General features: G+C 42.3%; 2 protein-coding genes across 4 annotated transcripts; one reads left to right on the top strand and one right to left on the bottom strand.

Annotated features, from left to right (window-relative positions):
• Window positions 1–28091: 28091 nt before the first annotated feature.
• On the bottom strand, window positions 28092–137610 carry LOC308517927 (cytochrome P450 3A12-like; the record flags this gene model as incomplete). Of its 3 annotated transcripts, none has more annotated exons than XM_081089474.1 (13): window positions 28092–28187; window positions 30731–30893; window positions 33101–33327; window positions 37037–37197; window positions 44417–44483; window positions 45815–45942; window positions 58184–58332; window positions 59657–59745; window positions 60004–60117; window positions 63113–63212; window positions 66675–66727; window positions 69290–69383; window positions 71559–71629. In XM_081089474.1, the coding sequence occupies 13 exons, from the start codon at window positions 71627–71629 to the stop codon at window positions 28092–28094; spliced, it is 1512 nt and encodes a 503-aa protein (XP_080945600.1). The 3 variants fall into 3 exon arrangements, with proteins under 3 accessions (XP_080945600.1, XP_080945599.1, XP_080945601.1); XM_081089473.1 differs by lacking the exons at window positions 28092–28187; window positions 30731–30893; window positions 33101–33327; ... (8 more) ...; window positions 69290–69383; window positions 71559–71629 and adding exons at window positions 90255–90805; window positions 94377–94539; window positions 98170–98396; ... (8 more) ...; window positions 133277–133370; window positions 137426–137610; XM_081089475.1 differs by lacking the exons at window positions 28092–28187; window positions 30731–30893; window positions 33101–33327; ... (8 more) ...; window positions 69290–69383; window positions 71559–71629 and adding exons at window positions 90255–90805; window positions 94377–94539; window positions 98170–98396; ... (6 more) ...; window positions 123658–123757; window positions 125225–125318.
• Window positions 131691–132703, top strand: LOC308517929 (large ribosomal subunit protein uL18-like). The gene is given in 2 exon segments (XM_081089478.1): window positions 131691–132312; window positions 132315–132703. Coding segments are annotated over 2 exon segments (894 nt in total). The 5' UTR covers window positions 131691–131747; the 3' UTR covers window positions 132644–132703.
• Window positions 137611–143122: the final 5512 nt, after the last annotated feature.

Raw genomic sequence — 143122 nt, 5'->3', positions numbered from 1 at the left:
CAATAAACTATAAAATTTCTTTCATAGAATTGAAACAAAGTGAATATTTTCTCTATTCATGTCGTCATGATTTCCTACTTTTAATGAAAGTGAAGTTGAAATAGAGATCAAATGGGACTTGGAGGGAGCCTTCCCTACCCATATATACAAAATGACTCCTCCCCCAACCTGTTTCATGATGCCAGGAATCTCACGCTTGAAAGGATGCTAGATGGTTTGATTCATCCTCCTGTACTGTAACTTAATGGAAAAAATATTTAAATCCAAAATGGCTTTTGAGCTCATGCCTGTGTAGGCAGTTAGCAGATTTCATATTGGGGGAAAAGTAAATCTCTATAATGATGCCAACCCTCCCCAAAGACTAGAAGAAAAAGGTTAAAGGAAAGAATACAATTTCAAGATTTCTGCTTAGTTTCTTCTGCTCTAATGTTTTCTCACTTAGGGGTAACAGTTCCGCCTTTTAGGGAGTGTGGAAACTAATTCTTAGGAGGAGAGTGTCAGGGGAGACAGAATAGAGGAAAGAGCGAGTGTGAAGAGAAGGTGGGACAGTCTCCAGGCCTCCCACCCTGCCCTCTCCTCCGAAGTCTGGGGTGCACCCTCGTACATGCTGCCAATTATACCAGGCAGTGGGAGGGAGGAAGCAGGAGCAAGCCTAGTGACACAAGGGCCATTCCTTGTACACATCTGTAGCAGCAGACACCGAACTGGAAAGTGAAGATAATGAGACAAAACCCCAGGACACTCCCTCCTGCCTCCAGGATCCCTGGAGCTGCGAAAGGGACAAGGACCCCACTGCACAAAACTGAGCTGAATTTGATCTGCCTCTGTGAATTCTGGTTGATTAGCCTTGGCCTCCCCAAACTGTCAGTCAATCAGAAAATCACCCCCAGGAGCAAGTAATGTCAGCAAACCCTCCAGACTACAGAAGCTGGGAGTTGGGTGAACATGAGATGTCTCTCCTTCAGTAGGTCAGGGTAAGATCAGTAATACCTCCTTTGGTGTGTGTGCACCCAACACTTAAGCAATTACCCCTCTGTTAACTGTTGGGTCTCCAAAATAGTTAAGAGGAAGGGAGGCCCGATGAGCTCCCCAAGTCCAAGATTATAGAGGCCATGAGCCTGGACAGTAACTCACAGATAGAGGAGCACCAGGCTGGTAGCCAGGAGAATCCATGTTCCTGTGGAAAAGCTTGGGATCAGGTCCATGGCCACTTTCCTTCCAAGATTTTCTCCTCTGAGTTTTCCTTGTGTTGGTGTGTGCTCTTCTTAGCAGGTCTGTGTGTTGAGAGTTTCCCTTCCCAATTCCTGGATAGTCTGTGAGACTGGATGTTTATATACTGGAAGAGGGGGTGGGGCTTGAGCTTCAGCCAATAGGGCCATCTGTGCCCGAACTGGTATGACCTCTCCAACTTGACAGTTGGCAAAGCATCATGGACACTCCCACTTTTATCTCCCTTGAGTTCATATTCTGTGGGAAATCAGTAAACAACTCCATTTTATCGGTAAGCCCAAAGGTGACAGCAACTCAAGTAGAGCCACTGGCATTGTATCTTTCAACTGCCCTTGACTCCATGGCTGCTTGCACTAAAAAAATACTTGAAATCCTTTAAACCAGCTAGGTCTACAGATCTTTACCCATGAAGTTTCCTTTGCTAAGAAGTGTCTCTGTGCAACTAGAAGGCTCCTACTCATCCTTCAAAATTCAGCTCAGACAGAACCCCTTCTATTGGAGTCTTTCCTAACCAACTTCCCTGAATAAATACAACCTCTTCCTCCTCAGGACAACTTCTATTCTTTGCAGAAAATTTTATTATTGTCTTTGTAACATACCCCATCATTTTTTTACATTGTTTCTGGCACTAGCCGGTTTTGCTAAGTGGTTAGAGCCGTGGTCTGCAAACTGCAGCTCTCAGGCACACTGCAGCTCTCGAGCCACATGCGGCTCTTTGGCCCCTTGGGTGTGGCTTGTCCTTAAGCCTTAGGAGTGCCCTAATTAAGTTAATAATAATGTACCTGCCTATATAGTTTAAGTTTAAAAAATTTGGCTCTCAAAAGACATTGTAATCGTTGTACTGTTGATATTTGTCTTTGTTGACTAATGAGTTTGCCGACCACTGGGTTAGAGCATCAGGCTGCAGAAGAAGGGTCTTGGTTAATTCTGGGTTGGATTCTGGTCAAGGGCACGTACCTCAGTTTGCAGGCTTGATCCCTGGCCCCAATTGGGGTGTGTGCGGGAGACAACCAATGGATGTGTCTCTCTCACATTGATGTTTCTCTCTCTGTGTCTCTCCCCCTCCCTTCCATTCTCCCTAAAAACCAATGGGAAAAATATCCTCTGGTAAGGATTAACAACAAGACAAACAAACAAACAAAAAACTTATTGTTTCTGTAAATTATGACTTATAAATTGACATGTAGCTACATAAACAGCCTGTTTGCTTAAAGGATTCTAGGAGGAAAGGAAGCCTTGAGGCATTTCCATTTCAGATTTGCTCACTTTGGACCCTAAAATCAGGATAACAAAAACCAGACCATCACTTGACTGGCTCCAAGATGGTTATTGAGAAGACTGTGTTGACTACCTCAACAGAGAGCCCACAGCTCACTCCTTCTCTCCCTCTGGTTTCCTTTGTTCTGCTTTCCCCTTTCCTGCTCATAGAAACCCCTGCCTGCACTGAGATGTGGAGGTGGTCTTTGTGACATTAGTCCATTGTCTTCTCAGGCTGGCAGCTCTTGAATAAATCAACTTTCCTTGCACCAGCCCTTGTCTCTTCATTCTTGGCTTTCAGGAGGCAGGCAGGTGAACCTGGATTCAATATCCACCTCTCTACTGTCCAGCATCACTGTTAGTCTCTATACAAAGTTCCCTTACCAGACAAGAGCTTCTCAAGGGCACATCCTGGGTACTATTTTTTAAAATATATATTTTATTGATTTTTTGCAGAGAGGAAGGGAAATAGATAGAGTTAGAAACATCGATCAGCTGCCTCCTGCACACCCCCTACTGGAGATGTGCCCGCAACCAAGGTACATGCCCTTGACCAGAATCGAACCTGGGACCCTTCAGTCTGCAGGCCGACACTCTATCCACTGAGATAAACCGGTTAGGGCCTGGGTATTATTTACCATATGTCCTTAGTGTCTAGCAGAGCACTTTATGTATAGTGTGTATTGAGAAATGTTGGCAGAGTTGAGTAGGTAGAAGTAATATTGCTGGGTTCCCTGCATGTCCTTTCCTTGTGGCTCTTTGGTGACCACTCATCTTACTAGATGGTTAATACAACAAGAGGGCCTGGCTATGCCTCAGCCATCATTGCTGCACATTCAGTCTGATCCATGCCCCCGAAGGAGAGGCAGGACATGGTCAAGATGGTGATGGCTACACCAAGCTTATCAATTCATCCTGCTTCCTGTCCCACCCCTCAGAGGGTCCTGCACTAGACAGAGTTAGACAGATTCATGACGAAAGAATGGCTCCCACCCTCTGGAAAGACTGCAAGTCCAAGACAATGGGTGTGAAGAGGAGAACAGCAGCTGGATGGCCAAGGGAATCCTGAACACCATAGCCACCACTGACACTGCAAATGTCCCTCTGGGCAGCACGCACTGCACAAGGACTCCAGAAATGGCATGTGTTTTTCTCTGAGGCAAGGGGGGTTAGAGAAGATGGCTTCCTTGTTTTTTGACTAGTGGGGTTTTCTAATGGGCTGTGAAGAGCTGGTAGGTGTAGGGCTGCAATAGCGTCAGTGTAACCTGTGAACTTTCTGCCACATTCCTGATGCAAGAAATCCAAATACTGAGGGTCTGGAAATTCTACCAGCTCATTGTCATCCCTCAGACTCATGTTCTGTGTCTACTTGGCTGGAGAAACCATGGATTATGTACAAAGGAAACCTTAAATGTTCTTAAAACTCAAAGAAACAGGAGACATTTAAGCTGTTTGTGTACTTCCTTCTCTTTTTATCTTTGCTCACTTTCAGCCCTTCCTCAGAAAGTGATACTCATCTGTCACCAATTCTTTAGATCCCTCTGGCCAGAAATTCTCCAGGGTTGCATAAAACAGGATGGAGTGGGTGGATGTCTCATTGGTACAATGCAGGAAGTCCCAACTATCTCACCTACTTCCCTTTATTTATTTGGAAGCTTGTTATGAAGTTTGAAATTTCTACCATCATAGTTTGTCTTCTCTGGTTAAGGTTTTCTCCCAGAGGTACCTGTTAAATTCCATAGCTCCACTGGAAAGTGCAAAGCAGGAATACATTTACTCATCTGTGCATTGACTTAAGGCCAAGTGCATGAATGTTATGTGGAGTTGTCATGCCAGGCTATGGGCTACAAACCATACAGTCCCCATCCTCAAGGGCAAGGATCCTGAGTCTTATATTCCGTGTTGGCACATAGACTGAACACAGCAGGCATAGAAACTAATCCTAATTGACTGAGCCCAATCAACTTGCCCATCTCCTCCACATCTTTTTGCCACATCTCCACCAATCACAGGCCCAGCCACCAAAACTTAGATACCAACTTGTTGCTGGGAATTGGCAAGATCAAGTTTTACTTTACTGCGAGTTGAGTTACAGGCACATCATCTTGCTTTCATTTGTATCCTGTGAAATTTGAATCTAATGCACAAATAATTTCAGAATAACTCTGCCTCCTCATGCTCTGAGCAATTCTCTCGGCCAGTGGATGTCAGGACGGGCTTCCCAGAAGAGGTGCCACTGGAGCTAACATTATAAAAGGACAGGAGTATCAGCCTAATGGTGCTCCTCACATTCCTGAGTCCCTGACAGCCTGTCCTATTATACTGATATCTGAGCCTAATGCTTCCTTGAATGTTATTTGAGATTCAACTTTGACCATTTGCTAAGGAGACCAAGAAAGCAGATAAGCCATTCTCTGTTGATGAGGACATTATGTTTCTCAGACCTGTATAATTACTTTAACTTTGTTATACTAAAATTATCTGTTAATTATTCAACTTGAATAATATCTGGGTCTTAGTCATATTTGTACTGTAAGCATTTAGAGCAGAGTTCTGGAAGAAGGTGATGAGCTCATAAGTGCACGCACGAGTAGATAAGAGGCGTGGGTTATGTGGGTGTGCTTCCAACACATAATGCATTTTTTTACACTTTAATGCAACTCTTAGTATGTAAGTCTTTTCTTGTTAGATGTTTCCTTCTGTGGGATGTTTCCTCTTGAAGAGCAAGACCATTTGCATTGTTTAGGACACGGTGCTAGCTACATTTTAGTCCTAAGGAATGACTAGCCTATGAGTCTTGGGATATATTCCAACCTGCTGGACCAGTCCCTAAGGTGATTAGGGCCAGGGAGTGGTCATATTAGGCTTAGTTATGAAATCAAGGCAGTTACGTTTGATTTTAGCGAAAGAATAAAGCAGTTATGTTTGATTTTAGTGAAGAATAAAGCATATTAGATGGGATAACAGAAGTTTTGTTTCCAAAAAGAATATATAAAGGCTTTGTGTTTGGAGGAGTGAATTAATAGTCAATAATTATCAGATGAACCCTACCTTTTCCTTGTTTGGATGTATCCTGCAGTTATGGCTGAAACCAAACAAGTAGCCAAAGGCCAGGATAGGTACACTAGTTATTAATGCACTCTAACATATTATCCTAAAATGCAACAACTTAAAACAACAAGTAGCCAGACGGGTATGGCTCAGTGGTTGAACATCGGCCCATGAACCAAGAAGTCATGTTTGATTCCCAGTCAGAGTACATGCCTAGGTTGCAGGCCCGATCCCCAGTAGGGAGCATGCATGAGGCAGCTGATCAATGATTCTGTCTCATCATTGATGATTCTAACTCTCTTTCCCTCTCCCTTCCTCTGTCTGAAATCAAGAAAAACATATTTTAAAAAATAAAACAACAAACATTAATTCTGTCAGTTTCTTGGTTAGGAATCCAGGTATGGCTTAGCTAGAAACTTCTGGCTCAAGCTCTCTCATGAGGTTACAGTCCTCCTGTCAGGCTGGGCTGCACTCCCATCCTAAGACTTGAGTGAGGGATGATTTACTTTCAGATCAATTTAGGTGGTTATTCACAGGTGTTAGTTCCTCACACGCTCATGGCCTGAGTTCATCATTGGCTCTTTGACATAGGCCTCCCTCAGTTCTTTCATACCTGCATTTCTTCATAGGGCAGGTCAAAACATGGCAACTGGCTTCTTTCAGAATGAGTGAGGGAGAGCAGGTGCCCAAAATCGAAGCCATAGATGTTTTAAAAAAAAAAAATTTTATGAGTTTATTTGAGCCAAACTGACAACTTATGCTGGGGAGCATGATCTCAAGTGCTTCAATGAATAACGGTTTTGCACTTTCTTTTGTGCATTTGAAATTAAGGAGGAAATGTAAGGAAGATTACATGAAGGTGAGAGAAAGCAAGGCAGGGATTGGATTATAGGATATTTAAAATCATTTGCTCTCTTGAAGGTGGGTAAATCTTAGAAGGGGGGATCTGAAAAGATAGTTCATCCATTAGAAGGAGGGGTCTAAATGGAGGCATTTTAAACAATGGACATGGCTTGCTTAGGAAAAGGATAAACCTCTTACTAAAAAGCTATATGGCATGAGTACTGAACGTGACCTGCCCAGTTAGGAATTTATGGTCTGATCATCCTGTGAGGTTACTTCCCATAGAACCTCTTTTTAAATTCACAATTCCGCCTTTTGGTCATAAATCAAACGAAAGGATGCATTAATGACCAACTTTTTAGTCAAAGCCAAAGATTAGACTTTTTGTGGGGTTTTTTTGTTTGTTAGTTTGTTTTTAAATATTTCTTTATTGGTTTCAGAGAGGAAGGGAGAAGGAGAGAGAGAGAGAAACATCAATGATGAGAGAGAATCATTGATTGGCTACCTCCTGCACGCCCCCACTAGGGATTGAGCCCCGCAACCCAGGCATGTGCCCTTGGCTGGAATCAAACCTGGGACCCTTCAGTCCGCAGGCCGACACTCTATCCACTGAGCCAAGAGGGCTAGGACAAAATTAGACTTTTTGTAACCTTATCTCAGAAGAGGCATACCATATCTTTTGCCATATACTGTCTTTTAGAACCAAGTTGTATGATCCAGCCCAAACCAAGGAGATGGGATAACACAGGTGTGTAACTAACAGGAGGCAGGGGCCATTGGTGACCATCTTAGAGGATACTCCCACAGATGTGAAACCAAAAGAATGTAAAGTGTCACATAAAATCAATCCAGAGAATTATAAAAGAATGCTTCATGTCTAGCTCATTCGATGAGGACAGTACCAACTTGACCCAAATCAGATAAGACAGGATAGGAAATGAATATTGCATGCCAGTTACACTCAGGACTTCAATGTAAAAACCCTAAAAAAAAAAAATCATCACACTCCAAATCCATCAGTGATAATACACCATGGCCAAGAAGTTTGATTTGGCCCTGGAACTCAAGGGTGGTTAACAGAAAAAATACAAATATCAATGATCACATTAACCGATTAAAAGAGAAAAGTCATATCATCTCAGTACTTTTAAAAAATATATATTTTATTGATTTTTTACAGAGAGGAAGAGAGAGGGATAGAGTGTTAGAAACATCGATGAGAGAGAAACATTGAACAGCTGCTTCCTGCACACCCCCTACTGGGGATGTGCCCCGCAACCAAGGTACATGCCCTTGACCGGAATCAAACCTGGGACCCTTCAGTCCGCAGGCCAACGCTCTATCCACTGAACCAAACTGGCCAGGGCTCAATACTTCTATTTGATGATACTAAACTCACATTAATGATATGAAAAATCTTAAATTACTCATACTAGGGATTTCTTTAATCTGATAAAAACATCTACCAAAAACCCTAAATAAAATATTATCATTCATAGTATAAAAACATTATTTTATATCATTTTATTTATTTTAATATACTTTTTATTGCTGATCGTATTACAGATATCTCCCATTTACACTCCCCCCCACACACACACACACACACTTTCCCCCCCTCCTTCCAGGCCCTACTCCCCCCTGTGTCTCCCCTGCCCTATTGCCCATATCCGTGGGCTATGCATATAAGTATGTAAGTTCTTTGCTTTATCTCTACTGGTCCCCCCAACCCCACATCGAGGTATGTCAGTCTGTTCCATGCCTCTATGTTTCATTCTGTTCATTAGATTCCACAAATAAGTGAGATCATGTGATATTTGTTTTTCTCAAATTGGCTTATTTCACTTAGCATGATATTTTCCAGGTCCATTCATGCTGTCCCAAAGGGTAAGAGATTCCTCTTTTTTACAGCTGCATAGTATTCCATTGTGTAAATGTCCCACAGCTTTTTAAAATATATTTTTTATTGATTTAAGAGAGGAAGGGAGAGGGAGAGAGAGACAGAAACATCAATGATGAGAGAGAATAATCGATTGGCTGCCTCCTGCATGCCTCCTACTGGGCATCAATCCCACAACCCAGGCCTGTGATCATAATGGAACCCAAGACCCTTCAGTCCATAGTTCGACGCTCTATCCACTGAGCAAAACCAGCTAGGGATCCCACAACTTTTTTATGCATTCATCTACTGATAGACACTTCAGCTGTTTCCAAATCTTAGTGTTGTAAATAATGCTGCTATGAACATAGGGGTGCATATATTCCTTCTGATTGGTGTTTTGTTTTTTGTTTTTTAGGATATATTCCCAGAAGTGGGATCACTGAGTCAAATAGAATTTCCATTTTTAATTGTCAGAGGAAACTCTATACTGTTTTCCATAGTAGCTGCACCAATCTGCATTCCCACCAGCAGTGAACTAGGGTTCCCTTTTCTCCACATCCTCACCAGCACTTGTTTGTTGATTTTTTTTAATGATAGCCATTCTGACAGGTGTGAGATGATACCTCCTTGTGGTTTTAATTTGCATTTCTCTGATGATTATTGACTTTGAGCATTTTTTTCATATGTCTCGGCCATTTGTATGTCCTCTTTGAAGAAATGTCTATTCAGGTCTTCTGCCCATTTTTAATAAATTTTTTAAATTTAATTTTTTTCATGTTTATTGTTGAGAGTATTACAGATGTCCCCTTTTGCCCTCCACCCAGTTCCCACCCCATTCCAGGCCTTCATCACCTTATGACTCTGTCCTTAGGTAAGATCTTTGGTTAATCTCTTCCCACCCACCCCCTTTCCCTCTGAGATTTATCTCTGTTCCATGCTGGTCCTGGGTCTTGGGCCTTTTATTGAAAGGTGTGGGGTTCCCTGACCCAGCTGCAGTTTGTTTGACAGATTTTTAGCCTGAGAAAGGTCAGGCCATTTATATGCAAAAGTCTCTGCACAGCTTGGGTGGGTTTGTAAATTGCGTGGGGCGGGGTCTCAGGGAATCCCAGGGCAGAGCAAACAGTGTGGGCTGCCATGACGGGAACTCAGATCTGACTGCAAGTCAGTCCTGCAACAGGGGAGGTCCCAGTATAAGAACCATGACCCCTGGGAGCACCTCCACCTGGGAGAAAGCCCCAGAGTTCCTGCCCCATGCCGGACAAACCAGTCCCTCCATGTATGTGTCTGGGTTCCCCGGCGCTGGAGCTCAGAAGCAACAGACTGGGTAAGTTTGTGCACAGGTCCTTTAAGAGAAACACTTGTGATTCCAGCAGCCTCTGTGTCACTGAGCCCCAATCCCTGCTAGTTTTTACAACCCATCGTTATGGGGACTTCTCTTCCCAGCTCTGGAAGCCTGGGCTGAGGGTCTGGAGCCTTGCTCCCCATGGGCGGCCTCCACAAAGACTATCTCCCTCCTGATTAAAAAAATGCACACATGGGTGTCGGACCAGCCGGCTCAGCAGCTCCACTCCTCTGCTAGTCTCAATGTGCTTTTTTCTTTTTCTTTTTTTTTTCTTTTTTTTTCCTCTGTCTTTTTTTTTTTTTAATTTATTGCTTAAAGTATTACAAAGGGTATTACATATGTGTCCATTTTATCCCCCCGCCCTAGACAGTCCCCCAGCCTCCCCTATCCCCCAATGTCTTATGTCCACTGGTTAGGCTTATATGCATGCATACAAGTCCTTTAGTTGATCTCTTACCCCCCTACCTCCTGCCCCCCAACCTTCCCCGGCCTTCCCGCTGCAGTTTGACAATCTGTTTGAGGCAGCTCTGCCTCTGTATCTATTACTGTTCAAAAGTTTATAATGGTCTCTATTATCCATGAATGAGTGAGACCATGTGGTATTTTTCCTTCATTGACTGGCTTATTTCACTTAGCATAATGCTCTCCAGTTCCATCCATGACGTTGCAAATGGTAAGAGTTCCTTCCTTTTTAGAGCAGCATAGTATTCCATCGTGTAGTGCTTTTTTCTTTACTTCTCTAATTGTAGGACTTCCATTCAGGTAGTTCTGAATGATGGTTGTTCTGTATTTTAGTTGTAATTTTGATGTGAATATTATGCAATGTTATCGATCAGTTTTACCCCCAATAAATTTAATTTGAAAAATAAATAAAGTGAATGGCTCTTTTTAATAAATAAAGTGAATGGCTCCTGTGTGAGGAGCCACTGAATTCATAAATGTTTAGAGCCTTAACTTCCTGGATTTCTTATTAGGGCTGGTGGAGTCTGCCCAGCTGTGACAGCACAGGACCCGGAGCAGGCCCACCACACCCACCTTTCCCCATCCTGGTGGGATCTTAAAACCCCCATTGGTTGAAATCCCTTTCACCCTGCTCCTCAGGTGGGGCAGAATTTGTCTCTAAACAGTTCCCCAAACCCAAAGGAACCAAAAAGGAGCAGGGAGAGCTCATTCTCTTCTCACCAGCACAAGGAATTTATAAAGTTCAGTGGAACTTCAAGGCAGGCTGAGAATGAGAGGGAGGAGAGGGAGAGGCTACTTCAGTTCAAATTTGTCAAATATCACAGTAATACTTGTACATCCTAATGCAATATGTAAAAAATCATTAGTGATGCCAAAAAATGAGAAACAGAATATCAAATTTTAAAATAAAGGCTGAGTCAGTAGGTTAATTTTATTTACACACCAAGATTCATTTAGTTCATTACATACCTGCTGCAGGGACCAAGTGTTCTCATTCTGCAACTTACCCTGAAAAGCATCAAAAAATGAAATGAGTTGATGGGTGAGTAGAGAGATGGATAAATAGGTGTTAAACCAAATTAAGAAATTCTAATCATATGCCTGGCCAGTGTGGCTCAGTGGTTGAGCAACAACCTATGTACCAGGAGATTATGGTTTGATTCCTGGTCAGGGCACATACATGGGTTGCAGGCTCAATCCCTAGTAGGGGGCTTGTAGGAGGCAGCCAACCAATGATTCTCTCTCATAATGTTTCTATCTCTCTCCCTCTTCCTTCCTCTCTGAAATCAATAAAAATATATTTTAAAAAAGAGTTTAAACGTCTTTCAAACTTGCACTCTCTCACGTCCAACACCCTTACCCTAACCAGATTCTCATAATCTCTTACCCAGATTAGAACCAGAGGCTCCTGGCTGATGTTCTTTCAGAGGGCAACCTTTGCACATCTAATCAGGCTGTGCCCAGGATTGACTCTCTCAAATCAGGCACTGCCAGTGCCTCATCCGGGTGAGAGGTGACCATCCCAGTTGTGTTCCCAGTGCCTCTCCTCAGACCTCACACTGCCTCAGACTGGAGTCTTTGCAGGTCCATGAGCAACCCCTACTACCCAACCCCTTCCCATGGGTTTTTTGCTCATGCTGCTTTTCCTGTCTTATTCTCTCCCAATTGCCTCATCTGTAAGATTCCTCTCAGGAACTTGAACATGGTGGTTGAACACATGCATTTACTTCTGAAGCCTCCAGAAACCCCATAATATGCAAGAAAGGGTTTTTCTTAAAAGCCACAAGTCCATGGGGACAAAGGAAACCAGAAGTAAATGTTGGAACCTAGAAGTAGAGTAGGAAAGAGTCATCACAAGCTCTTCATGCCAGGCACCATTCTAAGCACTCCCCTTACTCCTCAAAATAGCTGTATGCAGTGGCTACTCTTATTTAAATCAGCCCACATTACAAATGAGCAAACAAACGCACAGAAAGTTTAAATCACTTGTGCAAGGTACCATTGTTACTGGAAAGGGACTGGCCCTGAGTGGGTTTGCCTCAGCCTGTGCAGTGTGTGGGTTCTTGATTTTCTGTTAGAAAGATTTCACAACACAAGTCCCGGTGGGTTTGAGAGTATGTTTATTAATGCTGGGGACAGCGAACAAAGGAAGAAATGAGGGTAGAAGAAACATCGGGGGGTAGGGGGGTGGATGGTTCGAGGGGGGAGGCTAGGCGGTGATCTACTTGGCTCTCTAGAAAAGTTACAGGAAAAGAAGTGAGCCAAGGTGGGGCTGCTGTCAGCTCACTGGGAAGGGAAGGTCACAGTGATGGAAGTGAGCTAAGGTGGGTCCCTGTAGCTCACTGTGAAGTCAGAGAAAAAGGAGGCTTTAGAGACAGATCAGGGGGTGAGTCCAGTTGATGCTTCCCATTGCTCCCCTGGTTGTAAGTCTCATGGGGACCCTTAGAAATAAAAAGTTCATGCCCAGAGGGGGCATGGGTGTGCTCCAGAGCAAGCCACATTGAGACTTTGTCCTGAGAGCTTTTTATTCGTGTGTGTGTGTGTGTGTGTGTGTGTGTGTGTGTGTCTGTGTGTTTTGCAGGTGAGAATCTTAGGGGAGGGTTTCAGTTAAATAGTCGTCATCTTTCCAGGTGCATTTTTAATATACTGATGCATTAAAATGAGTGTATAGGGGAGTTTCTTCATAATTTGTTGGTCTGTTTACTGTTCTACTTTTAAATCAAGTCTGGCTGGCTTTAATGAGGGTTTTGTTATTTGTTCCCCAACTTCACCTGTTTAGCTGGCACACATGGCATTAATTGGGTCTCTGTTCTCTTTTCCCACTCCAGGGTGATTTAAGCTACGTATTTTCTGGTTAGGGAGGAGGGTGTGAATCATTTGCTCTCCAGTGCCCTTGGTTGGGGAAGGGAAGGGAAGGTCTTGAGACTGACAAGCTGGCTGTAAATTGCCCAAACTCTTTGGCCTTGCCTAATTTTCTTGTCTCCGTTTCCCCATTCTACTTGCCCAGTAATTTTCCTAGTTTTTTACTATCCTGCTATATTCCCTCCTCAGAGACTTCTATCCCTAAAATCTTCTAGGGTTGATGAGGGAGGATGATCTATTTTCAGTAACTGTTTCCTGCTGCCAGTGGCTGTAGCCCCCCTTCGCCGGCCCTGGGTCGGATATGGAAGTCTCCCCCTGCCTGATCTAAGGGAGACAAGGGAAGGGGATCTGAGACTGGAACAGAGAGACCATTGGCTGATTATTGCAAAGTAGGGATGGGCTGGAATTCCAAGTTAAACACGTTTCAGTCATTATTTCTTCAAATAGTTTCTCAGTCCTTTGCTCTCTCTCTCTTTTCCTTCAATACCCCAATGAGGTGGATATTGGTATGGTTAATGTTGTCCCAGAGATGCCTTAAACTATTTCTAATTTTTTTTCTATTTGCTGTTCTGATTGGGTGTTTTGTGCTACCTTGTCTTCCAACTTGCTGATTTGATCCTCTGCTCCATCTAACCTGCTTTTGATTCCTTCTAGTGTACTTACTCATCATTTCAAATATGATAGTCTTCGTTTCTGACTGCTTCTTTTTTATAGTTTCTTTATCGCATTTTATGCTTACTCTCATTTTTAAGTTCTCAGTGAGTTTATCTACTCTTCCCCTAAGTTCCTTCAACATTCTTATAACTGTTGCTTTGGACTCTGTATTTGGTGGACTGCTTGCCTCAGTTTCATTTCATTATTTTTCCTGGAGATTTCTCTTGTTCTTTCACTGGGGGCATGTGTCTTTTGCTTCCCATTTTGGTTGCTTCTCTGTGTTTGTTTCTCTGTGTTAGGTAGGCCTGCTATGTTCCCAGTCTTGGCAGAGTGGCCTTATGATGTAGATCAGTGGTTCTCAAACTTCCTAGTGCCCTGATACTTTAATATATTTCCTCATGTTGTGGTGACCCCCAATTTCATTGTTACAAATAGAACATAATTAAAGCATAGTGATTAATCACACAAAAATATGTAATTACATCTGTGTTTTCTGATGGTCTTAGGTGACCCCTGTGAAAGGGTCATTCAACCCCCAAGTGGGTCACAACCCACAGGTTGAGAACCACTGCTCTAGTGTATATAGAAAAGTACACACTTACATAATAATTCAGTTTCAGTCTCTGAGTTCACAGGGTACATGCTGTTTTTTTCTCCTTCTGAATCAGTGACCCTCTTCTCTAACAGTGAGAAATGTGGATTTCATTATCGTTAATACTAGTAGCCCGGTGCACAAAATTCGCGCACATTAAAAGGGAATTAATTGCCCTAACTGGTTTGGCTCAGTGGATAGAGCATCGGCCTGCAGACTCAAGAGTCCCGGCTTCGATTCCGGTCAAGGGCATGTACTTTGGTTGCGGGCACATCTCCAGTGGGGAGTGTGCAGGAGGCAGCTGATCAATGTTTCTCTCTCATCGATGTTTCTAACTCTCTATCCCTCTCTCTTCCTCTCTGTAAAAAATCAATAAAATATATTTTTTTAAAAAGGCAATTAATTAGCAGAGATATTTTAATATTGCTATTTGCCCTTTCTCTACAATAGAAATGTGAGAGATGAAAGGAAATTAGTAAAATGTATATGAAAATAATAGAGAAACCAAGATGGCAGCATAGGTTAACGCCGGAGATTGCTGCCTCAAACAACCACTTCAAAAAACAGCTAAAAGACGGAACGGACATCATCCAGAACCACAGGAAGGCTGGCTGAGTGGAAATTCTACAACTAGGAGGAAAGAGACTATCATACCCAGACTCAGAGGAGGTGCAGTGCTGAAGTGAAATACTAAGGTGCAGAGTGCGGGCGGAGCGGGCTGGTGGCGGAGGGCACAGTTGTTGTTTTCAATCAGGAGGGAGTTTCAGACTCTGAGCTCCAGGGACCCAGACTCAAACAGGAGAAGCTGGACTGTCTGGCTTCAGTCGGAACTCGAAGGCAGCTTTATCTCCGAGGTTTGCAGCAGTTGCTGGGGCTCTGTGAGACAGAGCCCCTAGGGACGGAACTGAGAGCAGCCATAACTGCTCGCTCCGCCTGCCCTATAGATCCCCTGGGACCAGCCCCACCCAAGCCCTGCCCGGAGCCATTTGCCGGATAGCCTCAGGCAAACGCTAGATTAGCACCGCCATAGAGATCCAGCACAGAAGCTCTACCACTGCAGACACAGCTGACTCTCATAGCCAGTTAGCCTGGAGGTCAAATCACCCCCGGTATTGCCGACAACAATCAAGGCTTATCTACAACAAGACTGCACACAAAGACCACCAGGGGGTGCACCAAGAAAAGATAAAAAATACAGAGACAAAGAAACAGGACGCAAATGTCAGAAATGGAAGATATAGAGCTCAAAACCACACTTTTAAGGTCTCTCAAGAACTGTCTAGAAGCCGCCGATAAATGTAGTGAGATCCTCAAGAAATCTAATGAGACCTGCGATGTTGTGATAAAGAACCAACTAGAAATTAAGCATACACTGACTGAAATAAAGACTATTATACAGACACCCAATAGCAGACCAGAGGAGCGCAAGAATCAAGTCAAAGACTTGAAATGCGAAGAAGCAAAAAACACCCAACTGGAAAAGCAAAATGAAAAATAATCCTAAAATACGAAGATAGTGTAAGGAGCCTCTGGGACAGCTTCAAGCGTACCAACATCAGAATTATAGGGGTGCCAGAAGATGAGAGAGAGCAAGATATTGAAAACCTATTTGAAGAAATAATGATAGAAAACTTCCCCCACCTGGTGAAAGAAATAGACTTACAGGTCCAGGAAGCACAGAGAACCCCAAACAAAAGGAATCCAAAGAGGACCACACCAAGACACATCATAATTAAAATGCCAAGAGCAAAAGACAAAGAGAGAATCTTAAAAGCAGCAAGAGAAAGAAACTCAGTTACCTACAAGGGAATACCCATATGACTGTCAGCGGATTTCTCAACAGAAACTTTGCAGGCCAGAAGGGAGTGGCAAGAAATATTCAAAGTGATGAATACCATGAACCTACAACCAAGATTACTTTATCCAGCAAAGCTATCATTCAGAACTGAAGGTCAGATAAAGAGCTTCACAGATAAGGAAAAGCTAAAGGAGTTCATCACCACCAAACCCGTATTATATGAAATGCTGAAAGGTATCCTTTAAGAAGAGGAAGAAGAAGAAAAAGGTAAAGATACAAATTATGAACAACAAACATGCATCTATCAACAAGTGAATCTAAGAATCAAGTGAACAAATAATCTGGTGATCATAATAGAATCAGGGACATAGATAGGGAATGGACTGACTATTCTTGGGGGGGGAAAGGGGTGTGGGAGATGCGGGAAGAGACTGGACAAAAATTGTGCACCTATGGATGAGGACAGTGGGTGGGGAGTGAGGGCGGAGAGTGGGGCGGGAACTGGGAGGAGGGGAGTTATGGGGGGAAAAAAGAGGAAGAAATGTAATAATCTGAACAATAAAGATTTAATTAAAAAAAAGAAAATAATATATAAATTTATTAATAAATTAACAGCAACAAAAGGATATAACAACAAAGGCATGATATAAAGACGACAAAAACATGATATGAAAACAACAAAAACATGATATAAAAACAACAGTGATGCAAACAATGACTGATTAAGTGATTAAACTTATTCTAGCATCTTCCTGTACACCACATTAAGAGTGAAAACACTTTTAGAGTGCTTGACTAATTTCCCTTGTGATGAAGTACTTAGAACTTTAACTGCAACATCACATGCTCTTCAAACTCGAGAGAAAGCAACATATAACTAACCATGTGCAAAAACGGGTTCAGGTAGGAATATGCCTACTCTGTCTAGAGTTTGTCCTTGTGATTTATTAATAGTCATCACTAATGCTGGCATCACGGGAAACTGTCATCGAATCAATTTAAATGGGAGGCCAGTGTCAGATGGGGACAAATTAATTCTTGGAATCAGAACAGCCTCTCCCCCTGCAGATCCTGTTAATACTTCAGCTTCAATAATGTTAGGTCGTAATCTTTTGATAATAAATCTGGTACCATTACAAAGACCCCATTTACTATTGAGATTTCTCAATAGCATGATGATGCACCCACTTTCGATTTTAATTTATGGCATGGCATTCCTGAAGGAGTAATACTGTTCAGAAATTCGATGGGAAAATTTTCCTTTGTTTCTTTGTTATGGGGTGGGGCCACAACATTAGTAACAACGAAACAGAATTAAAACTTTATTGTGGGGAGCCACTACAGTGTTTTGGACAGGTTCAAGCCTTGGACTGGAAAGATGGCACAGTCCTCTCATTGCCAAGTGCAAGTCTCAGCTTGGAGGGCAGGGCCCTCCCAGCACAATTATAGCCAACAGCTGTAGTTGTAAGCTTGAACCTATGGTCTGAACACTTGGCCCCACATGCCTGAGTGAGGTGGGCTTGACAGAGTTCAGATGTATGCAGTTGAGTAGGATTGAAACCCAGGAGAATGTGGTAAACATCTTGGTCACCCCTTACTTTGCCTCGTAGCATCTGCTATAAACTAAAGGCATGGCTGTGGGCATGGTCGCTGTCTCTCAGAGAAGCAGCGTCCCACCAAGACCTGGCTTTCATTCTCTTTTCTGCCTTTTCTAAGCTTTTCAGCCGCCCCAACTCAGGTTCATCCCTGGCCGTGCTGGCGCTCGGCACACTTTAGAAAGATCTGCCTCCATGTTCGAAGGGTGGGTTCCTGCCTCAAACCCCGCCCTTACAGGAAACAGCTCCGGGAAACAGCTTGGGGGAGGGTCCAACTGTTGCCAAGACAACCCCTGCAGGACTGACTTCCTTCTGGTTGGTCATGGCGGCTCTGATGGTCGTGATGAACACCAGCATGGTTTTTATATAAGTAGATGTTTATTTGTCTGATCTATCCTCCTTGATATACTAAATCCTTGCTCCATCCCTTTGCACTAATGGATGCTCTCTTCATCCTATTTAGATTCTCCACACCCTATTTAGGCTCTGGATGCTTTCACCAGGGTACCTCTCTGCATGGACACATTTCTCACTTTGTTTGGGTTCCCATTCCCATACCAGGATTCCCTCCATGTGGATACCCTTCCACTCTACTCAGCCTCCTAGTTAGAGCCACTGTGACTCCCTCCCTTGCCCCTGCCCTGCCCCTGCCCTGCAGTGTGTGTCTGCCAATAATGCTGTGCTGAACCTTTTGGCTTTCGGACCAAATTATCCAGAAAGGAAAAAAAGGAAAGGGAAGGGGAGGCAAGGGAAGGAAAGGGAAAAGAAGGAAGTAAAGTGAGGGGAAGTAAATGGCAGGAGAGAGATAGAGATGGAAAAGGAAGAAACCTGTGCACTTCTGAAACTGACGAATGCTTGTAGCCTTTCTACCCAATCAAATGACCAATCAACTATCTTTTATTCCATGTTCATTGTGTTAAGAGGGTTGGGACTTCAGGAGGACATACAAAGAATATAAGAAAACATGTTTTCTTACTTCTAGAGTTATCAGGGGAGATGAGATAAAACATTAAATCAGTCCTAACCAGTTTGGCGCACTGGATAGAGCATCGGCCTGCGGACTCAAGGGTCCCAGGTTCGATTACAGTCAAGGGCATGTACCTTGGTTGGGGGCACATCCCCAGTGGGGAGTGTGCAGGAGGCAGCTGATCGATGTTTCTCTCTCATCGATGTTTCTAACTCTCTATCCCTCTCCCTTCCTCTCTGTAAAAAATCAATAAAATACATTTAAAAAAACATTAAATCAAAACAAATAATAAAATAGGAAGTGCCTCAGCTGAGTCTTACAAAAAATATGTGCTCCAAAAAAGGCGGAATTAAATTATGAATGTACTTTCTAAATAATGGGGGAAATCACAATGGATTTATTCTCATCTATCTTTTTTTATCTTTAAATTCTTTATTAGTTAAGGAATTACAAATGTGTCCTCATTCGCCCCCATTAACCCCCTTCCCCTCCCTCCCCCCGACTCATGCTCTCATCCCGCTGTTGTCCATGTCCATTTGTTTGGCTTATATACATGCATTCAAGTCCTTTGGTTGATCTCTTCCTCTTACCCCCACCCTCCCCTACTTTCCCTCTGGGGATTAATAGTCTGAGTGCTGTTTCTCTGTCTTTGGATCTGTCCCTATTCATCAGTCTATGTTGTTCTCTATAGTCCACAAATGAGTGAGATCATGTGGTATTTATCTTTCTCTGACTGGCTTATTTCGCTTAGTATAATGCTCTCCAGTTCCATCCAAGCTGTTGCAAAAGGCAAGAGTTCCTTCTTTTTTACCACAGCATAGTATTCCGTTGTGTAGATGTACCACAGTTTTTTAAGCCACTCATCTGCTGATGGGCACTTAGGCTGTTTCCAAATCTTAGCTGTGGTGAATTGTGCTGCTATGAACATAGGGGTGCATATATCCTTTCTGATTGGTGTTTCTGGCTTCTTGGGATATATCCCTAAAAGTGGGATCACTGGGTCAAATGGGAGTTCCATTTTTAGTTTTTGAGGAAGCTCCATACTGTTCTCCACAGTGGCTGCACCAGTCTGCATTCACACCAGCACTGCAGAAGGGTTCCTTTTTCTCCACATCCTCTCCAACACTTGTTGTTTGTTGATTTGTTGATATAGCCATTCTGACAGGTGTGAGGTGATACCGCATAGTCATTTTGATTTGCATCTCTCGTATATTTAGTGACTTTGAGCATGTTTTCATATGTCTTTCGGCCCTCTGTATGTCCTCTTTCGAAAAGTGTCTATCTAGGTCCATTGCCCATTTGTTGATTGGATTGTTTATGTTCCTATTATTAAGTTTCATGAGTTCCTTGTAAATGTTGGAGATTAAACCCTTATCCGTGATATCATTGGCAAATATGTTCTCCCATGAAGTGGGTCTTCTTGTTGTTTTGTTGATGATTTCCTTTGCTGTGTAAAAGCTTTTTATTTTAATGTAGTCCCATTTGCTTATTTTCTCTTTAATTTCCATTGCCCTAGGAGCATTATCAGAGAAGAAATTCCTCCGACATGTTTGCTATTTTGCTACCTATGGATTCCTCTAGTACTTTTATGGTTTCCCGTATTACGTTTAAGTCTTTTATCGATTGTGAGTTTATTTTTGTGTATGGTGTGAGTTGGTGGTCTAGTTTCATCTTTTTGCAAGTATCTGTCCAATTTTCCCAACACCATTTATTGAAGAGACTGTCTTGACTCCATTGTATGCTCTTGCCTCTTTTGTCGAATATTAATTGGGCATAGTGCTTTGGGTCAATTTCTGGGTTCTCTATTCTATTCCATTGATCTATATGTCTGTTCTTGTGCCAGGACCAAGCTGTTTTAAGAACAATGGCTTTGTAATACAGTTTGATATCTGGTATTGAGATCCCACCTACTTTGTTCATTCTCAGGATTGCTGCAGGTATTCGGGGTCTTTTTTTTATTCCAGATGAATTTTTGGAATGTTCGTTCTAGATTTGTGAAATATGCCGTTGGTAATTTAATGGGGATTGCATTGAATCTATAGATTGCTTTGGGTAGTATGGACATTTTGATGATGTTGATTCTACCAATCCATGAACACGGTATGTTCTTCCATCTGTTTATGTCTTCCTCTATCTCTTTTTTCAGTATCCTGTAGTTTTTCGCACATAAGTCTTTTACCTCCTTAGTTAAGTTTATTCCTAGGTATTTTAATTTTTTTGGTGCAATGGTAAATGGGATTGCTTTTTCAGTCTCCCTTTCTGTAAGTTCACTATTGGTGTATAGAAATGCCTTGGATTTCTTGGCATTAATTTTGTATCCTGCTACATTGCCAAATTCATTTATTAACTCTAATAATTTTTTGATGGAGTCTTTAGGGTTTTCTATGTGCAGTATCATGTCATCTGCAAATAAGGACAGTTTTACTTCTTCTTTTCCAATTTGGATGCCTTTTATTTCTTCTTCTTGTCTGATCGCAATGGCTAACACTTCCAGTACTATGTTGAACAGGAGTGGTGAGAGTGGGCATCCTTGTCTTGTTCTTGTTCTCAGGGGAAATGGTTTTAGTTTTTGCCCATTGAGTATAATGTTGGCTGTGGGTTTGTCATATATGGCTTTTATTATGTTGAGGTATGATCCTTCTATTCCTACCTTGCTGAGAGTTTTTTATCAAGAACGGGTGTTGAATTTTGTCGGAAGCTTTTTCTGCGTCAATTCATATGACTATGTGGTTTTTATCTCTCAATTTGTTTATGTGATGAATCACATTTCTTGATTTGCAGATATTGTACCATCCTTGCATCCCTGGGATGAATCCTACTTGGTCATGGTGTATGATCTTTCTGATGTATTGCTGGATCCGATTTGCTAGAATTTTGTTGAGGATTTTGGCATCTATGATCATGAGGGATATTGGCCTATAATTCTCTTTCATTGTGTTGTCTCTATCTGGTTTTGGTATTAGGGTGATGCTGGCTTCATAGAATGAGCTGGGAAGTGTTCCTTCTTCTTGAATTTTTTGGAATAGTCTGAGGAGGACAGGTTTTAGTTCTTCCTTGAATGTTTGGTAAAACTCCCCTGTGAAGCCGTCTGGCCCCGGGCTTTTGTTTGCTGGGAGCTTTTTGATGACTGCTTCAATTTCTTCCATTGTTATTGGCCTGTTGAGATTTTTAGAATCCTCTGGATTGAGTTTTGGAAGATTGTGTTTTTCTAGGAATATGTCCATTTCCTCCAGGTTGTCTAGTTTGTTAGAGTAGAGTTTTTCATAGTATTTTTTAACAATTCTTTGAATTTCTGAGGGGTCTGTTGTTATTTCGCCTCTTTCATTTCTGATTTTGTTTATTTTAGTCCTCTCCCTTTGCTTCTTGGTGAGCCTGGCTAGAGGCTCATCAATCTTGTTTATCCTTTCAAAGAACCAGCTCTTGCTTTCATTGATCTTTTGTATTGTTTTTTTGGTCTCTATGTCATTTATTTCTGCTCTGATCTTTATCATCTGCTTTCTTCTGCTCACTCTGGGATTTTTTTGTTTTTCTCTTTGTAATTCTTTGAGTTGTAGAGTTAAATGATTTACTATCATTTTTTCTTGTTTTTTGAGGTAGGCCTGTAGTGCTATAAACTTCCTTCTCAGGACTGCTTTCATTGTGTCCCATAGATTTTGGGTTGTTGTATTGTTATTGTCATTAGTTCAGGGTGTTTTTAATTTCTACTTTGATCTCACTGGTAACCCAATCATTATTTAGTAACATGCTATTCAGCTTCCAAGTGTTTGAGTTTTTTGGATTGTTTTTATTGTGGTTTATTTCTAATATTATGCACTTGTGATCTGAGAAGATGCTTGGTATGATTTCAGTCTTCTTATATTTGGGGAGACTTTGCTTGTGACCCAATATGTGGTCTATTTTTGTAGATGTCCCATGTGCACTTGAGAAGAACGTATATTCCGTGGCTATGGGGTGAAATGCTCTGAAGATGTCAATTAAGTTCATCTGATCTAGTGAGTCACTTAGGATTGCTGTTTCTTTGCTGATTTTTTGTCTAGAGGATTTATCCAGTGATGTCAGTGGTGTGTTTAAGTCCCCTACTATGATTGTGTTGTTGTTGATCTCTCCCTTGTTATTTTCCAGGAGGTTTTTTATGTATTTGGGTGCTCCTGCATTGGGTGCATATATGTTTATAAGGGTTGTATCCTCTTGTTGTATCAATCCCTTTAATATTATGAAGTGGCCCTCCTTATCTCTTGTTATGGCCTTCACTTTGAGGTCTATTTTGTCAGATATAAGTATTGCTACCCCAGCTTTTTTTTCATTTCCATTTGCCTGAAAGATTTGTTCCATCCCTTCACTTTCAGTCTGTGTGAGTCCCTTTTTCTGAGGTGGGTCTCTTGTAGACAGCATATACATGGGTCATGTCTTTTTATCCATTCAGCCACTCAATGTCTTTTGGTTGGAGCGTTTAGTCCGTTTACATTTAAAGTTATTATTGAAAGGGACGTGCTTGGATTCATTTCTATTTTCATGCCTGTGTTCTTTCTTACCTTTATATTTCTTCTTTTTACAGCATTCCTTTTAGCATTTCTTGCAGTGCTGGCTTGGTAGAGATAAACTCCCTTAGCCTTTTTTTGTCTGCAAAGCTCCTGATTTCCCCTTCAATTTTGATTGATAGTCTTGCTGGATATATTATTCTTGGGTTCAGTCCTTTGATTTGCAACACTTTGTATACCTCCTTCCATTCCCTTCTAGCTTGATGTGTTTCTGTTGAGAAATCATTTGATAATCAGATGGGGCTTCCTTTGTAGGTAACTCTCTGTTCCTCTCTTGCAGCCTTTAAAATTCTCTCTTTGAGTATAAATAGGAGAGAACCAAGATGGCGGCATAGGTAAACGCCAGAGTTTGCTGCTTTGAACAACTACTTCAAAAGTGAAACCAAAAAACGGAAGGGACCTCACCCAGAACCACTGGAACGCTGGCTGAGTGGAAGTCCTACAACTAGGAGGAAAGAGAAACGCATACGGACACTCAGAGGAGGCGCAGTGCTGAAGTCAAATTCTGAGGTGCGGAGTGCATGGAGCGGGCTGGCAGCGGAGGTCGCGGTTGGCGTTTTCAATCGGGAGGGAGTCGCAGACTCTGAGCTCCAGATCCGGGCAAGTCTTTAGGGACCCAGACTCAAACGGGAGAAGCGGGACTGCCTGGCTTTGGTCAGACGGAGTGCAGCTTTCTCTCCGAGCTTTGCAGCGGGTGCTGGGACTCAGAGAGGCAGAGCCCCTGGGGACAGGACTGAGAGCCGCCATAACTGCTCTCTCCGGCCCACCCTGTTGATCCTGTGCGACCCGCACCGTCCAAGCCCTGCACAGAGGCATTTGCCGGATAGCCTCAGGCAAACGCCAGATTAGCACCTCCCTAGAGGACAGAAGTTCTCTCACTGCTGACACAGCTGATTCTCATAGCCACTTGGCCTGGAGGTCAAACCCTCCCTGGAATTAGCTACAACAATCAAGATTTAACTATAAGACCACGAACAAAGACCACTAGGGGGTGCATCAAGGAAGCATAACAAAATGTGGAGACAAAGAAACAGGACAAAATTGTCAATGGAAGATATAGAGTTCAGAACCACACTTTTAAGGTCTCTCAAGAACTGTTTAGAAGCCGCCGATAAACTTAATGAGATCTACAAGAAAACTAATGAGACCCTCGATGTTATATTGGGGAACCAACTAGAAATTAAGCATACACTGACTGAAATAAAGAATATTATACAGACTCCCGACAGCAGAACAGAGGAGCGCAAGAATCAAGTCAATGATTTGAAATGCGAGGAAGCAAAAAACACCCAACCAGAAAAGCAAAATGAAAAAAGAATCCAAAAATGCGAGGATAGTGTAAGGAGCCTCTGGGACAGCTTCAAGCGTACCAACATCAGAATTATAGGGGTGCCAGAAGATGAGAGAGAGCAAGATATTGAAAACCTATTTGAAGAAATAATGACAGAAAACTTCCCTCACCTGGTGAAAGAAATGGACTTACAGGTCCAAGAAGCGCGGAGAACCCCAAACAAAAGGAATCCAAAGAGGACCACACCAAGACACATCATAATTAAAATGCCAAGAGCAAAAGACAAAGAGAGAATCTTAAAAACAGCAAGAGAAAGAAACTCAGTTACCTACAAGGGAATACCCATACGACTGTCAGTTGATTTCTCAACAGAAACTTTGCAGGCCAGAAGGGAGTGGCAAGAAATATTCAAAGTGATGAACACCAAGAACCTACAACCAAGATTACTTTATCCAGCAAAGCTATCATTCAGAATTGAAGGTCAGATAAAGAGCTTCACAGATAAGGAAAAGCTAAGGGAGTTCATCACCACCAAACCAGGATTATATAAAATGCTGAAAGTTATCCTTTAAGAAGAGGAAGAGGAAGAAAAAGGTAAAGATACAAATTATGAACAACAAATATGCATCTATCAACAAGTGAATCTAAGAATCAAGTGAATAAATAATCCGATGAACAGAATGAACTGGTGATTATAATAGAATCAGGGACATAGAAAGGGAATGGAGTGACTATTCTTGGGGGGGAAAGGGGTGTGGGAGATGCGGGAAGAGACTGGACAAAAATCGTGCACCTATGGATGAGGACAGTGGGTGTGGAGTGAGGGCGGAGGGTGGGGCGGGAACTGGGAGGAGGGGAGTTATGGGGGGAAAAAAGAGGAACAAATGTAATAATCTGAACAATAAAGATTTAATTTAAAAAAATAAAATAAAATAAAATAAAATTCTCTCTTTGTCTTGTACATTTGCCATCGTTATTATGATGTGTCTTGATGTGGGTCTTCTGGAGTTCATCTTGCTTGGGACTCTCTGTACTTGTGTAACTTTTTTCTTCCCCATATCTGGGAAGTTTTATGTCATTATTTCTTCAAATAGATTTTCTAATCCTTGCTGCTCTTCTTGTCCTTCTTGCAGCCCTATTATGCATGTGTTACTTCGTTTCATGTTGTCTCAAAGCTCCCTTAGGCTCTCCTCCTGCTTTCTAATATTTTTTCTCCAGTTTCTGTTCAGATTGAGCTTATTTCTCTGCGTTATCTTCTAACTCACTAATTCGGTCCTCTGCTTCTTCTAGTCTGCTGTTGAAACTTTCCATGGTGTTTTTGATTATAGCTATATCACTTATCATTTCTTCCTGATTCTTGCATAGGTTGTTGATTTTCTCATCCATCTGGTAAATGAATTGTACAACCATTATTCTGAATTCTTTTTCTGTCATGTTGCATGCTTCAGCTTCATTAATTTCCTTTCTTGGTGACTCCTCATTGTCTTTCCTCTGGGTGTTATGTTGTCTCTTCATTCTGATTATCTCCCGATGGTTCAAACGTCGAGTTGTGTGGGCCTGGGCCGTGTGCAGTGGGAGCCTCACACCACCGTAGTGTCACTGAAGAGCTCTGACACTAAGATGTGTTGTTGTTGTGGGTTGGTGGGAACTAGGCTTGCTCAGAATCAGTGTTGCCAGCGCTCAATGTGGCACGTGCGTGCCCTTAGAATCAGGGATCCTGCCTGCATCGTGCTGAAACAGAGATCCCCCTGGAGCGTGTTGAAAATCAGCACCCCCTAGCATGCACCAGGAGTCAGACTTCCCCAAGAATCCAGTATCAGAGTCTCTGTTGCTTCGCTCGACCTCGCATTGAGAATCAGGGTCTGCCGGGGTCCAACCCCAGCAGGTCCAGGGGTTCCCAAAGGTGTAGACGGAGTCGGCGAAGAAGGAAGAACACGGAGACAGTGTTCAGTTGATCAGCAGCCTAGCCAGGATCTCCAGCCAGGATCTCCAGCCAAGTTCTGGTCTGGATCTCCAGAGAGGTTCTGCTGTTTATTGTCTTGTTACATCCATATTTATACCAGTTGATTTTAATCCTGTCAATTTCTATTACAAAGGTTAGGGTGTCTCTTATCTCCATTCCAGGGAGTAAAGATTATGTAGCTTAAGCATGATTGTAGTTAAAGTGATTAACTACCCGCCTGGCACTTAGTTAAGGAGTTTCATCCCCTTCCTAACTTCAGGGAAAAATCCCTACCTGGGGAAACAACCTTTCTCGGAGAGGTGACCTTGGTTAAAACACACAGCACTACGGGGAGCAAACATATTAAGAACAGTATGCTATATACGCCAGGTCCCTTGAAACATATGCTGTGCAGATGTTTCTATCCTGCAGCGACTGTGTCAAGCAGCAAGGATGGACCGGCTTCCAGCAAGGGTCCCTGTGTGCCCTTGCACCAAGAATTGGAGTCACTGGCTCTTAGTATGAATGCACAGGGAGACAGGGTTCTCAGGCGCAGGTGATAAGAAACACAGTCAAGTCACTGGTGCTTGGTGCTGCCTCCTGCCCAGAGAATCGGGGTCCCTGGGCCACATGCGACACGGGACAAATTCCCGGTGTTCGTGCGATTGCTCCCAGCCCAGGACTTCTGAAGCAGGCACTACCTGGGACCAGTTCCAAGGTGCCCGCGCACTTCCAGGATAAAGTTCCTGTGGCAGCACTGAGGCCCAGGCAAGGGCTGGGTCTATCAGTTATTATGGCGCCGCCAGGCGCGCCTGCAGGAAGTGGGATGGGCTCTGTTACTCAGGGATCTGCCTTGGGGATTTCTGAACTTTTGGTGTCCACAGGTCTGGAGCTGTTGTCACAGGTCTCTGTCCCCAGTGGCTGCAAGGTCCTGGTATGAGTCTGAGATCAGACTGGGTGGTGCTGAGGCCAGGATCCTAGTCTCAAGCAGCTCAGTTTCCGAAGATGGCGTGGTTGCTATGCCCATGCTGGCCGCCCAGGAGTGTCCGCGCAGGGAGCTGGGCTCCGCCGCCTAAGATTGCCTGCTTTAACAGCCCCTTAGAAGACCTGCAGAATCTAACTGTCCCTAGCTCATACACACACACACCACACACGTCCACACACTCCTCTGTCACTTCCTTGCACTCTCACACTCTCTCCCTCCCTACCTTCCTGCCGGTCGCCATTTTTTTCCTGTCATCTATCTTAATATATCAAATTGGAATTTTGAAAAGGTCCCACCCAACCAGTGATTGTGATGGTTAAAAACATTTAGTCACTGGCTGTGCATGAAAGCATTAGATAATACTATTATGAAGAGATGTTTATTGAGTTGCTCAATATAATATACAATATACAATATTCAAAATAAAACGTGATATAAATGTCACTATTGCCATTTCCACAATGATCCTTGTTTTCATTAAAGTTTGTCGATAAAATTATAGAGAAATTTGTATTCATGATTAGTACTAAGTAAGTAGATGATACTAAGTGGGAATAGATAGAGATAGTATTATAAGAACCCAATAAGCTTGATCTACTTATTTATAATAACACAATATGTAATACTCTGTATAGACACTGAGAAGATAAGTGAATGTACAGACTCCCTAGTCATCCATCAAGTGCAGTAAGTTAAGCCCATCTTCATTTCTGTTTTTTTTATTCACAAAGTACACTGAGATCTCTGGTGTCAGGGGATATGACTTCCTTGAAGAACAAAGTGTAAGTCCTTAGGGAAAGTCAGGCTCCACTTACAGTCCCATCTCTCAACTCAGCCTTTAAAATAATGGGGTTTTTTGGTTGAATAATTCCTTGAAAATCTAGCTCCACAGGAATCTGCAAATGTTAAACAGCATAGGAGAACCAGTTAATGAAGCACTATCAACACCAAAAGCAAAGCAGATGAGATACATTGAGGACAATAATGCTTTACAATATATAGAAATTACTTTTAGCATAATATATCTTTGTTTCTTTATTCAGTGAGCTGTCTGAGACTGGTCAGTGAAAGCATTCATCAATATATTCATTCAAGAAAATATCAATTACAGCATCTAAATAGGAAGGTTTTACATTAATAGGAAGATCTGGAATCTCTCCTCTGAAGAACATAAGCAATAGCTGTCATTGAGTGATGGCAAGCAAGGCCGTATAATAAGGCTTATTTCTAGGACTTGTATATTTATTATGCAGCTCCTTTCCTTAAGTAGGCTTTCTCAGAGAAGAGGAGGAGGATGAAGATGGTTTCCATCTTATTTGTGGCTTTAGGCAGCTATGTAGCAGTCCTGTAAGTGCATATAAAGGGGGTCTTAGCCCTGAGAGGAAATGGGCCTCTGCACACCTGGGGTGGTGCAGACACTCCCTGAGAGCTCCCAGTCATCTCTAGCCAGAGACAAACTCATATTGGTTTGTGCTTGTTTTTGGTTTGAATTTTAAGCAAATGAATGAATTTTTGAAATTTAAATCAGATTCTTAGGCATTATGTAAAACTATTTAGAAAAGCCATACAGAATTCATTTTGTGCATATTGGAACTTGCAAGGTAACCTGAGTACATATTATACATTTTAATTATTTGAATTATCCATCACTTCTAAGGAGTCCAGTCACTTCTCCCAGTGGAAGCCTTCTAGTTTCATGATGGGAAAAGGTATTTGTCAAGCATTGTGCCTATTTTCTAATATCTCCTGGTTCCCAGTGTAAATAGTGAACTTCTGAATAGCGTTTTGACCTAAATAGTGTTTTGAATAATTTTTTAGCTCTATTCACACCCAGTCACTCCCTCAGTGATGGGGAGCCACCAACACAGTAACCTTCATACCTCAGTTGACTGAAGGGTAAGAAAATTGCCATGGAGCGTGAAAAGCACAAGCCAGAGATGACTGGGAGCTTTCAGGGAGTGTCTGCACCACCCCAGGTGTGCAGAGGCCCATTTCCTCTCAGGGCTAAGACCCCCTTTATATGCACTTACAGGACTGCTACATAGCTGCCTAAAGCCACAAATAAGATGGAAACCATCTTCATCCTCCTCCTCTTCTCTGAGAAAGCCTACTTAAGGAAAGGAGCTGCATAATAAATATACAAGTCCTAGAAATAAGCCTTATTATACGGCCTTGCTTGCCATCACTCAATGACAGCTATTGCTTATGTTCTTCAGAGGAGAGATTCCAGATCTTCCTGTTAATGTAAAACCTTTCTATTTTATCATTTCAAATGGCACTTCTATATTTCCCCTGTACACAGACCAACACACGTAGAAAATGTACATTACAAATGTTATTTGTTAATTTTTTCAAATTAAATCATTTAAAATGTGGATTCATGGTCTCAAAATCAACTGCAAAATACTCTTTAAGCATTTCCTGAATGACCGCAAGGCACTATTGGGAATTTATGAAAGGAATAAAATGAGGTGCTAGACTTAAGGATATTCTTAGATACAAAGAAAACACAGAGTACCAAACTGGATGGTTTAATGATAAAGTTTTCAGTTAGGAAGGATAGTGATGATACCAGCCTGCAGTAGCAATAACATGTCAGAGGAAAAATGGGCAGGAAGCCTCCTGGAAGGGCTTTGGAAGTGAACTAGGACTTGAAAGATGAGAACAGAATGGGGAAGAGAGTGAGAAAAACATCATAGAGTTCATATTAGGATGTAAAGAATCCAACTTGATTGCAGCCTGGCTCCCAGAAGCAGGTTTCAAGTGGCCAGGATGGCCATGGACTGTAGGAGTTCTTAGGTCAGGCAGAAATGCTTTATTCAACCTTGGCCGCATATGAAAACCAAACCGGGTGCTTTTAAAGCCACACGGGATGGATTATTTTAGAATCTGAGATGACCTCAGCATAGGATTTTTAAAAGATCCCTGCTGATTTCATTGTATAACCAGTGGTTGAGAACCCTATCACAAGAGCTTCTGTAAGTTCTGGTGGAAAAGAGCAGTGTTCAAAAGTCATGACCCAGTTATCATTGTACTTCACGATTGTACACAGCACTTTCCCTTCCTTCCAGTGGACTTGACACCAAATTTAAACTTTTCTCAAATGACTCTACCTGATCATGTCACACTAACTATATTGGCTCTAGATGGCCTTTATACTTGGATATTTATATAGGGTGTCCCAAAATTCACAAAAGATTTACAAGTCAATTCAATCGCAAATCTTGCATGAAGTTTGGGGCACCCTATAAAAACACAGGCTTAGCACTCTAGACTACCAGGATCTTAAAGGTTACATGTGACTCCAGATAGACTCTCTGTCCAACAGAACAAAGTATTAAACAGTGAATGAGCACACTCATGCATATGTTTCTCAGTTTAAGAAAAACTCTCAATCAAGTATTATTCACACAGAGTGGTAACAGGTTAAGTATCTGACCTGTGTTTCTTTGCATGGTTTGAAGGAGAAGTTCTGCAGAACTCTGACGAGAGCAATTTTCATGTTCATGAGAGCGAACCTCATTCCGATGCAGTTTCTGGGTCCACTTCCAAAGGGTGTGTATATGTAAGGATTTATCCTGTCCTTGTTCTCCTTGCTAAACCTGGTTATATAACAGTAGATGCAAACAATTAATGAAACACAAACACCACAAGAGCTACATGTTTGGGCTTCTTAGGATCCCCTACAAGTAGTGTACAGAATACTCCTTTGGGCTAGTCAGTGAGATCCTCCTGTAGTTATGTGGCTGTAAGAATGGTAAGCTACAGAGTCCTTCCATTCCCCATACCCTATACGAGCTAACAGTATTATTGAAGAGATGACATGAATGCTGTTTACAGGAAAATTTATCTTTAAACACTAAATTACATTCAGGGTATGTTCACACTCTGAAAGGCAAGTAGGAAATGAGACTAATTGAAGAAAAAGTAGGTCCCTGCCTCCATCAAACTCATGTTGCTCACATGCTCATGGAGGAAGGAAGTAGGAAACATATCTCTTATTAGTTGCATTGTTAATTTTTCCTTCCCTTCCCGTTCCTTCCTCCCCTCCCCACTTTCCTCTCCTCCCTTCCTCTCACCTCTTCTGTCCCTCTCCCATTGAATAGCTTAAATCAGAAGACTCAAATGGACATATGATGCTCCTCTACTCTAATATAATCTGTGGTTCCCTTGTCTATCTGTTCCACTAGGCTATAAATTTCGTGAAAGTTAGACTTACGTTTTATTCAAATTTGATCCCTCAATATTTGATTATATTAAGGGAAAATGTGGATTTCGGAAAGTGATCATGTCATTGTGGTTATGTATTTTTAAAAGGTTCTTGAACATTGGAATATTTAGAGATGGTAAGCCTTAAGATAATATGGGAATTAGGAGGATGGTAGTAATGGTGTGTGAGTTGGGCAGCAGACATAGTTTGATGGCTGTAAACATGTGATGGGCACACATAGATGAATTAAAAGTAGACTCGTATCTGTAGAAAATGATTTTGTATATTTGTGTAAGTGTCAAGTTCTCCATAATAGGCATTTTTTAACATGGATTTCTCACTGCCTTGCCCACCTCCTGACATGGTAAGCAGTTACTCTCTGTGGAAGACTTAATGATCAAAAGAGCAGTACAGTCAGTGGTCTCTGGATTCATGTTCATGAAGCTACGGGGTGTGGGGGTGGGGGGAGAAAAAACGGTTGAGCTTGGAGGAAACACAGAGGCCCCTTGGTCCAGAAAACAGAGGATTTGGTCACGTCTAACTTCTTCTTTCACCAAATACTATGTGCAGACAATAAGCTAGAACTAAGCACACCATGGCAGATGAGAGAAGGTCCCTGCCATTAGGGATCTTATAGTTATGCTAATGAAAGCCTAGGTCCCAGCTAGTGCCCTCAATAGTTAATTCCAATTTTGCTCATCAATGCAACAAATGGGAAACATCAGCTCTTTCTAGAGTTCAAGCTGTGCCTCAAGCTAGGCCTTGGCTCTGAATTTCCAGAAGAACATGCTAAAGATCCTCCTAGGGGGCGTGTCTCGGGTGTCTGGAGAGCAGGTGACTTTTCTTTGGAAGTCGCCACTTTCTTTGAGAGTAGAAGGAAGCTGAAACAGGACTGTAGCCAAAGACAGACCAGTGACTTGTGTTCTCCTCTGTCCTCAAAGGGCCACTTAAATCATCAGGGATGAGGACCTCTCAGGTTCCCATAATGCACTCTCCCAATAATGATAAAGATGTGGCCACCAATGTGAAAACAAACAAAAACAAACAGAATGTGGGAACGCTGCTGGTAAATTCAGAGAGCTAATGAGAACAACACAGAAAAATTTAAAGAAGTAAAAAAGCCTACATTCCTAAAATCAGATAATGATTAAGTAATTTATGGCATAAGCATATAGTCACATCTTCATCAATATTTATATGTATGCATACCTACATATGATGGTTATATATAAAAGGACACTGTTTATAGTTTACTGGTAAATAAAGTAAGCAGTTTAAAATAAAAAATATATTACTATTTTAATTTTAAAAATCTACATATGCTTAGAAATAATGACATATATTGTATTACTAATGAGGCCTATCTTAATATATTAGTATTGGACAGATACAATTTTCTTTTAGCTAGTCTAGAGTTTGTAAAATTTTGTCAACAAACAATGATTACTCTTGTAATAAGAAAAAACAAACTTGTAAAAACATAAAAATGTACATAAAAAAGATTGTACAAACACACGTTCATCATCTATACTAAAAGACATCAGCTTATGTCCAACCAGCCTGGATGAGGGTGGGTTCCCTTTCCCAGGGGTCCAGTACCTTTCAGGACGGAACTCCTCCGGCTCTGGCCAGTACGTCGGGTCTAGATGAAGAACATAGCTTGGCACCATCACCACTGTTCCTTTGGGAATGAACACCCCATTGATTTCCACATCCTTCTTACAGAGCCTCTCAAGTCTACCAGCAATTGGGAATAGTCTGAGGGATTCATTCATCACCATGTCAAGATACTCCATCTGTGCCAGGGCATCATAGGTGGGAGTTGCCTGGGAAGAAAGAAACAGATTTTGATAAACTGAGATTTGAGATCAACTTTCAATTCAGTCTATGTAGTTCTATAGAAATGTTAGAAGCTCCAAAGAATAACTTATTTGGGTAAAGGACCTTAGGATTTATAGACATTTTAATATCTGTCATGTCCTTTGGCCTGCTTAATGGCACATTGAGATGTGTGGAGTAGTTATGACTATGGGGGGACGTTGGGGACAATACCCTAAACAGGACCCAAAATCCCTCACATTACCATGTAGTGATTTTTTTTTTATCTCATGTGAGTAACAGACTATGACCCATATTCTTAACTGAAATACAGTAAGGTCACTGTTTTCAAAAGAGACGCCACACCTCTGTACAAAGGAAAGAGAATGTGTAAAAGAGCAAAATTCCAACTTGACAGTGTTCAGTTGAAAAATCCTGCTTACTAAGCCTTTAGATTATATATATAATTTGGAGAGAAACACCATATAAGTAGAAACTCTATAAATAACAAAACTCTGTAAGTATAGCAAAAGAAGGGCGTGACTGAAAAGAATGAAATCAGGGCACACAATTTCATTCTAGCAGAAGTTATGAAGAGGTGGAACCCCACTCAGCCTCATGCTGCCTTGCTGGCACAGTCTCCTAGTTGTTCAGGGTTTGACTGTAAGCTGTGAAGATCTCATACAAGCCTCACCAGCCCCAGAGGCCAGTCTCTTCCTACCACAAAGAGTTCCAGTTTTGTCAGATATCTGAAAACAGTGTGTGCAATATGTGGGTATCACTTGGTGTTATATTGAAGAGGCAATACTGGAGAGGTTAAGGGTTTGGCTAGTGGCTTCTTCACCACTAGCTATATGACTAGTGTATGAAAATTATTTCACCTCTCAGTTTTCTGATATGTTACATGGAGATATTTAGAGTTGACACTTCATAGGGTTGCTTGGTAGAGACATCACTGCTCACCCAATATCCATGTAGTCTCCACATTTCCCAGCCCACTTAAATCTAGGGTAGTGGTCAGCAAACTCATTAGTCAACAGAGCCAAATATAACCAGTACAACGATTGAAATTTCTTTTGAGAGCCAAATTTTTTTAACTTAAATTATATAGGTAGGTACATTGTTATTAACTTAATTAGGGTACTCCTAAGGCTTAGGAAGAGCCACACTCAAAGGGCCAAAGAGCCACATGTGGCTCAAGAGCCACAGTTTGCTGACCACGGAGCTAGGGGGAACCAGCTTTGAGAATGGGCTCCGAGCTGAGGTGACATATGTCAATTCAGAGTCAAAACACTTCAATACCCAGTGAGCAACACCCTACTTCTTTATTCCCCAACCAACATGAAGGCCTTGTGCTCCAGAAAGTGTAGCTACAAGAAAATGGATCCTGCCCTAACTGCTTTGGCTCAGTGGATAGAGCGTTGGCCTGTGGACTGAAGGGTCCCAGGTTCGATTCCGGCCAAGGGTATGTACCTTGGTTGTGGGCACATTCCCAGTAGGGGGTGTGCAGAAGGCAGCTGATCGATATTTCTAACTCTCTATCTCCCTTCTTCTCTGTAAAAAAATCAATAAAGTATATTTTTTTTAAAAAAAAGAAAATAGTCAGTTTTGTTTTTTAAAAAAAAATGGGTCCTTTTTAGCTTATATTTCCAAGTAACTATGGAGCACAAAGTCCCACTCCCATCCTTCATTAACAATCCATGTTGGACATGTTAATGTGAGTTAGAAATAATCCTTTGCAATGTAAATCCATTGAGAATAGAGGGCTAATCTGTAGTTGCGGCAAATTTAGCCTATTCTGACTAATGTATCACTTTTTTAAATTGAATTTATTGGGGTGATATTGGTTAATAAAATTATATAGTTTTCAGTTACAATACTGTAATACTCCATCTGTATATTGTATTGTATGATCACCACCCCAGGTCAAGTCTCCTTTCATCACCATTTATCCTCCCCCACCCCATACTCTCTTCTACTTCTGCCAACGCCTATTCTCCTCTGGCAATCATCATGCTGTTGTCTGTGTCTATGAGTTTCTTGTTTTTTATTAATTCTCACGCAAGGATATTTTTCCATTTATTTTTAGAGAGAGTGGAAGGGAGGGGGAAAGACACACAGAGAGAAACATCAATGTGAGAGAGACACATGGGTTGGTTGCTTCCACATCATGGCCATGGATCCAGCCTGCAACCAAGGTATGTGCCCTTGACAGGAATCAAACCCAGAACCCTTTAGTCTGAGGGCCAAAGCTCTATCACTGAGCCAAAGTGGCTAGTGCTGTGTGAATTAGGTTTTTTTGCTTAACCTTTTCACCGTTTTCACCCAGCCTCCCAAAGGCCCCTTCCCCTCTGATAGTCTGTTCTCTATCTATGAGTCTGTTTCTATTTTTAATACATAATTTTTTAAAAATTCATTTATAAATATAAGGCATTTAGAATGGACAAATACAGTGAGAAGTATATGTTAGCTATTAGTGTTGTTGTTGTCATTGTTACTCTTATTAAGAGGGGAGGACATGATGCTTTAGCTAGTCTGTTTCTTAGTGACCTTTCCATCTTATTGCAATAAAATGATCTCCAATATAGGCTTACCCAGAGAAGAAAAATAATCTTTAATTTATTTGGACCCTAAAATGTATTTTATTTTATACTAGAAGCCCAGTGCACGACATTCATGTACTGGTGGCTGCGGGATGCGGGTCCCTCAGCCCAGCCTGCGCCCTTTCTCAGTCTGGGAGCCTCAGGGGATGTCCAATTGACGGCTTAGCCCACTCCCCTGTCGGAGCGCACTGACCACCAGGGGGCAGCTCATGCTTTGAGCATCTGCCCCCTGGTGGTCAGTGTGCATCATAGCAATCAGTCAGTTTGGTCAATTTGCATATTACCCTTATATTATATAGGATTTGAAGGACCTATGACACAGAGAGTTCTTAAGACCTGTCCAAAACCACAGTCTGGACTCATGTTTTCTATTTCCTACACTATGTTCTTTTCTGTATAAGAAGATTCTCCTAGATTGCACAGTTTACCCAAGGTGGTAGATTCCAGTAATAGTGCCAGTTTCCCACACCTTCCTTTGTCCATGCCCGTAGTCATCTAACTTTGTGCCCTCCTATTATGATGCTGGGGTTGGCTTTGGTGCATGCTTTAAATCACACTTAGTTGGCTAAGTGTGATACAAGCAGAGTTCTGAAAGGCACCCATATGTTTGGGCTTATTGGGCTTTCCCTCTATCATTGCCTGAGAAGAACATACCCAGGTTTCTTGTCTGCAATATAGGAGATATGTGGATCATGTGTGGAGCTGATTCACCCAGCCACTTAGCCAAGCCCAGCCTAGATCAGCCAAGAGCCAGACTAAAGCAAGTCCAGTCAATATCAACACAGATAATTATCCAAACACTTGGATAAATAGCAATAAATTCCTATTGTTAATTGCCACTGAGGTTTTAAAAAACTGTTTCATTTGATATTATTGTGATAACAGATAACTGACACAACAGGACCAACACTTTTTTCAAAGATCTTATATATCTCTAATAACAAAAATTACCTATATTCTTTGTTTGTTTTTGTCTTTTTACATCCTTCCTAAATAGTACAAGTAAAATAATTGATGTTTACATTCTTTGTAAAAATTCTCCTAGGAAGTGGTGAGGAGGCATTCTTGATAAGGCTTTATTTTCTCCCTTGCTCTCCAAGTATCACCCACTCACCTTATTGGGAAACGTTGCATCAATCTCCTTGTGCAATTTCTGCTGCACATCGGGGTGAGTAGCCAGCAAATACATAAGGAAAGAAAGAGAACTGCTAGTGGTCTCATAGCCGGCAAACAGAAACATAATAGACTGGGCAACAAGCTCCAGATCAGTCAGAGCTAAAAGGAGAAGAAAGGTATTTTATAAAGCAGGTCAATGAACAACATCACAATTTAGATTATGAGGAATCCAAATGAAACTCCCAAACTCTTATAGGAAAAATTGCAAAAACAATTCAGCTTAAATTGGGAGTGTTTTGCACTCTGATGTGTATGTTACAGGGCCAGAAGAAGGCAAAAATGTCTTCATCTGCTCCGCCGCTGACCCAGGTCTATTCTATTCTTCACCATCTGCTTCTGGTTGTGTCACTCTCTCCACAACATAGCTGTGCAATTTTAAGACATAGCATTTTGTGTTACATGCACAGTGTTATCAGTCTGTCCCTTGGAGAATCCTGAAAGTACTTTAGCTACAAGTAATATGGGATAGATTTCTCCCCCAGGAAAATTTTAAATTATTCTAGATAAAATATACCTGGATAATTTTTTTAAGTATATTTTTTAAAAATATATCTTTTTATTCATTTCAGAGTGGAAGGGAGAGGGAGAGAGAGATAGAAACATTAATGATGAGAGAATCACTAATCTACTACCTCCTGCATGCCCTGCACTGGGTATCAAGCCCGCAACCCAGGCACACACCCTTAACCAGAATCAAACCCGGGACTCTCCCATTCTACAAGCTGACACTCTACCCACTGAGCCAAACCGGCCAGGGCCCTGGGTAATTTTTAAGAGACTTTGCACTAAGGCTTATGCAGGGAAAATTAAAGGATCTTTCATTCAAAAATGTTTGCAGAAACTTTAGAGAATGATACTGGCTACACATAAAATATGGTTACTCTAAGAATTGTCCATAGACCAGCATCATCAGCAGTATCTGGAAGATTATTAGAAATGCAGAATCTTAAATCCCATACAAAAACTACTGAATCACAGTAGGAACTGTCAAGAGATGTTATGATTTTCAGAACTAGAACAAAAAAATCAAAAATTTATATGAAACCACAAAAGACCTCAAATAGCCAAGCAATCTTGGGAAAGAACAAAGTTGGAGGTATCACACTACCTAATATCAAACTATACTACAGGACTATAGTCATCAAAACAGCACAGTATTGTCATAAAAACAGTTAAGATCAACGGAACAGAATAGGGAACCCAGACCGATATGGTCAATTAATATATGACAAAGGAGACAAGAACATACAAGGAAGTAAAAATAGTCTATTCAATAAATGTTTGGAAAATTGGACAGATATGAGCAAAAAAAGAAAGAAACTAGACCATATTTTTTTAAATCCTCATCCAAGGACATGTTTATTGACAGTGAGAGAGAGAGAGAGAGAAATATCGATATGAAAAACATCAATCAGTCCCCTCCCCAACCCTCCCCCCGTGTGTGCCCTGAGAGGAGGCTGCGACTGGGGGTCAAACCCGCTGCCCAGACATGTGCCCAGACATGTGCCCTACTTGGGGATTGAACCCACAACCTTTCATTGTACGGGATGATGCTCCAACCAACTGAGCCATACTGGTCAGGGCCTAGACTATCTTTTTACACCATATATAAGAATAAACTCAAAATGAATTAAAGACTTAAATGTAAGACTTGAACCATAAAAACCCTAGAAGAAAACAGAGGCAGTAAAATCTCTGACATTTTTCTTGGCAATATTTTTTCCTGACATTACTTCTTGGGCAAGGGAAACTATAAATAAATGGGACTACATCGAACTAAAAAGTTTACACAGCAAAGGAAACCATCAACAGAACAAAAAGACAAACTACTGAATGGGAGACAATATTCACCAATGATACATTCCATGAGGTGTTAATACTCCAAATTTACAAAGAACTTATACAACTCAAACCAACCCCAGCCCCCCAATAATCCAATTAAAAAGTGGACAAAGGTTCTGCATAGACACTTCTCCAAAGAGGACATACAGATGGCCAATAGACATATGAAAAGATCCTCAACATCACTAATTGTCAGAGAATGTAAATTAAAATCACAATGAGATATCAGCTCACACCTGTCAGAATGGCTAACATCAATAAATCAACAAACAACAAGTGGTGGCAAGGATGTGGAGAAAAGGAAACACTCTTGCACTGTTGGTGGGAATGCAGATTCGGGCAACCACTGTGGAAAGCAGTATGGAGGGTCCTCAAAAAATTAAAAATGGAACTGCCTTATGACCCCATGTTCCACTTCTGGGTGTATATCCAGAGAATCCCAAAACACTAATTTGAAAGACTATATGCACCCCTATGTTCATTGTAATGTCATTTATGATAGCCAAGATTTGGAAGCAACCCAAGTGCCTGTCAAATGGATTATTACTTAGCCACTAAAAAGAATAAAATCTTATAATTTGCAACAGTATGAATGGATAGAGGGTATTATGCTAAGTGAAATAAGTCAGACAGAGAAAGACAATTATCATATGATTTTACTTATAGGTGGAATCTAAACACCAAAATAAATGAACAAACAAAATAGAAACAGACTCATAGATACAAATAAAAGACTGATGGTTGCCAGAGGGAGTGGAGTAGGGGGACTGGATGAAAAAGGTAAAGGGATCAAGAGGTACAAATTGTTAGTTACAAAATCATGTGGATGTAAAGGCAACATAAGAAATACAGACAAGCTCTAGCTGGTTTGGCTCAGTGGAAAGTGTCGGCCTGAGGTCTTTCGATTCCGGTTCGATTCCGGTCAAGAGTACATGCCTGAGTTGCGGGCTCGATCCCCAGTGGGGGGTGTGCAGGAGGCAGCCGATCCATGATTCTCTCTCATCACTGATATTTCTATCTCTTTCTCCCTCTCCCTTCTTCTCTGAAATTGATAAAATAATACATATATAAAAGAAATACAGTCAATGATGTTGTAATAACTCTGTATGGTAAAAGATGGGTACTTGAAATATTAGGAGGATCACTTTGTTAAATATGTGATATTCTAACCACTATAATGTACATCTGAAACTAATACAAAATAATATTGAATGCAAACTCTAATTTAAAAATGGTATTTATTTATTTTTATTATTATTTTGAGGGGTTTACGTAGTCATTGATGAACTTTATTTCAACCCAATGCCTGAATACCCTTTCCAGGATTATCCATTTTATCTAGTGTTGTTTTTGTGTGTGTGTGTTTTTTTAATAACACCAATGATGGAAAGCTCACTACCTCTTCAGGAAAATCATTCCACTTTTATACAATGTTAATAGTTGTAAATATCTTCCTTATATTGGGTCCAAATAGGCCTTCCTGACAATTATTGCTGCATTAGTTCTGCCCTTGGAAGTCACCTAATATAAAGAAAGCACTCTTTTGTAAGATGGCCCTTGAAAAATGAAAAGACTGCATCATATTATTGCAAAAGAGAGATGTAATTTGTGTGCACAACCCAGCTTGGGAAGCACGGATTAAACCTTTAAGAGATATTAGGTAATAAAAGACTTGGGACACATGTCTTCAAAATTAATGATCTGAGATATGGACAAAAACTGCAGAGATTTAAAAAAAAGGTGGAAGATTGGTGATTGATCTTAGTCTAATCAATGGCATTAAAATAGCAGAAAAAAGAATGTGCCAATAGAAGGGCATTGGACAGCATGAAATACAGAAATGTAGGGTCCAGTAAGTGGAATTAGCAATGTTCATTCAATCATGACCTGAATGTCATCTTTCTCAGCACATGTCCCCTCTCTTTGCTCTATTTTATGCTCAGCAAATAGCCCTTGTGATCAAATTGGTCTCTTTTTCTTATTTTCTCCTGAGAGAAACTAAGCATGGTCAGGATCTAATCTATTTGTTTGAAGTATAATTCAACTAAAAACAATAGCATCTAATCTAATAAAAGAGAAACATGCAAATTGACCACACCTCTGTTATGCCCAAGCCACGCCCACCAGCCAATCAGAGCGACTATATGCAAATTCACCCAACCAAGATGGCAGCGGCAGCCACGGAGCTGAAGCAAGCAGGAGGCTTGGTTGCCCCGGCGATGGAGGAAGCCACTCTTCCCGCCTGTCCTGGCTGGCTGTGGCCTCCACCCAAAGCAACAAAGTTTCAATTATAGAAGATAAATAAATCCCAGATACCTGCTTCCAGCCAGCCTCCACTGGGAGCTTGAGTGGCTGGGGGCTGTGGCCAGCCTGCAAACAGCCATCAGCCCCTCACCCAGGCTTGCCACACCCTCATGGGGTGAGGGTCCCAGCTGGGGGGCTTGGCCAGACTGCAAAGAGCCATCAGCCCCTCACCCAGACTGGCCAGGCACCCCAGCAGGACCCCACACCCTGAAGGGGGTATGGCCAGCCTGAAAACAGCCATAAGCCCCTCACCCAGGTTGGCCTGGCACCCCAGTGGGGACCCCCACACTGAAGGGGCTGTGGCCAGCCTGAAAATGGCCATAAGCCCCTCACCCAGGCTGGCCAGGCACCCCAGGGGAGACCCCTACCCTGAAGGGGCTGTGGCCAGCCTGAAAACAGCCATCAGCCCCTCACCCAGGCTGGTCACACCCTGATGGGGTGAGGATCCCCGCTGGGGGGCTTGGCCAGCCTGCAAACAGCCATCAGCCACTCACCCAGGCTGGCCAGGCACTCAAGTGGGGACCCTCACCCTAAAGGAGCTGTGGCCAGTCTGAAAATGGCCCTCAGCTCCTCATCCATTCTGGCCAGGCACCCCAGTGGGACCCCCACCCTGATCTGGGACACCCTTCAGGGCAAACCATCGGGCCCCCACCCATGCACCAGGCCTCTATCCTATATAATAAAAGGGTAATATGCAAATTGACCCTAACAGCAGTACGACTGGGAATGACTGGTCACTATGATACACACTGACCACCAGGGTGCAGACACTCAATGCAGGAGCTGCCCCCTGGTTATCAGTGTGCTCCCACATGGGGAGCTCTGCTCAGCCACAAGCCAGGCTGATGGCTGCCAGTACAGTGGTGGTGGTGGGAGCCTCTCCCACCTCAGCAGCGCTAAGGTTGTCCGACTGCAGCTTAGGCCTGCTCCCCACTGGCAAGTGGACATCCCCCAAGGGCTCCTGGGCTGCCAGAGGGATGTCTGATTGCCAGCTTAGGCCCAATCCTCCAAGGAGCGGGCTTAAGCCATCAGGTGGTCATCCCCCGAGTGGTCCCAGACTGCGAGAGGGCACAGGCCAGGCTGAGGGACCCCCCCGAGTGCACAAATTTTTGTGCACTGGGCCTCTAGTCTATACTAATAAAAGGGTAATATGCTAATTAGATTGGGTGAAGATGTCCGACTTCCTTCTGGACAAAGCCATGGTGGTATTGGCCCAGGCAGAGGTGTTTAGGGGTGATCAGGCTGGCAGGGGAGAGGGCAATCAGGTTGGCAGGGGAGCAGTTAGGGGGCGATCAGGCCAGCAGTCAGAGGAGGTGAGGGGCGATCAAGCATGTGAGCAATTAGGAGCCAGTGGTCCCAGATTGCCAGAGGGATGTCCGACTGCTGGCCTAAACCAGCAGTCGAATATCTCCCGAGGGGTCCCGGATTGGAGAGGGTACAGGCTGGGCTGAGGGACCCCCACCCCCCACACGAATTTCATGCACCGGGCCTCTAGTGTATTTATAATGGTGTATTAGAGTCATCTCATCCCTGCTCTCTAGAACCAAATGTTAAATATTCAAACATTTTGTGAGATGGTTGTCAAACTATTGGTAGTTTAAAATTAATTATAATGGGATTATATTATGGAAATAAGTTATTAATCAGATATTTGAGAGGGGAGGGAATCCTTGGTCTAGTTATGAGTATATATAGAAATATTTATATTTATCAGACCTGTGTAAATATAGTTCATATTATTAGGTTTGTCCACTAAGGAGATCTAGAAGAAAAAACGCCCTAGTAGGAATGAGCGTTCCCAGATCATAGATATTGGTTTCTAAATATCACTTCTTACTAAAGTGACCAAAGCTCCTTGAGAAATGACTGATTCAAGCCTTGATCAGGGGAAATAAAGAGAAACCTAAAATTTTCTCACGCCAGGAAGCAAGGAAGTGCACACAAAAACAATGAGAGGTAAAGCCCAGCTGGTGTGGCTTAGTAGTTGAGCATTGACCTATGAACCAGGAGATCATGGTTCAATTTTTGGTCAGGGTACATGCCTGGGTTGCGACCTTGATCCCCAGTAGGGGGTGTGCAGGAAGCAGCCAATAGATGATTCTCATCATTGATGTTTCCATTTCTCCCTCTCCCTTCTCTCTGAAATCTATTCAATAAGAACATATTTTTTTAAAATGATAGGTAAAAATGATACTGGACACTGTATACTAGTATATGCCATTATACATTTGTCAAAATCCTAGAATGTATAATACCAAGAGTGAACCCTTATGTAAACTATGAAGTTTGTGTGATAATCATGTGTTATTATATGTTCACTAGTTATAACAAATAATCCACACTTGTGAGGGATTTTGATAGTCGAGGAATCTGTGTATAGGTAGAGGGAGGTGACATATTAAGTCTTCTATAGAATTTTGATGTGAACCTAAAACTACCCTAAAAAACTATATTGGAAAAATAAAACATTAAAATGAAAGAAGGAAGAAACCCAGAGCCCACTTAAAGGAACTCCAGTGAACAAACCTAAAAGAATTTGACCACAAAAAAAAGATGTAAGAGAGTAAATTTATAATATATAAGATCATATTGACATAAATAAATAAATAAATAAATAAATAAATAAATAAATAAATAATAAATGAGAGAGAACAGAACACTTTACAATGAAACATCCTATATAATAAAAGGCTAAAATGCAAATTGTCCCCTTAGGAATTTGACCGACCATGAGTTCGCCTGCTTGCTATGACGTGTGCTGACCACCAGGGGGAAGCGTGGAATGAAGGAAGGCCCCAATCAGCTATGATTGCCAGCCAGGGCTAGAGACACTACCCATGCAGAATTTTGTGCACCGGGCCTCTAGTCAATTTATAAATGTAGAAGAAATGATAGAATTAAAATGTCATAATTTTGCAACCATCCTATTAATAATGACTAGTCAAAAACCATTCATGATGATAAAACTAGTAGGTGAAAGTTTCAAGAGGAATAGAATATTTACTTAGTCTGAAAGGCTTCCCCCCAAGTTACTTATTAATTACAAATGAAAAATAAAACTTTATAGTAGATTAAACTAGTGAACATAATTTTAACCAAGTGTTCCAAGTTAAGGTTGTCAACTACCTCTGAGCCTCCCCATCACTGGCCCTCTGAAGCATGCCTTGTTTACCTTTATGGGAGTCTGTTTCTTTGGAATTCTGAGAGTTTATCATCAGCTGAAGTAAATCCACTCGGTGCTGGAAGCAGAAGGAAAACTTTCAATGTTAGAAATAAATCAAGCCCTACTAATAAATAAATCAAGCAATACTAGCCCTAGCCGGTTTGGCTCAGTACATAGAGTGTCGACCTGCAGATCAAAGGGTCCCGAGTTTGATTCTGGCCAAGGGCACAAAACTTGGTTGCAGGCTCCTCCCCAGCCCAGGCCCTGGTCCAGGCTTGTGTAAGAGGCAACCAATCGATGTGTTTTTCTCACATCGAATGTTTCTCTGTCTTTCCCTCTCCTTTCCTCTCTCCCTAAAAAATCAATGGAAAAATATCCTCAGGTGAGGATTAACAACAACAAAAAAGTGCAATACTAAATTTCTTTCCTGATAAGATGGCCATTTTAAATCCAGAAGTGTGCCTGGTGTTGCTTGAGTTATCAATGAATAAAAATATCCAGCGACAAATCTTGGAGAGCAGGGTGTTTACCTGAGAAAGATCCACCCATCATGCCCAGCTGCTTTTTGGTCCTCACTCTCTCTGATCTTCAGCTTCTCTTACTCTTGAACATAGCCAAAGAATTACCTGCTCCCTCTCCTGTCATGCCTACATGCTCACAAAAATGTCCCTGACCTCAAACCTTTCTCTCTAGGCTTAATTCTTAATGAATGGCCACATAGATGAATCTCCTGATATTTGAAGAGTTCATTGGCAGTTTTTCTGTGAGCAGCTTCAAGTGCCACCATCCCAGAACTCTCCACAACGTTCAGTGCAATTCCGGGGTACCTAATCCTATCCCCATGGCCTGCAAACATTCTTGTGCTGGCCTCCAGGCCCATGAAGGCAAAGCTGGGTTAGCCAGCTTGCAACCTCAATGCCCAGAGAAGACTACTGCCCTCTCCAGTCTCCAACCAGGCTTCAGTTTAACATAGAGCCCTTCCCCAGGGGCCTGTTGGGAACTTCCACTGCAGAATGTGTAAAATAAGAGGCTTGGAATTGATGTGATTCTTTGCCAATTTTAACTCTGAGGAACTATACCAGGAAAACAAATTTTAAACAGCAACTTTTATACTTTGATAATTTATTGAAGGGAAGTGGAAAACTTTTCATCTCAATAATATTCATGCAGTGATATACTGACCTTTGTGCCTATTATTATATTACATTTTAGACAAGTCTCTCTGACTCATTTTTTATTTCCTTTCCTAACCTCCACCTTCTTCATTCCCCACAAAATGTTAGAACTTTCCTCCTGTAAACCTAGAGTTCTCTATCTACCTAAAAGAGAGGTGCACAAATCATAAGTATCCAGCTCAATAAATTATCAAAGCGTGAACACACTCACGTAACCACCACCAGATTTTACCTTTTGTTTATCTTGGAGGCGATTTTCTTTCATTCTTTTTACAGATTTTTTGAAAAAATCAGTCACACTTTTTGGGAACAGGAAAATATTAAATGCTTCAAACACTGGGCCAAGGAATGGAAAGAGTGCTGCAAGAAAAAAGAAAGCACAATGAAAATATGAAATGTACCGGGAGCACTTATAATTTTCTCTACCAATGAGGAGAGTAAAAGACACCAGGCTTCTCAACCAGGAGCCAGTCCCTCTCTGCCCTGTGCTCAGACTTCCAAGCCCGTGGCTGCACAACGGCAAGTCCACACAGACGGGCCATCACTATAGCAGTGAGATCATGGCCCCTTCCCCATCTTTTGAATGAATAAAGAAACAGGATTACATCCCTGAATGGCTTTGTCTTTTATCTAAATCAGAGCAGAGTCTGATTTATTTAATTAATCACACTGTTCTAGAAATAGTAGTCAGATACACATGCATGGACACTAAAATGTCAACAATGATTGTATCTGAGAGTTTAATTATAGGTGAGTCTTGTTTCTTTTTTGTCTTTTAAAACAATTCTGAAAATTTTATTGGAAATATGCATTCTATAATAATATAAATATTAACAAAAATATATTTTGAAAAAATGAATTTGTAGCTAGGATAAAAATAATACAAAGTATGTCTTTCAACCATAATGGAATGAAATTAGAAATTAATAACAAAGAAAACTAGGAAACTCACTGCTATGTGGAAATTTAAAAATACCCTTCTAAATAATCCATGGGTCCTACAAAAATCAAAAGTGCAATTAGGAAATACTTTGAGATAAATAAAAATTAAGAGAAAGCATGCCAAAATTTATGGATGTAGCAAAAGCAGCGCTCAGAGAGAAATTTATGGCTATAAATGTCTACATTTAAAGAGAACAATGATCTCAAATCAATAACCAAACTTTTCTCCTTAACACACTGAAAAAAAGAGCAAACAAAACCAAAAGCAAGCAGGAGGAAGCAATGATACAGATAAGAAAGTAACTAATAGGGAAACCAAGATGGCGGCATAGGTTAACATTGGAGTTTGCTTCCTTGAACAACCACTTCAAAAATACAACTAAAAGATGGGACGGACATCATCCAGAACCACAGGAAGGCTGGCTGAGTGGAAGCTCTACAACTAGGAGGAAAAAGAAAAGCATACCGAGACTCAGAGGAGGCGCAGTGCTGAAGTAAAATACTAAGGTGCGGAGTGCATTCGGAGGGGGTTGGCAGCTGAGGGTGCGGTTGTCTGTTTCAATCGGGAGGGAGTCTCAGACTCTGAGCTCCAGATCCGGGCGAGTCTCTACGCACCCAGACTCAAATGGGACTGTCTGGCTTAGATCAGAACTCAAAGGCAGCTTTCTCTCCGAGGTTTGCAGCGGTTGCTGGGACTCTGAGAGGCAGAGCCCCTGGGGACGGGACTGAGAGCAACTATAACTGCTCCCTCCGCCCGCCCTGTAGATCCCCTGGGACCGGCCCCGCCCAAGCCATGCGCAGAGCCATTTGCCGGATAGCCTCAGGCAAAGGCTAGATTAGCACCACCCTAGAGATCCAGCACAGAAGTTCTCCCACTGCAGACGCAGCTGATTCTCATAGCCAGTTTGCCTGGAGGTCAAATCCCCCCCAGTATTACCTACAACAATCAAGGCTTAACTACAACAAGACTGCACACAAAGACCACAAGGGGGTGCACCAAGAAAGCATAAAAAATGTGGAGACTACCGAGGCCGGTTTGGCTCAGTGGATAGAGCGTCGGCCTGCGGACTGAAAGGTCCTAGGTTCGATTCCGATCAAGGGCATGTGCCTGGGTTGCGGGCACATCCCCAGTGGGAGATGTGCAAGAAGTGGCTGACCGATGTTTCTCTCTCATCGATGTTTCTGACTCTCTATCTCTCTCCCTTCCTCTCTGTAAAAAATTAATAAAATATATTTTTTTAAAAAATGTGGAGACAAAGAAACATGACAGAAATGGAGGATATAGACCTCAAAACCACACTTTTAAGGTCTTTCAATAATTTTCTGGAAACTGCCAATAAACTTGATGAGATTTACAAGAAATCTAATGAGACCCTCGATGTTGTGATAAAGAACCAACTAGAAATTAAGCATACACTGACTGAAATAAAGAATATTATACAGACTCCCAACAGCAGACCAGAGGAGCGCAAGAATCAAGTCAAAGACTTGAAATGCGAAGAAGCAAAAAACACCCAACTGGAAAAGCAAAATGAAAAATAATCCTAAAATACGAAGATAGTGTAAGGAGCCTCTGGGACAGCTTCAAGCGTACCAACATCAGAATTATAGGGGTGCCAGAAGATGAGAGAGAGCAAGATATTGAAAACCTATTTGAAGAAATAATGACAGAAAACTTCCCCTACCTGTTGAAAGAAATAGACTTCCAAGTCCAGGAAGCACAGAGAACCCCAAACAAAAGGAATCCAAAGAGGACCACACCAAGACACATCATAATTAAAATGCCAAGAGCAAAAGACAAAGAGAGAATCTTAAAAGCAGCAAGAGAAAGAAACTCAGTTACCTACAAGGGAATACCCATATGAATGTCAGCTGATTTCTCAACAGAAACTTTGCAGGCCAGAAGGGAGTGGCAAGAAATATTCAAAGTGATGAATACCATGAACCTACAACCAAGATTACTTTATCCAGCAAAGCTATCATTCAGAATTGAAGGTCAGATAAAGAGCTTCACAGATAAGGAAAAGCTAAAGGAGTTCATCACCACCAAACCAGTATTATATGAAATGCTGAAAGGTATCCTTTAAGAAGAGGAAGAAGAAGAAAAAGGTGAAGATACAAATTATGAACAACAAATATGCATCTATCAACAAGTGAATCTAAGAATCAAGTGAATAAATAATCTGATGAACAGAATGAACTGGTGATTATAATAGAATCAGGGACATAGAAAGGGAATGGACTGACTATTCTTGGGGGGGAAAGGGGTGTGGGAGATGCGGGGAGAGACTGGACAAAAATCATGCACCTATGGATGAGGACAGTGGGTGGGGAGTGAGGGCGGAGGGTGTGGTGGGAACTGGGAGGAGGGGAGTTATTGGGGAAAAAGAGGAACAAATGTAATAATCTGAACAATAAAGATTTAATTTTAAAAAAAGAAACTAATATAATAAAGAATAAAAAACAATAGAGAAGATTAATGAAATCAAAAGATGATTCTTTGAAGACATTTAGATAAATTGACCAAGAAAAAAAAAATTCAAACTTCTAGCATCAGAAATGAAAAAGGGAGATTATTACTGACATTAAAAAACTATAAGGGGATATTATAAACAACTGTATGCCAATAAATAGGATAACTCAGATAAAATTGACAAATTTCTAGAGAGACACAACTATAGAAACTGACTCAGAAAGAAATAGATATGCCCTGGCCAGTTTTTCTCAGTGGTTAGTGCGTGGGCCCTCGGACCAAAGGCTTATGGGTTTGATTCCTGGTCAGGGGCATGTACCTCGACTGCAGGTTCAATCCCTGGTCCAAGTGATAATATTTATGACATACTTGATAATGGATCTCTTTTTTTTGACAATGGATCTTATACATGACACCCAAACCTCAGGCAATAAAATAAAAAATACATAAATTGTAGATCATCAAAATGAAAAATTTTGTGCTCCAAAGGACTCTATCAAGAAAAAGAAAAGAGTCCACAGGCCGACCCTCTATCCACTGAGCCAAACAAGCAAGGGCCCTTCCAGTGTTTACCCACCACAGGTTTACAGAACTCCACATTTACTTTCTGGAGCCCAAACTTTAGGAAAGATTCAACTTCCTTCAGAGATTGTGGAAACACAGCAGCCAGAGAAAAGAAGAAAACAACCTCTAAAGGAAAACCCAATAGGTTATCAGCAGAGTTCTCTGCATAAACTCTACCAGCTGGAAGATAGTGGAACCAAATATTCAAACTACTGAAAGAGAGAAACTACCAGCCAAGAATAATATATCCATCGAAGTTATCCTTTAAATATGAAGGAGAAATAAAGACTTTCCCAGACATACAGAAGCTGAGGGAATTTATCACCAGAAGACCCATTTACAGGAAACACTCAAGGGGGTTATTCTACCTGAAAAAAGAACAGAAGATCACAAAACTATGAGTAAGATTACCAACAAACTTACAGCATAAACAGGGACAACCAAAACAGAAAAGGGAGGAGGGAAAAGTTGTTTGCAAAGGAGGATGGAAATCAGATGCATTCAAAAGAAAAAGGACTAGTTTATATATGAAACTTTCTTTTTCCTAGCCTAATGGTAACCGCAGACAAAAACAAAACAAACTGAGACATATAGCTAAAGAAAGAGAAAAGGAGTATGAAATACCATCAAATGAAAACAACAGACAGAACACAAAGGAAAAAATCCAATAGAGGCACAGAGCTACCAGAAAACAAAATATAAAATAGCTATAGGAAATCCTCATACAGCAATAATTACTTAAATGTAATGGACTGAATTAACCAATAAAGTGGCACAGAGTAGCAGATTGGATAAAAAAACAAACCAAACCATTTGTTGTCTTCAGGAGATACAGCTAAGCTGCAAAGACAAAGTTAGACTCAAAGTGAAAGTGTGAAAAACAGCATTCACAGAAAAGCAGATGTAGACAAACGTATATCTGACAAAATAGATTTCAAGATAACAAAGGTAACGAGAGATAATGATGGACATTTTATAATGATAAAGAGGACACTACATCGAGATATAGGCTAATTGTGGGTTCTTTTCTTGATAAACCTTATTAAAATTTTGTCAGTCTTACTGTTTCAACATAAAAAAAAGAAAAGACGGAGAGAAAATGGCGGAGGTTTAGACAGACGTGTCGGTGCCTTGTCCCGGAGCAGATAAGGGCGGGCAGCTGAAACGGGTAGCATACAGCCCGAATAAGCAGAGGAGATTCAGCTGAGACAGTCTGCAGCCAGGAAAGACAGAGAAATCCTAGATAAAGGGAACGGTTAGAGGCTGAGGCTGAAACCTCTCCAGGTGCGCCGGCACAGCCACGGAGACCGTGCCATCTTGGGTGACTGTCGCCGGCATCCAGAGACCAGCTACTAACCCGGCAACAACGGCTCTCAAGCAGCGCGACTACGTGAACTCGGAGGAACTCTGCTTCTCCCCACAGAAAGCAGATCCAAGCAACAGCGGCCTCCTGATCTCCACACGCTCTGTCTGAGGAACAGCTGCTGTGGGTGAAGCCTCCCTCCACCAGCCAAAAGAGCCACAACAGCTGTGAACAGCACCCATCAGAAGACCCGCTAACAACAGAGGAGCAGCTGCTACCACAACCGCCCAAGGAGCAACCACAGCCCAAGGAACCACTGCCACCTAGGGAGCAGCCACTGAACGACTCAATATCTATATACGTCAGTGAGATCAAACATGGGTAGACAAAGAAATCCCCAAAGGAAAGAAAAGGAGGACTCACCAGAAAAGCAGCTAAGTGATACAGAGGCATACAACATGACAGAAAAAGAATTCAGAATAAGGGTCCTAGAGTGCATACACCGGATGGAGGAAAAAATCGACAACTTATCCAAGAAGCAAGAAGAAACAGATGAAAAAATCGACAACTTAACTAAAACCCAAGAAGAAATGAAGTGCGATATAGCTGCAATAAAGAACACCATTGAAAGTATCAACAGTAGACTAGGAGAAGCGGAAGACCGAATTAGTGAATTAGAAGACAGGGAAGCAAAACACACCCAAACTGTACTTCAGTTGGAGAAAAAAATTAAAAGACAGGAGGAGAGCCTAAGGGAGCTTTGGGACAACATGAAACGAAACAACATACGAATAATAGGGGTGCCAGAACAACAGAAAGAGGATCAAGGATTAGAAAACCTATTGGAAGAAATAATATCAGAAAACTTCCCTGAGGTGGGGAAGAAAAAAGTCACACAAGCCCAGAGAGTCCCAAGCAAGGTGAACCCGAAAAGACCCACACCAAGACACATCATAATTACCATGGCAAATGTTCAGGACAAAGAGAGAATCTTACAGGCTGCAAGAGAGAGACGGAAAGTTACATACAAGGGATCTCCCATTAGATTATCAAATGATTTCTCAACAGAAACACATCAGGCCAGAAAAGAATGGACGGAAATTTACAAAGTGATGCAAAGCAAAGGACTGAATCCAAGAATACTCTATCCAGCAAGGCTATCATTCAAAATTGAAGGGGAAATAAGAAGCTTCACAGACAAAAAAAGGCTAAGGGAGTTTATCACCACCAAGCCAGCAATGCAAGAAATGCTAAAGGGACTGGTGTAAAAAGAAGAAATAAAAATCCCAGAAAGAAAACAGCCACACACACAAAAAAAGAAATGGCTACAAACAAGTACCTTTCAATAATAACTTTAAATGTAAACGGGCTAAATGCTCCAACCAAAAGATATCGAGTGGCTGAATGGATAAAAAATCATGACCCATACATTTGCTGTCTACAAGAGACCCACCTCATTAGAAAGGACTCACACAGACTGAAAGTGAAGGGATGGAAAAATATCTTTCAGGCTAATGGAAAAGAAAAGAAAGCTGGGGTAGCAATACTTATATCGGACAAAATAGACCTCAAAGTGAGGGCCATAACAAGAGATACGGAAGGCCACTTCATAATACTAAAAGGATCAATACAACAAGAAGATATAACCCTGATAAACATATATGCACCCAATGCAGGAGCACCCAAATACATAAAAAATCTTCTGGAAGATATCAAAGGAGAGATCGACAACAATACAATCATAGTAGGGGACTTTAATACACCACTGTCATCACTGGATAAGTCCTCTAGACAAACAATCAGCAAAGATACAGCAATACTAAATGACTCACTAGATCAGATGGACTTAATAGACATCTTCAGAACACTTCACCCCAGTGCCACGGAATATACATTCTACTCAAGTGCTCATGACACATATTCAAAAATAGACCATATATTGGGTCACAAGCAAAGTATCCCCAAATTCAAGAAGATTGAAATCATAAAAAGCGTCTTCGCAGACCACGATGGCATAATATTAGAAATAAACTGCAATAAAAACAACCCAAAATACTCAAACACCTGGAAGCTGAATAGCATGCTATTAAATATTGATTGGGTTACCAATGAAATCAAAGAAGAAATTCAAAACATCCTGGAAACTAATGACAATGAAAACACAACAATCCAAAACCTATGGGACACAATGAAAGCAGTCCTGAGAGGGAAGTTTATAGCTCTACAGGCCTATCTCAAAAAACAAGAAAAAATGGTAGTAAATCAGCTAACTCTACAACTCAAAGAATTAGAAAGAGAGCAACAAGAAAACCCCAGAGTGAGCAGAAGGAAGGAGATAATAAAGATTAGAGCAGAAATAAATAACATAGAGACCAAAAAAATAATACAGAAAATCAATGAAACCAAGAGCTGGTTCTTCGAAAGGATAAACAAGATTGACAAACCTCTAGCCAGACTCACCAAGAAGCAAAGAGAGAGGACCCAAATAAACAAAATCAGAAATGAAAAAGGTGAAATAACAACAGACCCCACAGAAATACAAATGATTGTTAAAAAATACTATGGACAGCTCTACTCCAGCAAACTAGACAACCTGGAGGAAATGGACAAATTCCTAGAAAAATACAACATTCCAAAACTCAATCAGGAAGAATCTAAAAATCTCAACAGGCCAATAACTATGGAAGAAATTGAAGCAGTCATCAAAAAGCTTCCAGCAAACAAAAGCCCAGGACCAGACGGCTTCACAGGGGAGTTTTACCAAACATTCAAGGAAGAACTAAAACCTATCCTCCTCAGACTACTACAAAAAATTCAAGAGGAAGGAACACTTCCAAGCTCATTCTATGAAGCCAGCATCACCCTAATACCAAAACCAGGTAAAGACAACACAATGAAAGAGAATTACAGGCCAATATCCCTCATGAACATAGATGCCAAAATCCTCAACAAAATCTTAGCAAATCGGATCCAGCAGTACATCAGAAAGATCATACACCATGACCAAGTAGGATTTATCCCAGGGATGCAAGGATGGTACAATATCCGCAAATCAATAAACGTGATACATCACATAAACAAATTGAAAGAAAAAAACCACATGGTCTTATCAATTGATGCAGAAAAAGCATTTGACAAAATTCAACACCCATTTTTGATAAAAACTCTCAGCAAGGTGGGAGTAGGAGGATCATACCTCAACATAATAAAAGCCATATATGACAGGCCCACAGCCAACATCATTCTCAATGGACAAAAACTTACACCATTTCCCCTAAGAACAGGAACAAGACAGGGATGCCCCCTCTCACCACTCCTGTTCAACATAGTACTGGAAGTGTTAGCCATTGCAATTCGGCAAGAAGAAGAAATAAAAGGCATCCAAATTGGAAAAGAGGAAGTAAAACTGTCCTTATTTGCAGACGACATGATATTATACATACAAAACCCTAGAGACTCCATCAAAAAGCTACTAGACTTAATACATGAATTTGGCAATGTAGCAGGATACAAAATTAACCCCAAGAAATCTGAGGCATTTCTATACACCAATAGTGAACTTTCAGAAAGAGAGATTATAAAAACAATCCCGTTTACCATCGCACCAAAAAAACTAAGCTACCTAGGAATAATCTTAACTAAAGAGGTAAAAGACCTCTACTCAGAAAACTACAGGACGTTGAAAAAAGATATAGAGGAAGACATAAACAGATGGAAGAACATACCGTGTTCATGGATTGGTAGAATCAACATCATTAAAATGTCCATACTACCCAAAGCAATCTATAAATTCAATGCACTTCCCATTAAAATACCAACGGCATACTTCAGAGATCTAGAACGAACTCTCCAAAAATTCATCTGGAATAAAAAAAGACCCCGAATAGCTGCAGCAATCCTGAAAAAGAACAAAGTAGGTGGGATCTCAATACCAGATATCAAGTTGTATTACAAAGCCACTGTTCTCAAAACTGCCTGGTACTGGCACAAGAATAGGCATATAGATCAATGGAATAGAATAGAGAGCCCAGAAATCGGCCCGAACCAATATGCTCAATTAATATTTGACAAAGGAGGCAAGAACATACAATGGAGCCAAGATAGTCTCTTCAATAAATGGTGTTGGGAAAATTGGACAGATATATGCAAGAAAATGAAACTAGACCACCAACTTACACCATACACAAAAATAAACTCAAAATGGATAAAGGACTTAAATGTACGACAGGAAACCATAAAAATTCTAGAAGAATCCAAAGGCAACAAAATCTCAGACATATGTCGAAGCAATTTCTTCACTGATACAGCTCCTAGGGCACTTGAAACTAAAGAGAAAATGAACAAATGGGACTACATCAAAATAAAAAGCTTCTGCACAGCAAAAGAAACCATCAACAAAACAACGAGAAAACCCACTGTGTGGGAAAACATATTTGCCAATGTCATATCTGATAAGGGCCTAATCTCCAAAATCTATAGGGAACTCATACAACTTAACAAAAGGAAGATAAACAATCCAATCAAAAAATGGGCAAAGGACCTAAATAGACACCTTTCAAAAGAGGACATTCAGAAAGCCAAGAGACATATGAAAACATGCTCAAAGTCACTAATCATCCGAGAGATGCAAATCAAAACAACAATGAGGTACCATCTCACACCTGTCAGACTGGCTATCATCAACAAATCAACAAACGACAAGTGCTGGAGAGGATGTGGAGAAAAAGGAACACTTGTGCACTGCTGGTGGGAATGCAGACTGGTGCAGCCACTATGGAAGACAGTATGGAGTTTCCTTAAAAAACTGAAAATGGAACTCCCATTTGACCCTGTGATCCCACTTCTAGGAATATATCCCAAGAAACCAGAAACACCAATCAGAAAAGATATATGCACCCCTATGTTCATAGCAGCACAATTCACCATAGCTAAGATCTGGAAACAGCCTAAGTGCCCATCAGTAGATGAATGGATTAGAAAACTGTGGTACATCTACACGATGGAATACTATGCTGCTCTAAAAAGGAAGGAACTCTTACCATTTGCAACGTCATGGATGGAACTGGAGAGCATTATGCTAAGTGAAATAAGCCAGTCAATGAAGGAAACATACCACATGATCTCACTCATTCATGGATAATAGAGACCATTATAAACTTTTGAACAATAATAGATTCAGAGGCAGAGCTGCCTCAAACAGATTGTCAAACTGCAGTGGGAAGGCCGGGGAGGGTTGGGGGGCAGGAGGGAGGGGGGTAAGAGATCAACTAAAGGACTTGTATGCATGCGTATAAGCATAACCAATGGACATAAGACACTGGGGGATAGGGGAGGCTGGGGGACTGTCTAGGGCGGGGGGATAAAATGGACACATATGTAATACCCTTTGTAATACTTTAAGCAATAAAAAAATTAAAAAAAAAAAAGAAAGAAAAGACACCTACAGAATAGGAGAAAAATTCTGAACTCATATATCTAATAAGGAATTTTTATCTAGAATATATAAAGAATTCTTACAACTCAACAACAAAAAGACAAACAACTCAAATGTAAATGGGCAAAGCATTTGAATAGACATTCATCTAAAAAAGATACAAAGATGGCTAACAAATATATCAAAAGTTGCTCAACATCGTTAGTCATTAGAGAAATGCAAATAAAAACCACAATGAGATACCACTTCATACCCACTAGAATGGCTATAATAAAAAAGATAGAAAAATGTCAACCAAGTATTGGTGAGGGTGTGGAGAAATTCAAACCTTCATACATTACTGATGGGGATATAAAATGGTGTCACTACTGTAGAATAAAGTTTAGCAGGTCCTTGATAAGGTAAACACAGATTAATATAGTATTTAGCAATTCCACCCCTGAGTGGAAGAATTAAAACCAAACGAACCCCCCCAAAATTGAAATAGGTTATCACAAAAAAGTGTACAGAATGTTTACAGCAGCATTATTCACAAGAGCCAAAAGGTAGAAACAACCAAAATGCTCATTAACTGATGAATGAACAAACATAATGTTCATATAATGGAATATTATTGGGTCATAATAAATATAAAATACTGATACATACTACAACATGGATGAGCCTAAATTTTTAAAAACCAGCAACAAAAACCTACATATGTGATTCTATTTATATGAAGTGTCCAGCATAGGCAAATTTACAGAGACAGAAAGTAGATTAGAAGTTGCTTTGAGCTAAGGGGAGTGGAATGGTAATGTTAAAAAGTACCATATATCTAAGTTGACAAAAATCCTACCTAATAAAACCCTAATATGCAAATCAACCGAATGGCAGAACGACTGGAATGTTGCTGGCAGACACTCAACACAGGAGCTGCCCTCTGGTGGTCAGTGCGCTCCCACAGGGGTAGCACTGCTCAGCCAGAAGCCAGGCTCATAGCTGGCAAGCACAGTGGTGGTAGTGGGAACCTCTCCCACCTCCGTGGCAGGCGGACATCCCCCGAAGGGTCCGGACTGTGAGAGGGTGCAGGCCAGGCTGAGGGACTCCCCCCTCCCCGAGTGCACAAATGTTGCACACCGGTCTTCTATTAATCTAGGTAATATAGTGATGGCTGCACATATCTCTGAATGTCGTAAAAACAACTTTTCCATTTCATTGAGTTATGATTGACATAATTTAAGACATACAGCATAATGACTTCATATACATATATTGTGGAATAATGACCATAATCAGTTTAGTTAACATAAATCACTGTACATAGCTAAAAATATTTTTCTTTCTGTGTGATTAGAACTTTAAGAATCTACACTCTTGTTTATCTTATAACTGAGAGTTTGTATCTTTTGAGCACCTTCAACTAAAACCCCCAACCTCAAACTCTGCCTCTGATAACCACAAATCATTTCTTGTTTTTCTTGAGTTTGGGCATTTTTTTAGATTCCACATATGTGAGATCATACAGTATTTTTCTTTCTCTGTCTGACTTCTTTCACTTAGCATAATGTCCTCAAAGTCCATCCATCTTGTTGCAAATGGCAAGATTTTCTTCCTTTTTATGGCTGAATAATATCCATTCTATCTATTATCTAGCTATCTAGCTATCTATGCCACATTTTTCATCCATTTATCTGTTGACAGACACTAGGTTGTAAAAATGATAGAATTGCACATTTTAAATGGATGAATTAAATACTATGTGAATGATATGTCAAATGAGGAGAGAGAGAGAGAGAGAGAGAGAGAGAGAGAGAGAGAGAGAGAGAAAGAGAGAGAGAGAAGAGGTGGGGAAAGGAGGGAGGAAATGAGGGAGAAAGAAAAAAAAATACAGTAGTCCACATACTTAGGCAGAGAAGTAATGGATCAAGGAAATTAAATTTTAAGAGCTTCTTGATATTTTCCACAAAGGGATCTTGTGGGTTGTTCAGGGAATCGATGTTCACTCCAAATGATGTGCCAGTAATCACATCCATGCTGTAGGCCCCAAACACGCTGAGTAGAGAAATAAAGACATAGAAAATCAAAATCAGCACCTCCTTACTATCTTTAACCAGCACACACAACACAAAGAACACGTAAATTCATATGCCCAGGCAAAGACAGGTAAAGAGCCACACAACTGTCAAAATCATCGGCTGGATCATCTAAAGAATCTATGCTCCTGTCACAGTCCATCATGAGGTGTTTATCAGATGCCAGTGATACAGCTGGCCCTGTGCTGGGTTATGGGGACACCAAGGCAAGTTAGCCCCACCTGTGAGCAATAGGAGGTCAGTCAGAGGGAAGGAGACCCATAATCAGGCAAAGTACAGTAGTGTGTTTTGAGTCTGGACAATAGTAGCCATACTGTGCTTGAGCAGGACCACGGGTAGGTAATGACTCCTCCCAGTGGAGTCAAGAAAGGTGACATTGACAAGGGTCTTGCCTCACCACAGTGTCTATACTCAGAGCTGATTCCGCTTCAGCACCTGACAGAACAGCAGCACCCTGGTCTGAGTTGCCAGGAATGCCATCGCTCCTTCTCTGCACTCCTGCTAAAGCTCCTGAGAGACCCACTGTCCTCAAGTCCAGTGATCTCAGGGCACACTCATTTCTGTAAAATGTAAGAACTAAGAATGTTTCTGGTTTAAGAAATAATTTTAAAAATCACCCCAAAATCAATTTGGGGGAATCCCATAGGTAAGTGATATGTCCCCAGTTTCCCCAGATGAGTCCCACTTTACCTGTGCTGTTCCTGCATAGTTAAACATATCTTAATTTAGACAATAAATGACATGCTCACCCTACCCATAGTCTATACAGGACATTCTTTAATTTGAGACTAAAGAAAGGAGAAGTGGTGGGAAGGTTTAATATTTCATATTTTGCTGATATCCTCACCAATATCATGAAGTTATTCCAAGTTCCACATTGTAACTTCCCTGCTCCACCCACTGCTCACTAATACATACCAGTGCCTTCCCCTGCCAGTATTTCACATCCTCTATACTGAAAACTTTGGTACAATCATGTTTCTACTTTCTAAACTATGTATTTTTGTCTTCAGGAATATCCAAGGTGACAAGTAAGCAGACAAATTAATCCTGGTTCATGTACACAGGAGATCTTTCTCTCCTGGCTGCCCTGCTTTTTGGAGGAGCCACATCCTCTTGGGTAGCCCATTGGAGTTCTAACACCACACACGCACTTCTGTCTGGTCATTACAGTAATTCAGTGGGAATTGGGCTCTGGCAGGCGGCTGGGGGGGGAGGGGGGGGAGCGAGGGGGGGTGTCTTGAGGACGAGCTCCAAATCCCAGCAGCTGGCCTCCTACTTACTCTTTCAAGCTGATGGGTTTTCCTTTCTCTGCTTCCTTCCTCATGTTGCTGACCAACCCATCTGCATACTGGCCAATGATGGGGAACATCTAGACACAAAACACAACAACACCCGCAGTTAAGTGGGAAGACTCAAGTACTAGAAGACGTGGCTTTCTCAAGCATGGAGCAGTAAGTGTTATCTTATAATGAATCTTATAATGTCACTTCTAGGACATAAAGATAAAAGACCATTATTAGGAAGCTCAAATTCAGCACGCTACCCTTGGAAAGAAACGATCTTACTTTCTACCTGTCCCCAGATGCATTCTTTAAGTTTCAAATTAAGTATCTTCTTATACCCTTACCTCCTTGAGCTTTCCACTGGTGAAGGTTGGAGACAGCAATGTTCGTATTCTCTTCCAAGTTTCATCCTCAGCCATAGAGATGGCACTTTTCATAATCCCCACTGCTGGAAAAGGCTAGAATTAAAAGCAAAAGACATTTTGCCCTGCATAAGTTTTGGAGTTTTAAACAGTTGAAGAAAATTTGTTAAATGGGCATCAATTATTCAACAAATATTTAGTGACTATCTACTTAGTAGCAGGCCCTGTGCTAGATACTCAATAAATATTTATCCCCAACGTCTAGCATCTCAAGAAGGTTCAGGAGACATCCAGCCACCTGATGTGGTTTCCAGCCTTTATTCTAATCATATTTTTCAGTGCAAATGACCCATGTGTTAGGGAAATGGCTTTTTCAGGGGAAAACATAGGAATGAGTCCTAGTATATCCTCCAGGGCTGTGCAGAATAGAAAGGGATTCTTGACTGTTAGCCAGATAGCTTTGGCAAATTGTATATTGCCTCAGACCAGTTGTTTTTTACTTATATATACAACATAAGCAACCTGAAAAATAGAATGTCTTGATATCGTGTTTTTTTTAAAAAAAAAAAGTACAGTGGGGCCTTGACTTAGGAGTGTCCTGACTAACGAGTTTTTTGAGATACCAGCTGTTTCTCCGCCAATTTTTTGCTTTGAGTTGACAGAGTAATTTGAGTTAACGAGCTCCTTAACGAGCTCGGTCTCAGAATGAATTAAACTCGTAATTCAAGGCCCCACTGTAGTTAATACTTAAAAGATTAGGAATCTCTTTGTTATTATTACAAATAATAAAATTACATGGAAATCCTTATATTTTTCCACCAGGGATAGAAGAAGGAAAAGGAAGAGATAATTCTATTTTTCAGGCTGGGACTGGCCTATCAAGCCACCCTACTTGAGACTTACTTCCATCTTTTAACACTATGTTTTGTTTTAAAATGTCTATCTCCATTGTGCATTCATGATTTTTTAAAAAACTCACCAACTAGGAAGAGAGAGAGAGTTTCTCAACTTGATAAAGAGCATCTACAGCTAACATCACATTTACTAATGAAAGCCTGGAGTAACATCACTAAGATGGCAACGTCAGAGACTCCAGCTTCTGTTGCCCCACAAAGAACAATTGGACAGCTATCCACACACAAAAATAGGTCTAGGAGAGTTCAGTAGTTCATTCAAGAATCTTCAGCCACCGAGTGGAGAAAAACACACAAAACAACCCTGAGAATAACTGAACAGAATGGGTAGGGAGAATAGTTTCCTTTTGCCTGCATCATGTCACCCCCCAGGCCAGCACCGCTCGGTGCCAGGAAGGACTCCGCAGCCTGAGAGACTTGCCCTTGCTGCGGAAGGAACAACAGGGTAAGTGCCAATTTTCTCTACCCTTTCAGGGTGCTGTACAAATGGCCTGCTTCCGTTTCACTATGCCCACTCTGCTGGCTTAGATGAACAATCTAGTGACAGCAAAGAACAAAGAAGAAGAGTAGGAACTGCTAGTCATGATTTCCCACGTCCTGCTCTGCAGAAGACCCCACCAGCCCTCAACAGCTGCTGAGGAAACCAAGAGCCAGCACAGCCTCTGTGAACACCCTGCTGGTTTTGCTGCTGATAGTTCCACAGGATTTCACACTTGCAGATTCTAGCATCCTGAGCCCTGCCTTCCCGCCCTCCACGCTCACTAGAGCTGCCCCGAGTTGTGCTACCACCCTGAGTCCTGGGATCCAATCCAGCAGCCAACACTGGCGTACGTGGCTGGGCTTGTGCATAGTACCAGCCCAGTTCCCTGCAGCTGTTCGGTCAGTGCTTAGTATCAGGGTGGCTGCCTGAAGGTCCAAACCATGCACCTTTGGAGAGATGAACAAACCCAAACTCCCTTGTAATCTGCTCCAGCCCGGCGCCTCCTAAATAGGACCTGCCCTTGTTTCCAACAAGTCCTACAGTCCACTTCTTCTCAAGATAAATATTGCTAGGGGACTTGGCAGGTCAGAACCTGTCCCTCCCACCTGCTAGCACATGACACCAAGCTCAGACAACAGTCTTTTGGGCCAGTTCAAGCCTCCACCAGAAACATAAACTTTGTTCCACAGATAAACAAGCATGTGAGGTATGTGCCGGAGGATCTGGAGTCCAGGTGGGTGTGCAGATGGGGCTGCTTTAGGTCTAACTGTAATGAGACATGCACAGATATAGTGGTTTAGGAAGACAATACGAGGGCCATTCAGAGAGGAGGCCTGTATTTTTGTGCTGGCCTCCCTTCCCTGCTTTCCTTCCCGCTGCCATTTCCCGCTCTGCAGCCCAAGACAGTCATCTTCTAGGCAAGTCTGCCACACACTCCCCCAAGCTGGGCATGAGCTGGTTCCTGGATCCTTCCCTTAGGAGGAGTTGTGTGTGTGTTGGTTGGGGGAGAGGGGGGCACAGGTGATGGATGAAGGATAGCCTTTTTACAAATGGTGTTGCAGCAAATAGACATCCATAGGGGAAAAAAGAAACTCAACCTACAGTTCACACCTTATACAAAAATTAGAACAAGATGGATCATATACTTAAATGTACAATATAAAACTATATAATATTTAGAGAAATAGAAGAAAATCTTTGGGGCCTAGGGCTATGAGAAGAGTTTTTGGACTTGGGCACAAAAAGGCACCCATAAAAGGAAAAATTGATAAATTGGCTTCATCAATTAAAAAAAATGTTTGCACTGCATAGGACTCTCATAAAGGAAAGGGCAAGCTACACACTGTGACGATAAAAGAATAATAAGAGGAAGACTTATGGTGATGGGACAGTTCTGTCTTCATTGTGGTGGTAGTTACACAAATCTATATGTATGATAAAATTTTATAAGCAACACACATACAAATGAGTGCAGATAAAACTATCGAAATCTGAATAAGCTCTGGATAGCACCAATGTGAAATACCTGCTCTGATGTTGTGCTATAGTTATATAGGACATCACTATTGGGTGAAACAGAATGAAGGGTACATGACATGGGACCTACATGGATATATTTTCTGACAACTTCCTGTTTATTATTTTTTTAATATTAAATATAAATAACAACTTAGTTTTAAAAGGAATGAATACCTACCCGCCGATTTGTGAAGACAGAATAACATTCTTTCACTAGGATTGCTTTGATCATGTCTGGATCCGTGATCGCCAACACAGGCCGCCGACCATCATAGAACCTAAATTGGGAAAAAAGAGCTGATTAAAATGACCAGGACAGCCCAGGTGGTGTGGCTCAGTGGTTGAGCGTCAACCTCTGAATCATGAGGCCACGGTTCAATTCCTGGTCAGAGCACATGCCCAGGTTGTGGACTCGATACCCAGAAGGGTGTGTGCAGGAGCCTGTGTTCAATGATTCTCATCATTGATATTTCTACCTCACTCTCCCTCCGACTTTGTTCTTCTTTCTCAGGATTGCTGTGGCTATTCGGGGTCTCTTTTTTATTCCAGATGAATTTTTGGAGAGTTTGTTTTATGTCTTTGAAATATACCATTGGTATTTTAATGGGGATTGCATTGAATCTGTAGATTGCTTTGGGTAGTATGGACATTTTAATGATGTTGATTCTGCCAATCCATGAACATGGTATGTTCTTCCAGTTGTTTATGTCTTCTTCTATCTCTTTTTTCAATGTCCTGTCGTTTTCCGAGTACAGGTCTTTTACCTACTTAGTTAAGTTTATTCCTAGATATCTTAATTTTTATGGTGTAATGGTAAATGGGATTGTTTTTTTAGTTTCTCTTTCTGTGAGTTCATTATTGGTGTATAGAAAGGTCATAGATTTCTGGGTATTAATTTTGTATCCTGTTACATTGCCGAATTTGTTTATTCAGGTGGTGTTTTTGTGGGAATTTTCTATACGAGTCTTTATAATTGTTTGTGTGTTTCAAATATTTCATTATCAAGTTATCAAAAAGAAAGTTAAATTAGTAAATAGATGAAGGCCAGTAAATTATCTGAGAACAGAAAAAAAAACATACACACCCAGTTACTTTAAAATATACTTTTGAAGATATATAAAAACATAAAAAATACATATGACAAAGTATTAGATGAAAAGTGTAGACATACTGATCACAAATACAAGAAAAATATGTCTGCAAATACAAAAGACTTGGAATGTAAAAAAAAAAATAGAGTAGAAATATGAGTGATTTCTTTGCCCTATTTTCTAAAGTGTGTTTACTGGTTTACAATTGCTTAAAGGAAGTATTTTAACTATTAGAGAGAAGTCCTTGGTTGGTAGAATCAAGTTTAGAAATATTTAAAACAAAGGACAAAGAGAATAAAACATACAAAGGAGCATGCACTATTCATTTAAAAATCTTTTCTTTTCATTATATTTATTCTATCTGTGGGTCCTAAGTGGGCCTCGGGCCCCATGTAGGAGACATCAGCCAGCAGCAGGGCCACTTTTAACACACACACCACACAAGCTAACTCTTTCTGGGATATTTCCCAACCTGGCCATCTCCTGGCTGGTTTACTATAAGTTGAATTACATGAGGTTTGCTATAAGTTTAGTAACACTGTCCTCTAGCATTTTATTTTTTACTATAAATCATTTCATTAACTAGAATATAATGGGAGGTTTTCCACAAGTCTTATCTATTCTTTCTTTGGCTCCTCAGAGGACTTTCTAACCATTTTGTGATACCATTTAAAAATGGATGAGGACCCCTGCACTTAATGCTGCCCATTTCCAAAAAATCTTCTGAAGCTCAGAAGGTGTAAGGGGGTGTCAAGTACATTTAGTGTTGAAGCAGTGATATAAGTAATTGTGGTGGCACTTAGATTGGTCAGATTGATTGAATATATTTCTTGGATGATTCCCTTCTCCCCATCGTGTTTTTCCAAAACACCTGGGTGGAAAGACACAAGGTTTTGGGTAACCCTCTACCTTAATGACCTCACACCAGCCTTAGAGTTTGTTACAATACCAGGCAACATTCAGATTCCTGGGCTCCAGCCCTGACACTATGGATTCGGTGCTGCTGGGGACTAAACCCCAAGAATATGCATGTTTAACACACTCTCCAAGCTGGTGCTTATACACACCCAAGTGCGAGAACCACTTTCTAAAGAATGAAAGTGACTCCATGCTGAGCTCACAAGTGGTCAATGTTGGGAGGGCAGTTGGAGCTGGGCCAGTGGTGACCCAGTGCTGTGTGTTCCCTCTACTCCATCACGTAGCCTTTCTGGACCCTGCCAGCTCAGTAGAACCTTATTGTTTCTGAGGATTTGAAAGGGGATGAAACAGTACTGAGAAGCAAAGCCTTTCCCCCTTTGCTTCTAGGACACAACACCACGTTACACCTCTCCTGCGGCTCTCACCACACCTCCAGCAGCTCCGAGTGGGAACAGCCGCTGCAACTGGCCAAGGCCACTTTGCAAAATCCTACATCTCTTCAAAGTCAGTAGAATAGGGTAGGTAACGCAATACTTGTATAAACTAAACCTCTATTGAGAAGTCTTGGCTTAAACATTTTTTAAAACCCAAACTCCACATGTGTGGAGGAGGTAAAAACAAAGCCAAGCAGACATGGTTTCCCATTCTGTTTACCTAGACCCATGGTCGGCAAACCGCGGCTCGCGAGCCACATGCGGCTCTTTGGCCCCTTGAGTGTGGCCACGAAGTTTCAATCGCACTTTACGTGCAGGCCCACACGTGGTATTTTGTGGAAGAGCCACACTCAGGGGGCTGCAGTTTGCCGACCACTGACCTAGACCCACAGCCCTTTTTCAAAAGGATATAACAAATCAAATTTAAAATGAAGAATTTTGGATTTTAATGAATAGTCAATCATGTGGGTAAGAGATTATGACAGACATTTATGAGGATAGTTCAGGGGTGGGCAAACTTTTTGACTCGAGGGCCACAGTGGGTTCTTAAACTGGACCGGAGGGCCGGAACAAAAGCATGGATGGAGTGTTTGTGTGAACTAATATAAATTCAAAGTAAACATCATTACATAAAAGGGTACGGTCTTTTTTTCCAATAGTTTTATTCATTTCAAACGGGCCTGATCCGGCCCGCGGGCCGTAGTTTGTCCACGGCTGGTTTAGAAGGATCTGCCCTGGCCAGGTGATTCAGTTGGTTGGAGTGTTGTCCTCTACAACAAAAGGTTGTGGGTTTGATTTCTGGTCAGGACATGTGCAGGAGACAACCAATCAATGTTTCTCTCTAACATTTCTCTCTCTCTCTCTCTCTCTCTCTCTCTCTCTCTCTCTCTCTCTCTCCCCCTCCCTCCCTCTTTCCCTTTCTCCTTTAAAATCAATAAAAACATAGCCTCAGGGTAGGATTTTATTAAAAGTTTGAAAGAAGAAGGGTCTGAAATAATGCATTTCATTCAATTAAAAGAGACCTAAGGGAAGGAAAGTGGAGACGAGGGGAATAATGAGACACTGGACAGAAAGTGCTGCCAGGAGTCCCTAGGCCATCAAAGTCTTCAGAGAATGATAACCTGCAACTCCCCATCCTGATTCCGAATGCAGCCTAGACACCTGGTGACATCTGGGGTCCTAGAGGACAAGCCTCCAAAAGCTTTACAATAGGCTTTGAGCTGAGATTGTCCTCCACACCAGGGAAGCCCTCATCATAACAGCAAGTCTATCCAATGGGAGTTTCCCAAATACTCACCCCCACATGTTTCCATACTTTTTAAAACAGTCCATGTCAAAAGTCCCAAAACCCTGCAAGGAGAAACAAAATTAGATTATTAACCTAAATGTACTGAACTCTACTTCTAACTGGGACCAATATTACTCAAATCCCTGGAAATTAGGCTTACTGTCTTTCACGGGCAGGTAGAAGGAAGCTCTTATGCAGAGGTGTCTTGGGGAACAGAGAGAAAATTGAGATGTTTGAAACACAGAATAAAATCACTCTTGAATTTTCTCCAAGTAGTGTTGACACTCGACTTGCCCTTGTTTATGATACTAAGTAACTCCTTGTCTTTCTAAAGGGTTTTTGTTGTGCATGTGTTGTCTCTAGAATCTCATAACCCCAGAATTATTACCTCCATAGACTCCAGAAGTGAAGCTGAGGGAGAGTAAGAGTGACCTGCACACTCTTTGACCTCCTGGTCAAGCATCCTTTTCATTTATCTCATGAGCCCCAGCAGCATTAGGAAGTTTAAGACACCAGGGACCACTTTTAGTCTAGCAGGTTTAAACACGTCTAAGGCATCTTTGTTGAGTGGGAAGTGAGTGAGTGAGTGACTCGCTTTCCAGTTTTCTACCTCAACACAGAAAAGATTGGTAAATGTCACCACTCCAGAAGGACAGAGCAAATTAAAACACTTTCTCTGTGTTTTCACTTCTGTAATTAAAAAAACACATCTTCCTGTTGCTAAGTTTCAGATATTTGATATTTTAATTATGCAAAGGAAGGTCCCAGAAATGTGGGTCTTGGGGTTGGTCTGGGGAAGGTAGACAGGAAATTACTGTCTTTTCAGTAGGGAGAGTTCTTAGACTAATAAAGGCATTGAGACCTCACCTGGGAGAATGAGCATCTGAGAATCAAGCCTCTCTCTTTCAGGAAGAAAATCTGAGGCAGAGAGCAGCCTGCACAGATGACTCTGCCCGCTGGCCTAATAAACATGAGCTCATAGCTTTCTGCCCTGGGCGAAGCATTATGGCTGTATTAATCACAAAGGCTCTGCCAAAATTCACACTCCATGTGTCACCTAGGACATTCCATTCAGTTAATTTTAAAAATATATATTTTTTATTTATTTCAGAGAGGAAGAGAGAGGGAGAGAAATATCAATAATAAGAATCATTGATTAGCTGCCTCCTGCACGCCCCCTACTGGGGATAGAGGTCACAACCCAGGCATGTGCCCTTGACCAGAATCAAACCCAGGACACTTCAGTCCACAGGCCAACGCCCTATCCACTGAGCCAAACCGGCCAGGGCCATTCAGTTTAATTTGATTTTAAAATAATTTTGTCAAATCATCTTTTTTCTAGTAATTTCATATAACTCTGCTTTTTGGTTTAGTTTCTTTTTTTAAAAAAACCCTAACTTGGGCTGCCTAATACACTGACGTTCCAAAGCTATCCAAGAGGAGTCAAGAAAGGGCTACCTAGAGCCATGGTCGGCAAACTGCGGCTCGCGAGCCACATGCGGCTCTTTGGCTCCTTGAGTGTGGCTCTTCCACAAAATACCACGTGTGGACGCGCACATACAGTGCGATTGAAACTTTGTGGCCCATGCGCAGAAGTCGGTATTTTGTGGAAGAGCCACACTCAAGGGGCCAAAGAGCCGCATGTCGCTCGCGAACCGCGGTTTGCCGAGCCATAGCTTGCCGACCACTGCCAACTCCATAGGACCTTATTGATATAAGTAATTGTGGTGGCACTTCGATTGGTCAGATTGATTGACTAGGTCAGGGGTCCTCAAACTTTTTAAACAGGGGGCCAGTTCACTGTCCCTCAGACCGTTGGAGGGCCAGACGATAGTTTGAAAAAAAAACTAAACGAATTCCTATGCACACTGCACAATCTTATTTTGAAGTAAAAAAACAAAACGGGAACAAATACAATATTTGTATTTGCATGTGGCCCGCGGGCCGTAGTTTGAGGACCCCTGGACCAGGTCCTAGAGCAGTGATGGCGAACCTATGACACGCGTGTCAGAGGTGACACGCAAACTCATTTTTTTTGGTTGATTTTTCTTTGTTAAATGGCATTTAAATATATGAAATAAATATCAAAAATATAAGTCTTTGTTTTACTATGGTTGCAAATATCAAAAAATTTCTATAGGTGGCACGGCACCAGAGTTAAGTTAGGGCTTTTCAAAATGCTGACACGCCGAGCTCAAAAGGTTCGCCATCACTGTCCTAGAGCGTATCCTGTGAGCAGCACAGTCTAACTCTGGCACATCCGACTTCATGGGGCACTCCCAGGCGTCCCTCATGCTTCTCTCCTAATCCTAAGTGTGATTCTGTCTTCCTGGGAACCTGCACCTCGCAGAAAGAAAATACTCCTCACGATGCTCACAAATAGGGACAAGGTGCGAGCTGGATCAGCTGAGAGTTCTGCTGCCCCAATGAGCCAACCCCTGAGGCTCCTGACAGCGGACACTGAGCCTGGGGTAAACCTGGCCTGCGCAGGGCGGGGCCTATGGTGCCTTTTCTGGAAAGTGTGAAACCTCAGAACTTCCTCCTGAGCAAGGCCCTTTTACTAGGGAACTCAGCTGCGATTTGGAACCATAAGAAGCAGAAGAAGAAGGCCAAACAGCACTCACCTGGCGGTAGGCCAGGGCAGTGCCCACAAAAGGTAGGGGTGTCGGCCCAGGGATTCCCAGCTTCTTAAAAAGTCCATGTGTATAGGTCCCATATCTATTAAATGAAAGAGAAAGCCCGGTTACAGATTATGGATCAGGTCCTGGGGCTGGCCAGTCACTGACTCAGAACTGCAACAGCCATAGGGAGTGAACATGTCGGTGATAAGCAGTAACAACAACTCCCACAGCAATAATTACCATGGCAAGTCAATTAAACCCGATTCTGCTTCTGAACTTTCAACATGTTACATAAACTCTCAAGGGAGGCCAAGCAATTGAGTGAATGTGTCAGCAACAATGATCCCACCTTGTGATCTGGCCAGGTGTCTAAACCACATAGTTCCATATCAAGGCAGAAGGTGGGCTAAATTAACTTTTCTTTCCAGCTTCCTCTTTTAGGCAAAGAAATGCTGCTTTTGGTGCAAATAAAGGGGCTAACAGGAAAGCCAATCATTTTTATTGCACTTACATTGTGTTGCCAACAGAGGGCATTGCCTACTCTACAGCTACTCACTCATGGTGCAGCTGCTGTACCAGTGTCTTCTAAGATGACTATGTTGTTTAGTCAGTGGTGCCAGTGTCTAGTGACAGACCCAGACCACACAGTGTGACTTTGGTGGTGTCCCTATCCCCAGGCTTCAAGCAGATGAGATGCCTGCACTGTTGCCCTCTTATTGACCTCCTGTGAGACCAGGACCAGGAGTATCTGGTAGAAATATTCTCCCAACCCATCCAGACTGCTACCTGGATGCCTCTCTTGTCATCACTGGCTCGCAGTCTCGCTTACTCACCTGCACTGTGACATTAAGATAACTGGCTGGGCAGGTATATTTAAAAACATATGTACAATCTATGTCATAGAAGTATATATTTGTACAATGGACTCATATTCCTGATATTATTCTAGAAGTATGAGATTAATTACACACTTTTGCAGCCAAAAATTCTGAACCAACAGCGCTTTTTTTTATCCTTCAGAGAGAACATGCTAGAAAGAGTGTTATCTCACTAAAAAAATCTAGGATTAAATGGAATGAAATTAAACATGACCAATTAAATTTAAAATGTCATCAGACAGTATATATGTTGCCACAATAAACTATTTATAAAATTTCTTTCATAGAATTGAAACAAAGTGAATATTTTCTCTATTCATGTCGTCATGATTTCCTACTTTTAATGAAAGTGAAATTGAGATAGAGATCAAATAGGACTTGGAGGGAGCCTTCCCTACCCATATATACAAAATGACTCCTTCCCCAACCTGTTTCATGATGCCAGGAATCTCATGCTTGAAAGGAAGCTAGATGGTTTGATTCATCCTCCTGTACTGTAACTTAATGGAAAAATATTTAAATCCAAAATGGCTTTTGAGCTCATGCCTGTGTAGGCAGTTAGCAGATTTCATATTGCTATGAAAAGTAAATCTCTATAATGATGCCAACCCTCCCCAAAGACTAGGAGAAAAAGGTTAAAGAAAAGAATACAATTTCAAGATTTCTGCTTAGTTTCTTCTGCTCTAATGTTTTCTCACTTAGGGGTAACAGTTCCGCCTTTTAGGGAGTGTGGAAACTAATTCTTAGGAGGCGAGTGTCAGGGGAGACAGAATAGAGGAAAGAGCGAGTGTGAAGCGAAGGTGGGACAGTCTCCAGGCCTCCCGCCCTGCCCCCCTCCCCCGAAGTCTGGGGTGCACCCTCATACATGGTGCCAATTATGCCAGGCAGTGGGAAGGAGGAAGCAGGAGCAAGCCTAGTGACACAGGGCCATTCCTTGTACACATCTCTAGCAGCAGACACCGAACGGGAAAGTGAAGATAATGAGACAAAACCCCAGGCCACTCCCTCCTGCCTCCAGGATCCCTGGAGCTGGGAAAGGGGCAAGGACCCCACTGCACAAAACTGAGCTGATTTTGATCTGCCTCTGTGAATTCTGGTTGATTAGCCTTGGCCTCCCCAAACTGTCAGTCAATCAGAAAATCACCCCCAGGAGCAAGTAATGTCAGCAAACCCTCCAGACTACAGAAGCTGGGAGTTGGGTGAACATGAGATGTCTCTCCTTCAGTAGGTCAGGGTAAGATCAGTAATACCTCCTTTGGTGTATGTGCACCCAACACTTAAGCAATTACCCCTCTGTTAACTGTTGGGTCTCCAAAATAGAAAAGGGGAAGGGAGGCCCGATGAGCTCCCCAAGTCCAAGATTATAGAGGCCATGAGCCTGGACAGTAACTCACAGATAGAGGAGCACCAGGCTGGCAGCCAGGAGAATCCAGGTTCCTGTGGAAAAGCTTGGGATCAGGTCCATGGCCACTTTCCTTCCAAGATTTTCTCCTCTGAGTTTTCCTTGTGTTGGTGTGTGCTCTTCTTAGCAGGTCTGTGTGTTGAGAGTTTCCCTTCCCAATTCCTGGATAGTCTGTGAGACTGGGTGTTTATATACTGGAAGAGGGGGTGGGGCTTGAGCTTCAGCCAATAGGGCCATCTGTGCCCGAACTGGTATGACCTCTCCAACTTGACAGTTGGCAAAGCATCATGGACACTCCCACTTTTATCTCCCTTGAGTTCATATTCTGTGGGAAATCAGTAAACAACTCCATTTTATCGGTAAGCCCAAAGGTGACAGCAACTCAAGTAGAGCCACTGGCATTGTATCTTTCAACTGCCCTTGACTCCATGGCTGCTTGCACTAAAAAAATACTTGAAATCCTTTAAACCAGCTAGGTCTACAGATCTTTACCCATGAAGTTTCCTTTGCTAAGAAGTGTCTCTGTGCAACTAGAAGGCTCCTACTCATCCTTCAAAATTCAGCTCAGACAGAACCCCTTCTATTGGAGTCTTTCCTAACCAACTTCCCTGAATAAATACAACCTCTTCCTCCTCAGGGCAACTTCTATTCTTTGCAGAAAATTTTATTATTGTCTTTGTAACATACCCCATCATTTTTTTTACATTGTTTCTGGCACTAGACGGTTTTGCTAAGTGGTTAGAGCCGTGGTCTGCAAACTGCAGTTCTCGGGCAAACTGCGGCTCTCGAGCCACATGCGGCTCTTTGGCCCCTTGGGTGTGGCTTGTCCTTAAGCCTTAGGAGTGCCCTAATTAAGTTAATAATAATGTACCTGCCTATATAGTTTAAGTTTAAAAAATTTGGCTCTCAAAAGACATTGTAATCATTGTACTGTTGATATTTGTCTTTGTTGACTAATGAGTTTGCCAACCACTGGGTTAGAGCATCAGCCTGCAGAAGAAGGGTCTTGGTTAATTCTGGGTTGGATTCTGGTCAAGGGCACGTACCTCAGTTTGCAGGCTTGATCCCTGGCCCCAATTGGGGTGTGTGCGGGAGACAACCAATGGATGTGTCTCTCTCACATTGATATTTCTCTCTCTGTGCCTCTCCCCCTCCCTTCCATTCTCCCTAAAAACCAATGGGAAAAATATCCTCTGGTAAGGATTAACAACAAGACAAACAAACAAACAAAAAACTCATTGTTTCTGTAAATTATGACTTATAAATTGACATGTAGCTACATAAACAGCCTGTTTGCTTAAAAGATTCTAGGAGGAAAGGAAGCCTTGAGGCATTTCCATTTCAGATTTGCTCACTTTGGACCCTAAAATCAGGATAACAAAAACCAGACCATCACTTGACTGGCTCCAAGATGGTTATTGAGAAGACTGTGTTGACTACCTCAACAGAGAGCCCACAGCTCACTCCTTCTCTCCCTCTGGTTTCCTTTGATCTGCTTTCCCCTTTCCTGCTCATAAAAACCCCTGCCTGCACTGAGATGTGGAGGTGGTCTTTGTGACATTAGTCCATTGTCTTCTCAGGCTGGCAACTCTTGAATAAATCAACTTTCCTTGCACCAGCCCTTGTCTCTTCATTCTTGGCTTTCAGGAGGCAGGCAGGTGAACCTGGATTCAATATCCACCTCTCTACTGTCCAGCATCACTGTTAGTCTCTATACAAAGTTCCCTTACCAGACAAGAGCTTCTCAAGGGCACATCCTGGGTACTATTTTTTAAAATATATATTTTATTGATTTTTTACAGAGTGGAAGGGAGATAGAGTTAGAAACATCGATCAGCTGCCTCCTGCACACCCCCTACTGGGGATGTGCCCCCAACCAAGGTACATGCCCTTGACCAGAATCGAACCTGGGACCCTTCAGTCTGCAGGCCAACACTCTATCCACTGAGACAAACCGGTTAGGGCCTGGGTATTATTTTCCATTATGTCCCTAGTGTCTAGCAGAGCACTTTATGTATAGTGTGTATTGAGAAATGTTGGCAGAGTTGAGTAGGTAGAAGTAATATTGCTGGGTTCCCTGCATGTCCTTTCCTTGCAGCTCTTTGGTGACCACTCATCTTACTAGATGGTTAATACAACAAGAGGGCCTGGCTATGCCTCAGCCATCATTGCCGCACATTCAGGCTGATCCCTGCCCCCAAAGGAGAGGCAGGACATGGTCAAGATGGCGATGGCTACACCAAGCTTATCAATTCATCCTGCTTCCTGTCCCACCCCTCAGAGGGTCCTGCACTAGACAGAGGGTTAGACAGATTCATTACCGAAGAATGGCTCCCACCCTCTGGAAAGACTGCAAGTCCAAGACCAATGGGTGTGAAGAGGAGAACAGCAGCTGGATGGCCAAGGGAATCCTGAACACCATAGCCACCACTGACACTGCAAATGTCCCTCCGGGCAGCACGCATTGCACAAGGACTCCAGAAACGGCATGTGTTTTTCTCTGAGGCAAGGGGGGTTAGAGAAGATGGCTTCCTTGTTTTTTGACTAGTGGGGGTTTTCTAATGGGCTGTGAAGAGCTGGTAGGTGTAGGGCTGCAATAGCGTCAGTGTCACCTGTGAACTTTCTGCCACATTCCTGATGCAAGAAATCCAAATACTGAGGGTCTGGAAATTCTACCAGCTCACTGTCATCCCTCAGACTCATGTTCTGTGTCTGCTTGGCTGGAGAAACCATGGATTATGTACAAAGGAAACCTTAAATGTTCTTAAAACTCAAAGAAACAGGAGACATTTAAGCTGTTTGTGTACTTCCTTCTCTTTTTATCTTTGCTCACTTTCAGCCCTTCTGCAGAAAGTGATACTCATCTGTCACCAATTCTTTAGATCCCTCTGGCCAGAAATTCTCCAGGGTTACATGAAACGGGATGGAGTGGGTGGATGTCTCATTAGTACAATGCAGGAAGTCCCAACTATCTCACCTACTTCCCTTTATTTATTTGGAAGCTTGTTATGAAGTTTGAAATTTCTACCATCGTAGTTTGTCTTCTCTGGTTAAGGTTTTCTCCCAGAGGTACCTGTTAAATTCCATAGCTCCACTGGAAAGTGCAAAGCAGGAATACATTTACTCATCTGTGCATTGACTTAAGGCCAAGTGCATGAATGTTATGTGGAGTTGTCATGCCAGGCTATGGGCTACAAACCATACAGTCCCCATCCTCAAGGGCAAGGATCCTGAGTCTTATATTCCATGTTGGCACATAGACTGAACACAGCAGGCATAGAAACTAATCCTAATTGACTGAGCCCAATCAACTTGCCCATCTCCTCCACATCTTTTTGCCACATCTCCACCAATCACAGGCCCAGCCACCAAAACTTAGATACCAACTTGTTGCTGGGAATTGGCAAGATCAAGTTTTACTTTACTGCGAGTTGAGTTACAGGCACATCATCTTGCTTTCATTTGTATCCTGTGAAATTTGAATCTAATGCACAAATAATTTCAGAATAACTCTGCCTCCTCATGCTCTGAGCAATTCTCTCGGCCAGTGGATGTCAGGACGGGCTTCCCAGAAGAGGTGCCACTGGAGCTAACATTATAAAAGGACAGGAGTATCAGCCTAATGGTGCTCCTCACATTCCTGAGTCCCTGACAGCCTGTCCTATTATACTGATATCTGAGCCTAATGCTTCCTTGAATGTTATTTGAGATTCAACTTTGACCATTTGCTAAGGAGACCAAGAAAGCAGATAAGCCATTCTCTGTTGATGAGGACATTATGTTTCTCAGACCTGTATAATTACTTTAACTTTGTTATACTAAAATTATCTGTTAATTATTCAACTTGAATAATATCTGGGTCTTAGTCATATTTGTACTGTAAGCATTTAGAGCAGAGTTCTGGAAGAAGGTGATGAGCTCATAAGTGCACGCACGAGTAGATAAGAGGCGTGGGTTATGTGGGTGTGCTTCCAACACATAATGCATTTTTTTACACTTTAATGCAACTCTTAGTATGTAAGTCTTTTCTTGTTAGATGTTTCCTTCTGTGGGATGTTTCCCCTTGAAGAGCAAGACCATTTGCATTGTTTAGGACACGGTGCTAGCTACATTTTAGTCCTAAGGAATGACTAGCCTATGAGTCTTGGGATATATTCCAACCTGCTAGACCAGTCCCTAAGGTGAATAGGGCCAGGGAGTGGTCATATTAGGCTTAGTTATGAAATCAAGGCAGTTATGTTTGATTTTAGCGAAAGAATAAAGCAGTTATGTTTGATTTTAGAGAAGAATAAAGCATATTAGATGGGATAATAGAAGTTTTGTTTCCAAAAAGAATATATAAAGGCTTTGTGTATGGGGGAGTGAATTAATAGTCAATAATTATCAGATGAACCCTACCTTTTCCTTGTTTGGATGTATCCTGCAGTTATGGCTGAAACCAAACAAGTAGCCAAAGGCCAGGATAGGTACATTAGTTATTAATGCACTCTAACATATTATCCTAAAATGCAACAACTTAAAACAACAGGTAGCCAGACGGGTATGGCTCAGTGGTTGAACATCGGCCCATGAACCAAGAAGTCATGTTTGATTCCCAGTCAGAGTACATGCCTAGGTTGCATGCCCGATCCCCAGTAGGGAGCATGCATGAGGCAGCTGATCAATGATTCTGTCTCATCATTGATGATTCTAACTCTCTTTCCCTCTCCCTTCCTCTGTCTGAAATCAATAAAAACATATTTTAAAAAATAAAACAACAAACATTAATTCTGTCAGTTTCTTGGTTAGGAATCCAGGTATGGCTTAGCTAGAAACTTCTGGCTCAAGCTCTCTCATGAGGTTGCAGTCCTCCTGTCAGGCTGGGCTGCACTCCCATCCTAAGACTTGAGTGAGGGATGATTTACTTTCAGATCAATCTAGGTGGTTATTCACAGGAGTTAGTTCCTCACACGCTCATGGCCTGAGTTCATCATTGGCTCTTGGCCATAGGCCTCCCTCAGTTCTTTCATACCTGGGTTTCTTCATAGGGCAGGTCGAAACATGGCAACTGGCTTCTTTCAGAATGAGTGAGGGAGAGCAGGTGCCCAAAATCGAAGCCATAGATGTTTTAAAAAAAAAAATTTTTATGAGTTTATTTGAGCCAAACTGACAACTTATGCTGGGTAGCATGATCTCAAGTGCTTCAATGAATATCGGTTTTGCACTTTCTTTTGTGCATTTGAAATTAAGGAGGAAATGTAAGGAAGATTACATGAAGGTGAGAGAAAGCAAGGCAGGGATTGGATTATAGGATATTTAAAATCATTTGCTCTCTTGAAGGTGGGTAAATCTTAGAAGGGGGGATCTGAAAGGATAGTTCATTCATTAGAAGGAGGGGGTCTAAATTGAGGCAGTTTAAACAATGGACATGGCGTGCTTAGGAAAAGGATAAACCTCTTAGTAAAAAGCTATATGGCATGAGTACTGAACGTGACCTGCCCAGTTAGGAATTTATGGTCAGATCATCCTGTGAGGTTACTTCCCATAGAACCTCTTTTTAAATTCACAATTCTGCCTTTTGGTCATAAATCAAACGAAAGGATGCATTAATGACCAACTTTTTAGTCAAAGCCAAAGATTAGACTTTTTGTGGGGTTTTTTTGTTTGTTAGTTTGTTTTTAAATATTTCTTTATTGGTTTCAGAGAGGAAGGGAGAAGGAGAGAGAGAGAGAAACATCAATGATGAGAGAGAATCATTGATTGGCTACCTCCTGCACGCCCCCACTAGGGATTGAGCCCCGCAACCCAGGCATGTGCCCTTGGCTGGAATCGAACCTGGGACCGTTCAGTCCGCAGGCCGACACTCTATCCACTGAGCCAAGAGGGCTAGGACAAAATTAGACTTTTTGTAACCTTATCTCAGAAGAGGCATACCATATCTTTTGCCATATACTGTCTTTTAGAACCAAGTTGTGTGATCCAGCCCAAACCAAGGAGATGGGATAACACAGGTGTGTAACTAACAGGAAGCAGGGGCCATTGGTGACCATCTTAGAGGATACTCCCACAGATGTGAAACCAAAAGAATGTCAAGTGTCACATAAAATCAATCCAGAGAATTATAAAAGAATGCTTCATGTCTAGCTCATTCGATGAGGACAGTACCAACTTGACCCAAATCAGATAAGACAGGATAGGAAATGAATATTGCATGCCAGTTACACTCAGGACTTCAATGTAAAAATCCTAAAAAAAAAAATCATCACACTCCAAATCCATCAGTGATAATACACCATGGCCAAGAAGTTTGATTTGGCCCTGGAACTCAAGGGTGGTTAACAGAAAAAATACAAATATCAATGATCACATTAACCGATTAAAAGAGAAAAGTCATATCATCTCAGTACTTTTAAAAAATATATATTTTATTGATTTTTTACAGAGAGGAAGAGAGAGGGATAGAGTGTTAGAAACATCGATGAGAGAGAAACATTGAACAGCTGCTTCCTGCACACCCCCTACTGGGGATGTGCCCCGCAACCAAGGTACATGCCCTTGACCGGAATCAAACCTGGGACCCTTCAGTCCGCAGGCCAACGCTCTATCCACTGAACCAAACTGGCCAGGGCTCAATACTTCTATTTGATGATACTAAACTCACATTAATGATATGAAAAATCTTAAATTACTCATACTAGGGATTTCTTTAATCTGATAAAAACATCTACCAAAAACCCTAAATAAAATATTATCATTCATAGTATAAAAACATTATTTTATATCATTTTATTTATTTTAATATACTTTTTATTGCTGATCGTATTACAGATATCTCCCATTTACACTCCCCCCCCCCACACACACACACACACTTTCCCCCCCTCCTTCAAGGCCCTACTCCCCCCTGTGTCTTCACTGCCCTATTGCCCATATCCGTGGGCTATGCATATAAGTATTTAAGTTCTTTGCTTTATCTCTACTGGTCCCCCCAACCCCACATCAAGGTATGTCAGTCTGTTCCATGCCTCCATGTTTCATTCTGTTCATTAGATTCCACAAATAAGTGAGATCATGTGATATTTGTTTTTCTCAAATTGGCTTATTTCACTTAGCATGATATTTTCCAGGTCCATTCATGCTGTCCCAAAGGGTAAGAGATTCCTCTTTTTTACAGCTGCATAGTATTCCATTGTGTAAATGTCCCACAGCTTTTTAAAATATATTTCTTATTGATTTAAGAGAGGAAGGGAGAGGGAGAGAGAGATAGAAACATCAATGATGAGAGAGAATAATCGATTGGCTGCCTCCTGCATGCCTCCTACTGGGCATCAATCCCACAACCCAGGCCTGTGATCATAATGGAACCCAAGACCCTTCAGTCCATAGTTCGACGCTCTATCCACTGAGCAAAACCAGCTAGGGATCCCACAACTTTTTTATGCATTCATCTACTGATAGACACTTAGCTGTTTCCAAATCTTAGTGTTGTAAATAATGCTGCTATGAACATAGGGGTGCATATATTCCTTCTGATTGGTGTTTTGTTTTTTGTTTTTTAGGATATATTCCCAGAAGTGGGATCACTGAGTCAAATAGAATTTCCATTTTTAATTGTCAGAGGAAACTCTATACTGTTTTCCATAGTAGCTGCACCAATCTGCATTCCCACCAGCAGTGAACTAGGGTTCCCTTTTCTCCACATCCTCACCAGCACTTGTTTGTTGATTTTTTTAATGATAGCCATTCTGACAGGTGTGAGATGATACCTCCTTGTGGTTTTAATTTGCATTTCTCTGATGATTATTGACTTTGAGCATTTTTTTCATATGTCTCGGCCATTTGTATGTCCTCTTTGAAGAAATGTCTATTCAGGTCTTCTGCCCATTTTTAATAAATTTTTTTAATTTAATTTTTTTCATGTTTATTGTTGAGAGTATTACAGATGTCCCCTTTTGCCCTCCACCCAGTTCCCACCCCATTCCAGGCCTTCATCACCTTATGACTCTGTCCTTAGGTAAGATCTTTGGTTAATCTCTTCCCACCCACCCCCTTTCCCTCTGAGATTTATCTCTGTTCCATGCTGGTCCTGGGTCTTGGGCCTTTTATTGAAAGGTGTGGGGTTCCCTGACCCAGCTGCAGTTTGTTTGACAGATTTTTAGCCTGAGAAAGGTCAGGCCATTTATATGCAAAAGTCTCTGCACAGCTTGGGTGGGTTTGTAAATTGCGTGGGGCGGGGTCTCAGGGAATCTCAGGGCAGAGCAAACAGTGTGGGCTGCCATGACGGGAACTCAGATCTGACTGCAAGTCAGTCCTGCAACAGGGGAGGTCCCAGTATAAGAACCATGACCCCTGGGAGCACCTCCACCTGGGAGAAAGCCCCAGAGTTCCTGCCCCATGCCGGACAATCCAGTCCCTCCATGTATGTGTCTGGGTTCCCCGGCACTGGAGCTCAGAAGCAGCAGACTGGGTAAGTTTGTGCACAGGTCCTTTAAGAGAAACACTTGTGATTCCAGCAGCCTCTGTGTCACTGAGCCCCAATCCCTGCTAGTTTTTACAACCCATCGTTATGGGGACTTCTCTTCCCAGCTCTGGAAGCCTGGGCTGAGGGTCTGGAGCCTTGCTCCCCATGGGCGGCCTCCACAAAGACCATCTCCCTCCTGATTAAAAAAATGCACACATTGCCGAAACCGGTTTGGCTCAGTGGATAGAGCGTCGGCTTGTGGACTGAAAGGTCCCAGGTTCGATTCCGGTCAAGGGCATGTACCTGGGTTGCGGGCATATCCCCCGTAGGGGATGTGCAGGAGGCAGCTGATCGATGTTTCTCTCTCATCGATGTTTCTAACTCTCTATCCCTCTCCCTTCCTCTCTGTAAAAAATCAATAAAATATATTAAAAAAAAAAAATGCACACATGGGTGTCGGACCAGCCGGCTCAGCGGCTCCACTCCTCTGCTAGTCTCAATGTGCTTTTTTCTTTTTCTTTTTTTTTTCTTTTTTTTTTTTCTCTGTCTTTTTTTTTTTTTAATTTATTGCTTAAAGTATTACAAAGGGTATTACATATGTGTCCATTTTATCCCCCCGCCCTAGACAGTTCCCTAGCCTCCCCTACCCCCCAATGTCTTATGTCCACTGGTTAGGCTTATATGCATGCATACAAGTCCTTTAGTTGATCTCTTACCCCCCTACCTCCTGCCCCCCAACCTTCCCCGGCCTTCCCGCTGCAGTTTGACAATCTGTTTGAGGCAGCTCTGCCTCTGTATCTATTATTGTTCAAAAGTTTATAATGGTCTCTATTATCCATGAATGAGTGAGATCATGTGGTATTTTTCCTTCATTGACTGGCTTATTTCACTTAGCATAATGCTCTCCAGTTCCATCCATGACGTTGCAAATGGTAAGAGTTCCTTCCTTTTTAGAGCAGCATAGTATTCCATCGTGTAGTGCTTTTTTCTTTACTTCTCTAATTGTAGGACTTCCATTCAGGTGGTTCTGAATGATGGTTGTTCTGTATTTTAGTTGTAATTTTGATGTGAATATTATGCAATGTTATCGATCAGTTTTACCCCCAATAAATTTAATTTGAAAAATAAATAAAGTGAATGGCTCTTTTTAATAAATAAAGTGAATGGCTCCTGTGTGAGGAGCCACTGAATTCATAAATGTTTAGAGCCTTAACTTCCTGGATTTCTTATTAGGGCTGGTGGAGTCTGCCCAGCTGTGACAGCACAGGACCCGGAGCAGGCCCACCACACCCACCTTTCCCCATCCTGGTGGGATCTTAAAACCCCCATTGGTTGAAATCCCTTTCACCCTGCTCCTCAGGTGGGGCAGAATTTGTTTCTAAACAGTTCCCAAAACCCAAAGGAACCAAAAAGGAGCAGGGAGAGCTCATTCTCTTCTCACCAGCACGAGGTATTTATAAAGTTCAGTGGAACTTCAAGGCAGGCTCAGAATGAGAGGGAGGAGAAGGAGAGGCTACTTCAGTTCAAATTTGTCAAATATCACAGTAATACTTGTACATCCTAATGCAATATGTAAAAAATCATTAGTGATGCCAAAAAATGAGAAACAAAATATCAAATTTTAAAATAAAGGCTGAGTCAGTAGGTTAATTTTATTTACACACCAAGATTCATTTAGTTCATTACATACCTGCTGCAGGGACCAAGTGTTCTCATTCTGCAACTTACCCTGAAAAGCATCAAAAAATGAAATGAGTTCATGGGTGAGTAGAGAGATGGATAAATAGGTGTTAAACCAAATTAAGAAATTCTAATCATATGCCTGGCCAGTGTGGCCAGTGGTTGAGCAACGACCTATGTACCAGGAGATTATGGTTTGATTCCTGGTCAGGGCACATACATGGGTTGCAGGCTCAATCCCTAGTAGGGGGCTTGTAGGAGGCAGCCAACCAATGATTCTCTCTCATAATGTTTCTATCTCTCTCCCTCTTCCTTCCTCTCTGAAATCAATAAAAATATATTTTAAAAAAGAGTTTAAACGTCTTTCAAACTTGCACTCTCTCACGTCCAACACCCTTACCCTAACCAGATTCTCATAATCTCTTACCCAGATTAGAACCAGAGGCTCCTGGCTGATGTTCTTTCAGAGGGCAACCTTTGCACATCTAATCAGGCTGTGCCCAGGATTGACTCTCTCAAATCGGGCACTGCCAGTGCCTCATCCGGGTGAGAGGTGACCATCCCAGTTGTGTTCCCAGTGCCTCTCCTCAGACCTCACACTGCCTCAGACTGGAGTCTTTGCAGGTCCATGAGCAACCCCTACTACCCAACCCCTTCCCATGGGTTTTTTGCTCATGCTGCTTTTCCTGTCTTATTCTCTCCCAATTGCCTCATCTGTAAGATTCCTCTCAGGAACTTGAACATGGTGGTTGAACACATGCATTTACTTCTGAAGCCTCCAGAAACCCCATAATATGCAAGAAAGGGTTTTTCTTAAAAGCCACAAGTCCATGGGGACAAAGGAAACCAGAAGTAAATGTTGGAACCTAGAAGTAGAGTAGGAAAGAGTCATCACAAGCTCTTCATGCCAGACACCATTCTAAGCACTCCCCTTACTCCTCAAAATAGCTGTATGCAGTGGCTACTCTTATTTAAATCAGCCCACATTACAAATGAGCAAACAAACGCACAGAAAGTTTGAGTCACGTGTGCAAGGTACCATTGTTACTGGAAAGGGACTGGCCCTGAGTGGGTTTGCCTCAGCCTGTGCAGTGTGTGGGTTCTTGATGTTGTGTTAGAAAGATTTCACAACACAAGTCCCGGTGGGTTTGAGAGTATATTTATTAATGCTGGGGACAGCGAAACAAAGGAAGAAATGAGGGTAGAAGAAACAGCGGGGGGGGGGCGGAGATGGTTGGGGGTGGGGGGGGCTAGGCGGTGATCTACTTGTCTCTCTAGAAAAGTTACAGGAAAAGAAGTGAGCCAAGGCGGGGCTGCTGTCAGCTCACTGGGAAGGGAAGGTCACAGTGATGGAAGTGAGCTAAGGTGGGTCCCCTGTAGCTCACTGTGAAGTCAGAGAAAAAGGAGGCTTTAGAGACAGATCAGGGGGTGAGTCCGGTTGATGCTGCCCATTGCTCCCCTGGTTGTAAGTCTCATGGGGACCCTTAGAAATAAAAAGTTCATGCCCAGAGGGGGTATGGGTGTGCTCCAGAGCAAGCCACATTGAGACTTTGTCCTGAGAGCTTTTTATTCGTGTGTGTGTGTGTGTGTGTGTGTGTGTGTGTGTGTGTGTGTTTTGCAGGTGAGAATCTTAGGGGAGGGTTTCAGTTAAATAGTCATCATCTTTCCAGGTGCATTTTTGATATACTGATGCATTAAAATGAGTGTATAGGGGAGTTTCTTCATAATTCGTTGGTCTGTTTACTGTTCTACTTTTAAATCAGGTCTGGCTGGCTTTAATGAGGGTTTTGTTATTTGTTCCCCAACTTCACCTGTTTAGCTGGCACACATGGCATTAATTGGGTCTCTGTTCTCTTTTCCCACTCCAGGGTGATTTAAGCTACGTATTTTCTGGTTAGGGAGGAGGGTGTGAATCATTTGCTCTCCAGTGCCCTTGGTTGGGGAAGGGAAGGGAAGGTCTTGAGACTGACAAGCTGGCTGTAAATTGCCCAAACTCTTTGGCCTTGCCTAATTTTCTTGTCTCCGTTTCCCCATTCTACTTGCCCAGTAATTTTCCTAATTTTTTACTATCCTGCTATATTCCCTCCTCAGAGACTTCTATCCCTAAAATCTTTTAGGGTTGATGAGGGAAGATGATCTATTTTCAGTAACTGTTTCCTGCTGCCAGTGGCTGTAGCCCCCCTTCGCCGGCCCTGGGTCGGATATGGAAGTCTCCCCCTGCCTGATCTAAGGGAGACAAGGGAAGGGGATCTGAGACTGGAACAGAGAGACCATTGGCTGATTATTGCAAAGTAGGGATGGGCTGGAGTTCCAAGTTAAACACGTTTCAGTCATTATTTCTTCAAATAGTTTCTCAGTCCTTTGCTCTCTCTCTCTTTTCCTTCAATACCCCAATGAAGTGGATATTGGTATGGTTAATGTTGTCCCAGAGATGCCTTAAACTATTTCTAATTTTTTTTCTATTTGCTGTTCTGATTGGGTGTTTTGTGCTACCTTGTCTTCCAACTTGCTGATTTGATCCTCTGCTCCATCTAACCTGCTTTTGATTCCTTCTAGTGTACTTACTCATCATTTCAAATATGATAGTCTTCGTTTCTGACTGCTTCTTTTTTATAGTTTCTTTATGGCATTTTATGCTTACTCTCATTTTTAAGTTCTCAATGAGTTCATCTATTCTTCCCCTAAGTTCCTTCAACATTCTTATAACTTGTTGCTTTGGACTCTGTATTTGGTGGACTGCTTGCCTCAGTTTTATTTCATTATTTTTCCTGGAGATTTCTCTTGTTCTTTCATTGGGGGCATGTGTTTTTTGCTTCCCATTTTGGTTGCTTCTCTGTGTTTGTTTCTGTGTGTTAGGTAGGCCTGCTATGCTCCCAGTCTTGGCAGAGTGGCCTTATGCTGTAGATGTTCAGTAATGCTCAGTGGCACAGTCTCCATGATCCCCTGAGCTGGGTGCTCCAGGATTATTCCTTGTGTGGGTTATGTAAGCCTTTTACTATCATAGTTAAGTCTTGATTGCTATTGACACATCTGTGGGTGGAGTTGACCCTCAGACTGCTGATTATGAGGATTGGCGCTGATCACAAGCTGCTGTGTGGAGGCTGATCCAGGAAGCAGAATCTGCCCCAGCTGCGTCTAATCCTCGAGACCTCCCTTTGGGTTTATTACTTTTGGAGCTAATCAGGTCAAGCTCTGTTGTGGTCTGAAATCAGCCACCAAGTGTATTGTTTCTGAAATTTTTTTAAATGGACTCTGGTGCTGGTTAATGTCAGACTGCCTGTGATCAGCCCTGGCTTCCTGTTAGGAGCTACAAAACACCCCATGGTTGGTAGTTGCCTATGCTGCACTGAGGTGAATGTGGGAGGGGCCATGCTACATTCCAAAGCTGGCTGCCATAAACACCAGGCCAGGGACAAGTCAGTAAGAGGCCCAAGTCTTTCCAAGACCCACCATAACCTGCTGGCTGCCCATTGGGCTCAGCCACTGAAAGCGCCTCGGGTGGTATGTCAGTTGTATGAGGCAGGATCTCAGTGAGTCACCAGATAGGGGGGAGTGGTGTTCAACAGGTTTATATGGATTGAACTCAGCACCAGTCCTGGGTCTGAGGCTACTTAGCGAAAGTCTCAGGGTACACACCAAGGAGAGTCACCACCTTTATGGGGCCTGTGGACTTTTGTGGTGGGGCAGGGTCTCAAGGAGTCATCAGGTGGAGCCAGTAGAGTTCATCCGACTAAAGCAGATTAAGATTTGACTGTGTGTAAAGAAGGCTCTGCACAAGAATGCTGGCTCCTGTTGGGTGCATGGGAAAATGTCCCTCACCCTAAAGCCACACAACTCAGAGTCTTCCTGTATGACCCCAGACACTCTCCATAGCTGCCATCGCTCTGCCGGAGCCCAAGGTGAGCACCTTCGAGCAAGATTTTGTGTGTAACCCTTTAAGAAGATGCCTAAGTTTTCTGCGGCGACCTACCGTCTCACCCAGTTGGACCTAATCCCCACTGATTTTCACAGCTAGATGTTTCGTAGGCTCCCTTTTCTAGCACTGGTCCTAGGGGGTGGGGAGTCTGGCATCTAGTGGGGGCCTCTTACTCCTCATGAGGGACCTCTGCAGCTGAGATAGCCCTCCAGATTCTCAACTGCTGCATGTGGGTGTGAGGCCAGCCCATTTCTGGCATCTCTGCCTTCCAACTGGTCTAAGCATGGATTCTTTGTATCTTTCAGCTAGTCCCCAGATGGTTATCCAGTTTATTGTTCTATAAGTTGGTTGTAATTTTGATGTGGTCATGGGAAGAGGTTAGTGTAACTTTTCACCTCAGCTGCCATCTTGAATCTTCTACCCTTATTTCATCTTTGTTCATCAGTTGTTATGGTACCAACTGTAGAAATAAGAGACATAGCACTTTTGAATGCACACAGATGCTCAAAGAATATGTAGCTTTTTAACTTTTCATAAATGAGATCGTCATCCCCATGAGTCCCTAACTGGGGTAAAACTGGGGTGGAAGAAATTTTTATTCCATAAAACAACTTCTTGGTTTCATTTGGGTAATAAACTTCTCTAAGTTTGGCCTTGCTAACTCCCTCTTTCCCTGCTCCTCTCAGAATGAAATTGGGATATTTGGGGATATGAACTGTGGGAATGGAAAAGTGGGCCTCAGACCATCACCCCATGCACCCAACAGGAACCAGCGTTCTTGTGCAGAGCCTTCTTTATACACAGTAAATCTTAATCTGCTTTAGCCAGATGAACTCTACTGGCTCCACCTGATGACTCCCTGAGACCCTGACCCACTGCAAAAGTCTTGCAGGCAATATATTTTCCTTGTCCTCGCTCTGCAGAGGGTCTTCAAGGGTCTACTGTTGCATTCATGGTTCTATGAGGCCTGAGAGTTTCCCTTGCTAACCTGGAGCCTTCTAACTGGCATTGTGGGCCCAGCCCCACCCTCCACCCAACCTTAATGAGAGAGCATATTCACTGCTCTGTGTATGAGGATTCCTCTTAGCCCTCCTGTGACATCCATGTGCAGGCCCAGAGGCTCCCCTCAGATCCTGTTATAGGCTGCATTGTGTCCCCCACCCCCAAAATTCATATGTGGAAATCCTAACCTCCAGCACTTCAAAATGTTCCTGTGTAGTTGGAGACCAGGCTTCTAAAGTGCTAATTAACTTTAAATGAGAGCATATGGGTGAGTCCCAATTTATTATGACTGGTATCCTTATGAGAAAAGGAAATTCAGACACAGACAGGTACAGAGGGAAGACCATGTGAAGATACAGGGAGAACATGGCCATCTGGCAGCCAAGGAGAAAGGCCTCAGTAGGAACCAACCCTGCTGACACTTTGATTTTGGACTTCCAGCCTCCATAACTGTGAGAAAATTAATTTCTGCTGTTTAAGCCACCAGTCTATTGTACTTTGCTACAGCAGCCCTAGCAGACTAATACAGATCTAGTCTCCTTTTCCCGTAGGCCAGAAAAAGGGTGTCCAGGGGCTCAATGATTGTACAATAATTATGTTTCTATCTCTACAATTAAATTATGAAATCATCTTGGGTAGAAACCATGATTTATTCACTTCTATACTCCTGGAGCCTGAGAGTTCTATACCTGGCATGGAGGTTTTGAATGAGTATCTGAATGAAGAAATCATCTCCGCTTTGTACAACCACCCTCAAATTTAATAAGATTGTGGATAGCGGCTACAGTGTTTGGACAGGTTCAAGCCTTGGACTAATGAGAGGGCACAGTCCTCTCATGGCCACATCCAAGTCCCAGCTTGGAGGGCAGAGCCCTCCCAGCACAAATATAGCCAACAACTATAGTTGTAAGCTTGAACCTACGGTCCAAACACGTGGCCCCACATGTCTGAGTGATGTGGGCTTGATAGAGTTCAGGTGCATGTAATTGACTAGGATCGAAACCTACAAGAATGTTGTAAACATCTTGACCACGCCCTTACTTTGCCTTGTGGAATCTGGCTATAAAATAAAAGACACGGCTTGTAGTCCGTGGCACTGTCTCTCTCCATCAGAGAGGGAAGCATCCTGCCAAGACCCAGCTTTCATTCTCTTGTCTGTCTTCTCTCAATCCTTCACTGCCCCCACTCGGGCTCACCAAACCTGGCTGAGCTGGCACAGCACATAAGGTGCCCAATGTGGGGCTGAGTATGCCACGGCCGTGCCAGCCCACGACATAAGATGGAGAGTGCAGAGGTAATATCACTCTGTAAATAGTCCAGTTTAATTAATCATTAGTACCAGTTTCTTATGTCATAACAGGAAAGTCATATGCACAATTCTGAATGATAGCTTTGCTGGGTAAAATAATCTTGGTTGTAGGTTCTTGGCATTCATCACTTTGAATATTTCTTGCCACTCTCTTCTGGTCTGCAAAGTTTCTGTTGAGAAATCAGCTGACATTCGTATGGGTACTCCCTTGTAGGTAACTGAGTTTCTTTCTCTTGCTGCTTTTAAGATTCTCTCTTTGTCTTTTGCTCTTGGCATTTTAATTATGATGTGTCTTGGTGTAGTCCTCTTTGGATTCCTTTTGTTTGGGGTTCTCTGCGCTTCCTGGACTTGTAAGTCTATTTCTTTCACCAGGTGGGGGAAGTTTTCTGTCATTATTTCTTCAAATAGGTTTTCAATATCTTGCTCTCTCATCTTCTGGCACCTCTATAATTCGGATGTTGGTACGCTTGAAGCTGTCCCAGAGGCTCCTTTACACTATCTTCGTATTTTCGGATTCTTTTTTCATTTTGCTTTTCCGGTGGGGTGTTTTTTGTTTCTTCACATTTCAAATCTTTGACTTGATTCTTGGGCTCCTCTGGTTTGCTGTTGGGAGTCTGTATAATATTCTTTATTTCAGTCAGTGTATGCTTAATTTCTAGTTGGTTCTTTATCACAACATTGAGGGTCTCATTAGATTTCTTGAGGATCTCACTATATTTATCGGCGTCTCACCAGTCTTTTCGAAGGCCTTACTAAGTTTATCGGCGGCTTCTAGACAGTTCTTGAGAGACCTTAAAAGTGTGGTTTTGAGCTCTATAGCCTCCATTTCTGTCATTTTTGTCCTGTTTCTTTGTCTCCGCATTTTTTATGCTTTCTTGGTGCACCCCCTTGTGGTCTTTGTGCGCAGTCTTGTTGTAGTTAAGCCTTGATTGTTGCAGGTAATTCTGGGGGGGATTTAACCTCCAGGACAACTGGCTGTTAGAATCAGCTGTGTCTGCAGTGGGAGAACTTGTGTCCTCTAGGGAGGTGCTAATCTAGCCTTTGCCTAAGGCTATCCCACAAATGCCTCTGTGCAAGGCTTGGGCAGGGCGGGTCCCAGGGGATCAACAGGGCAGGCAGAGTGAGCAGTTATGGCTGCTCTCAGTCCCGTCCCCAGAGACTCTGCCTCTCAGAGTCCCAGCAACCGCTGCAAACCTCGGAGAGAAAGCTGCCCTTGAGTTCTGACCGATGCCAGACAGTCCCGCTTCTCCCGTTTGAGTCTGGGTCCTCAGAGACTCACCCGGATCTGGAGCTCAGAGCCTGAGACTCCCTCCCGATTGAAACAGACAACCGCGCCCTCAGCCGCCAGCCCGCTCCGCATGCATCTCCGCACCTTTGTATTTTCCGCACTGCGCCTCCTCTGAGTCTCGGTATGCTTTTCTCTTTCCTTCTAGTTGTAGAATTTCCCCTCAGCCAGCTTTCCTGTGGTTCTGGGTGATGTCTGTTCCGTCTTTTAGTTGTATTTTTGAAGTGGTTGTGCGAGGCAGCAATCTCCAGTGTTTACCTATGCCGCCATCTTGGTTTCTCCCCTGGGTCACCACACTTGTAAGTTGCAGATCTGGTTTATGAATTCAGAAAGAGCCTTCCATCTCCATCATCACATACTACTGGCAGTGGTTATCTTTACCCTCCCATCAGGACAGCTGCTGGGACCCTACCCCTTTATATGTGTGTATATACAGTCATGTACATACACAAACATCTACCTACCTAGCTATCATCTATCTATATAGAAAAGCATGAATTTTCCCAATACATTCCCTTCCAATCTCTATGTCCACAGGGCTCATTCTGGTTTTCTCTCTTTCAAAATCAGTGACAATCCTTCTCTGATAGTGAGAAGCATGATTTTCTTTCTTTTTTTAATTTTATTGATTTCAGAGAGGAAGGGAGAAGGAGAGAGAGATAGAAACATCAGTGATGAGAGAGAATCATTCATCGGCTTCCTCCTGCATGCCCCACACCAGGGATCAAGCCCATAACCTGGGCATGTGCCCTGATTGGCAATGGAACCGTGAACCTCCTGGTTCATAGGTCAATGCTCAACCACTGAGCCATGCTTGCCACGCAGCCTGGCTTTCATTATCCATAATACATTTACTTATTTGATCAATCTTCCTTTATGTAGCCAAACTTTGTGCCATCCCTCTCCACTCACGTATCTTAATATATCAAATTGGAGTTTCAAAAAAGGTCCCTTCTAAGCAGGTTTCGTGATGGTTAAAACATTTAGTAGCTGGCTCCCACTAATTTGGTTCTATAGATTCCTCCTCCTGTGCATGAAAGTATTAGATAATCTATTGTGAAAATATGTTTATTGAGTTGCTCAATATAACATACAATACAGAATATTCAAAATAAAGTGTGATATTAATGTCTCTACTGCCATTACCAAAATAATTCTTGTTTTCATTAATGTTTATTGATAAAATTATAGAGAAATTTGTATTCTTGATTAGTGTTAAGGAACAGCAGACAGTACCAAGTGGGAATGGATGGAGCCAGTATTATAAGAACCCAATAAACTGGGTCTACATATTTGGTGCTTTTAGTCACATCCCTTATATTACACAATATATAATACTCTGTATAGACACTGAGAAAGCTAAATGAATGTACAGAATTGCTAGTCATTCATCAAGTGCAATAGGTTAAGTTCATCTTCATTTTTGGGTTTTATTCACAAAGTACATAGAGATCTCTGGGGTCGAGGAATACAACTTCATTGAAGAACAATGTGTAAGTCCTTAAGGAATGTCAGGCTCCATTTATAGTCCCATCTCTCAACTCCGCCATTAGAACAATGGGTTTTTGTGGTTGAGTAAGTCCTTGAGACTCTATTTTCAGAGGGATCTGCAAATGTTAAACAGCATATGAGAACCATTTCATTAAACACTGTTGACAACAGAAGCAAGTAGATGAGATACATTAAGCACAATAAAGCTTTACAAACATATAAAAATTACTTTTAGCATAATATTCTTTACTTCTTTATACTTATTTAGTAAGCTGTCTCATCCTGGTCAGTTAAAGCATTCGTGAATACATTCATTCAAGAAAAAATATGTAAAGGGTGTCCCAAAATTCATGCAAGAAGTAATTTTGATAGAAAACACGGGTTTATAATTAAAAATGTAAATTTTTTATTGATTCATAAAGTATACAGTATAGCTTTATGTATGGAATAGCACATCGGGTAAATGGCCTCCACGGCTTTGCTGGCACACACACAAAGCCGTGGTCTTCATTGGTCTTCATTGTCCCTGCCCCTGGGCCATAACTGGTACTTGGTAATGCTTATCAAATTGAAGGGATTGAAATCAAAGGGCAACAGATATTATAATCTGATTCAATAAACCAAGTAAAATTAGGCTTTTATTTGTTGTTGTTGTTGTTGTTGTTGTTGTTGTTAATGCTCACGCAAAATTCAAATCTTGCATGAATTTTGGGACACCCTTTATATAGCACCTAATCTATACCAGGCCAAAGACAAAAGTATGTTTGCTTGGTTTTGTTTACTGAACACCCCCCACTGGGGATGTGCCCACAACCAAGGTACATGCCCTTGACCAGAATCGAGCCTGGGACCCTTGAGTCCGCAGGCCGACACTCTATCCACTGAGCCAAACCGGTTAGGGCTGTTTTAAATTTTAAATAAAAAGGATGTGTTTTAAAAATTTAAACCAGATTCTTAGGCATTATGGGAAAATATTTGGAAAAGCCAGGTAGAGTTCATTTCATGCATGTTGAAACTTGCAAATTAATCCTGAGTACATTTTACATGTTTTAATTGTATGGACCAGCCTCAACTTCTAAAGCCCAGCCACCTCTACCAGTGGAAACCTTCCAGTTTCATGATGGAAGAAGGTCTTTGTGAAGCATTGTGCCTGTTTTCTAACACCTCCTAGATCCCAAGTGTAGTGTAAATAGTGAACTTCTGAAAACCTATACATTCCTTTGATTAATTTTTTAGCTCAATTTTCACCCAGTCACTTCTTCAGTATTGGGGGAGCCTCCAACACAGTAACCTTCTGATCTCAGTTCACTGAAGGGCAAGAAAATTGTCATGGAGAGTGAGAAGCACCAGAAATAGAAGACTGGAAGTTTTCAGGGAGTGTCTTCCCCACCCCAGGTGTGTCAGAGACCCATTTCCTCTCAGGGCTGCGTCCCTCATGTGTATATACTTACAGGACTCCTTACACAGCTGCCTAAAGCCACAAATACATTGAAAACTATCTCTATCCTCCTCTTCCCTGAAAAAGCTGACTTAAGAAAAGGAGCTGCATAATAAACACACGAGTCCTAGAAATAAGCCTTATTATAGAGCCTTGCTTGATATGAATCAATGGCAACTATTCTGCATGTTCTTCAGAGAAGAGATTCCATATCTACCTATTAATGTAAAACCTTCCTATTTTGTAATTTCACTTCAAGGCATATATATGTAATGCACATTGTTAAATTGTTTCAAATTAAATTGATTAAAATTTGTATACAAGAGCTCCAAATCAACTGCAAATCACTCTGTAAACATTTCCTGCATGACTACAAGGCACCTTTGGGAATTTATGAAAAGAATAAAATGAGGTGCTAGAATTAAAGACATTCTTACATACATAAAGAACCAAACTGGATAGTTTAATGAAAAAGTATTAGGTTAAGTGGTACAAGTGAAGATACCAGCCTGCAGTAACAATAACACGGCAGAAGAAAATGGGCTCTGGACTAAATGGGGAAGACTTCTGGAGGGTTTTTTTTTTTAATATATTTTATTGATTTTTTACAGAGAGGAAGGGAGAGAGATAGAGAGCCAGAAACATTGATGAGAGAGAAACATCGATCAGCTGCCTCCTGCACACCCCCAACTGGGGATGTGCCTACAACCAAGGTACATGCCCCTGATCGGAATCGAACCTGGGACCCCTGAGTCTGCAGGCCAATGCTCTATCCACTGAGCCAAACCAGTTAGGGCCATCATAGAGTTCTTATTAGATGTAAAAGGAGCCTAGTTTGATCACAACAGGGCTCCCAAAAGGATAGGTCAAGAAGCCATGATGGCCCTGGAAATCAGGCAGAAATACTTTCATCAGTGATTCTCAACCTTGACTGCACATGAGAGTCAAAGGGGGAGCTTTTAAAGCCACAAAAGATAAATTATTTTAGTATCTGAGATAACTTAGGCATCAAGATTTTTCATAACTCTCCACTTATTTTGTTGTACAGCCAGTGGTTGAGAACCACAACTAACATAAGAACTTCTGTTAGTTCTAGTGGAAAAGAACAGTGTTTGAAAGTCATGATTCAGTTATCACTATACTTCAGGACTGTGCACAGCACTTCCCTTCCAGTGGACTTGAAACTAAACTTAAACTTTTCTCAAAGGACTCTACCTCATCATGTCACACTAACTACATTGACTCTAGATGGCCTTTATAGTTGGATATTTATAAAAACACAGGCTTAGCACTCCAGACTAACAGGATCTTAAAGGTCACAGATGATTCCAAATAGAACCTCTAGCTTAGAGAATAAATTATTAAACAACTAGAGGTCCGGTGCACAAAATTCGTGCACAGGTGTGTGTGTGTGTGTGTGTGTGTGTGTGTGTGTGTGTGTGCCTCAGCCCAGCCTGCACCCTCTCCAATCTGGGACATCCCTCTCACAATCCAGGACCGCTGGCTCCCAACCACTCACTTGCCTGCCTGCCTGATTGCCCCTAACTGCTTCTGCCTGCCAGCCTGATCACCCCCTAACCACTCCCCTGCCAGCCTGATCAACGCCTAACTCTTCCCCTGCCAGCCCGATTGCCCCTAACTGCCCTCCCCTGCCAGCCTGGGCATCCCTAACTGTCCTCCCCTGCAGGCCTGATCACCCCTAACAGCCCTCCCTTGCCAGCATGGTCGCACCTAACTGTACTCCCCTGCAGGCCTGGTCACCCCCAACTGCCCTCCCCTGCTGGCCCAGTCACCCCTAATTGCCCTCCCTTGCCAGCCTGGTCACCCCTAACTGCTCTCCCCTGCAGGCCTGGTTGCCCCTAACTGTCCTGCCCTGCAGGCCTGGTTGCCCCCAACTGCCCTCCCCTGCAGTCCTGGTCCCTCCCAACTGCTCTCCCCTGCTGGCCTGATCGCCCACAACTGCCCTCCCCTGCCAGCCATCTTGTGGCGCCCATCTTGGTTCCACATGGGGGCAGCCATCTTTGACCACATGGGGGTGGCCATCTTGTGTGTTGGAGTGATAGTCAATTTGCATATCACTCTTTTATTACATAGGATAAGTGAGCACATTCATACATACACATGCATATAGTGTGTGTGTATGTATGTATATATACACATACACACACACTCACACACACACATCAGTTTTTACAAATTTCCCAATAAAGCATTATTTTGGCAGAGTGGTAACATGTTAAGTATCTGACCTGTGTTTCTTTGCAAGGTTTGAAGGAGAAGTTCTGCAGAACTCTGACGATAGCAAGTTTCATGTTCATGATAGCAAACCTCATTCCGATGCAGTTTCTGGGTCCACTTCCAAAGGGCATGTATGTGTAAGGATTTATACTGTCCTGGTTCTTCTTACTGAACCTGGTTCCACAACAGTAGATTAAAACAATTAATAAAACATAAACACCACAAGAACTACATGTTTGGGGTTCTAGTATATAGGATACTCCAGTGGGCTAGTCAGTGAGATCCTGCTCTGGTTATTTTGCTGTGAGAAATATAAGCTAGAGACCATTTCCACTCCCCTTACTCTTTAGGAGCTTTCAGTTTCATTGAAGAAAAAAGATGAATGCTCTTTAAAAGAAAATTTATTTTTAAACACTAAATTACATTCAGGATGTTGAAATGTTCACACTCTAAAGGCAAGGAGGAAATGAAGGAAAAGAAGGTTTCTCCCTCCATCAAACTCATGCTTGTCACATGCTCATGGAGGAAGGAAGCAGGAATAATACTTCCTATTAGTTATCTTTTCCTTACTTTCCCTTCTTTCCCTTCCCCTCCTCTGACCACTCCCCTTCTGTCCCTCTCTCTCCCTCATTGAATAGCTTAAATCAGATGACTTACATTGGCATATGATGCTCCTCTACTCTCGTATGCACTGGTTTCCTTATGTATCTGTTTCACAAGGCCAGTGGTCGGCAAACTCATTAGTCAACAGAGCCAAATATCAACAGTACAACGATTGAAATTTCTTTTGAGAGCCAAATTTTTTAAACTTAAACTATATAAGTAGGTACATTGTTATTAACTTAATTAGGGTACTCCTAAGCTGGCCTTTGCTAAAAACGTCCTCAATCTGATTGAGGTACGTTCGCTGAGGTCGACCCCTTCCAACTCTCCCATCCACACTCATCTTGTATACTTGTTTCGTCTGTCTCCTTTCGTTCATCCTCTCTATATGTCCAAACCATCTCAACATACCTTTCTCAATCCTCGACACTACATCTTCTTTCACTCCACAATGTTCCCTAAAATTAACTTAATAAACTTTACTTAAAGTTTTTTTTTTAATATATTTTATTGATTTTTTACAGAGAGGAAGGGAGAAGGATAGAGGGTTAGAAACATCGATGAGAGAGAAACATCGATCAGCTGCCTCCTGTACACTCCCCACTGGGTATGTGCCCGCAACCAAGGTACATGCCCTTGACCAGAATCGAACCTGGGACCCTTGAGTCCGCAGGCTGACGCTCTATCCACTGAGCCAAACCGGTCAGGGCACTTTACTTAAAGTTTTAAGTCAACTTTGCACTGTACGTGAGCACCCGCACATGGTATTTTGTGGAAGAGCCACACTCAAGGGGCCAAAGAGCCGCATGTGGCTCGCGAGCCACGGTTTGCCAACCACTGCACTAGGCTATAAATTCTCTGAAGGGTAGATCTATGCTTTATTCAAATTTGACTCGTCAATGTTTTATTATTTTAAGGAAAAATATGTATTTTGGAAAAGTGATCATGGCATTGTGGTTATATATTTTTTAAGGGTTCTTATATTTTGGGGAACATTGAAAATATTTACAGATGCTATGCCTTAAGATAATGTGGGAATTAGGAGGGTAGTATCGATGGCATATGGATGGGGCAGTGGGCATGGGTTGATTGCTGTAAGGCAGGTGATGAACACATAGAGATGCATTATAAGTATTTTATAGACTTGTATATAGGAAATGTTTCTCTATATGTTAAATACACATATACTTTTGTATATTTTTTAAAACATGGATTTTTTACAGCCTGGCTCACTTTCTGACACATGGTCAGCACTTACTCTTTGATGACTGAATGAAGCAAAGTACAAGATGACTAACAGATATGTGAAAAAATGCTTACCACCACTAACTATAAGGGAAATGCAAATAAAAATTACAATGAGATACCAGCTCTCTTGTTAGGACAAGAAATAAATATTGTAGAGGATGTGGAAAAAGAAAGCTCTCACACACTGCTGGTGCAAATATAAACTGGTGTAGCCACTATGGAAAACAGTATGGAGGTTCCACAAAAAAATTAAGAAAAGAGTTGCCATAAGACCCAGCAATCTCTCTTCTGGATATATACGTGAAATTTTTGTAATTTGACCACACTTATTCATAAAGATACACATACCCCTGTATTCCTTAACATATTATTTGTAATAGTCAAGACATGAAAACAAAACAAGTGTTCTACAACAGATAATTGGATAAAGAAGATATGGTACATATATACAATGGAATAATAGCCATAAAAAGATGAATTATTGCCAATTGGAACAACATGGATGGATCTTGAATGTATTATGTTAAGTGAAATAAATTAAACAGAAAAGGATATGAACCACATGATTTCAGTCATACGTGGGATATAAAACAAAAAGCAACAAATAAACAAAAACTGAAATCATAGATACACACAACAGAATGGTGGTTACCAGCAGGGAAGAAAGGTATGAGGAAGATGAAGAGGGTACAGGAGATCAAATACATGGTGACTGGAGAAGTCTAGACTTTGATAGTAATCACATAATAAAGTCTACAGAGGTTGTATTATAAAGTTGTACAACTGAAATTATTATAATATTAATCAGTGTTACCCCAATAAATAGAATTAAAAATGAAGTACAGAAAAGGTCTCCGATTTCATGTTCATGAAGCTACAAGGAGGGAAACTGCTGAGCTTGGAGAAACCACAGAGGCCTCCTGTTCCAGAAAACAGAGGACTTGGTCAATTAACTTTCTTCAAAAGTACTCTGTGTAGACACTATGCTAGAATAAGCACACCACGGCAAATGAGACAAGGTCCATGCCATTAGGGATCGTATAGTTGTGTTAATAAAAGTCTAGATCCAAGGTAGTGCCCTCAATAGCTCTTTCCAATTTTGCTCACCAATACACTAAATGGGAAGCATCAGCTCTTTCCAGAGTCCAAGCTGTGCCCAAAGCCAGACTTGGCTCTGAATTTCCAGAACATGCTCACGACCCCTAAAGAGGAGGGTCTTAGAATGTCTAGAGAGCAGATGACTTCCCTCTGGAAGTCACCAAATACTGAGAGTAGGAAAAAGCTGGCCCAGGGCTGCAACCAAAGACAGACCAGGGAACCTGTGTTCACCTCTACCCTTAAGGGACTGCTTAAACCATCAGGAGTGAGGACCTTTCAGGTTGTCAGCCTGCACTCTCCCCATTATGCTAAAGGAACAGCAGCCAATGTTTTTAAAAAATAGAATGTGGGAACATTGGTGGTAAATTCACAGATTAAAGAGAACAACAATGAAAAACGTAAAGAAATAAAGCCTATATTTCTAAAATCATTAGTGATTAAGTAAATTATGGCATATGTATACAATCACAGACAGATTAATATATACCTATATAAGGTGGTGTTTTATACATAGGATGTAGTTTATGGTTTACTGTTAAATAAAGTAGTATAAAATATAATTATTCTAATTTTTAGAAATCTATATATACAAAAAAATGCCAATAATGACATACATCACATTATTAACGAGACCTATATTAAGGTATTTGGACTATAGACAAATACAACTTTCTTTTATCTAATCTAGAGATTGTAAAATAATAATCACTCTTGTAATAAGAAAAACTTCTAAAAATAAGTAGGTATGCATATAAATGATTGTACAATACACGTTCATCATCTATACTAAAAGACATCAGAACATGTCCAACCAGCTTGGATGAGGGCTGGTTCCCTTTCCCAGGGGTTCAGTACCTTTCAGGACGGAACTCCTCAGGGTCTGGCCAGTACGTAGAGTCTCGGTGAAGAATAAAACTTGGCACCATCACCACTGTCCCTTTGGGAATGAACACCCCATTGATTGCCACATCCTTCTTACAGACCCGCTCAAGTCTACCAGCAATTGGGTATAATCTGAGGTTTTCATTTATCACCATGTCAAGATACTCCATCTGTGCCAGCGCATCATAGGTGGGAGTTGCCTGGGAAGAAAGAAACAGATTTTGATAAACTGAGATTTGAGATCAACTTTCAACTCAGTCTATGTCGTTTTATAGAAATGTTAGGCGCTCCAAAGAATAACTTATTTGAGTAAAGGACCTTAGGATTTACAGACATTTTAATATCTATCATATCCTTTGACCTGCTTAATGGCCCATTGAGATACGTGGAGTAGTTATAACTATGGAGGCGTTGGGGACAATACCCTAAACAAGACCGGAAGTCCCTCACCTTACCATACAGTGATTTTTTTAATCTCATGTGACTAATAGACTATGGCCCCTACTCTTAAATGAAATATGCTAAGGTCACTTTGTTTTCAAAAGAGAGGCCACACTTCTGCAGCAAGGAAAGAGAATGAGTAAAAAAGCAAAATCTCAACTTGACATAAAGTTTTTTAGTTGAAAAATCCTATATTTTTATATACATATATTTTTTATTGATTTCAAAAAGGAAGGGAGAGGGAGAGAGAGATAGAAACATCAATGATGAGAGAGAATCATTGATTGGCTGCCTCCTGCACACCCCTATTGGGGATCGAGCCCACAACCCGGGCATGTGCCCTTGACTGGAATTGAACCCAGGACCCTTCAGTCTACAGGCTGACACTCTATCCACTGAGCAAAACCAGCTAGGGCCAACCCTTTAGATTATATATAGGATTTGGAGAGAAAAACTATATAATGTAGAAGTTATAAATAACTTGACGAGAAACGGGTTTCTTTCTAAACCAAATTGGGTACATGAAGAGTATGATGGGATGCTAGCTACCAGGCACACAATTTCATTCTAGCAGAAGTTATGAAGAGGTGGAACCCCACTCAGCCTCATGCTGCCTTGCTGGAGCAGTCTCCTAGTTGCTGTTCAGGGTTTGACTGTAAGCTGTGAAGATCTCATACAAGCCTCTCCAGCTCCAAAGGCCAGTCTCTTCCTACCACAAAGAGTTCCAGTTTTGTCAGATATCTGAAAACAGTGTGGGCAATATGTGGGTATCACTTGGTGTTATATTGAAGAGGCAATACTGTAGAGGTTCAGGGTTTGGCTAGTGGCTTCTTCACTACTAGCTATATGACTAGTGTATGAAAATTATTTCACCTCTCAGTACCTCAGTTTTCTGATATGTTACATGGAGATATTTAGAGTTGACACTTCATAGAGTTGTTTGGCAGAGATATCACTGCTCACCCAATATCCATGTGGTCTCCACATCTCCCAGCCCACTTAAAGCTAGGGGAAACCAGCTTTGAGAATGGGCTGTGAGCTGAGGTGATGTATGTTCATTGGAAGTCAAAACACTTGAAAATCCAGTGAGCAACACTCTACTTCTTTATTCCCCAACCAAGATGAAGGCCTTGTGTTCCAGAAAGTGCAGCTACAAGAAAGTGGGGCCTTGCCCTAGCTGGTTTGGCCCAGTGGTTCAGCCTGCGGACTGAAAGATCCTGGGTTCAATTCCGGTCAAGGGCACATGCCCAGGTTGCGGGCTTGATTCCCAGTAGGGGACATGCAGGAGGCAGCCAATCAATGATTCTCTCTCATCATTGATGTTTCTCTCTCTCCCTCCCTCTCCCTTCCACCTGAGATCAATAAAAATATTTTTTAGAAAAAGAGAAAGTGGGGCCTTTTTAGCTTATATTTCTGAGTACCTATGTGGAGCAGAGACTCCCATTCCTACCCTCCTCTAACAATCCATGTTCTATATATAAATATGAGAAGTAAACTTTTGCTATGTAAAGCCATTTAGATTTCAGGACCAATCTGTTACCAACACATAACCTAACCTATCCTGGTTAATACAAAATTTGTTAAGATTAAATTCATTTATAAATACAAGGTATTTAGAATAGACATATATAGTAAGGAGCAAATGTTTAGTTATAGTGTTTTAATTATTACAAAAAAAAAAAAAAAGCAGAACACAATGATTTAGCTAGTCTCTTAGTGACCTTTCCATCTTATTGCTATCAAAAGAATGCCAATGTGAGTTTTCCATGAGAAGAAAGATAATCTCTAATTACATAGGTTCTAAAATCTTTTCCTTATATCTGAAAGACCTATGACTCAGAAAGGTCATATGACCTGTCCAATACCATAGTCTGGACTCAGATGTCTATCTTCTATTCCCTACCCTACACTCTTTCCTGTATGTCAGACTTCTTCTAGTCTGGAATGTTTACCCAGGGTGGTATATTACACTATTTGGGCCTGTTCTCCACCATTGTGTGTGTCCATGCCCTTAGTCATCTAACTTTGTGCCATCCTATTTTGATGCTGGGGTTGGCCATAGTGCATGCTTTAAATCAATGGAATGTTGGATAAGTGTGATGCAAGCAGAGTTCTGAAAGGCACGCATATGATTGGGCTTATTGGTCTTTCCCTCTGCCATTGCCTGAGAAGAACATACCCAGGCTTCTTGTCTGGAGTATGGGAGATATGTGGATCATGTGTGGAGCTGATTCACCCAGCCTCTTAGCCAAGGCCAGCCTAGATCAGCCAAGAGCCAGACTAAAGCAAGTCCAGTCAATATCAACACAGATAATTATCCAGACACTTGAGCAATCAATGTTTATTGTTAATTGCCACTGAGGGTCTTTTTTTCCATTTGACATTATTGTGATAACAGATAACTGCTATGCCAGGAAAAGCACTTTGTCCAAGATCTTATAATCTGTGAAAAGTACACATTACCTATATTTCTTTGTTTTCATCACTTTACATCCTTCCTAAATAGCATAGATAAACAACTGATGCTTATGCTCTTTGCAAAAATTATCCTACGAAATGGTGAGGAGGCATTCTTGTTAAGGTTTCACTTCCTCCCTACCTCTGCAGGTATCATCCACTTACCTTATTGGGAAATGTTACCTCGATCTCCTCTTGCAGTTTCTGCTGCACATCAGGGTGAATGGCCATAAGATACATAAAGAAGGAAAGGGAAGTGCTAGTGGTTTCATAGCCAGCAAAAATAAAGATAATAGATTGGGCGACAAGCTCCAGATCGGTCATAGCTAAAAGGAAAAGAAAGGTCAATGTAAATCATCAGTTTGGATTATGAAAAATCCATATGAAATGCCAAACTGCTAGAAGAAAAAAACGGAAATTCAGATCAAACTAGAGGGAGTTGTACTCTGATGTGTATACTGCAGATCCAGAAAAAGGCAAAAAAAAAGTCTTAATCCAGTTTTTCCAAAGGTCTACACCAGTGGTTGGCAAACTCAGTAGTCAACAGAGCCAAATATCAACAGTACTTCTCCGAAAACCGACTTCTGCGCATGGGCCACAAAGTTTCAATCGCACTGTACGTGTACCCGCACGTGGTATTTTGTGGAAGAGCCACACTCAAGGGGCCAAAGAGCCGCATGTGGCTCTTGAGCCAGTTTGCCGACCAGGGGTCTACACTATTCTTGGTCACCTGCCCCTGAATACATCACTCTCATCACTATCTCAGCTGTGTAATTCCACAGTATGTTACTGGAGAATCTTAAAAGTAGTTTAACTATAAGTAATATGGGATAGCATTCTCCCCCAGGAAAATTTTAAATTATTCCTAAAAATTTTGAGATAGTTTACAATACTGAAGTTTATGTAAAGAAAAATTAAAGGATCTTTCTTCTAAACATGTTTCCAGGAACTTAAAAGAACAGTAATTGGCTACAGATAAACTCTTCTACTCAAGGTATTGTCTATGGACCAGAAGCATCAGCAGTATCTGGGAGTTTATTAGAAATGCAGAACATCGAAGATGGCAGTAGCAGGAGCTTCCTTCAGCCAGGAGGAATGGAGAACTGTGGCTCTCCACTGCTGGGCCAGATGGTGGTGTTTCAGAGAAAGAAATGGAAGCACAGAGTCCTGCCAATGCTCAGACTCCCAAAACTTGCATCCTGTTGCCTTTGGAGTATAGCCAAGGAGCATATTATCTATAAATCAAGAGTTATTGCTGTAGAACCACCATTTCCCTCTGTGACTGATCCCCAGGTTGGATGCTTGGAGGGAACACCATGGAGGTCAGGGGTCACCATTACAGTGAGGGAAAACAAACCCCACTTCCAAGCAGCAAGGCTGTTCTGTTTTATAAAAGCCCTGGAGGTCAAATCTGGATCACAGAGGTAAAAAATCTTGTGATTCAGTGCTATCTACTGGAAAATAGTAGAAAGCCCTCTTCAGAGGAAGCTGTTATAAGCCATTAATATCAACAGATATAAATGTGTAGGCAAAGGAGAACAACAAATACCATGAATAACTACGGAAACGAGGATGATTGAAAGAAAATGAAAAATCCCCAAAAAGCAAGTTGGAACACATGGAAATATGTGATGTAAATGACAGAGATTTCATGATTGCAGTTCTGTAAATACTCAACAAAATGCAAGAAAATGCAGACAGGCAATTCAATGCACTCAGAAAACAAATGAATGAACAAAATGAGTAGGTTACCAAAGAGATTGAAAGTTTTAAAAAGAACCAATCAGAAATCCTGAAAATGAAGCATGTATAGAAAACAGAGCCAAGGAGATGGAGGAAAGAATTATGCCAGCAGAAAAAGCAATGTTAGAATAATGGGCATTCCAGAAGAGGAAGAAAGGGAGAAGGGAAGGAAGAGTCTATTCAAACTAATAGTGGCCTCCTTTTTTATTTTCTCCTGAGAGAATAAGCATGGTTAAGATCTAATCTATTTGTGTGGGAATGAATTAGGACCTTTTGATACTTAGAGCACTGAAATAAACATGCTAATTCCCACAAAGTTGTAATTCACAACTAAAAACAAGAAAGGTCTACCGAGGACTGATTTTTCAAACATTATTTTTATGATGCTGTTGGGGGTAGATTCAACTATCAAATTCCTTCCCCCAGTTAGGATATACCCCATGATATCCAAAATTTAGAGCTGTGCTGCCCAATAGGTAGCCACTAGCTACATGTGCTTATTTACATTTTAATTAATTAAAATTAAATATAAGATTCAGTTTTCAGTTGCATTGCTTACGTGTCAAACGTGTAATAGCCACATGTGCCTAGTGGTAACTCTATTGATATAGAATATGTTCTCTTTCATCACAGAAGGTTGTATGAGACTAGATAGGGAGAAAGAAAGACTTGTATACATAGATATGGATATATTTATAGTGCTGTGCTGGAGTCATCTCATCCCTGTTCTTTAGAACCAATTATTAAATATTCAGAAATTTTGTGAGATGGTTGTCAAGCCATTAGTAGTTTGAAATTAACTATGACGGAAGTATTTATATCATAGGAATAAACGATAATACTTGGATGTTTCTTTTTTGAGAGAAAATGTGTTTACATCACTAATTATGGGTGAATATAAAAATATTTATGTTTATGAGACCTCTGTAAATATATTTGATGTTCTTAGCTTTATCCACTGAGACAATCTAGAAGTAAAGAAATCGTAGGAGCAATGAGCACTCCTAGATCGGATTTTAGTTTCTAAGTACCATTTCTCACTAAGATAAACCAGAATTCCTTGGTGAAATGGCTGGCTCCAGGGCTGATCAGGGGAAATAGAGAGAAATTTGGAATGCCTTGCATCAGAAAGCAAGGAAGTACTCAGAAAATGATAGGTGAAAAAGATACAGGACACTCTCTATACTCTAATGGTGGACATATCTATATATATAAAAGCCTAAGTGACTGAATTACCAAACGACTGATCGCTATGATGCTCACTGACCACCAAGGGGCAAACGCTCAACGCAGGAGCTGCCCCCTGGTGGTCAGTGCGCTCCCACAGTGGGAGCGCACCGTCCCGGTGGCCCACCAGCCCAGCAGCAGCCACTCACTCCCTCAGTAGTCCTGCAGGTCCAATCTTCCAAGAACGGGCCAGGCACTGACGGACCAGCGCCGCCAGCATGATCCCAGCTGCGCTGCTGGCCTCCTGGAAGTCAGCCTTGGGCATGTCAGTGGGACGGATCCAGATCCCAGGTCATGGGCGATCCACCACCCACCCGGAGGGCCAATCGCATCCTGCCCTCCCCACCCGTCTTAGGACTGGTGTCAGACGCAGGGCTCACAGCTGGTGAGCACCGCTGCAGTGGCACGAGCCTCTCCTGATTGGGACTGACTGGGCGCAAGCCCACAGCAGGCACAGTAGGGCTGGGATGAGTGGGAGCGAGATGAGCGGGAGCGGCAAGTGGCATTGGACTGCATGTATCAGCCCAATCCCCTCAGGCCACCCCGAAGGACCCCACCCATGCATGAATTTCTGCACTGGGCCTCTAGTGTCATTATAAATTTACTAGGGGTCCAGTGCACCTTGAAAGGAACTGTGGGCCGCAAGGATGTGGTGGGCACAGGGGTGGGTCTTGGCCCATCCACCAGGCCCCCGGTCCCTCGTCTGCTGGCAGCCCCGCTCCCACCACCACCATTCCCATGCACTGATGGCACCAGCCCCACTCGCACCCGCTGATGGCGTGGAGCAATTGGTGCCAGTGCCAGTGCCAGCAGTAGGTGCAAGTGGGGCCGGCGCTGTCAGCAGGTGTGAGCGGCGGCTGCTGCCTTGATTGCAGGGGTTGGTGGAGAAGTCCTCAAGGGCAATCAGGGCCCACAGCCGCTGCTCACATCCGCTGACAGTGCCGAGTGATCCGAACCAGCACCGAGTGCCAGCAGTGGGTGCAGGCAACGACTCTGGTGCCGGCTGCAGGTGCGAGCAGGGCCAGCACCAGCAGTGGGTGTGAGAGGCAGCTGCCGGCCCCGACCGCCCCTCAGGAGCAGGAGAAGGTGGAGAAGCCCTGGGGGGCAATCAGGGCCAGCAGCCACCCCTCACAGCCACTCCTGGCACCCACTGACAGTGCCAGCCCCACTCACACCCGCTGCTGGCGCTGGCCCCAAATGCTCCATGCCATCAGTGGGTGTGAGCGGGGCCAGCATGGGCAGCAGGTGCGAGCACCCAGCAGGACTGCGGTGCAAGGGAGCAAAGAATTTTCACTAACCACCAGAGGCTTGCACTGATGACAGCGACCGGCACCCCGCCTTGGTCTGGTGCCCCCGCTCACCTGCGCCACCATCCCACCACAGCCAATGCCCGCCATGTTCCCCACTCTGCCGCCTGCTGCCGATGCCCGCCATGTTCTGTGCGCACCCCTTGGTGGTCAGCGCACGTCATAGCGACCAGTTGTTTAGTTGTTCCACCGTTTGGTCTATTTGTATATTAGGGTTTTATATATACAGTATATATCGATTAAAACCCATAGAACGTACAACACCAAGTGTGAATCCTAATTTAAACTATGCATTTTGGATGATAATCATGTCAGTGTAGATTCACTGACTGTAACAAATGGTACACTGCTGTTAGGGATTCTGATAGTCAGGGAGGCTGAATATAGGTGAGGGGAGAAGGTTATGGGAAATATCTGTTCCTTTCACACAATTTTGCTGTAAACATAAAACTGCTCTAAAAAGTAAAGTATATTAAAAAAATAAAAAGAAAGAAAGAAAATAGGACCCCAGAGCCTTCTGAAAGGGCTCCAGTGGACAAACCTGAGAGAATTTGACCATCAAACAAGTAAATAAAAAACAAAACTTTATACTGGATTAAGCTAGTGAACACAATTTAACCAAGGGTTCCAAGTGAAGGTCACCAATACTGGGGCAATGTGCTTCCTAACGTGATGCATTCTTAATGCAAATTTCCATGTAGCTGGATGAGGCCAGAGAACAGACATTGGAAACAAGCTCCCAGAGATTCTGATGTAGGTGATCCACAGAACACTGACTGACCTCAGGGCATAAAATTCTTGTTTATGGTGCCCTTCAAGCTTTGAATAAAGCTGTGCCCACATGTGTGTAGAAAGTGCCTCTGGCTACCTTTTATTCTGAGCATGTGTCTTTTTCAATTTGATAGAAATTCACGTCTGCATGAAAATCTTCCTATACATTTTCTGAGCCATCACTACCTCTGAGCCTCCCCATCACTGGCCCTCTGAAGTACACCTTGTTTACCTTTATGGGAGTCTGTTTCTTTGGAATTCTGAGAGTTAATCATCAGCTGAAGAAAATCCACTCGGTGCTGGAAGCAGAAGGAGAAATTTCAATGACAAAGAGTCAACTTGTGAAACCAGAAATAAATCAGGAGTGCAGTACTAACTTTCTTTCCTGTTAAAATGGCCACTTCATTTCTTTTTTTAATTTTATTTTTCTATTATAATTTACATTCAATATTATTTTGTATTAATTTCAAGCATATAGCATAGTGGTTAAATAATCATATACTTTGCAAGGTGTTCCCCCCAATATTTCCAGTACCCATCTGTCACCATAGAGATACTAGAGGCCCAGTGTACGAATTCGTGCATGGGTGGGGTCCCTCGAGGTGGCCTGTGGGGATCAGGCTGAAACCCTCAGTCCAACGCCACCTGCCGTTCCTGCTCATCCCAGCCCCGCTGCACCTGCCATAGGCTTGCACCCAGTCAGTCCCAATTGGGAGAGGATCGCGCTGCCGCAGCGGCACTCACCAGCCATGAGCCCTGCATCTGGCGCCCATCCTGAGTGGGGTGGAGGGGGCCAGGACACAATAGGCCCTCCGGGCAGGCGGTGGAACACCCTTGCCAGCCCAGGATCTGGATCCATCCTGCTGACATTCACGCCAGTTGTTGGGAGCCACCTGGCAGCCACTTTTATATTGTTTCTTCCTTGCAGAACATCTAGGGAGGGAAAGCGGCCACAGTGCCCGAGGCCGACTTCCGATCATGCCAGCAGTACCGTCAGTGCCAGCAGGTCCATCAGTGCCTGGCCCATTCTCTGGAAATTGGACCTGCAGGACTACTGAGGGAGGGAGTGGCTGCCACAGGGCTGGTGGGACGCCGGGACGGTTTGGTCAGCTGAGCGGTGCTCTGGCTGTGGGAGCACACTGACCACCAGGAGGTCAGCTCCTGCGTTTAGCGTCTGCCTCCTGGTGGTCAGTGTGTGTCACAGCAACCAATCATTCGATCGGTTGGTCACTTAGACTTTTATATAGAGAGATTATTGGCTACATTCACTATACTGTTATCAGTGAAGTCATCCAGCTACAAATCTTGGAGAACAGAATGTTTCCCTGAGAGAAATTCAGCCATCATGTCCAATGGCTTTTTGGTCCTCATTTTCTCTGCTCTTTGGCTTCTCTCACTTTTGAACAGTTTCCTGGCCAAAGAGTTGCCTGCTTCCCTCTTCTCATACCTGGTTGCTCAGAAAAAAAGTCCCTGACTTCAATACTTTTTTTCTCCAGCCTTAATCCTTAATGAAAGGCCACATGACTGAATCCCCTGACATTTGCAGAGTTCGTCAGATGCTTTTCTGGGAGCAGCTTCAAATACTCCATCCATCCCAGAACTCTCCACAACGTTCAGTGCAATTCTGGGATACCAGCCCTATCCCCATGGCCTGCAGACATTCTTGTGCTGGCCTCCAGGCCCATGAAGGCAAAGCTGGGTTAGCCAGCTTGCCCCCTCAATGCCCAGAGAAGACTACTGCCCTCTCCAGTCTCTGAGCAGGCTTCAGATTAACATAGAGCACTCCCCCAGGGGCCTGATGGGAACTTCCACTGCAGAATGTGTAAAATAAAAGGCTTGGAATTGATGAGTGTTTGCCAATTTAAAATCTGGGGAAGTATGATACCAGGAAAATAATTTTTAAACAGTAATTTTTTTTAGAATTTGACAATTTATTAAAAGGAAGTGGAAAACTTTTCATCTCAATAATATTCATGCAGTGATATACTGACCTTTGTGCCTATTATTATATTACATTTTAGACAATGTCTCTCTGACTCATCTTTTATTTCCTTTTCTAACCTCCACCTTCTTCATTCCCCATAAAATGTTAGAACTTTCCTTCTGTAAACCTATAGTCCTTTATCTATCTGAAAAAAAAGTACAGAAATCATATGTATCCAGCTCAATAAATTACCAAAGCATGAACACACTCATGTAACCACCACCAGATTTTACCTTTTGTTTATCTTGGAGGCGACTTTCTTTCATTCTTTTTACAGATTTTTTGAAAAAATCAGTCACACTTCTTGGAAACAGAGTAATATTAAATGCTTCAAAAACTGGGCCAAGGAATGGAAAGAGTGCTGTAAGAACAAAAAAAGCACAATGAAAATACGAAATGTACCAGGAGCACTTATAATTTTCTCTACCAATGAGGAGAGTAAAAGACACCAGGCTTCTCAACCAGGAGCCAGTCCCTCTATGCCAGGGGTGGGCAAACTTTTTGACTCGAGGGCCACAATGGGTTCTTAAACTGGACCGGAGGGCCAGAACAAAAGCATGGATGGAGTGTTTGTATGAACTAATATAAATTCAAAGTAAACATCATTACATAAAAGGGTACGGTCTTTTTTTTTTTTTTAGTTTTATTCATTTCAAATGGGCCGGATTCGGCCCGCGGGCCGTAGTTTGCCCACGGCTGCTCTATGCCCTTTGCTCAGACTTCCAAGCCCATGGCTGCGCAAGGGCAAGTCCACACAGATGGGCCATCACTATAGCAGTGAAATCAGTGGCCCCTTCCCCATCTTTTGGGTGACTAAAGAAACAGGATTACATCCTTGAACAGCTTTGCCTTTATCTATTAACTAGACTTTCTTTGAATAAACCAGAGCAGAGTCTGATACTTTAAGTAATTGCACTGTTCAAGAAACTGTAGTCAGATGCACATGCATGGACACAGTAGAACACTAGACACTAAAATGTAAACAATGATTGCATGTGAGAGTTTAATTATAGGTGAGTCTTGTTTCTTCTTTGTCTTTTAAAATAATTCTGAAAATTTTATAAGAACTGTGTACTGTATAGTTGGAGAAAAAGGAACCCTCGTGCACTGGAGTGGGAATGCAGACTGGTGAAGCCACTGTGGAAAACAGTATGGAGTTTCCTCAAAAAGTTAAAAATGGAACTCCCATTTGACCCAGTAATCCCACTTCTGGGAATATATCCCAAGAAACCAGAAACACCAATCAAAAGGGATATATGCATCCCTATATTCACAGCAGCACAATTTACAATAGCTAAGATTTGGAAACAGCCTAAGTCCCCATCAGCAGATGAGTGGCTTAAAAAACTGTGGTACATCTACACAATGGAATACTACACCACTATAAAAAAGAAGAAACTTTTACCATTTGCAGCAGCATGGATGGAACTGGAGAGCATTATGCTAAGCGAAATAAGCCAGTCAGAGAAAGATAAGTATCACATGATCTCACTCATATGTGGGATATAATGATCAACATAAACTGATGAACAAAAATAGTTCCAGAGACAAATGGCAGGGAAGAGGCAGGGGGCTAGAGACCAACTAAAGGACTTGTATGCATGCATATTAGCATAACCAAAGGACACAGACACTGAGGTGGTGTGGGCTTGCCCTCGAGGGTGGGAGTGGCAGGGGCAGGGTCAATCAGGGGAAAAAGGAGACATATGTAATACTTTAAACAATTTAAAAAAAGAACTGGCCGAAACCGGTTCGGCTCAGTGGATAGAGCGTCGGCTTGCGGACTGAAAGGTCCCAGGTTCGATTCCGCTCAAGGGCATGTACCTGGGTTGCGGGCATATCCTCAGTAGGAGATGTGCAGGAGGCAGCTGATCGATGTTTCTCTCTCATCGATGTTTCTAACTATCTCTCTCTCCCTTCCTCTCTGTAAAAAATCAATGAAATATATTTAAAAAAATAAAAGAACTGTGCATTGTATAATAATATTTATCAAAATATATATTGTAAAAGAATTCATAGACAGGATAGAAATAATACAGAGTATGTCTTTCAACCATAATGGAATGAAATTAGAAATCAATAATAAAGAAAAATGGGAAACTCACTACTATGTGGAAATTAAAAAATACTCTCCTAAATAACCCATGGGTCCTACAAGAAATCAGAAGGGCAATTAGGAAATACTTTGATATAAATAAAAATGAAGAGAAAGCATACCAAAATTTATGGATGTAGCAAAAGCAGCACTCAGAGAGAAATGACTATAAATGTCTACATTAAAAAGAACAAAGAGCCCTAGCTGGTTTGGTTCAATGGATAGAGTGTCGGCCTGCGGATTAAGGGGTCCCAGGTTCGATTCCGGCCAAGGACACATGCCTGGGTTGCGGGCTCGATCCCCAGTGGGGGGCGTGCAGGAGACAGCCAATCAATGATTCTCTCTCATCATTGATGTTTCTCTCTCCCCCTCTCCTTTCCTCTCTAAAATCAATAAAATATATTTTTAAAAAAAGAACAAAGATCTCAAATCAATAGCCAAACTTTCCCCCTTAACACACTGAGAAGAAAGAACAAACAAAACCAAAAGAAAGAAGGAGGAAACATATAATATATATGAGGGAAGAAATTAATAAAATAATGAATAAAAACAACAGAGAAGATCAATGAAATCAAGACAATAATTTTAAGATATTTAAATAAATTAACCAAGACAAAAGAAGATTCAAACTACTAGCATCAGAAATGAAAAATGGGAGATTACTACTGACATTAAAAAATAAAAAACTTTAAAGTAGTAGTATGAACAACTGTATGCCAATAAACTAGATAACTTAGATGAAATGGGCAATTTTCTAGAAAAACACAACTATGGAAACTGACTCAAAAATAAACAATCTGAATAAACCTATAACAAGAAAGAGATCAAATTATTAATCAAGAGACTACCCACATGCCCAGACAGCATGACTCAGTGGTTGAACCAAGAGGTCACGGTTCAATCCCTGGTCAAGGCACATGCCCAGGTTGCAGGCTCAATCCCCAGTGGGGGGTGTACAGGAGGCAGCCGATCAATGATGCTCTCTCATCATTGATGTTTCTATATCACTCTCCCTCTCCCTTCTTCTCTGAAATCAATAAAAATATTTTTTAAAGAAACTACCAACAAAGAAAAGCTCAGGCCCAGATGACTTCAGTGATGAATACTACCAAATATTTAAAGAACACCAACTTTTCACAAACTAGAAAAGGAGGGAACACTTCCAAACTTATTGCACAAGGCCAGTATTACCCGGATACTAAAACCAGACAAAGGTATCACAGGGAAAGAAAGCTACAGACCGATATATCTTATGAACATGGATGCACTAATCCTTAACAAAATACTAGCCAAACTCAATTCAGAAGTACATAAAAGGAATTATATACCATAAATTCTGGGGGTTAGCCCAGAAATGTGAGGTTTTGTAATAAAACTATACCAATAGAATAAAAAACACAAACCATATGATCATCTCAATAGATGCAACAAAAGCATTTGACAAAATGCAACACCTTTTTTGTGATAGAAACATTCAACACCTTAAGAATAGAGGATAGATTTGGGGAAAAACCAAGATGGCGGCATAGGTAAACACCGGAGTTAGCTGCCTCGAACAACCACTTCACAAATACAAGTAAAAGACGGAATGGACATCACCCAGAACCACGGGAAAGCTGGCTGAGGGGAAATTCTTCAACTAGAAGGAAAGAGAACAGCATACGAGACTCAGAGGAGGCGCAGTGCGGAAAATACAAAGGTGCGGAGGTGCGCGCGGAGCGGGCTGGCGGCTGAGGGCGCGGTTGTCTGTTTCAATCGGGAGGGAGTCTCAGGCTCTGAGCTCCAGTTCTGGGCGAGTCTCTAGGGACCCAGACTCAAATGGGAGAAGCGGGACTGTCTGGCATCGGTCGGAACGCGAGGGCAGCTTTCTCTTCGAAGTTTGCAGCGGTTGCTGGGACTCTGAGAGGCAGTCTCTGGGGACGGGACTGAGAGCAGCCATAACTGCTCCCTCTGCCCGCCCTGTTTGATCCCTTGTGACCCGCCCCGCCCAAGCCCTGCACAGAGGCATTTGCCGGATAGCCTCAGGCAAACGCCAGATTAGCACCTCCCTAGAGGACAGAAGTTTTCCCACTGCAGACACAGCTGATTCTCACAGCCAGTTGGCCTGGAGGTCAAATCCCCTTAGTATTAGCTACAACAATCAAGGCTTAACTACAACAAGACTGCGCACAAAGACCACTAGGGGGTGCACCAAGAAAGCATAAAAAATGTGGAGACAAAGAAACAGGACAAAACTGTCAATGGAGGATATTGAGTTCAGAACCACACTATTAAGGTCTCTCAAGAACTGTCTAGAAGCCGCTGATAAAGTTATTGAGATCCTCAAGAAATCTAATGAGACCCTCAATGTTGTGATAAAGAACCAACTAGAAATTAAGCATAAACCGACTGAAATAACGAATACTATACAGACTCCCAACAGCAGACCAGAGGAGCGCAAGAATCAAGGCAAAGATTTGTAATGCGAAGAAGCAAAAAACACCCAACCAGAAAAGCAAAATGAAAAAAGAATCCGAAAATATGAAGATAGTGTAAGGAGCCTCTGGGACAGCTTCAAGCGTACCAACATCAGAATTATAGGGGTGCCAGAAGATGAGAGAGAGCAAGATATTGAAAACCTATTTGAAGAAATAATGACAGAAAACTTCCCCCACCTGGTGGAAGAAATAGACTTACAGGTCCAGGAAGCACAGAGAACCCCAAACGAAAGGAATCCAAAGAGGACCACACCAAGACACATCATAATTAAAATGCCAAGAGCAAAAGACAAAGAGAGAATCTTAAAAGCAGCAAGAGAAAGAAACTCAGTTACCTACAAGGGAATACCCATACGACTGTCAGCTGATTTCTCAACAGAAACTTTGCAGGCCAGAAGGGAGTGGCAAGAAATATTCAAAGTGATGAATACCAAGAACCTACAACCAAGATTACTTTATCCAGCAAAGCTATCATTCAGAATTGAAGGTCAGATAAAGAGCTTCACAGATAAGGAAAAGCTAAAGGAGTTCATCACCACCAAACCAGTATTATATGAAATGCTGAAAGGTATCCTTTAAGAAGAGGAAGAAGAAGAAAAAGGTAAAGATACTAATTATGAACAACAAATATGCATCTATCAACAAGTGAATCTAAGAATCAAGTGAATAAATAATCTGATGAACAGAATGAACTGGTGATTATAACAGAATCAGGGACATAGAAAGGGAATGGACTGACTATTCTTGGTGGGGAAAGGGATGTGGGAGATGCGGGAAGAGACTGGACAAAAATTGTGCACCTAGGGATGAGGACAGTGGGGGGGTAAGGGCAGAGGGTGGGGTGGGAACTGGGTGGAGGGGAGCTATGGGGGGAAAAAAGAGGAACAAATGTAATAATCTGAACAATAAAGATTTACTAAAATAAAAAAAAAAAATAAAAGAATAGAGGATAGAGGGGAATTTCCTCACCCGTTAAAGCAGCAGTTCTCAACCTGTGAGTCACAACCCCTTTGGCGGTTGAACGACCCTTTCACAGGGGTCGCCTAAGACCATCCTGCATATCAAGTATTTACATTACGATTCATAACAGTAGCAACATTAAAGTTATGAAGTAGCAACGAAAATAATTTTATGGTTGGGTCACAACATGAGGAACTGTATTTAAAGGGCCAGAAGGTTGAGAACCACTGTGTTAAAGGGAATCTATGAAAAATCCATAGCTAACACCATACTTAATAGTGAAAGCCTAGAGAAATGTCTATTCAGGTTAAGGCCAACTGAATTTTGAGAAGTGTTCTAAGTTTATTAATTTGAGAAAAACAGGTTTTTAAAAATAGTTCTGGGACAACTGGGTAGGCATATGCAAAAAAAATGAAGTTGGACTCATACATTATCCTATCTAATAAAGAGGTAATATGCAAATTGACCATCACTCCAACACATAAGATGGCCGCCCCCATGTGGCCACAAGATGGCCAGCAGGGGAAGGCAGTTGTGGGCAATCAGGCCGGCAGGGGAGGGCAGTTGGGAGGGACCAGGTCTGAAAGTGAGGGCAGTTAGGGGGAACCAGGCCTGCAGGGGAGAGCAGTTAGGGGCGACCAGGCCAGCAGGGGAGGGCAGTTAGGGGTGACCAGGCCAGCAGGGGAGGGCAGTTAGGGGCAACCAGGCCTGAAGGCGAGGGCAGTTGGGGGGACCAGGCCTGCAGGGAAGGGCAGTTGGAGGCAACCAGGCCTGAATGGGAGGGCAGTTGGGGTCAACCAGGCCTGCAGGGGAGGACAGTTATGGGCAATCGGGCCAGCAGGGGAGAGCAGTTAGGCATCGATCAGGCTGGCAGGGGAGTAATTAGGGGGTGATCAGGCAGGCAGGAGAGCAGTTGGGAGCCAGCAGTCCTGGATTGTGTGAGGGATGTGCGGTGGGATTGGGCCTAAACAGGCAATCGCACATCCCTTGAGGGGACCCAGATTGGAGAGGGTGCAGGCTGGGCTGAGGGACACACACACACCCCATGCACGAATTTCGTGCACCAGGCCTCTAGTACCATATATTAAAACAAAATAAAAATGGATCAAAAAACTAAACATAAAAGTTAAAACTTTATACTCTTAGAAGAAAATTAAGGGGTAACTATTTATGACATATTTGGCAATGGATCTTAGACATGACACCAAAAGCAGACAATAAAAGATAAAAGACATAAATTGTAGATCATCAAAATAAAAATTTTATGCTTCAAAGGACTCTATCAAGAAAAAGAAAAGACCCCTACAGAATGGGAGAAAAATTCTCAATTCATATATCTGATAAGGAATTTTTACCTAGAATATATAAAGAATTCTTACAAACTCAACAAGAAAAACATCTCAAATGTAAATGGGCAAAGGATTTGAATAAAAATTTATCTTAAGAAGATACCACCCTAGCTGGTTTGGCCAGTGAATAGAGTTTGGTCTGCAGACTGAAGGGTCCTGGGTTCTATTCCAGGCAAGGGCACATGTCCAGGTTGCAGGTTCAATCCCCAGTAGGGGGCATGCAGGAGGCAGCCGATCAATGATTCTCTCATCATTGATGTTTCTATCTCTCCCTCTCCCTTCCTCCCTGAAATCAATTTTTAAAAAAGATACAAAGATGCAACAAAAATATCAAAAGTTGCTCAACATCATTAGTCATTAGAGAAATGCAAATAAAAACCACAATGAGATACCACTTCATATCCACTATAATGGCCATAATACAAAAGATAGAAAAATGTCAACCAAATGTTGGTGAGGATGTGGAGAAATTGGAACCTTCATACATTACTGATGGGAATGTAAAATGGTGTCACTATTGTAGAATAAAGTTTAGCAGTTCATTGATAATGTAAACAGGGGTTAATTATAGGGTTTAGCAATTCCACCCCTGCGTAGAAGTAAAACCAAAAGAAACACCAAAAAATTGAATCAGGTAATCACACACACACAATTATTCACAATAGCCAAAAGGTAGAAACAACCCAAATGTCCATCAACTGATGAATGAATAAACATAATTACAATGTCCATACAATGGAATATTATTGAGCCATAATAAAATAAAAAGTGCTGATATATGCTACCACATGGATGAACCTTGAAAACATTATACTAAATTTTAAAAAGCCAACCACAAAAGTCCACATATGTGATTCTATTTATATAAAGTGTCCAGCATAGGCAAATCTATAGAGACAGAAATAGATTAGAGTTTGCTTTTGGCTAAGGGGAGTGGGATGTTAAAGTCAAAAATACCATAGCTCAGCCAGAATTAGTGGAGTGGGGTCCTGTGCACCAAAAAGGTTGCTGGTTCAATTCCCAGTCAGGGAACATGCCTGGGTCGCAAGTTCAATGCTGGGGGTGGGCACATACAGAAGGCAACCGATGGATGTTTCCTCACATCAATGTTCTCTCTCTCTTTCTCTCTCCCTCCTCCCCTCCCTCCCTCCTCCCTCTCTCCCTCTTTCTAAGCATGTGCTCTGGTGGAGATTAATAAAAATACCATGGGGGGTGGGGGGGAAATACCATAAGGGGAGTGGGTAGGGGCTGGGAGGAGGGGTCAAAGGGTGTGTGGAATGGGAGATATCTATAATACTATCAACAATAAAATATATATGTATACACACACACACAATAAAGGTTAAAAAAATTTTAAAGTACCATATATCTAAGTTGACAAAAATGTTCTAATGATTAATATAATGATGGCTGTATATATCTCTGAACGACATATACATATTACAAAATAATTACCATATTAAGTTTAATTAACATAAATCACCTCACATAGTTTAAAAAAATTTTTCTATCCATGTAATGAGAACTTTAAGAATCTACACTCTTGTTTATCTTATAACTGAAATTTTGTACCTTTTGAGCACCTTCATCTAATTCCCCCATCCTCAAATCCTGCCTCTGATAACCACAAATCATTTCTTGTTTTTCTGTGAGTTTGGGTATTTTTTTAGATTCCATATATAAGTAAGATTATACAGTATTTGTCTTCCTCTGACTTATTTCACTTAGCATAATATCCTCAAGGTCCATTGATATTGCTGCAAAAGGTAGGATTTCCTTCCTTTTTATGGCTGAATAGTATCCATTCTATCTATCTATGCCACATATTTTATCCATTTACCTGTCGACAGACACTAGGTGGTAAAAATGATGGAATTGATATTTTTGAGGGGATGAATTTTATAGTATGTGAATTATATCTCAAATGAGCTTTTATAAAAAAAAAGAGATAAGAGAAGGTAGGAGGAAAGGAGGGAGGGAGGGAGGGAGGAGAGAGAGAGAGAGAGAGAGAGAGAGAGAGAGAGAGAGAGAGAGAGAGAAGGTGGGGAAAGGAGGTAGGAAATGAAGGAGAAAGAAAAATAGTAGTCCACGTACTTATGCAGAGAACGTATGGATCGAAGAAACTAAATTTTAAGAGCTTCTTGATATTTTCCACAAAGGGATCTTGTGGGTTGTTCAGGGAATCGATGTTCACTCCAAATGATGTGCCAGTAATCACATCCATGCTGTAGGCCCCAAACACGCTGAGTAGAGAAATAGAAAATTAAAATTAGCACCTCTTTACTATCCTTATCCAACACATACAATAGGAAGGACATGTAAATTCATATGCCCAGGCAAAGACAGGTAAAAAGCCACACAACTGTCAAAACCATTGGCTGGATCATCTAAAGAATCTATGCTCCTGTCACAGTCAATCATGAGGTGTTTATTAGATGCCAGTCATGCAACTGGCCCTGTGCTGGGTTATGGGGACACCAAGGCAAGTTAGAACCACCTGTGAGCAATAGGAGGTCAGTCAGAGGGAAGGAGACCCATAATCAGGCAAAGTACAGTAGTGTGTTTTGAGTCTGGACAATAGTAGCCATACTGTGCTTGAGCAGGACCAAGGGTAAGTTATGACTTTTCCCAGTGGAGTCAAGAAAGGTGACATTGATCTGGGTCTTGCCTCACCCCAGTGTCTATACTCAGAGCTGATTCCACTTCAGCACCTGACAGAACAGCAGCACCCTGGTCTGAGTTGCCAGGAATGCCATCGCTCCTTCTCTGCACTCCTGCTAAAGCTCCTGAGAGACCCACTGTCCTCAAGTCCAGTATCTCAAGTTGCCTTTAGGGCACATTCATTTCTGTAAAATGTAAGAAATAAGAATGCTCCTAGTTTAAGAAAGAACAATAAAAATATCACTCCAGAATCAATTTGGGGGAATCCCATAGGTAAGTGATCATGTCTCCAGTTTTCCCAGATCAGTCCACTTTACCTCTGTTGTTCCTACATAGTTAAAAGTATCTTACTTTAGATAATAAATGACATTCTTGCCCTACCCATAGTCTATACAGGACCTTCTTTAATTTGAGACTAAAGAAAGGAGAAGTGGTGGGAAAGTTTAATATTTCATATTTTGCTGGTATCCTCACCAAGAACATGAAGGCATTTAAGTTGTTCCAAGTTCCACACTGTAACTTCCCAGCCCCACCCACTGCCCACCAATATGTACCAGTGCCTTACCCTGCTACTATTTCATACTCTCTACACTGAAAACTTTGGTACAATCATGTTTCTACTTTCTAAACTAGGTATTTTTGTCTTCAAGAATATCCAAGGTGACAACTAAGCAGACAAATTAATCCTGGTTCATGTACACAGGAGAAGATCTTTCTCTCCTGGCTGCCCTGCCTTTTTGGAGGAGCCACATCTTCTTGGGTAGCCCATTGGAGTTCTAACACCACACACGCACTTCTGTCTGGTCATTACAGTAATTCAGTGGGAATTGGGCTCTGGCAGGCGGCTGGGGGGGTCTTGGAGCAGAGCTCAGAATCCCAGCAGCTGGCCTCCTACTTACTCTTTCAAGGTGATGGGCTTGCCTTTCTCTGCTTCCTTCCTCATGTTGCTGACCAACACATCTGCATACTGGCCAATGATGGGGAACATCTAGACACAAAACACAACAACACAGTTAAGTGGGAAGACTCAAGTACTAGAAGACGTGGCTTTCTCAAGCATGGAGCAGTAAGTGTTATCTTATAATGAATCTTATATTGTCACTTCTAGGATATAAAGATAAAAGACCATTATTAGGAAGCTCAAATTCAGCAGGCTACCCTTGGAAAGAAACGATCTTACTTTCTACCTGTCCCCAGATGCATTCTTCAAGTTTCAAATTAAGTATCCTCTTATACTCTTACCTCCTTGAGCTTTCCACTGGTGAAGGTTGGAGATAGCAATGTTCGTATTCTCTTCCAAGTTTCATCCTCAGCTACAGAGATGGCACTTTTCATAAATCCCACCGGACCAACGGACTAGAGTTAAAAGCAAAGGACATTTTGCCCTGTGTAAGTTTTGGAGTTCTCAACAGTTGTTAAATGAGCATCAATTATTCAACAAATATTTAGTGACTATCTACTTAGTAGCAGGCCCTGTGCTAGATACTCAATAAATACTTATCCCCAATGCCTAGCATCTCATGAAAGTGCAGGAGACATCCAGCCACCTGATGTGGTTTCCAGCCTTTATATTCCAATCTCTTTCTCAAGGAAAATGACCCACGTGTTGAGGAAACTACTCTTCCAGGAGAATAGATAGGAATAAGACCTAGTACATCCTTCAGAGCTGTGCAGGATATAAAGGAATTCTTGACAGATAGACAGATAGCTTTAACAAACTGTTTGCTGCCTCAGACCAGCTCTATCTTTACTTATATCTACAGCTTGAGAAACTTGAAAAGGGGATGTTTAATATGATAGCTTTGAAATAAAATAGTAGTTAATACTTAAAAGATAAGGAATCTATTTGCTATTCTTAAACATGGAAATCCCTTTCCCTTACATTTTCTCACCGTGATAGAAGAAAAAAGAAAATGTAATTATATTTCTCAGGTTGGGATTGGCCTATCAGGCCAACCTGCTTGACTCATTTCTTCCATTTTTCCAACACTACGTTTTGTTCTAAAATGTATATCTCCCAATACACATTCATGATATTTAAAAAAAAAAAAAAAAACTCACCAACTAGAAAAAAGGGAAACTTCCTCAACCTGATAAAGAGCATCTACAAAACCTAAAGGTAACATCACATGAATGAGATAAGCCTGGAGTAACATCACCTGTTGGAGTAGGAGACTCCTGCCTCCATTGCCCCCCACCCCCCCCCCCAAAAAAAACAATTTAGACAGCTACCCACACACAAAAATAGGTCTAAGAGAGCTCAGGAGTTCCCTCAAGAAAATCAGCAACAGAGTGGAGCAAAAAATCCCTGAGAATAACTGTATAAAGTGGATAGGGAAAATAGTCTTATTTTGTCTGCATCATCTCATCCCCCAGGCTGGTACTGCTCAGTGCCAGGAGGGAAGTTCTTAGCCTGAGGGTCTAAGAACTGAGAAAAGAGAAATAGGGTGAGTGATAATTTTCCCCAGCCTTTCAGGGCATTGTACAAATTACCTGATTTGGAATAGAGATAGTTAAGAACAAAGAAGAGCAAGAACTACCAGTATCAGCCATGTGGCATGAGTGACCACAATTTTTTGTGTCCAGCTCTGCAGAAGACCCCAGTAGCCTTTGAGGCTGAGGAAACAACTGGGCACAGATGCTGTGAAACCCCTGAAAATGTTACTGCTGACAGTCCCACAGATTTTCACAAATTCCAGGAGCCTGAATCCTGCCCAACCACACTCCACCCCCACCAGTGCTACCCCAATTCGTGCCACCACTGAGCAGGATCTGTGCTAGCAGACAGCCCTGGCCTCTGTGGCTGGGCATGTGTATAACACTAGCCCAGTTCCCTGCAGATTCTCAGGTGCCCAGAGCCAGCTCTGACTATTAGTGGACTACATGGACACATATGCCCACAGCTAATCCCTGCAGCCACACACCTGCACACTTTCACCCTCCACTCCATCACCAGCTCCCACTGCCCTGCATGTCTTTATAGGTAGCTGCTATAGCTACATGAGTATACACTGACAGCCCAGGCACTCTAACCTATTTGTGTGCCCACAGATGGCCCTAACCCCTGCCACTGGAACTGGATCTCACCATTGGACATGTGTGCCTGCAGTTAGCCCCAAGAATTTGCATACCACTAAATGTGGCTGCCACTGTTGCCTGTCCCAGTCCCTCACCACTGGACCTCTTGATGCTGTTGAAAACCCCAACCGCCCTTGCAGCCACAGTGGAGTGGAACAAACACAGCTCTTGCTGTCAAGGATCATATAGTTGGTTATGTTGTGAACCCCTGCTACCTGGCCAATGTTGCCCATGAGACCTGGAGCCACTACACACCCCCAGGCAGCACCCTGCACCACTAGACCAAGGGTCCCTCCAGTGTGCCCCAACCCATAAGTAAAGGTCTTTCCTTATTAAAGTTACTTTGTAAAGTCTGCAAGAAGTGACTGCTTCTTCAAACGCACAGACACCATTGCAAAACTACAGTAACCACAAAGAATCAGGGAAACATGACTCCATCAAAGGAACCCAATAAACTTCTAGTAACAGATCCCAAAGAAATGAGATCACAAATGGCTTTAACAAGGTATTAAAAATACTTGTTCTACCAAGAGGGATATCTTGGCTGTGGAGATCCCCCTAAGGAGTGAGGGGTCCCAGCACCACATCAAGCCCCCAAGCCCAGGGTCCCAGTGCTGGGGAGAGAAAATCATCATAATTTCTGGCTGTAAAACCCAGCAGGGATTGAGGCTGAGAGGGATGAAGGCTGCTGGAGTCCCAGGCAGTTTCTCTTAAAGGATCTATGCAGGAACTAACTCAAACTCCCTCTGAGTTCCAGCACAGAGGCAGCAGAAACCAGAAGAGCAAAAAGAAAAAAGAATCCAAAAAATATGAAGATAGTGTAAGGAGTCTCTGGGACAACTTCAAGCGTACCAACATCCAAATTATGGGGGTGCCAGAAGAAGAGAGAGATCGAGACATTGAAAACCTATTTGAAGAAATAATGACAGAAATCTTCCCCTACCTGGTGAAAGAAATAGACTTATAAGTCCAGGAAGTGCAGAGAACCCCAAACAAAAGGAATCCAAAGAGGACCACACTAAGACACCTCATAATTAAAATGCCAAGAGCAAAAGACAAAGAGAGAATCTTAAAATCAGCAAGAGAAAAACAGTTACCTACAAGAGAATACCCATATGACTGTCAGCTGACTGCTCAACAGAAACTGTGCAGGCTAGAAGGGAGTGGCAAGAGATATTCAAAGTGACAAATAGCAAGTACCTACAACCAAGATTACCCAGCAAAGTTATCATTTAGAATTGAAGGTCAGATAAAGAGCTTCACAGACAAGAAAAAGCTAAAGGAGTTCACCACCACCAAACCAATATTATATGAAATGCTGAAGGGTATTCTTTTAGAAGAGGAAGAAGAAGAAAAAGGTAAAGATAAAAAATATGAACAACAAAGTGACAACAAATACATATCTATTAAAAATTGAATCTAAAAGTCAAATGAATAAAAAATCTGATGAACAGAATAAACTGGTGGATGGAATAGAATCAGGGGCATGGAAATGGAACAGACTGATAGTTCTCAGAGGGAAAGGGGTATGAGGGATGCGAGAAGAGATTAGGCAAAGATCTTATATGCATGTATGCATTACCTATGGATACAGACAATTGGGTGGCGAGGGCCTGGGGTGGGGTGGGAACTGGGTGGAGGGGAGCTATGGGGGCGGGGGAAGAGGGACATCTGTAATAATCTCAACAATAAAGATTTTTTTAAAAGAATATCAAAAAAAAGATAAGCTACACACTATTACTATAAAAGAATAGTAAGAGGGAGCCTTATGGAGATGGAACAGTTCTGTATATTCATTTATGGCAGTAGTTACACAAATCTACACACATGATAAATTTTATAAGAAACGCACAAATGAGTGCACATAAAAATTATGAAATCAGAATAACCTCTATAGATATAGTACTGATGTCAATTTCCTGCTTTGATATTGTACTATAGTTATATGGGATACTAGAGGCCCAGTGCATGAAAATTTGTGCATGCAGGGTGGTCCCTCAGCCAGCCTGTGCCCTCTTGCAGTCTGGGAGCACTCAAGAGATGTCTGACTGGGCAGGCCAATCAGGGGACGGCACAGCCAGTGAGCGGCTGGCCCCGTCCCCCATCGCCTTGCTGCTGCCACTGCTGGTGGACTCCCTCTGCAGTAGGCAACTGGGCAAGCTGATCAGGGGATGGCACTGGCTGGCAAGCCGCCCCCCCACCACTGTCCCCTCCTTCTGCCTGCTGGCACATGCCTTAGCTGGCTGGTACCGCCTGCTCGCCAGCCCGGCCCCTTGCTGACTGGTCATTCCACTGTTCAGTCAACTTGCTTATTATGCTTTTATTATATAGGACTGGAGGCCCAGTGCATGAAATTCATGCACGGGGGGGAGCAGCAGTCCCTCAGCCCAGCCTGCACCCTCAGACATCCCTCTCACAATCTGGGACTGCTGTCTCCTAACCATCCACCTGCCTGCCTGCCTGATTGCCCCTAACCTCTCTGCCTGCCTGCTTTATCGCCACTAACTACCCTCCCCTGCTGGCCTGATTTCCCCTAACTGCCCTCCCTTGCCGGCCTGATCGCTTCTAACTGCTCCCCCCTGCCAGCCTGATCGCCCCTAATTGCTCCCCCCGCCGGCCTGATCGCACCTTACTGCTCCTCCCTGCCAACCTGATTGCCCCTAACTGCCTCTGCCTTGGCCCCTGCCACCATGGTTTTGTCCAGAAGGAAGGCAGGACAACCGGAAGATGTCTGGTTGACCTGGTCTAATTAACATATCACCCTTTTATTAGTAGAGATTAGTATTAGAGGAAACAGAGTGAAAAGGGGATAGTCCTGCATTTTTTATAACTTCCTGTTAATTTATTATTATTTCAATATGAAACTTTATAAATAAATAACAATTTAATTTTTAAAAGAATGGATACCTACCCGCCGATTTGTGAAGACAGAATAACATTCTTTTACTAGTACTGTTTTGATCACTTCTAGATCAGTGATTGCCAACACAGGCTGCCGACCATCATAGAACCTATGTCAGGAAAAACAGAGCTGATTAAATTGAACAAGCCAGTTTCTGCAGCTGGAGCCACAACTGGAAGTCAAGACTTCCATTCTAATGCTACATCATTCACATCCTAGAGATCATTGTTAGAAATAACATTAGAACATTTAAATCCAGGTGGTGTGTACATGGGAATTTCTTATATCATTCTTTAAAATTTTTTTATATTTAAAATATTTCATTATCAAAAAGGAAATTAGTAAATAGATGAAGGCAGATAAATTACCTGCCAACAGAAAAAAATATGTAGAGCCCACCTACTCAGTTACTTAAAAATATACTTTGGAAGTTATATAAAAACTAGGGGCCCGGTGCACAAATTCGTGCACCTTTAAAGGAACTGTGGGCTGCAAGGCTGTGGTGGGCACAGGGGCAGGTCTCAGCCCATCTGCCATGCCCCTGCCCAGCCCCTCCTACTGTGGCCCCAGTCCCGTCTGCTGGCAGCCCTGCTCCCATGCACTGACAGCGCCGACCCCGTTACACCCACTGATGACGTGGAGCAATTAGGGCCAGCACCAGCAGCAAGTGCATGTGGGGCTGTGCCGTCAGTGGGTTCGAGTGGCGGCTGCTTCCTCGATCAACCCTCAGGAGCAGGGAGAGGTAAAGAAGCCCTCAGGGGTGATCAGGGCCCACAGCTACTGCTCACACCTTCTGACAGCACCAAGCAATTGGGACTGGTGCCAGGCACTGGCAGCAGGTGCGAGCAGCAGCTCCAGCGCTGGCTGTGGGTGCGAGCAGGACCATCACGGGCAGCAGGTGCCCCTTCAGGAGCAGGGTGAGGTGGAGAAGCCCTCAGGGGAGATCAGGGCTGGAAGCCACTGCTCACACCTGCTGATGGCACCGAACAATCGAGGCCGGCTCTGGCACCAGCAGCCGGTGCGAGTGCCTGGTGGGACCATGGTGCATGGGAGCAAAGAATTTTCAGTAACCACCAGAGGCTCACCCCAATGACAGCAACCAGCGCCCCACCTTGGTCTGGCGCCCCTGCTCACCTGCTCCACTATCCACCACAGCTGATGCCCACCATGTTCTGCGTGCACCCCCTGGTGGTCAGCCCACATCATAGCAACCAGTTGTTCGCTTGTTTGCTTGTTCAGCCGTTCGGTCTATTTGCATATTAGGGTTAGAGTCCCGGTGCACAAATTCATGCATGGGTGGGGTTCCCCAGTCTAGCCAGCAATTGGGGCCGATCAGGGCCGTCTCACCCAATCCAAATCAGGGCCGATTGGGGCCAGCCGGCCAGGGGGAGGGACCACGGGAGGTTGGCTGTGGGAGCACACTGACCGCTAGGGGGTAGCTCCTACATTAAGCGTTGCCCCCTGGTGGTCAGTGTGCGTCATAGCAACCAGTCAACCAGTCATTCGGTTGACCGGACATAACGGTCTCTTAGGCTTTTATAATGTAGAGATAGATATAAAAATGCACATGACATACTATTAGATGAAAAGTGTAGACATAGCCCTAGATAAGGGGTGGGCAAACTTTTTGACTCGAGGGCCACAATGGGTTCTTAAACTGGACACGAGGGCTGGAACAAAAGCATGGATGGAGTGTTTGTGTGAACTAATATAAATTCAAAGTAAACATCATTACATAAAAGGGTACGGTCTTGCCGAAACCGGTTTGGCTCAGTGGCTAGAGCGTCGGCCTGCGGACTGAAAGGTCCCGGGTTCGATTCCGGTCAAGGGCATGTACCTGGGTTGCGGCACATCCCCAGTGGGAGATGTGCAGGAGGCAGCTGATCGATGTTTCTCTCTCATCGATGTTTCTAACTTTCTATCTCTCTCCCTTCCTCTCTGTAAAAAATCAATAAAACATATTAAAAAAAAAAAAAAGGGTACGGTCTTTTTTTTTTTTTAGTTTTATTCATTTCAAACGGGCCGGATCTGGCCCGCGGGCCGTAGTTTGCCCACAGCTGCCCTAGATGGTTTGGCTCAGTGGATAGAGCATCAGCCCATGGACTGAGCAGTCCTGAGTTCATTTCTGCCAATTGGCACATACCTAAGTTGCAGGCTCAATCCCCGGCCCTAGTCAGGGTGCATGCGGAAGGCAACCAATTGATGTGTCTCTCTCACATCGATGTTTCCCCCTTTCTGTCTCTCTCCCTCCCTTCCAATCTCTAAAAATCAATGGAAAAATTCCTCAGAAAAAGAAAAGTATAAACATACTGATAACAAATATGTAAAAATGTGTTCCCAAATAATAATGACTTGGAATGTGCAAAAAGATATAGTAGGAATATGAATGATTTCTTTGCCCTATATTCTAAAATTTGTTTACAATTGCTTAAAGGAAATATTTTAACTATTAAAGAGAAGTCCTTGGTAGAATCAAATTTAGAAATATTTAAAACAAAGGACAAAAAATAAATAAATAAATAAATAAATCAAAGGACAAAGAGAATAAAAAATACAAAAGAGCGTGTACAATTTAGTTAAAAGTATTTTCTTTACATTAATTATATTTATTGTATATGTGGGTCCTAAGTGGGCCTCGGGCCCCATGTAGGAGACATCAGCCAGCAGCAGGACAAGCCAGTTTTAACACACACATCACACAAAGCTGACTCTTTCTGAGATACATCCCAACCTGGCCATCTCCTGGCTGGTTTACTATAAGTTGAATTACATGAGGTTTGCTATAAGTTTAGTAACACTGTCCTCTAGCATTTTATTTTTTACTATAAATCATTTCATTAACTAGAATATAATGGGAGGTTTTCCACAAGTCTTATCTATTCTTTCTTTGACTCCTCAGAGGACTTTCAAACCGTTTTGTGATCCATATAAAAATGGATGAGGACCCCTGCACTTAATGCTGCCCATTTCCAAAAAATCTTCTGAAGCTCAGAAGGTGTAAGGGGGTGTCAAGTACATTTAGTGTTGAAGCAGTGATATAAGTAATTGCGGTGGCACTTAGATTGGTCAGATTGATTGACTATATTTCTTGGATGATTCCCTTCTCCCCATCGTGTTTTTCCAAAACACCTGGGTGGAGAGACACAAGGTTTTGGGTAACCCTCTACATTTATGACCTCACACCAGCCTTAGAGTTTGTTACAATACCAGGCAACATTCATATTCTTGGGCCCCAGCCCTGACACTACAGATTTGGTGTTGGTGGGCCCTAAGTGTGTATGTTTAACACACTCTCCAAGCTGGTTCTTATACACACCCAAGCATGAGTGTTCTTTCTTTAGAGGACTACATGCAGACCACAAGTGGTCAATGTTGGAAGGGCAGTTGGAGCTGGGCCAGTGGTGACCCAGTGCTGTGTGTTCCCTCTACTCTATCACGTAGCCTTTCTGGACCCTGCCAGCTCAGTAGAACCTTATGGTTTCTGAGGATTTGAAAGGGGATGAAACAGTACTGAGAAGCAAAGCCTTCTCCCCTTTGCTTCTAGGACACAAACATGACGTTACACCTCTCCTGCGGCTCTCACCACACCTCCAGCAGCTCCGAATGGGAACAGCCACTGCAACTGACTGAAACCACTTTGCAAAATCCTTAAGTCCACCAGCCCACCAGGAAGCAGTATGGTTTGGAAATATTCTATCTCTTCAAAGTCAGTAGAATAGGGTAGATAAAGCAATACTTGTATATTCTATCTCTCTATTCCTTTCCTTTCTTTTCTCTCTCTAAAATCAATAAGAACAAAAATTTTTAAAATAACATAAAACTATGGTTTATAATGTTTTTAAAGTCAATTATGTAGGGTTATGATCGAAATATATTAGAAGGGTCTGAAGTTATGCATTTCATGCAATTAAAGGAGACCGAATGGAGGAAAAATAGAGATGAGGGGAATAATGAGACACTGGACAGAAAGTGATGCCAGGAGTCCCTAGGCCGTCAAAGTCAGGAGAGTATGATAACCTGAAACTCCCCATCCTGATTCCGAATGCAGCCTGGACACCTGGTGACATCTGGGGTCCTAGAGGACAAGCCTCCAAAAGCTTTACAATAGGCTTTGAGCTGAGATTGTCCTCCACACCAGGGAAGCCCTCATCATAACAGCAAGTCTATCCAATGGGAGTTTCCCAAATACTCACCCCCACATGTTTCCATACTTTTTAAAACAGTCCATGTCAAAATCACATATACCCTGCAAGGAGAAACAAAATTAGATTATTAACCTAAATGTACTGAACTCTACCTCTAAAATCTCATAACCCCAGAATTATTACCTCCATAGCCACTCCAGAAGTGAAGCTGAGGGAGAATAAGAGTGACCTGCACACTCTTTGACCTCCTGGTCAATCATCCTTTTCATTTATCTCATGAGCCCTCTCTAGAATCCCAGCAGAACTAAGAAGTTTAAGACACCAGGGACCTCTTTTAGTCTAGCAGGTTTAAACACGTCTAAGGCATATTTGCGGAGTGAGAAGTGAGCGACTGAATGAGTGACAAAGTGACTCACTCCCCAATTTTCCAGCTCAACACGGAAAAGATGGAGAGATGTCACCACTCCAGAAGGACAGAGCAAATTAAAATACCTTCTCTGTGCTTTCACTTCTATAATTAAAAAACACATCTTGTGGCTAAGTTTCAGTTGTGATATTTTATGTTTTAACTATGCAAAGGAAGTTCCAGAAATGTGGGTCTTGGGGTGCATCTTCAAGGAGTTGATCTGGGAAAGGTGGAAAGGAAATTGCCTTTTCAGAGGCAAAAAGTGTGGGATTTTTTTAACTCAATGAGGCCCAGAAGAACTCAGCTTGGAATATTAGAATCTGAGAATCTGGTCTACAGGAAACAAAATCTGATGCAGAGAGAGAACCAAGATGGCGGCATAGGTTAACGCCGGAGTTTGCTGCTTTGAACAACTACTTCAAAAGTGAAACTAAAAGACGGAACGGACATCACCCAAAACCACTGGAACGCTGGCTGAGTGGAAGTCCTACAACTAGGAGGAAAGAGAAACACATACGGACACTCAGAGGAGGCGCAGCGCTGAAGTCAAATTCTGAGGTGCGGAGTGCGCGGAGCAGGCTGGCGGCGGAGGGCACGGTTGGTTGGCGTTTTCAATCCGGAGGGAGTCGCAGACTCTGAGCTCCAGATCCGGGCAAGTCTTTAGGGACCCAGACTCAAACGGGAGAAGCGGGACTGCCTGGCTTCAGTCAGAGCGAGTGCAGCTTTCTCTCCGAGCTTTGCAGCGGGTGCTGGGACTCAGAGCCCCTGGGGACAGGACTGAGAGCGGCCATAACTGCTCTCTCCGGCCCACCCTGTTGATCCTGTGTGACCCGCCCCGCCCAAGCCCTGCACAGAGGCATTTGCCGGATAGCCTCAGGCAAAGGCTAGATTAGCACCTCCCTAGAGGACAGAAGTTCTCTCACTGCAGACACAGCTGATTCTCATAGCCACTTGGCCTGGAGGTCAAACCCTCCCTGGAATTAGCTACAACAATCAAGATTTAACTATAAGACCACGAACAAAGACCACTAGGGGGTGCACCAAGGAAGCATAACAAAATGCGAAGACAAAGAAACAGGACAAAATTGTCAATGGAAGATATAGAGTTCAGAACCACACTTTTAAGGTCTCTCAAGAACTGTTTAGAAGCCGCCGATAAACTTAATGAGATCTACAAGAAAACTAATGAGACCCTCGATGTTATATTGGGGAACCAACTAGAAATTAAGCATACACTGACTGAAATAAAGAATATTATACAGACTCCCGACAGCAGAACAGAGGAGCGCAAGAATCAAGTCAATGATTTGAAATGCGAGGAAGCAAAAAACACCCAACTGGAAAAGCAAAATGAAAAAAGAATCCAAAATTGCGAGGATAGTGTAAGGAGCCTCTGGGACAGCTTCAGGCGTACCAACATCAGAATTATAGGGGTGCCAGAAGATGAGAGAGAGCAAGATATTGAAAACCTATTTGAAGAAATAATGACAGAAAACTTCCCTCACCTGGTGAAAGAAATGGACTTACAGGTCCAAGAAGCGCGGAGAACCCCAAACAAAAGGAATCCAAAGAGGACCACACCAAGACACATCATAATTAAAATGCCAAGAGCAAAAGACAAAGAGAGAATCTTAAAAACAGCAAGAGAAAGAAACTCAGTTACCTACAAGGGAATACCCATACGACTGTCAGCTGATTTCTCAACAGAAACTTTGCAGGCCAGAAGGGAGTGGCAAGAAATATTCAAAGTGATGAATACCAAGAACCTACAACCAAGATTACTTTATCCAGCAAAGCTATCATTCAGAATTGAAGGTCAGATAAAGAGCTTCACAGATAAGGAAAAGCTAAAGGAGTTCATCACCACCAAACCAGTATTATATGAAATGCTGAAAGGTATCCTTTAAGAAGAGGAAGAGGAAGAAAAAGGTAAAGATACAAATTATGAACAACAAATATGCATCTATCAACAAGTGAATCTAAGAATCAAGTGAATAAATAATCTGATGAACAGAATGAACTGGTGATTATAATAGAATCAGGGACATAGAAAGGGAATGGACTGACTATTCTTGGCGGGGAAAGGGGTGTGGGAGATGCGGGGAGAGACTGGACAAAAATCGTGCACCTATGGATGAGGACAGTGGGTGGGGAGTGAGGGCGGAGGGTGGGGCGGGAACTGGGAGGAGGGGAGTTATGGGGGGGAAAAAGAGGAACAAATGTAATAATCTGAACAATAAAGATTTAATTAAATAAAAAAGAAAAAAAAAATCTGATGCAGAACGCAGTTTGCATGTAAGGCTCTGCCTGCTGGCTTTGTGGACATGAGCTCATAACCTTCCATGTAGGGGTCAAGCCCTGGGCAAAGCATCAGGGCTAGATCAACCACAAACACTTTGCCAAAATTCACAATCCTTGTGTCACTGAGGTCATTCTATTCAGATAAAGTAAATACTCAATAATTTTGTCCAAACATCTCCTTTCTAGTAATTTTGTGTGAGCAAATATCTGAAGTCCATAGATAAACACCATCTTACCTCAGTTATATCCACTCCCTCTCAGACTCAGCCATAGGGTGCCTCCTTTGAGGGCAGAGAAGTAAAGCAGACAGCTCTTGTTCCATCTCTCAAATCCCCAAAGATGTCATGTGTGGGAAACTGTTTATTGCCTTCAGTATCTGATAAGCATAGACAGAGAACCCACCAAAACACCCCCCCACCCCCTCCCCACCCCCCGCAGACTGGGTGCCTTTGAAGCCCTAGCAAAGGTTGGAGCTAGGCGCCACCTCTGTTTGTCCAGACAGTAGTGGCTGAAACTACTCCCCCATTTATTATTATGTAAATCCTTGCTGAAGGGCTAGTCTGCCTGTTGCCAGGGGTCACCTGCCTAAGGGAGAACGTGGAGGGAAACTTACTCTACAGTCATGGGGAGCAAAGGGTGAGTTAGAACCATGGGAATAACTGCAGGGATTTATCAGTTCTCTAGAGAATTCAAGTATTTATGTGCAAATTGCCGATGGTGACTACTTGGGTGCCTAATGCTCTGAGGTTTCCAAGCTATCCAAGAGGAGTCAAGGAAAGGCTACCTAGAGCGTATCCTGTGAGCAGGACAGTCTGACTCTGGCACATCCGACTTCATGGGGCACTCCCAGGCGTCCCTCATGCTTCTCTCCTAATCCTAAGTGTGATTCTGTCTTCCTGGGAACCTGCACCTCGCAGAAAGAAAATGCTCCTCACGATGCTCACAAATAGGGACAAGGTGTGAGCTGGATCAGCTGAGAGTTCTGCTGCCCCAATGAGCCAACCCCTGAGGCTCCTGACAGCGGACACTGAGCCTGGGGTAAACCTGGCCTGCGCAGGGCGGGGCCTATGGTGCCTTTTCTGGAAAGTGTGAAACCTCAGAACTTCCTCCTCAGCAAGGCCCTTTTACTAGGGAACTCAGCTGCGATTTGGAACCATAAGAAGCAAAAGAAGGCTTTTTCTCCACCAGAGTTAGGCTAGGCCTGCAGGTCTGTGGTGAGCCGCGGCCGTGGGTCTCTCTTCCGCAGGATGGGGTTTGTGAAAGTTGTCAAGAATAAGGCCAACTTCAAGCGATACCAAGTGAAATTCAGAAGACGGCGAGAGGGTAAAACCGATTACTATGCCCGGAAACGCTTGGTCATCCAGGATAAAAATAAGTACAACACACCGAAGTACCGGATGATCGTCCGCGTCACCAACCGAGACATCATCTGTCAGATCGCTTATGCCCGTATAGAAGGAGATATGATAGTTTGTGCAGCTTATGCTCATGAACTCCCCAAGTATGGTGTGAAGGTTGGCCTGACAAATTATGCTGCAGCATATTGTACTGGCTTGCTGCTGGCCTGCAGGCTTCTCAATAGGTTTGGCATGGACAAGATCTATGAAGGCCAGGTGGAGGTGACTGGAGATGAATACAATGTGGAAAGCATTGATGGTCAACCTGGTGCCTTCACTTGCTACTTGGATGCAGGGCTTGCCAGAACTACTACTGGAAATAAAGTTTTGGGGGCCTTGAAGGGAGCTGTGGATGGAGGCCTACCTATCCCTCACAGTACCAAAGGATTCCCTGGTTATGATTCAGAAAGCAAGGAATTAATGCAGAAGTACATCGGAAGCACATCATGGGTCAGAACGTTGCAGATTATATGCGTTATCTAATGGAAGAAGATGAAGATGCTTACAAGAAACAGTTCTCTCAATATATAAAGAACAACGTAACTCCAGACATGATGGAGGAGATGTATAAGAAAGCTCATGCTGCTATACGAGAGAATCCAGTCTATGAGAAGAAGCCTAAGAAAGAAGTTAAAAAGAAGAGGTGGAACCGTCCCAAAATGTCTCTTGCCCAGAAGAAAGATCGGGTAGCTCAGAAGAAAGCAAGCTTCCTCAGAGCTCAGGAACGGACTGCTGAGAGCTTATAAACCAAATCATAATTTTCTATGAAGATTTTCCAGAAGAGAGACAATAAACTTATTAGGCAAACAGCTATTTCTGTGTTGAGCTCTTGTTAATGAAACTGTAGGAAATACCCTGAAATTGGCAGCATATTTCCTCAAGAAACAAGTATAGTTTTTTCCAGAAAAAGATATCTTGTGTATTGACTCAAAGTTCACACCTGCTGCTTGGGCTTCTGTTCTCAAGTCTGACAAGCAACATACCAGCCTTCCACTAGGAAATACTTCTTTCATTTGTTGTAACCAGATGATTAGTAGGAAGAAAGGTACCTTCAAAGTATGTGATTTTAAATTAAGCAAAACGTGCTAATCTGTGGATTTAATTTTTGAAAGGAAGCTGTCCAATGAAGGTCACATAGCTAAGATTCTTTAATCAGATGAAATCTTTGAGCAGAAAATACTGGGTCTTTTCTCTAGAAGGGTTTAATTTTGTGGAGATGCTGAAAGGTACATGGTCAGATCTGAATAAACAAGAAAGAGGAGCAAATCTTTGTATATATAGTTTACATGAGAAAATATTTGATGAATAAATTTACGTGCCTCTAAAAAAAAAAAAAAAAAAAAAAAGGAAGCAAAAGAAGAAGGCCGAACAGCACTCACCTTGCGGTAGCCCAGAACAGTTCCCATAAAAGGTAGGGGTGTCGGCCCAGGGATCCCCAGTTTCTTAAAAAGTCCATGTGTATAGGTCCCATATCTATAAAGTGAAAGAGAAAGCCAGGTTACAGGAATTATGAATTAGGTCCTGGGGCTGGACAGTCAAGGTAGGGAATGAACGTGTAGGTGATAAGTAGTTAACAACTCCCACAGCAATAATTACATTCACTCATCACCTCTTTTCCCACTTCCGCTGTGAGATTCAGAGAAAGTGATGGTGATTAGATAAAATCAGTTGAACTTTCCATGGACCCAACCCCAGAATGAATACTTGACAAATGTTTCCAAAGGAGAGTGCTCCTAAGAGGCTGAGGCTGGAATGTTTTCCAGGAGATTCACTCAAGGCTATTTAGTAAGTTTGTTTGTTCATAATGTTGGAGATTCTAATTCTAGGTAGAAAAAGGGAAAATAATTTCTGTTCCAATGATGATATTTTGCTTAACTTCATCCACTCAGTAACTGAGAGTTACTGCAAGCCTACTGAAACATTGTTCTTACAGTCTGCTCAGTCACATTTATGCCTTTTCTTCCCCCTATGCCCTGACCCTGTTTTAAGCTCTGATTCTTCTTAAATATATCACCATAAAGAGGCCTTAGAATAGCCACAGTGCAGGCTATTTCTATAGAATTAAAATTGTGTTCAGGGCTTTCACTGGCATCACAGAAATGTGAGTGCCTTTCAGCTACACCCAAGTCTCTGTTGTCAGGCAATTGGATTGGCTTGAGCTCTAGAGAAGGGTGATTGACCCCTATGTTTCCTGAATGAAACTGTATAAAGGAACCTATGAGTAAAGGCTCAATTTCCTGGCCATTCTCCCCCTCACTGCATTTGTTTCTTCACCCTGTGATGCTCACCTGCTAAGCACAGTGCCAGGCTCACTCATTTTATCAAGATGGCCAGTCAGAAAGCAGTTAGTTTACTACTTCTGTGTCAACTACCTCAAAATTGAGGCCGGTGCTAACTATGGTAGGCCTGCCTGCATTTGATCTTTCATGTGTCATGTGTGGAGTTTCACAACTGAGGGTTCTGAATCCTTGCAAGCCTTCCCACCCCAGTATTACTAAGAGATGGAAGAGTGGAGGATGAAGAGAGGCTGAGGAAAGAGGCCGCTGGCAACCATTTTAAGGATGAAGTTGCTAGGCCTACAAGTCTCACCTCATAGAGGCAAATTAGAAAAGTAAGGCTGGAAAGTAGGCTCTGTATAATGGTTCAACATGCCCTATAAGCACTTTCAGCTAAAAGGCGGCCTTCCAAACTTCCGTACCTTCCTGTTGACAGTGAAAGATGTGCTATACAACACAAAATAAGTACCCATGAAATGTTCCAGAAAATCAAATTAAAACCTTGTTGCCTCTTCTTTGGAGGTTAACCTTTAAGAAAGTATAGGTTTCCAACATTGTGTACAATTTTAATAATCTATAACATTGGTTGAAAAAAAAACTAAAAAACATTGCATAAATGGACCTGTGCTGAAGGACAACAGAGGTACTTCAGTCAAACCCAAATAGGTATTTGGATACCTTCCTCCAGAAAGTTGGTGCAATTATGTGCACTCACTTCAAAACCTGGGGTACCCTTGGTTAGTCCCACCCGAGTCCCTTCCTTTGCCATGACAGTCATGGCAAGTCAATTAAACCCATTTCTGCTTCTGAACTCTCAGCATGTTACGTGAACTCTCAAGTGAGGCCAAGCAATTGAAAGAACATGTTAGCAACACTGATCCCACTGATGATCTGATCTTGAGTCTAAACTCACATGGTCCCATAACAAGGCATTGGGTGGGCTGGGTGAATTCCTTGATTTCTTTCCAACTTCCCTCTTTTTGGTAGAGAAATGCTGCTTTGGGTGCAAAGAAAGGGGCTAACAATAAAACCAATAATTTTTATTGCATTTACATCGTGTTGCCATAAGAGGGCACCGTCTACTCTATAGCTACTGACTCATGGCTGTACCAGTGTCTTCTAAGGCTAGTGTTGTTTACCCAGTGGTGCCAGTATCTAGTGACTGACCCATTGCCACACAGACCACACAGTGTGACTTTGATGGTGCCCTATCCCCAGATTTCAAGCAGACGAGATGCCTACACTGTTGCCCTCTTTTTTTTTTCTTTTTTTTTTCTTTTTTAATATATTTCACTGAGTTTCTACAGAGAGGAAGGGAGAGGGACAGAGAGCCAGAAACATCGATGAGAGAGAAACACCGATCAGCTGCCTCCTGCACACTCCCCACTGGGGATGTGCCCGCAACCAAGGCACATGCCCTTGACCGGAATCGAACCTGGGACCCTTGAGTCCGCAGGCCAACACTCTATCCGCTGAGCCAAACCGGTCAGGGCTGTTGCCCTCTTAATGACCTATTGCAGGCCCAGGACCTGGAGTATCTGGGGAAAATATTCTCCCACTCCATCCAGAATGCTTCTCTTATCATCACTGGCTCACAATCTCGCTTATTCACCTGAACTGTGAGATTAAAATAACTGGTTAGGCAAGTATATTTAAATATATATATAATCTATGTTATAGAAGTATATATTTGTACAATGGACTCATATTCCTGACATTATTCTAGTAGGGTGAAGTTATTTACACAATTTTGTGGACATAAATCCTGAGCCAACAGCCTCTTTTATCCTACAGAAAGAACATGCTGGAAATAGTTTTATCTCAGTAAAAAACAAATCTAATATTAAATAGAATTAAATTAAACATTATAAATTAATTTTAAAATGTTATCAGAGAGAAAATATGTTGCCAAAATAAACTGTATTTATAATATTTCTTTCATAGAATTGAAACAAAGTATATATTCTCTATGTTCATGTCATCATGATTTCCTATTCTTAATGAAAGTGAAATTGAGATAGAGGTCAAATGGGACATAGAGGGGTCAGTTCTTCCCTACCCACATGTCCAAAATGACTTCTCCCTCAACCTGTTTCATGATGCCAGGAATCTCATGCTTGAAAGGAATTCCTCTGCTAGATGGTTTGATTCATCCTCCTGCACTGTAAGTTAATGGGAAAAAATTTTAAACCCAAATTTGTTTTTGGGCTCGTGCCTTTGCAGTCAGTTAGCAGATTTCATATTGGGAGAAATAAATCTCTATAATGATGCCAACCTTCCCCAAAGACTAGAAGAAAAAGGTGAAAGAAAAGAATACGGTTTCAAGATTTCTGCTAAATTCCTTCTGCTGTAAAGTTTTCTCATTTAGGGGTAATAGTTCTGCCAGTTACAAGGTGTGGGAATTGAGTATTAGGAGGGGAATTTTAGGGGAGAGACAGAATAGAGGAAAGAGCTAGTCTGAAGAGAAGCGGGGAAGTCTCCAGCCCCCATGAAGTCTGGGGTGCACCCTCGTACATGGTGTAAATTATACCAGGCAGTGGGAGGGAGGAAGCAGGTACAAGCCTAGTGACACAAGGGCCATTCCTTATACACATCTCTAGCAGCAGACACAGAACTGGAAAGGTGAAGATAATGAGGCAAAACCCCAGGCCACTCCCTCCTGCCTCCAGGATCCCTGGAGCTGGGAAAGGGGCAAGGACAGAAGCCGGTTGTTTTTAATCTGCCTCAGCTGAATTCTGGTTAATACTGTCTAGTTCCGTGGTCGGCAAACTGTGGCTCGCGAGCCACATGCGGCTCTTTGGCCCCTTGAGTGTGGTGGCCCTTCCTAAGCCTTAGGAATACCCTAATTAAGTTAATAACAATGTACCTACCTATATAGTTTAACTTTAAAAAATTTGGCTCTCAAAAGAAATTTCAATCGTTGTACTGTTGGTATTTGGCTCTGTTGACTAATGAGTTTGCCGACCACTGGTCTAGGTCTACCCAAACTGTCAATTAGAAAATCACCCCCAGGAGCAAGTAATGTCCCCAAACACTCTGGTCTACAGAAATTGAGAGTTGGAGGCCAATGGGACATTAATTACCCTTTCAACAGATCAGGGTAAGAGCAATAATAATCCCTTTGGTGTTGGTAGCCCCCACCGTTTAAGCAACTTCCCCGGTTGGATCTTTAAACCAGATAAGGCAGAGAGGGGCCCGATGAGCTCCCCAAGGCCAAGATTACAGGGGCCATGAGCCTGGACAGTAACTCACAGATAGAGGAGCACCAGGCTGGCAGCCAGGAGAACCCAGGTTTCTGTGGAAAAGCTTGGGATCAGGTCCATGGCCACTTGTGTTCGAGGTTCTCTCCTCTTGAGCTTTCCTGTCAGCAAGCCTTGTGTGTTGCGCTCTGCCAGGCAGCCCGCGCCTGTGTGCGTGTGAAGCTTCCTGCCCCGCCCCGCCCCGCCCAGCTGTGAGTCAGCCCGACTGGAACGCTTACAGCTGAGAAGTGGGCGAGGCTAGAGCGGCCGGCACTTAAAGGGCCCTCTGCGGACGCCCGCTCCACCTTGAAAGTTGGCAAAGCATCATGGACACTCCCGCTTTGACCACCCTTGAGTTCATATTCTGTGGGAAATCAATGAACTACTCACTCCGTTTTATCAGTAAGCCCAAATGTTACAGAAAACTCAAGTAAAGTCACTGGTCTTAAATCTTTAAACTGCCCTGGACTCCATGCCTGCCTGAACTAAAAAATACTTGAAATCCTTCAAACAATCTAGGTCAGCGGTTCCCAACCTGTGGGTCGCGACCCCTTTGGCGGTCGAATGACCCTTTCACAGGGGTCGCCTAAGACCATCCTGCATATCAGATATTTACATTACGATTCATAACAGTAGCAACATTACAGTTATGAAGTAGCAACGAAAATAATTTTATGGTTGGGTCATACCATGAGGAACTGTATTTAAAGGGCCAGAAGGTTGAGAACCACTGATCTAGGTCTACAGCTCTTTACCCATGCAGTTTTCTTCCCTGGTGCCCCCTTGACGACTCCTATTCATCCTTCAAAACCTAGCTCAGACAAATTCTGCTCTGTTGAAGTCTTCATAGCCAACGTCCCTGAACAGATACAATCACTTCTTCCTCTTGGTAACTTCTAGTTTCTGCAGACAATTCTATTATTGTCCTCTATCCTCTGGCACCATTGTTGGTCTCCACACCAAGTTCCCTTATCAAATTGAGGTCTTATGAAGGACAGTCTGGTATTAATCACCCTTATATCACTAGTCCTTAGCAAAACACTTTACGCATAGTGTGTATTGAGAAATGCTGGCAGAGTTGGTAGAAGTGGTATTGCTAGGTCTTCTGCATGTTCTTTCCCTGTGGCCCTTTGGTGACCACTCCATCTTCCTGGATTGTTAATACAACAAGAGGGCCTGGCTGTGCCTCCACCATTATTATTTCACACACAGGCTGATTCATCAGAATTTTGTTGACGAGGAGCTCCCAAAGGAAAGGCAGGACATGATTGAGACGGTGATGGCTACACCAAGCTTATCAATTCATCCTGCTTCCTGTCCACCCTCTCCCCAGAGAGGGTCCTGCAGTAGACAGGGAGTTAGACAAATTCATGACCAAAGAATGGCTCCCTCTCTCTCTGAAAGATCACAAGTCCAAGACCAATGGGTGTGGAGAGGAGAACAGCAGCCAGATGGCCACCACTGACATGGCAAATGGCATACCTTAGCCAACACTGACATGACAAAATGTCACACTATGGGCAGCACACATAGCAGGCAAGACTTCAAAGAGATGAATGAGCTTTTTTTCTGGGACAAAGAGGGTTAGAGCAGAGGGCTTCCTGCTTTGAGCAGTGGGGGATGTTTTTTTATGGGCGCTGAAGAGCTGATAGGAGACAGCTTGTAATACTAATCCGTGTCACCTGATGGGAGAGATGCAAGTACTGTGCATCTGTAAATTCCACTTGCTCCTTATCATCACTCAGACCCATGTTCTGTGTCTGCTTGGCCTGAGAAACCGAGAAGTATGTCAACAACAAAACCTTAAAGGTTCCCAAAAATCAAAGAAGCAGGAGACATTTAAGCTGTGTTTGTGCACTTCCTTCTCTCTTTATCCTTTCTCACTTTCAGGCCTTCTGCAGAAAGTGATACTCGTCTGTCACCAATTCTTTAGGTCCCTCTAGCCCAGTGGTTCTCAACCTTCCTAATGCTGTAACCCTTTAATACAGTTCCTCATGTTGTGGTGACCCCCAACCATAAAATTATTTTCGTTCCTACTTCATAACTGTAATATTGCTACTGTTATGAATCGTAATGTAAATATCTGATATGCAGGATGTATTTAGGCGACCCCTGTGAAAGGGTCGTTCGACCTCCAAAGGGGTCGCGACCCACAGGTTGGGAACCGCTGCCTAGCCAGAAATTCTCCAAGGTTGCATAAAACTGGACTGAGTAAGTGGATGTCTCATTGGTAAAATGCGGAAAGTCCCAACTATCTCACCCACTTCCTTTTATTTATTTGGAAGCTTGTCATGCAGCCTGAAATTTCTACCATCACAGTTTGTCATCTTAGAGTTAAATTTTGCTCCAGGAGGCACCTGTTAAATTCCATAGCTCCCACTGGAAAGTGTACTGTATGAATACATTTATCCGTCTGTGTATTGATTCAAGGCCAAGTGTGTGAATGTTATGTGTAATTATATCATCGGGCTGTGGGCTACAAGCCATATAGTCCCCATCCTTGAGAGCATCCTCCCAGTGGAGGGAGAAAGACAAATAACTGTGTGCAGAATGTGGCATACCCCTGGAATCTCTGAGATAATAGAGCCCTACAGACAGGTAGGAAGAAGGGGCTGTAAGCTAGAATATTTATAAAGGACAAACATGAAAGGTTGGAAGATGATCCTGAGGAAAAGTAGAATTAATATATTACCTCAATGTACAGTTTAAGAAGTTCTTTCATGTCTCTCTTAATTGACCCTCATGACAACCCTGTAAGATAAGTAATGTTGTATTATTTTAATTCCCACTTTACAGGTGTGGAAACAAAAGCTCAGGATGGAGGAAAGTCTTTCCCAAGAAATTAAACTATGAATCCAGGGCATGGAGCCAGGTCTTGTGATTCCAAATTGTACAGTGGCATGCTGGCTCCAATTCCAGGGGCCTCCTGGAATAACTTAGCAGGTTCCAAGGGATGACCTTTCCTTCCACACCGCCCAGCACACTTCCACTGTAGTTGCAAACATAGTACAGAGCTGGTTGTGACCCAAAAATGACATGCACATCCTTGTATCCATTACTAAGTCGTGTTTTCACTGAACTGGTCTCAGCAGAAAAAAGATATTGCAAACAATTCTGACATATCACAATCAGAATTCTTTAGGTTTCCAGGAAAGCAGAAAGTAAAAGGTGACAAAACCAATGAATGAAACGTAGGCAAATTTCAGAAGACCACGTGGAAGGGAATTAATAAAATAGGAAGTGTTAAAAGAAGCAAAAGATAAGCATCTCAGAATATGTTGCAAAAGGGGATAAAGTCTTTATGGTCTAACCCTGTGGTCGGCAAACTGTGGCTTGCGAGCCACATGCGGCTTTTGGGCCCCTTGAGTGTGGCTCTTCCTAAGCCTTAGGAGTACCCTAATTAAGTTAATAACAATGTACCTACCTATATAGTTTAACTTTAAAAAATTTGGCTCTCAAAAGAAATTTCACAATCCCATTTACCATCGCACCAAAAAAATTAAGCTACCTAGGAATAAACTTAACTAAAGAGGTAAAAGACCTCTACTCAGAAAACTACAGGACGTTGAAAAAAGAGATAGAGGAAGACATAAACAGATGGAAGAACATACCGTGTTCATGGATTGGTAGAATCAACATCATTAAAATGTCCATACTACCCAAAGCAGTCTATAAATTCAACGCACTTCCCATTAAAATACCAATGGCATACTTCACAGATCTAGAACGAACTCTCCAAAAATTCATCTGGAATAAAAATGACCCCGAATAGCTGCAGCAATCCTGAGAAAGAACAAAGTAGGTGGGATCTTAATACCGGATATCAAGCTGTATTTCAAAGCCACTGTTCTCAAAACTGCCTGGTACTGGCACAAGAACAGGCATATAGATCAATGGAATAGAATAGAGAGCCCAGAAATCGGCCCAAACCAATATGATCAATTAATATTTGACAAAGGAGGCAACAACATACAATGGAACCAAGATAGTCTCTTCAATAAATGGTGTTGGGAAAATTGGACAGATATATGCAAGAAAATGAAACTAGATCACCAACTTACACCATACACAAAAATAAACTCAAAATGGATAAAGGACTTAAATGTACGACAGGAAACCATAAAAATTCTAGAAGAATCCAAAGACAACAAAATCTCAGACATATGCCGAAGCAATTTCTTCACTGATACAGCTCCTAGGGCACTTGAAACTAAAGAGAAAATGAACAAATGGGACTACATCAAAATAAAAAGCTTCTGCACAGCAAAAGAAACCATCAACAAAACAACAAGAAAACCCACTGCGTGGGAAAACATATTTGCCAATGTCATATCTGATAAGGGCCTAATCTCCAAAATTTATAGGGAACTCATACAACTTAACAAAAAGAAGATAAACAATCCAATCAAAAAATGGGCAAAGGACCTAAATAGACACCTTTCAAAAGAAGACATTCAGAAAGCCAAGAGACATATGAAAACATGCTCAAACTCACTAATCATCCTAGAGATGCAAATCAAAACAACAATAAGGTACCATCTCACACCTGTCAGAATGGCTATCATCAACAAATCAACAAACGACAAGTGCTGGAGAGGATGTGGAGAAAAAGGAACACTCGTGCACTGCTTGTGGGAATGCAGATTGGTGCAGCCACTGTGGAAGACAGTATGGAATTTCCTCAAAAAACTAAAAATGGAACTCCCATCTGACCCTGTGATCCCACTTCTAGGAATATATCCCAAGAAACCAGAAACACCAATCAGAAAGGATATATGCACCCCTATGTTCATAGCAGCACAATTCACCATAGCTAAGATCTGGAAACAGTCTAAGTGCCCATCAGCAGATGAATGGATTAGAAAACTGTGGTACATCTACACGATGGAATACTATGCTGCTGTAAAAAAGAAGGAACTCTTACCATTTGCAACGGCATGGATGGAACTGGAGAGCATTATGCTAAGTGAAATAAGCCAGTCAATGAAGGAAAAATACCACATGATCTCACTCATTCATGGATAATAGAGACCATTATAAACTTTTGAACAATAATAGATACAGAGGCAGAGCTGCCTCAAACAGATTGTCAAACTGCAGCGGGAAGGCCGGGGAGGGTTGGGGGACGGAGGCGGGGGGGGGGTAAGAGATCAACCGAAGGACTTGTATGCATGCATATAAGCATAACCAATGGACATAAGACACTGGGGGGTAGGGGCGGCCAGGGGATTGTTAAGGGCAGGGGGGAAAAAAAGGACACATATGTAATACCCTTTGTAATACTTTTAGCAATAAAAAATAATAATAATAATAATAATAATAATAATAAAAGAAATTTCAATCACTGTACTGTTGATATTTGGCTCTGTTGACTAATGAGTTTGCCGACCACTGGTCTAACCTAATCGTTGATATAACCTCCTAAGGTGTTTTGTCTGACACTAGGCTGCCCTCATCCAGGAAATCCTCTACTAGGCCACCAGAAGAGCCTTGTAAAACTTGGATCTTGTAACATTTCTCTCTTGCTCAAATTCACCAACAGCTCCCATCATCCACAAGATAAAATTTAAAGGCCTCAGGGAATAAAAAATATATATAACAAAAAATATAGCATCCCATAGAAATATAGGAAAGTAGAGTTAACTAATTCACTCCAAAAGAGCAATAAAGAGATGGAAAATGGAAGACAAAAAAATAAAAAAACTAACCA

The sequence above is a fragment of the Myotis nattereri genome (genome assembly GCF_964212035.1).
Source record: "Myotis nattereri genome assembly, chromosome: 4".
Classification (NCBI taxonomy): domain Eukaryota; kingdom Metazoa; phylum Chordata; class Mammalia; order Chiroptera; family Vespertilionidae; genus Myotis; species Myotis nattereri.
This window is presented reverse-complemented; position numbering and strand designations above follow the sequence as displayed.